This window comes from Dendrobates tinctorius, unplaced genomic scaffold (assembly GCF_039654945.1).
Source record: "Dendrobates tinctorius isolate UK_male_01 unplaced genomic scaffold, ASM3965494v1 ptg000080l, whole genome shotgun sequence".
Lineage (NCBI taxonomy): Eukaryota > Metazoa > Chordata > Amphibia > Anura > Dendrobatidae > Dendrobates > Dendrobates tinctorius.
Window position 1 is genome coordinate 308,516 of NW_027361748.1, and position 121,896 is coordinate 430,411.

Here is a 121,896-nt window from a genome sequence, read left to right on the forward strand (position 1 = left end):
CACATAGAGAATAATGGAGCCTCCAGCACCGACCTCCACCCGCAGAGCCCCACTCCACATAGAGAATAATGGGGCCTCCGGCACCGACCTCCACCCGCAGAGCCGCACTCCACATAGAGAATAATGGAGCCTCCAGCACCGACCTCCACCCGCAGAGCCCCACTCCACATACAGAATAATGGGGCCTCCAGCACCGACCTCCACCCGCAGAGCCGCACTCCACATAGAGAATAATGGAGCCTCCAGCACCGACCTCCACCCGCAGAGCCGCACTCCACATAGAGAATAATGGAGCCTCCAGCACCGACCTCCACCCGCAGAGCCGCACTCCACATAGAGAATAATGGAGCCTCCAGCACCGACCTCCACCCGCAGAGCCGCACTCCACATAGAGAATAATGGAGCCTCCAGCACCGACCTCCACCCGCAGAGCCGCACTCCACATAGAGAATAATGGAGCCTCCAGCACCGACCTCCACCCGCAGAGCCGCACTCCACATAGAGAATAATGGAGCCTCCAGCACCGACCTCCACCCGCAGAGCCGCACTCCACATAGAGAATAATGGGGCCTCCAGCACCGACCTCCACCCGCAGAGCCGCACTCCACATAGAGAATAATGGAGCCTCCAGCACCGACCTCCACCCACAGAGCCGCACTCCACATAGAGAATAATGGGGCCTCCAGCACCGACCTCCACCCGCAGAGCCACACTCCACATAGAGAATAATGGAGCCTCCAGCACCGACCTCCACCCGCAGAGCCCCACTCCACATAGAGAATAATGGAGCCTCCAGCACCGACCTCCACCTGCAGAGCCGCACTCCACATAGAGAATAATGGAGCCTCCAGCACCGACCTCCACCCGCAGAGCCACACTCCACATAGAGAATAATGGGGCCTCCAGCACCGACCTCCACCCGCAGAGCCGCACTCCACATAGAGAATAATGGAGCCTCCAGCACCGACCTCCACCCGCAGAGCCACACTCCACATAGAGAATAATGGGGCCTCCAGCACCGACCTCCACCCGCAGAGCCGCACTCCACATAGAGAATAATGGAGCCTCCAGCACCGACCTCCACCCGCAGAGCCGCACTCCACATAGAGAATAATGGGGCCTCCAGCACCGACCTCCACCCGCAGAGCCACACTCCACATAGAGAATAATGGAGCCTTCAGCACCGACCTCCACCCGCAGAGCCGCACTCCACATAGAGAATAATGGAGCCTCCAGCACCGACCTCCAACCGCAGAGCCCCACTCCACATAGAGAATAATGGGGCCTCCAGCACCGACCTCCACCCGCAGAGCCACACTCCTCATAGAGAATAATGGGGCCTCCAGCACCGACCTCCACCCGCAGAGCCACACTCCTCATAGAGAATAATGGGGCCTCCAGCACCGACCTCCACCCGCAGAGCCACACTCCACATAGAGAATAATGGAGCCTCCTGCACCGACCTCCACCCGCAGAGCCGCACTCCACATAGAGAATAATGGAGCCTCCAGCACCGACCTCCACCCGCAGAGCCGCACTCCACATAGAGAATAATGGATCCTCCAGCACCGACCTCCACCCGCAGAGCCGCACTCCACATAGAGAATAATGGGGCCTCCAGCACCGACCTCCACCCGCAGAGCCACACTCCACATAGAGAATAATGGATCCTCCAGCACCGACCTCCACCCGCAGAGCCGCACTCCACATAGAGAATAATGGATCCTCCAGCACCGACCTCCACCCGCAGAGCCGCACTCCACATAGAGAATAATGGAGCCTCCAGCACCGACCTCCACCCGCAGAGCCGCACTCCACATAGAGAATAATGGATCCTCCAGCACCGACCTCCACCCGCAGAGCCACACTCCACATAGAGAATAATGGAGCCTCCAGCACCGACCTCCACCCGCAGAGCCGCACTCCACATAGAGAATAATGGGGCCTCCAGCACCGACCTCCACCCGCAGAGCCCCACTCCACATAGAGAATAATGGGGCCTCCAGCACCGACCTCCACCCGCAGAGCCACACTCCACATAGAGAATAATGGAGCCTCCAGCACCGACCTCCACCCGCAGAGCCGCACTCCACATAGAGAATAATGGAGCCTCCAGCACCGACCTCCACCCGCAGAGCCACACTCCACATAGAGAATAATGGAGCCTCCAGCACCGACCTCCACCCGCAGAGCCGCACTCCACATAGAGAATAATGGGGCCTCCAGCACCGACCTCCACCCGCAGAGCCCCACTCCACATAGAGAATAATGGGGCCTCCAGCACCGACCTCCACCCGCAGAGCCGCACTCCACATAGAGAATAATGGATCCTCCAGCACCGACCTCCACCCGCAGAGCCGCACTCCACATAGAGAATAATGGAGCCTCCAGCACTGACCTCCACCCGCAGAGCCGCACTCCACATAGAGAATAATGGAGCCTCCAGCACCGACCTCCACCCGCAGAGCCGCACTCCACATAGAGAATAATGGAGCCTCCAGCACCGACCTCCACCCGCAGAGCCGCACTCCACATAGAGAATAATGGAGCCTCCAGCACCGACCTCCACCCGCAGAGCCGCACTCCACATAGAGAATAATGGAGCCTCCAGCACCGACCTCCACCCGCAGAGCCGCACTCCACATAGAGAATAATGGAGCCTCCAGCACCGACCTCCACCCGCAGAGCCGCACTCCACATAGAGAATAATGGGGCCTCCAGCACCGACCTCCACCCGCAGAGCCGCACTCCACATAGAGAATAATGGGGCCTCCAGCACCGACCTCCACCCGCAGAGCCGCACTCCACATAGAGAATAATGGAGCCTCCAGCACCGACCTCCACCCGCACGCCACATAGAGAATAATGGAGCCTCCAGCACCGACCTCCACCCGCACTCCACATAGAGAATAATGGAGCCTCCAGCACTGACCTCCACCCACAGAGCCGCACTCCACATAGAGAATAATGGAGCCTCCAGCACCGACCTCCACCCGCAGAGCCGCACTCCACATAGAGAATAATGGGGCCTCCAGCACCGACCTCCACCCGCAGAGCCACAATCCACATAGAGAATAATGGGGCCTCCAGCACCGACCTCCACCCACAGAGCCGCACTCCACATAGAGAATAATGGAGGCTCTAGCACCGACCTCCACCTGCAGAGCCACAATCCACATAGAGAATAATGGGGCCTCCAGCACCGACCTCCACCCGCAGAGCCGCACTCCACATAGAGAATAATGGAGCCTCCAGCACCGACCTCCACCCGCAGAGCCACAATCCACATAGAGAATAATGGGGCCTCCAGCACCGACCTCCACCCGCAGAGCCGCACCTCACATAGAGAATAATGGGGCCTCCAGCACCGACCTCCACCCGCAGAGCCGCACTCCACATAGAGAATAATGGGGCCTCCAGCACCGACCTCCACCCGCAGAGCCACACTCCACATAGAGAATAATGGAGCCTCCAGCACCGACCTCCACCCACAGAGCCGCACTCCACATAGAGAATAATGGAGCCTCCAGCGCCGACCTCCACCCGCAGAGCCGCACTCCACATAGAGAATAATGGGGCCTCCAGCACCGACCTCCACCCGCAGAGCCGCACTCCACATAGAGAATAATGGAGCCTCCAGCACCTACCTCCACCCGCAGAGCCGCACTCCACATAGAGAATAATGGAGCCTCCAGCACCTACCTCCACCCGCAGAGCCACACTCCACATAGAGAATAATGGAGCCTCCAGCACCGACCTCCACCCGCAGAGCCGCACTCCACATAGAGAATAATGGGGCCTCCAGCACCGACCTCCACCCGCAGAGCCGCACTCCACATAGAGAATAATGGGGCCTCCAGCACCGACCTCCACCCGCAGAGCCGCACTCCACATAGAGAATAATGGAGCCTCCAGCACCGACCTCCACCCGCAGAGCCGCACTCCACATAGAGAATAATGGATCCTCCAGCACCGACCTCCACCCGCAGAGCCACACTCCACATAGAGAATAATGGAGCCTCCAGCACCGACCTCCACCCGCAGAGCCGCACTCCACATAGAGAATAATGGGGCCTCCAGCACCGACCTCCACCCGCAGAGCCACACTCCACATAGAGAATAATGGAGCCTCCAGCACCGACCTCCACCCGCAGAGCCACACTCCACATAGAGAATAATGGAGCCTCCAGCACCGACCTCCACCCGCAGAGCCGCACTCCACATAGAGAATAATGGAGCCTCCAGCACCGACCTCCACCCGCAGAGCCGCACTCCACATAGAGAATAATGGAGCCTCCAGCACCGACCTCCACCCGCAGAGCCGCACTCCACATAGAGAATAATGGGGCCTCCAGCACCGACCTCCACCCGCAGAGCCCCACTCCACATAGAGAATAATGGGGCCTCCAGCACCGACCTCCACCCGCAGAGCCGCACTCCACATAGAGAATAATGGATCCTCCAGCACCGACCTCCACCCGCAGAGCCGCACTCCACATAGAGAATAATGGAGCCTCCAGCACTGACCTCCACCCGCAGAGCCGCACTCCACATAGAGAATAATGGAGCCTCCAGCACCGACCTCCACCCGCAGAGCCGCACTCCACATAGAGAATAATGGAGCCTCCAGCACCGACCTCCACCCGCAGAGCCGCACTCCACATAGAGAATAATGGAGCCTCCAGCACCGACCTCCACCCGCAGAGCCGCACTCCACATAGAGAATAATGGAGCCTCCAGCACCGACCTCCACCCGCAGAGCCGCACTCCACATAGAGAATAATGGAGCCTCCAGCACCGACCTCCACCCGCAGAGCCGCACTCCACATAGAGAATAATGGAGCCTCCAGCACCGACCTCCACCCGCAGAGCCGCACTCCACATAGAGAATAATGGAGCCTCCAGCACCGACCTCCACCCGCAGAGCCGCACTCCACATAGAGAATAATGGAGCCTCCAGCACCGACCTCCACCCGCAGAGCCACACTCCACATAGAGAATAATGGAGCCTCCAGCACCGACCTCCACCCGCAGAGCCCCACTCCACATAGAGAATAATGGGGCCTCCAGCACTGACCTCCACCCGCAGAGCCGCACTCCTCATAGAGAATAATGGAGCCTCCAGCACCGACCTCCACCCGCAGAGCCGCACTCCACATAGAGAATAATGGAGCCTCCAGCACCGACCTCCACCCGCAGAGCCGCACTCCTCATAGAGAATAATGGAGCCTCCAGCACCGACCTCCACCCGCAGAGCCGCACTCCACATAAAGAATAATGGAGCCTCCGGCACCGACCTCCACCCGCAGAGCCGCACTCCACATAGAGAATAATGGAGCCTCCATCACCGACCTCCACCCGCAGAGCCACACTCCACATAAAGAATAATGGAGCCTCCGGCACCGACCTCCACCCGCAGAGCCGCACTCCACATAGAGAATAATGGAGCCTCCAGCACCGACCTCCACCCGCAGAGCCACACTCCACATAGAGAATAATGGAGCCTCCAGCACCGACCTCCACCCGCAGAGCCACACTCCACATAGAGAATAATGGAGCCTCCAGCACCGACCTCCACCCGCAGAGCCCCACTCCACATAGAGAATAATGGAGCCTCCAGCACCGACCTCCACCCGCAGAGCCGCACTCCACATAGAGAATAATGGAGCCTCCATCACCGACCTCCACCCGCAGAGCCCCACTCCACATAGAGAATAATGGAGCCTCCGGCACCGACCTCCACCCGCAGAGCCGCACTCCACATAGAGAATAATGGAGCCTCCATCACCGACCTCCACCCGCAGAGCCCCACTCCACATAGAGAATAATGGAGCCTCCAGCACCGACCTCCACCCGCAGAGCCACACTCCACATAGAGAATAATGGAGCCTCCATCACCGACCTCCACCCGCAGAGCCGCACTCCACATAGAGAATAATGGAGCCTCCAGCACCGACCTCCACCTGCAGAGCCACACTCCACATAGAGAATAATGGAGCCTCCAGCACCGACCTCCACCCGCAGAGCCGCACTCCACATACATGGCTGCTCTCAGTGCTGTGCGCACAGGACCTGTGATGAGGTCACAGGAGGGGAGGAGACAGGGGTCACATGATCGGGGGTCCTGACACCTTCCCTCCTGTGATCTCATCACAATCCTTTGCTCGCTACCAGCAGTATCAGCGTTCACGCTACTTGTAGATGCTGCTGGTAGCAGAGCACATAATGCCGCCCCCACGGTCACTCACTTTTAGGTGGGGAGAAGATGGAGTGCCATTGCAGCAGCCAGCAGGAATGTGGTGGGGGCCCCCTTAGAAGCTCTTGTGGTGGGGGCCCCGGGGCTGAAGCCCCGCCTGCCCTGCCTATAATCCGGCCCTGTGCGGTGGCGGATTATAATGGGGCAATTTACTGGCCTGGGCTGTGGGCCCCTTAACCCCACTGGGCCCGGGGCAACTGCCCAAATTGACCTCATTATAATCCGCCACTGGGTGCCCATGTCATTCTAGAGGTGCCCACATCAGGCTTGGAGTCCAGGGGTGCCTAGGCTGGAGGCCATCGCACTCTCATCGCTGCTCGTCTCGGGTGTGAAAGATTAAAAAGAAAAAATGTAAAAATAAATAAGCTCAGCTCTCCCTGGAATGATTGATTTCCACATTTAGTGCAGGCAGCATGAAAGGCTTACATTAGGATAGCAGACATGCATGACTATACCCCGCCCCCTGTAGACTCCTCCCAGTGTAGCCCTGCCCCCTGTAGACTCTAGTGTAGACCCCGCCCAGGAGGAACTTGCTCTCTTGGGATAGGATGTATAACAGCTCTCCAGTGGCGAAGGTTCTGAGTGGGTTTTTTGAGGCCAAACATGATTCGGTGCGATGTCTCCTCAATCAATCAATCAAATTTATTATCGCCAAGTACATATTACATATATACAAGGAATTCTTTGTGGCAAAGAGGCAACATAATATATAACAACAGATACAACAAGTAACATCTAACAAGACAGATACAGTATATAGTCTACACATGACGATTTAATTGTTGAACAGAGAGTGGATAGAAGCTGTTCATATGGCGGTTGGTGCTGCATTTGGGGACTCTGAAGCGACGTCCTGAAGGGAGTTGTTGGAATGAGGAGTGTCCCGGGTGAGAGGGATCGGATGAAATTTTCAATGCGTGGGATCGAATACTCTTATCATAAAGATCCTGGATTTTAGGCAGGGGGGAGCCTATAATTCTCTCTGCTGTTCTGAAAGTCCTTTGTAAGCGGAGTTTGTCATGCGCAGTGGCTCCCCCATACCAGACTATCAGAGAGGAACAAATCACAGATCTGATGACAGCATTAAAGAATAAGATCAGCAGATTCTTAGACAAACCATATCTTTTCAGCTGACGCAGGAAGAACATCCTCTGTTGTGCTTTTCTTATAACAGCATCCACGTTTTTCCCCCATTTAAGATCATGAGAGATGATAACACCAAGGAATTTGGTCTCTGTGACCCTAAGAACCACTTCGTCATGGATGTAGATTGGAAGTATCTCATGTTGATCTTTCCTAAAATCCACAACCATCTCAGCAGTTTTTTTTAGTACAAGATTATTGGCTTTACACCAGTCACATATTCTTTCCACCTCACTCCGATACAAGTCTTCAGCATTTCCCCTGATGAGACCAATCAGTGTCATATCATCGGCAAATTTCAAGATTTTTACTGAGTCTGCTGAAGAGATGCAATCATTCGTATAGAGAGAAAACAGTAACGGGGACAAAACACACCCCTGAGGTGCCCCGATGTTTGTGACCAAGGTGTCCGAAGTGAATGGTCCAACTTTTACACTCTGTATCCTGGCTGTCAGGAAGTTATAAATCCTTGCTCTCCTTTCACATTGGTGTCAGAAGGGTGAGACTGAGTTGTGCTGCTTCCTCATTATCGAGTTACTAATTATTCATTAAAGGCAAATCGATTGTGTAACGGCGATCAAAACCCATGAAACTAAAACTAACCGTCCATCAGAGGAAACTTAACAACAGATTGTTTCAGCCGAATGATGACTGCCATTATCTAAAATATGTTTACTGATAAACAGTTGATTAGTCGTCTGGCGTATGTCTGTAGGGCCGTGTCCACTTCATGATCAGTCCACAGAGGGATGATCGCTTGTTCCTACGTCTCACAAAATGACCGGCGAGTGAAATCTGTAATGGGGATGAAGATGGGTCCAAGTTCTTGGATTTGGAAGTCTTTGACTACTAGAACTCGTGAGCGCTGTCTCCCTTCAGAGTGGATGTGATTCCTTCACAAAGGTCTATCCTAGCTGCTGGAAGAAAGTCCAGATCGCTGCCGTTCCCTCGCCGTGGGGGTCAGTGACGCTTTGCTTGTGATGAAGCTATTTTATGACAAAGGAAGAGATTTGCGATGATGAGCGCGAATGAGGTCGATGGTCTGTTCAGCGTGGATCTTCTTAAAGTCCATGTCCCTGATAGAAAACTGAGAAGGACTTTTCTGAAATGGCCAGGATCTTGGCTGTTCCCATGCAGTGGAGTCAATGAAGATTAGTGAATGATCTACTTTACAGGAAGGATTTATGATGATGAGAGCTGATCAGGTCGATCATCTCTGTCTTCCAGCAAGATCTCATGCTGATAAAATCACATTCTGATTTTGAGATCCCAGAAGAATTTCTTAGGGTCGCACTTTTCTTTGGGTTCTTAGTCCATTGTTTTTAATTCTCCACTCTTCCTCGTGGTTGGTCTTCAGGAAAGTGACTGTTGCTCCTCAGACATCAAGAAGTATTTCTCATCTGGATGATTGGTTTCCGACTCATGATGTGAGAAGCTTCCCTCACGTAAATGTCACCATCATTGTCGTAATACAGACCTCTCCAGTGAAGGGAGAAGAGCTGACCCTTCAAACCGGTGAAGGAGGCCTTCACACTGAACATATGGGGAAGTGAAAAGAACTAATTAAAACAAAGGAAGTTAAAAGCTCCTTTTGGAGCAACAGCCCCCTGCAGTGGCCAGGTAATTAATCAAGATGATCTGTTATGGGAAAATGTCAACCAGGCTGAAATTTGTTTACCATGGGGGAAGCATGCTTACCTGTCATGATCCATGCTGGATCATGACAGACAAAAAGCACAGGTAACCTTTTTTTTCCCTAAGCTCTGCTTAAGGTTGGTTTTTGCCCCCGGTGGCCATTAGGATTATTGCCCTGTGGTGTCGTTTGTTCTAAGTTTCCCCCCGGTGGTGGTTAGCGTCATTGCACTCTTGTTCCTTTAGTTAAGTGCATATGATATTAATGCAGGTGTTATTGCTGGCTCTGCTATAAAAGAGTCACAGGTGTTGCAATCAGTGTTGGTGATAGTGTTCATTTCAACCATCCTTGGTGGAGGAAGGAGCAGGAGAGCGTTCCTTGCAGCACTGTCTTAGCCCTGGTGGGGAAGGAGTCCTAGGGGATTTCCTTGTAGCTCTGACAGAGCTTGGTGGCAGCGATTCAGGAGGAGAGCTGCATTCTGGTGGTGGACTCTGTTGCCAGGAGCAAGTGCAACAGAGTAAAGCTAAGTTGTGTTTCCCCGTTTGTGTTTTTCCTTAGTGTGTATTAGTACAGCGGTGGGGCCAGTGCCTGCACCACCCAGGTCCCTAGCAAGGGATAGGTGTAGGGTGTGCTAGGGTTATTAGGTATCCTGATCGGCGCCCGGTGCGGAACCGGCATAGGGAACGTTAGGAGCGTTAGGGACACTGACTCGGGAGTGCAGGAGGTCTCCACGTCCCCTTTCCTGTTATGAATGGGAACCCGAGGAGGAAAAAAAGATAACAAGCTAAGTCTCAGAAGACCAGAGAAGTTGGTAACTATGCAGATTGCAGATCCCTGATCTTAACCGCACAACTAGAAGCAGTTGTGGAGTGTTCCTACGTTGGTCCTAGACGCCTTGTCACAACCGGAGAACTACATAAGCCTAAAGCAGGAAAAGAGGAAAACTAACTGCCCCAGAGCAGACCCCAAAGGAAAGACAGCCCCCTACATGTATTGGTGGTGAAACAAGATGAAAATACAAACAGGCAGGAAAATAGGCTGAGCAAACGATGGGGCCCAGCTAACTAAAAAGGACAGAAAAGGAAAGACACTGTCTGCAATCTACCAAAAAAAAACCTACAAAAATATTGTCCAACACTTCTGATGGCAAAATTAACCCTGAAGTCACTAGACGTCTAAACCTATATCAGCACTCTGGTCTCTTTTTTGCTCTGTCTCAGAAATATTTCAATCTAATAAGGGACAAAAAGCAGATTGGCAAATACTGATTAATAGGAGTGGAATTTCAGCATAGCCCCAGCAGGGGCAGGCTGATTACACAAAAAAACGGAATTGACCAACAAGCGCAAGTGTGAACAATAGCAAAAAACAAACTTGACTGGAAGAGAGCTGAAGTCCAGGACCTGAGAAGCAGACTGAGTCACCAGCACCCAGATAGGGCGTCGGCTGTCTTATATCCAGTCTGATACTCCAGAGATCCAATCGTTATCTTTCTCATTAGGTGGCAGATCACTACCACTTAAACCAACCGCACTACCTCCTGTCACCACCAGAGGGAGAACGGAAGGGGAACTCTCAGCTGGTGGAGCAGAAAATGAGTTCATGACAGTACCCCCCCCCCCTTGAGGAGGGGTCACCGAACCCTCATCCATGCCACCAGGCCGATCAGGATGGGCCCGGTGAAAAGCACGAGCCAATTTATTGGCATGAATATCAGAGGCAGAGACCCAAGAATTATCCTCCTGGCCATAACCCTTCCATTTGACCAAATACTGGAGTCTCCGTCTAACCAAACGAGAATCCAATATTTTCTCTACCTCATATTCCACATTGCCTTTAACCAATACAGGATCAGGAGGATGTGCCGCCACAGGAACTAATGGCTCAACAAACCTCTTCAACAGTGACTTGTGAAATACGTTATGGATTTTGAACGTAACTGGAAGAGCCAATCGAAAAGAAACAGGATTAAGAATCTCCAAAATCTTATAAGGTCCAATAAATCTTGGCTTCAATCTTGGAGATGCAACCTTCATAGGAATATTCTTAGACGACAGCCAAACCATATCACCCACTTTAAACCGGGGACCAATGGTCCTACGCCGATTGGAAAAAGCTGGGCCTTTTCCTGAGAGAGTGACAACTTATCCACCACTTGGTCCCATATCTGCTGCATTCTCTCAACCACAGTGTCCACACCTGGGCAGGACGAAGATTCCACTTGCCCTGAAGATAATCGAGGATGAAACCCAAAATTACAGAAAAAGGGTGACATCAGAGTGGCAGAACTAGCTCTATTGTTCAGCGCAAATTCGGCCAAGGGCAAAAATGAGACCCAATCATCCTGATCAGCAGATATAAAACATCTTAAATAAGACTCCAGGGTCTGGTTTGTTCTCTCAGTCTGCCCATTGGTCTGGGGATGAAACGCGGAGAAGGATAACTGAATTCCCAGATTGGAACAAAAGGCTTTCCAAAATCTGGAAATAAACTGGACTCCTCTGTCGGACACAATGTTCTCAGGAATCCCGTGTAACCGAACCACCTGTTGTAAAAACAAGGGCACCAATTCAGCGGAAGATGGCAACTTTGGGAGTGGTACAAGATGGACCATCTTAGAAAATCTATCACAAATCACCCAGATAACAGTCATTCTCTGAGAGACAGGAAGATCAGAAATAAAATCCATTGAGATATGGGTCCATGGCCTCTTGGGCACTGGCAGGGGCATCAGCAACCCACTAGAACAAGAACAGGGTTTAGACCGACAACAAGTCCCACAGGACTGTACAAAATTCCTGACATCACGAGATAAGGCAGGCCACCAAAACGACCGACTCACCAAATCTCTGGTACCAAAAATACCCGGATGACCAGCTAATGTGGAGCAATGGACTTCATCATCACTCTCTCCACTGGTCAGGAACATACAATCTTCCCATAGGGCAACGCTCAGGTGTATCCTCCTCTAATTCCTCCAGGGCGTGTTTCAAATTGGGCGAAATCGCAAAGCACTACCCCCTCACCTAGGATGGTAGTAGGCTCGGTCACACTAAGAGAATCGGCAAAGGAACTCCTAGAAAGGGCGTCTGCCTTAACATTCTTAGTGCCCAGAAGAAAAGACCACAAAATTAAAACGCGTGAAAAACAAGGCCCGTCTAGCCTGTCTAGGATTCAAGCGTTTGGCCGACTCCAGATAAATCAGGTTCTTGTGATCGGTGAGGACCACAAATTGATGTCTAGCTCCCTCCAACCAATGTCTCCACTCCTCAAATGCCCATTTCATGGCCAACAATTCCCGATTCCCCACGTCATAGTTGCGTTCAGATGGGGAAAACTTTCGAGAAAAGAAGGCATAGGGATTCATCTTAGAAGTCACAGGATCTTTTTGGGACAACACAGCTCCTGCCCCTATCTCAGAAGCGTCCACTTCCACCTGAAATGGAAGTGAGACATCAGGTTGCCGTAAAACTGGAGCTGAAGTAAACCTCCGCTTAAGCTCCTGAAATGCTGAGACAGCCTCAGGAGACCAATTCAGCACATCAGCTCCCTTCTTGGTCAGATCAGTCAGTGGTTTGACAATACTAGAAAAATTACCTATAAATTTATGATAGAAATTAGAAAAACCCAAAAACTTCTGGAGAGCCTTCAAAGAAGTAGGCTGAACCCAATCATAAATGGCCTGTACCTTGGCCGGGTCCATTTCAATAGTCTATGGAGACAAGATAAATCCCAAAAATGAAATCCTCTGTACACCAAAGAGGCACTTCGATCCCTTAACAAACAGGGAATTCTCCCTCAAAATCCGGAACACAGTCCGAACATGTTCAACATAGGAATCCCAATCACTAGAAAAGATCAAAATATCATCCAGATTGTGGATAAGTTTTTGATCATCTAAGTCTTGGAAAATATCATTCATAAAGGATTGGAAGACAGAAGGGGCATTAGAGAGCCCAAAAGGCATCACCAGGTACTCAAAATGTTCCTCCGGAGTATTAAACGCCGTCTTCCATTCATCCCTGTGCTTAATGCGAATAAGATTATACGCCCCCCTGAGGTCAAGCTTAGTAAACCAGCAGGCACTCTTAACTCTGGAGAATAAATCAGACATCAGAGGTAACGGGTACTGATATTTAACAGTCATCTTGTTAAGGGAACGATAATACACGGTCTTAATGAACCATCTTTCTTGGCCACAAAAAAAAAAACAGCGCCTAACAGTGACGAGGATGGTCTAATATGACCCTTCTCCAACGACTCCTTAATATAGAATCGCATAGCATCATGTTCGGGTACAGATAAGTTGAAAAGCCGACCCTTGGGAAATTTACACCCAGGCATCAACTCAATTGCACAGTCATAACTCCTATGAGGAGGCAAAGACGCAGACTTGCTCTCACTAAAAACATCAGAGAAATCAGCCAGATAATCAGGAATATCATGAGACTGAGGAGAGGTGGAGAAAACAGGATTGTCCCTAAGAACACACTGACAACCCCAACTCACCACAGACACAGATTTCCAATCCAAAACTGGGTTATGAGTTTGCAACCAGGGGAACCCCAGAACAATAGTATCATGCAAATTATGCAGCACCAAAAATTTACAATTTTCTTGGTGGTCTGGGGCAACTCGCATTATCACCTGGGTCCAAAACTGAGGTTTATTCTCCGCCAAAGTAGTGGCATCAATACCCCTCAAAGGAATGGGCGTCTGCAGAGGCGTCATGGACAAACCACAACGTTTAGCAAAGTCCAAATCCATCAGATTCAGAGCTGCTCCTGAATCCACAAAAGCCTTAGTGTAAAATGTGGACAAGGAGCAGATCAGAGTAATTGCCAAAAGGAACTTAGGTTGTATACTGCCCACAGCAAATGTGTGTGCAAAACGTTTCTCTCGTTTAGGGCAGACAGAAATAGTATGAGAGGCGTCTCCACAGAAAAAACACAGCTTATTACGCCTTCTAAACTCCTGACGTTGCGCCCTAGACAAAACTCCATCACATTGCATAGGTTCAGACATTTGTTCAAAAGGTGGCAGCGCCTCCCGTGTAGTATTACATTCACGTAAATGCCGATCAACTTGAATGGCTAATGACATAGAGCCATCCAGACCAGAGGGAACAGGAAATCCCACCATAACATCTTTTACGGTCTCTGACAAACCTTTCCGAAAGAGAGCTACCAATGCACTATCATTCCATGTAGTAAGGACCGCCCACTTTTGGAATTTTTGATAGTACAACTCTGCAGGATCCTGACCCTGGTTTAATGCCAACAGGGTTCTCTCAGCTTGATCAACGGCATTAGGTTCATCATACAACAACCCCAAGGCCTAAAAAAATGCATCCACATTAGTCAGAATAGGATTTTCAGGTGTCAGAGAAAAAGCCCAATCCTGGGGATCGCCGCGCAGCAAGGAGATGACAATTTTAACCTGCTGCACAGAGCTCCCCGATGAGTTAGGCTTCAAGGCAAGAAATAATTTACAATTATTCTTAAAATTCAGAAATTTAGACCGATCCCCAGAAAACACATCAGGAGTAGGAATCTTGGGTTCAGCAGCATGTGACTGAATGAGGTAGGTGGAAATTCCCTGCACTTTAGCAGCCAGCTGCTCCACACGATCAGACAGTTGCTTAATCTCCTTTAGGAAAAAAATTCTCCTACGGCCCCAGAGAAAAAGAGGAAAAAATACATAATAAAAAAAAAATTCTGACACTTTTTCTTCTCTTCTCCAACAATTCTTTCCTGCTTTTGAGTACCCTAGAATCTGCGGTATGGCTGGTGATTCTGTTATGAATGGGAAACCGAGGAGGAAAAAAAGACAACAAGCTAAGTCTCAGAAAACCAGAGAAGTTGGTAACTATGCAGATTGCAGATCCCTGATCTTAACCGCACAACTAGCAGCAGTCGTGGAGCATGCCTACGTTGGTCCTAGACGCCTCGTCACAACCAGAGAACTACATAAGACTAAAGCAGGAAAAGCGGAAAACTAACTGCCCCAGAGCAGACCCCAAAGGAAAGACAGCCCCCCACATGTATTGACGGTGAAACAAGATGAAAACACAAAGGCAGAAAAATAGGCTGAGCAAACGATGGGGCCCGGCTAACTAAAAAGGACAGAAAAGGAAAGACACTGTCTGCAATCTGCCAAAAAAAACCTACACAAATATTGTCCAACACTTCTGATGGCAAAATTAACCCTGAAGTCACTAGACTTCTAAACCTATATCAGCACTCTGAAATATTTTGAGACAGAGCAAAAAAGAGGCCAATCTAATAAGGGACAAAAAGCAGATTGGCAAATACTGATTAATAGGAGTGGAATTTCAGCATAGCCCCAGCAGGGGCAGGCTGATTACACAAAAAACTGAATTGACCAACAAGCGCAAGTGTGAACAATAGCAAAGAGCACACTTAACTTGAGAAGACTGGAAAAGAGCTGAAGTCCAGGACCTGAGAAGCAGACTGAATGACCAGCACCCGGATAGGGCGTCGGCTGTCTTATATCCAGTCTGATACTCCAGAGATCCAATCGTTATGTTCCTCATCAGGTGGCAAATCACTACCACTTAAACCAACCGCACTACCTCCTGTCACCACCAGAGGGAGAACGGAAGGGGAACTCTCAATTGGTGGAGCAGAAAATGAGTTCATGACACTTTCCCTATCGCAGGGCCCACCGTTGTAACTGTTTCCCTACCCCTTGTCTTGTTGTTTTAGTTACCGGCCTGTGAGCCATGTCACTCAGGACAGTATCACGTGCCGCGTCCTGTTTTAGTTACCGGCCTGCTGGTCGTGTCACACAGGACGGGTCTACGTGACATTATCACCAACCACAACTTTTTTTTCTGCTGAGCCATGGACCCAGTTCAGACCTTTGCCCAAATGCTGCAGACCCTTACTGATGAGATTAGAGGGCTGCGCAGTGAGTTGGTGCAGCAACTGCAGCAGTTGGTGGGCTTTGGGAGCTTGGTTCAGAGACAGGCTCAGCCAGAACCCAAGATATCCCTCCCTGACAGGTTTTCTGGAGGGAGAGATCAATTCTTGGTGTTTCAACAAGCCTGTAAATTGTATTTCAGGCTGCGCCCTCGGTCATCAGGGAGTGAAGAGCAACGGGTGGGAATCATTATGTCCCTTCTTAAAGGGGATCCCCAATCCTGGGCCTTCTCCCTACCGGACGATTTTCCATCTTTAGAGTCCGTGGACGAGTTTTTTGCAGCTTTGGCGCTTGTGTATGGGGATCCTGATGGCGTCGCCCTGGCGGAATCTCGAATCCGTAGGTGTAAACAGGGAGCCCAGGTCGCTGAGGAGTACTGCTCAGAGTTTAGGAGATGGGCCACTAATACTCAGTGGAATGACCCTGCACTTAGGAGTCAATTTGTGCAGGGTTTGTCTCCAACGTTGCAGGATACTCTGGTGCAGTACGCCGCTCCCAGGTCGCAGGAGGCCGCCATGTCCCTTGCCATCCGGGTGGATAGACGCCTTAGGGAAAGACATATACAAAAAGTGCCCCCTGATGTCCTCGCTAGGAAGGAGGACCCACCAGTGTGGACGGAGGAACCCAGACAGCCTGGTGGTGTTGATACAAAAAAGGGGGTGTCGTGGTGGGGGGGTATGCTTTTCCTGTGGGAAGCCTGGCCATTTTATGAGAGCCTGCCCAGTTCATGCCAAGTCTCCTGTCGAACCTATGCAAGTAGGAGGAGCTAGTTTGTTTTCGGATCTGCCTACTGTTCGGAGAGTGGTGTCGGCATGTTTGTACTGTGGTCAGTCTGGTCATGTCCTGAAGGCTTGCCCATTGCGCGCCAAATTATCTGTGCCATCTGAGAAGCCGCATTCCCCTGGTCGCTTGGAGGGAGGCGACCAGGGAGTTTACATTTCCTCCATTTTGCCCTCCCAAAGTACTATGTCAGCAGAGATCTTGGCTGGCAGGGTACCGGAGGTGATACCGGGGTTTGTGAACAGTGGAGCAGGAGTCAGTCTGGTGGATGCTCGCTTTGTCCAGACTCAAGGCTTGAGGTGTAGGACGCTAGCCCAGCCTATAAGCGTCCAGGCCATAAACTCTGTTCCACTGAGCCAGAGGAGCTTGACCAAGGTTGTAGAGAATATCCATCTGCATATAGGATATCATGAGGAGTCCTTATCATGCTACGTCTTGGAGGGAATGCCAGTACCTATTGTTTTACGCCTCTCTTGGCTGAAGAGACACAATCCGGTAAAAGATTGGCAGACGAGAGAAGTGGTCAGCTGGGGGCACTCGTGTGAGGGCTGCTGCCTAGGAACTACTGTCTCTGCCGTATCTCTGCAACGGACCCCTTCCTCTCCGGTGAGGGCAGCAGATGTGCTGCAGGAGAGTAGGGGCAAGTCTCAACCCTCACCATTGGCCAACCCTGGGAGGCGCAGACCTCGTGGTGGAAGGGGTTGGAGGGTGGTGTACCCCTTGGTGAGGTGTGGGGGTGTGAGTGTGGTGACACAGGGGGATGCCTCTGTTGTCAATCCCAGTAAGAGTTCTCCAAGTGGCGACAAATGAACGAGTGGCAATAAACGTTCAGGTCCAGACCTGTGTGTGAACGAGCGTGTATGGGTAGCCACCAAAAAACATCCAGTGGAAGTGTGTTGTGGAGTGTTACCAGCTCATACCAAACATACACAACCTGTTCCCCAGGTCAACGCTTCGGAGATGTGTGTTGCCTCCAGAACATACGTTGCCAATACCAGCGGGCTCGTTTCTCATCAACCTGACATGCAGGTAGTTGCTGGGGTGAACTCTGGGTCTGGGTATCCTCGCTGTAGGTGGTTCCCTGATGGGGAGTGGTTTTGAGGGTCCAGAGGCCCCTCATTAAGGGGAGGGTACTGTCATGATCCATGCTGGATCGTGACAGATAAAAAGCACAGGTAACCTTTTATTCCCTAAGCTGTGATTAAGGTTGGTTTTTGCCCCCGGGGGCCATTAGGATTATTGCACTGTGGTGTTGTTTGTTCTAAGTTTCCCCCCAGTGGTGGTTAGCGTCATTGCACTCTTGTTCCTTTAGTTAAGTGCACATGGTATTAATGCAGGTGTGATTGCTGGCTCTGCTATAAAAGAGTCACAGGTGTTGCAATCAGTGTTGGTGATAGTGTTCATTTCAACCATCCTTGGTGGAGGAAGGAGCTGGAGAGCGTTCCTTGCAGCACTGTATTAGCCCTGGTGTGGAAGGAGTCCTAGGGGATTTCCTTGTAGCTCTGACAGAGCTTGGTGGCAGCGATTCAGGAGGAGAGCTGCATTCTGGTGGTGGACTCTGTTGCCAGGAGCAAGTGCAACAGAGTAAAGCTAAGTTGTGTTTCCCTGTTTGTGTTTTTCCTTAGTGTGTATTAGTACAGGGGTGGGGCCAGTGCCTGCACCACCCAGGTCCCTAGCAAGGGATAGGTGTAGGGTGTGCTAGGGTGACAGGTTCCTGATCGGCGCCCGGTGCGGAACCGGCATAGGGAACGTTAGGAGCGTTAGGGACACTGACTCAGGGGAGTGCAGGAGGTCTCCACGTCCCCTTTCCCTATTGCAGGGCCCACCGTTGTAACTGTTTCCCTACCCCTTGTCTTGTTTTAGTTACCAGCCTGTAAACCGTGTCACACAGGACAGTTTCACGTACCGCGTCCTGTAGTTTTAGTTACCGGCCTGCTGGTCGAGTCACACAGGACTGGTCTACGTGACATTACCCAAGCATAGGGCTTCCTTTCATAAAGCACAGATTGCAGATGTGCCAGTGGTCAGGAATGAATATTGGGGTTTGCATTTATCCGATATTTATTGGTGGCTGTGGTCAAGGCGATTGTCTCCACCACGTAAGCCTTCCGGAAAGGCTGAGGTCCTCATATGGATGAGGAATGGATGTTCTCCAGGAGGAAGCTGAGTCATCCAATTGGTGGCAAATGAGCCCAATTCACCTGGCATATCTACAGTCCTACAGCCTTTACATGAATTGGCGCAGAACAATATGGTGGCAGATAATGAGGAATATCCACATAAAACATTCTGACTCTGATCCACACGTCCTCCCACAACGTCACTGCTGGGGCTGGTGACTCTGATCTGCGCGTCCTCCCACAACATCCTGGTAGTGGCTGGTGCCTCTCATCTTCATGTCCTCCCATAACTTCCCTGCAAGAGCTGGTGCCTCTGATCCTCATGTCCTCCCACAACGTCACTGCTGGAGCTGGTGACTCTGATCCACGCATCCTCCCACAACATCCTGGTAGTGGCTGGTGACTCTGAACCGTACATTCTCCCACAATGTCCCTGCAGGGGCTGGGACTCTGATCCACACATCCTCCCACAAAGTTCCTGCAGGGGCTGGTGTCTCTTATCCTCATGTCCTCCCACAACGTCCTGGCAGGGGCTGGTGCTCTGATCTGCACGTTCTCCCACATCTGAGCAGGAGCTGGTGCTTCTGAACCTCACGTCCTCTCACAATGTCATACCAGGAGCTGGTGCATCTGATCCGCTCGTCGTCCCACAACGTCCTGGCAGGGTCTGGTGACTCTGATCCGCACGTCCTCCCACAACGTCCTGGCATTGGCTAGTGCCTCTGATCCTCACATCCTTCCACAACGTCCGGCAGGGGCTGATGACTCAGAGCCACTCGTCCTCCCACATTGTCCCTTCAAGTGCTGGAACCTCTCGTCTTCCCACAAGATCCCTGCTGGGGCTAGGACTCTGATCTGCGCGTCCTCCCACAATGTCCTGGCAAAAGCTTGTGAGGGACGAGAGAGCCTCCATTTCGGATTTATTAATTCAGACCTCATAGATTATTCAGAGATCTCACTTCCACAGCAGGGTTGTGGCCCCAACCCTTGGGATAAGTACACAATTCCCAAAAGAACAGAACTTAACCATATGCCAGAGAATTAGAGGTCACATGCTATCATACAGGTAACGTGACATATCCAGCTGACTGCGGTCCCATCCTGTGCCCTCCCTGTATCTGCACCTCTGGCTGTAATCTCTGTATATTACTCTGTATATATCTGTATTATCCAGCTGACTGCGGTCCCATCCTGTGCCCTCCCTGTATCTGCACCTCTGGCTGTAATCTCTGTATATTACTCTGTATAGATCTGTATTATCCAGCTGACTGCTGTCCCATCCTGTGCCGTCCCTGTATCTGCACCTCTGGCTGTAATCTCTGTATATTACTCTGTATATATATCTGTATTATCCAGCTGACTGCTGCCCCATCCTGTGCCCTCCCTGTTTCTGCACCTCTGGCTGTAATCTCTGTATATTACTCTGTATATATCTGTATTATCCAGCTGACTGCTGTCCCATCCTGTGCTCTCCCTGTATCTGCACCTCTGGCTGTAATCTCTGTATATTACTCTGGATATATCTGTATTATCCAGCTGACTGCTGTCCCATCCTGTGCCCTCCCTGTATCTGCACCTCTGGATGTAATCTCTGTATATTACTCTGTATATATCTGTATTATCCAGCTGACTGCTCTCCCATCCTGTGCCCTCCCTGTATCTGCACCTCTGGCTGTAATCTCTGTATATTACTCTGTATAGATCTGTATTATCCAGCTGACTGCTGTCCCATCCTGTGCCCTCCCTGTATCTGCCCCTCTGGCTGTAATCTCTGTATATTACTCTGTATATATCTGTATTATCCAGCTGACTGCTGTCCCATCCTGTGCCCTGCCTGTATCTGCACCTCTGGCTGTAATCTCTGTATATTACTCTGTATAGATCTGTATTATCCAGCTGACTGCTGTCCCATCCTGTGCCGTCCCTGTATCTGCACCTCTGGCTGTAATCTCTGTATATTACTCTGTATATATATCTGTATTATCCAGCTGACTGCTGCCCCATCCTGTGCCCTCCCTGTTTCTGCACCTCTGGCTGTAATCTCTGTATATTACTCTGTATATATCTGTATTATCCAGCTGACTGCTGTCCCATCCTGTGCTCTCCCTGTATCTGCACCTCTGGCTGTAATCTCTGTATATTACTCTGGATATATCTGTATTATCCAGCTGACTGCTGTCCCATCCTGTGCCCTCCCTGTATCTGCACCTCTGGCTGTAATCTATGTATATTACTCTGTATATATCTGTATTATCCAGCTGACTGCTGTCCCATCCTGTGCCCTCCCTGTATCTGCACCTCTGGATGTAATCTCTGTATATTACTCTGTATATATCTGTATTATCCAGCTGACTGCTGCCCCATCCTGTGCCCTCCCTGTTTCTGCACCTCTGGCTGTAATCTCTGTATATTACTCTGTATATATCTGTATTATCCAGCTGACTGCTGTCCCATCCTGTGCTCTCCCTGTATCTGCACCTCTGGCTGTAATCTCTGTATATTACTCTGGATATATCTGTATTATCCAGCTGACTGCTGTCCCATCCTGTGCCCTCCCTGTATCTGCACCTCTGGCTGTAATCTATGTATATTACTCTGTATATATCTGTATTATCCAGCTGACTGCTGTCCCATCCTGTGCCCTCCCTGTATCTGCACCTCTGGCTGTAATCTCTGGATATTACTCTGTATATATCTGTATTATCCAGCTGACTGCGGTCCCATCCTGTGCCCTCCCTGTATCTGCACCTCTGGCTGTAATCTCTGTATATTACTCTGTATATATCTGTATTATCCAGCTGACTGCTGTCCCATCCTGTGCCGTCCCTGTACCTGCACCTCTGGCTGTAATCTCTGTATATTACTCTGTATATATCTGTATTATCCAGCTGACTGCGGTCCCATCCTGTGCCCTCCCTGTATCTGCACCTCTGGCTGTAATCTCTGTATATTACTCTGTATAGATCTGTATTATCCAGCTGACTGCTGTCCCATCCTGTGCCGTCCCTGTATCTGCACCTCTGGCTGTAATCTCTGTATATTACTCTGTATATATATCTGTATTATCCAGCTGACTGCTGCCCCATCCTGTGCCCTCCCTGTTTCTGCACCTCTGGCTGTAATCTCTGTATATTACTCTGGATATATCTGTATTATCCAGCTGACTGCTGTCCCATCCTGTGCCCTCCCTGTATCTGCACCTCTGGCTGTAATCTATGTATATTACTCTGTATATATCTGTATTATCCAGCTGACTGCTGTCCCATCCTGTGCCCTCCCTGTATCTGCACCTCTGGCTGTAATCTCTGGATATTACTCTGTATATATCTGTATTATCCAGCTGACTGCGGTCCCATCCTGTGCCCTCCCTGTATCTGCACCTCTGGCTGTAATCTCTGTATATTACTCTGTATATATCTGTATTATCCAGCTGACTGCTGCCCCATCCTGTGCCCTCCCTGTTTCTGCACCTCTGGCTGTAATCTCTGTATATTACTCTGTATATATCTGTATTATCCAGCTGACTGCTGTCCCATCCTGTGCTCTCCCTGTATCTGCACCTCTGGCTGTAATCTCTGTATATTACTCTGTATATATATCTGTATTATCCAGCTGACTGCTGCCCCATCCTGTGCCCTCCCTGTTTCTGCACCTCTGGCTGTAATCTCTGTATATTACTCTGTATATATCTGTATTATCCAGCTGACTGCTGCCCCATCCTGTGCCCTCCCTGTTTCTGCACCTCTGGCTGTAATCTCTGTATATTACTCTGTATATATCTGTATTATCCAGCTGACTGCTGTCCCATCCTGTGCTCTCCCTGTATCTGCACCTCTGGCTGTAATCTCTGTATATTACTCTGGATATATCTGTATTATCCAGCTGACTGCTGTCCCATCCTGTGCCCTCCCTGTATCTGCACCTCTGGCTGTAATCTATGTATATTACTCTGTATATATCTGTATTATCCAGCTGACTGCTGTCCCATCCTGTGCCCTCCCTGTATCTGCACCTCTGGCTGTAATCTCTGGATATTACTCTGTATATATCTGTATTATCCAGCTGACTGCGGTCCCATCCTGTGCCCTCCCTGTATCTGCACCTCTGGCTGTAATCTCTGTATATTACTCTGTATATATCTGTATTATCCAGCTGACTGCTGTCCCATCCTGTGCCGTCCCTGTATCTGCACCTCTGGCTGTAATCTCTGTATATTACTCTGTATAGATCTGTATTATCCAGCTGACTGCTGTCCCATCCTGTGCTCTCCCTGTATCTGCACCTCTGGCTGTAATCTCTGTATATTACTCTGTATATATATCTGTATTATCCAGCTGACTGCTGTCCCATCCTGTGCTCTCCCTGTATCTGCACCTCTGGCTGTAATCTCTGTATATTACTCTGGATATATCTGTATTATCCAGCTGACTGCTGTCCCATCCTGTGCCCTCCCTGTATCTGCACCTCTGGCTGTAATCTATGTATATTACTCTGTATATATCTGTATTATCCAGCTGACTGCTGTCCCATCCTGTGCCCTCCCTGTATCTGCACCTCTGGATGTAATCTCTGTATATTACTCTGTATATATCTGTATTATCCAGCTGACTGCTCTCCCATCCTGTGCCCTCCCTGTATCTGCACCTCTGGCTGTAATCTCTGTATATTACTCTGTATAGATCTGTATTATCCAGCTGACTGCTGTCCCATCCTGTGCCCTCCCTGTATCTGCCCCTCTGGCTGTAATCTCTGTATATTACTCTGTATATATCTGTATTATCCAGCTGACTGCTGTCCCATCCTGTGCCCTCCCTGTATCTGCACCTCTGGCTGTAATCTCTGTATATTACTCTGTATAGATCTGTATTATCCAGCTGACTGCTGTCCCATCCTGTGCCCTCCCTGTATCTGCACCTCTGGATGTAATCTCTGTATATTACTCTGTATATATCTGTATTATCCAGCTGACTGCTCTCCCATCCTGTGCCCTCCCTGTATCTGCCCCTCTGGCTGTAATCTCTGTATATTACTCTGTATAGATCTGTATTATCCAGCTGACTGCTGTCCCATCCTGTGTCCTCCCTGTATCTGCCCCTCTGGCTGTAATCTCTGTATATTACTCTGTATATATCTGTATTATCCAGCTGACTGCTGTCCCATCCTGTGCCCTCCCTGTATCTGCACCTCTGGCTGTAATCTCTGTATATTACTCTGTATATATATATCTGTATTATCCAGCTGACTGCTGCCCCATCCTGTGCCCTCCCTGTATCTGCACCTCTGGCTGTAATCTCTGGATATTACTCTGTATATATAAATCTGTATTATCCAGCTGACTGCTGTCTCATCCTGTGCCCTCCCTGTATCTGCACCTCTGGCTGTAATCTCTGGATATTACTCTGTATATATATATCTGTATTATCCAGCTGACTGCTGTCTCATCCTGTGCCCTCCCTGTATCTGCACCTCTGGCTGTAATCTCTGGATATTACTCTGTATATATATATCTGTATTATCCAGCTGACTGCTGGCCCATCCTGTGCCCTCCCTGTATCTGCACCTCTGGCTGTAATCTCTGGATATTACTCTGTATATATCTGTATTATCCAGCTGACTGCTGTCCATCCTGTGCCCTCCCTGTATCTGCACCTCTGGCTGTAATCTCTGTATATTACTCTCTATATATCTGTATTATCCAGCTAACTGCTGTCCCATCCTGTGCCCTCCCTGTAGCTGCACCTCTGGCTGTAATCTCTGGATATTACTCTGTATATATCTGTATTATCCAGCTGACTGCTGTCCCATCCTGTGCCCTCCCTGTATCTGCACCTCTGGCTGTAATCTCTGTATATTACTCTGAATATATCTGTATTATCCAGCTGACTGCTGTCCCATCCTGTGCCCTCCCTGTATCTGCACCTCTGGCTGTAATCTCTGGATATTACTCTGTATATATCTGTATCATCCAGCTGACTGCTGCCCCATCCTGTGCCCTCCTTGTATCTGCACCTCTGGCTGTAATCTCTGGATATTACTCTGTATATATCTGTATTATCCAGCTGACTGCTGTCCCATCCTGTGCCCTCCCTGTATCTGCACCTCTGGCTGTAATCTCTGGATATTACTCTGTATATATCTGTATCATCCAGCTGACTGCTGCCCCATCCTGTGCCCTCCTTGTATCTGCACCTCTGGCTGTAATCTATGTATATTACTCTGTATATATCTGTATTATCCAGCTGACTGCTGCCCCATCCTGTGCCCTCCCTGTATCTGCACCTCTGGCTGTAATCTCTGGATATTACTCTGTATATATCTGTATTATCCAGCTGACTGCTGTCCCATCCTGCGCCCTCCCTGTATCTGCACCTCTGGCTGTAATCTCTGTATATTACTCTGTATATATCTGTATTATCCAGCTGACTGCTGCCCCATCCTGTGACCTCCCTGTATCTGCACCTCTGGCTGTAATCTCTGTATATTACTCTATATATATCTGTATTATCCAGCTGACTGCTGTCCCATCCTGTGCCCTCCCTGTATCTGCACCTCTGGCTGTAATCTCTGTATATTACTCTGTATATATCTGTATTATCTAGCTGACTGCTGCCCCATCCTGTGCCCTCCCTGTATCTGCACCTCTGGCTGTAATCTATGTATATTACTCTGTATATATCTGTATTACCCAGCTGACTGCTGTCCCATCCTGTGCCCTCCCTGTATCTGCACCTCTGGCTGTAATCTCTGTATATATCTGTATTATCCAGCTGACTGCTGTCCCATCCTGTGCCCTCCCTGTATCTGCACCTCTGGCTGTAATCTATGTATATTACTCTGTATTTATCTGTATTATCCAGCTGACTGCTGTCCCATCCTGTGCCCTCCCTGTATCTGCACCTCTGGCTGTAATATCTGTATATTACTCTGTATATATCTGTATTATCCAGCTGACTGCTGTCCCATCCGGTGCCCTCCCTGTATCTGCACCTCTGGCTGTAATCTCTGGATATTACTCTGTATATATCTGTATTATCCAGCTGACTGCTGTCCCATCCTGTGTCCTCCCTGTATCTGCACCTCTGGCTGTAATCTCTGTATATTACTCTGTATATATCTGTATTATCCAGCTGACTGCTGTCCATCCTGTGCCCTCCCTGTATCTGCACCTCTGGCTGTAATCTCTGGATATTACTCTGTATATATCTGCATTATCCAACTGACTGCTGTCCCATCCTGTGCCCTCCCTGTATCTGCACCTCTGGCTGTAATCTCTGGATATTACTCTGTATATATCTGTATTATCCAGCTGACTGCTGTCCCATCCTGTGCCCTCCCTGTATCTGTACCTCTGGCTGTATTCTCTGCATATTACTCTGTATATATCTGTATTATCCAGCTGACTGCTGTCCATCCTGTGCCCTCCCTGTATCTGCACCTCTGGCTGAAATCTCTGAATATTACTCTGTATATATCTGTATTATCCAGCTGGCTGCTGCCCCATCCTGTGTCCTCCCCTGTATCTGCACCTCTGGCTGTAATCTCTGGATATTACTCTGTATATATCTGTATTATCCAGCTGACTTCTGTCCCATCCTGTGCCCTCCCTGTATCTGCACCTCTGGCTGTAATCTCTGGATATTACTCTGTATATATCTGTATTATCCAGCTGACTGCTGTCCATCCTGTGCCCTCCCTGTATCTGCACCTCTGGCTGTAATCTCTGGATATTACTCTGTATATATCTGTATTATCCAGCTGACTGCGGTCCCATCCTGTGCCCTCCCTGTATCTGCTCCTCTGGCTGTAATCTCTGTATATTACTCTGTATATATCTGTATTATCCAGCTGACTGCTGCCCCATCCTGTGCCCTCCCTGTATCTGTACCTCTGGCTGTAATCTCTGGATATTACTCTGTATATACCTGTATTATCCAGCTGACTGTGGTCCCATCCTGTGCCCTCCCTGTATCTGCACCTCTGGCTGTAATCTCTGTATATTACTCTGTATATAACTGTATTATCCAGCTGACTGCTGCCCCATCCTGTGCCCTCCCTGTATCTGCACCTCTGGCTGTAATCTCTGGATATTACTCTGTATATATCTGTATTATCCAGATGACTGCGGTCCCATCCTGTGCCCTCCCTGTATCTGCACCTCAGGCTGTAATCTCTGTATATTACTCTGTATATATCTGTATTATCCAGCTGACTGCTGCCCCATCCTGTGCCCTCCCTGTATCTGCACCTCTGGCTGTAATCTCTGGATATTACTCTGTATATATCTGTATTATCCAGCTGACTGCTGCCCCATCCTGTGCCCTCCCTGTATCTGCACCTCTGGCTGTAATCTCTGTATATTACTCTGTATATATCTGTATTATCCAGCTGACTGCTGTCCCATCCTGTGCCCTCCCTGTATCTGCACCTCTGGCTGTAATCTCTGTATATTACTCTGTATATATCTGTATTATCCAGCTGACTGCTGCCCCATCCTGTGCCCTCCCTGTATCTGCACCTCTGGCTGTAATCTCTGTATATTACTCTGTATATATCTGTATTATCCAGCTGACTGCTGCTCCATCCTGTGCCCTCCCTGTATCTGCACCTCTGGCTGTAATCTCTGTATATTACTCTGTATATATCTGTATTATCCAGATGACTGCGGTCCCATCCTGTGCCCTCCCTGTATCTGCACCTCTGGCTGTAATCTCTGTATATTACTCTGTATATATCTGTATTATCCAGCTGACTGCTGCCCCATCCTGTGCCCTCCCTGTATCTGCACCTCTGGCTGTAATCTCTGTATATTACTCTGTATATATCTGTATTATCCAGCTGACTGCTGCCCCATCCTGTGCCCTCCCTGTATCTGCACCTCTGGATATTACTCTGTATATATCTGTATTATCCAGATGACTGCTGCCCCATCCTGTGCCCTCCCTGTATCTGCACCTCTGGCTGTAATCTCTGGATATTACTCTGTATATATCTGTATTATCCAGCTGACTGCTGTCCCATCCTGTGCCCTCCCTGTATCTGTACCTCTGGCTGTAATCTCTGGATATTACTCTGTATATATCTGTATTATCCAGCTGACTACTGCCCCATCCTGTGCCCTCCCTGTATCTGCACCTCTGGCTGTAATCTCTGGATATTACTCTGTATATATCTGTATTATCCAGCTGACTGCTGTCCCATCCTGTGCCCTCCCTGTATCTGCACCTCTGGCTGTAATCTCTGTATATTACTCTGTATATATCTGTATTCAGCTAACTGCTGTCCCATCCTGTGCCCTCCCTGTATCTGCACCTCTGGCTGTAATCTCTGTATATTACTCTGTATATATCTGTATTATCCAGCTGACTGCTGCCCCATCCTGTGCCCTCACTGTATCTGCACCTCTGGCTGTAATCTCTGGATATTACTCTGTATATATTTGTATTATCTAGTGCTCCTTTCAGCAATTAAAATATCAATTATTTTTGAGCTGCTCTTTTATCTTAGTACTTATACGCTACCTGGGGTTGGTTTCTGACCTGACATAAGTTTGGTAATGGACAGCGCTTATATCTAACGAGGAACTGGGGGCAGCATACCATCCTGGTGTTATTGGGGGTTCCTGACAGTGACGGTTCGGAGGTTTATGTATGTATTCCCGGCCTTGGACTGGTGATATATATGCCACCCTCACTGCAGAGTGCCCCGATAACCAGTACATAACAGGGCAGCCTCTCTGGCGACTACTTATCTTGGGTGCAGTTCCCTGACTGACCTGAGGGTAAGGGGGCACCAGAGAGATGTGTAAGCTCCATCACAGACTGATGGTGACGGGGAGGGGATATCCTTATTTCCCAGCTCCCTTTTGTCTGTTTTTCTTACAGAGCTGTTGACTGTGATCCCTCCCTTCCTCCCTCAATGTCCTTCCAGGAGCTGGTGCCTCTGATCCTTATATCCCCCCACTGTTGGGACTGGTGCCTCTGATCAGCTCGTCCTCCCACAACGTCCCGGCAGGGGCTGGTGCCTCTGATCCGCACGTCCTCCCACAACGTCCAGGCAGGGGCCGGTGCCTCTGATCCGCACGTCCTTCCACAACGTCCCGGCAGGGGCCGGTGCCTCTGATCCGCACGTCCTCCCACAACGTCCCGGCAGGGGCCGGTGCCTCTGATCCGCACGTCCTCCCACAACGTCCCGGCAGGGGCCGGTGCCTCTGATCCGCACGTCCTCCCACAACGTCCCGGCAGGGGCCGGTGCCTCTGATCCGCACGTCCTCCCACAACGTCCCGGCAGGGGCCGGTGCCTCTGATCCGCACGTCCTCCCACAACGTCCCGGCAGGGGCCGGTGCCTCTGATCCGCACGTCCTCCCACAACGTCCCGGCAGGGGCCGGTGCCTCTGATCCGCACGTCCTCCCACAACGTCCCGGCAGGGGCCGGTGCCTCTGATCTGCACATCCTCCCACAACGTCCCGGCAGGGGCTGGTGCCTCTGATCCGCACATCCTCCCACAACGTCCCGGCAGGGGCTGGTGCCTCTGATCCGCACGTCCTCCCACAACGTCCCGGCAGGGGCTGGTGCCTCTGATCCGCACGTCCTCCCACAACGTCCAGGTAGGGGCTGGTGCCTCTGATCTGCACGTCCTCCCACAACGTCCCGACAGGGGTTGGTGCCTCTGATCCGCACGTCCTCCACAACGTCCCGGCAGGGGCTGGTGCCTCCCATCCGCACGTCCTCCCAGAACGTCCCGGCAGGGGCTGGTGCCTCCGATCCGCACGGTCTCCCACAACGTCCCGGCAGGGGCTGGTGCCTCTGATCCGCACGGTCTCCCACAACGTCCCGGCAGGGGCTGGTGCCTCCGATCCGCACGTCCTCCCACAACGTCCCGGCAGGGGCTGGTGTTATGAATGAGTCACCGGAGGAGGAGAAAACAAAAATACAAGCTAAGTCCAGAAAACCGGAGAGGTTAGTAGCTATCGGATTGCAGACCCCTGATCCTATACACCACAACTAACAGTAGCCGTGGGGGGTTCCTACGGTGCCCTAGACCCCTCGTCACAGCCGGAGAACTACATAAGCCTAAAGAAGGAAAGGAGAAATCTAAACTGCCCCAGAGCAGACCCCAAAGCAATAGACAGCCCCCAACATGTATTGTCGGTGAAAAACAGATGAAAACACAAACACAGACAGAAAGACAGGCTGAGCAAACGATGTGGCCCAACTAACTAGATAGGACAGGACAGAAAAGATGCTGGCTGCAATCCGCAAAAAACCCTACCAAAAATGTCCCAACCATCTGCTGGGAAAAAGGCCCTGAAGTCGCTAGACTTCAAAATCACTATATCAGCACTCAGGTATATTCTGAAAACAGAGCAAAGAGATCAAATGATCAGAGACAAAAATGGAATTCAGCGAGTCCCAACCAGGACTGGCTGAATACAAACACTGAAGAAACAAGACAAAATCTCATGGAATAATAGCAGGGCAAAAACTTAGCTTTTAGTAGACAGGAACCAAGCTGGATGCAAGAGCTCAGAGCAGAAAGGATCACCAGCAGCCCTGCAGGGTGTCGGCTGCCTTATATCCACTCAGAAATTCCAGATGTCCAATCACACTCCGCCTGTTCAGATGACAGGTTCTTCCTATCCCAATCAATTTCACTACCTCTCTTCACCAGCAGAGGGAGTTCATCAGACATCAAAGGTGAAGGGGAGAATGAAATCACAACAGGCTGGTGCCTCCGATCCGCTCGTCCTCCCACGTCCCGGCATGGGCTGGTGCCTCCGATCTGCACGTCCTCCCACAACGTCCCGGCAGGGGCTGGTGCCTCCGATTCGCTCGTCCTCCCACAACGTCCCAACAGGGGCTGGTGCCTCTGATTCGCTCGTCCTCCCACTACGTTCCGGCAGGGGCTGGTGCCTCTGATCTGCACAACTCCCACAACGTCCCGGTAGGTGCTGGTGCCTCTGATCCGCACGTCCTCCCACAACGTCCGGGCAGGGGCTGGTGCCTCTGATCCGCACGTACTCCCACAACGTCCGGGCAGTGGCTGGTGCCTCTGATCCGCACATCCTCCCACAACGTCCGGGCAGTGGCTGGTGCCTCTGATTCGCACGTCCTCCCACAAAGTCCCAGCAGGGGCTGGTGCCTCTGATCTGCACGCCCTCCCACAACGTCCCAGCATGGGCTGGTGCCTCCGACACGATCATTCTCCCACAGCGTCCCGGTAGGGGATGGTGCCTCCGACCCACTCGTCCTCCCACAACGTCCCGGCAGGGGCTGGTGCCTCTGATCCACACGTCCTCCCACAACGTCCCGGCAGGGGCTGGTGCCTCTGATCCACTCGTCCTCCCACAACGTCCCGGCAGGGGCTGGTGCCTCTGATCCGCACGGTCTCCCACAATGTCCCGGCAGCGGCTGGTGCCTCCGATCCGCACGTCCTCCCACAACGTCCCGGCAGGGGCTGGTGCCTCCGACCCGCTCGTCCTCCCACAACGTCCCGGCAGGGGCTGGTGCCTCCGACCCGCACGTCCTCCCACAACGTCCCGGCAGGGGCTGGTGCCTCTGATCCGCACGTCCTCCCACAACGTCCGGGCAGTGGCTGGTGCCTCTGATTCGCATGTCCTCCCACAACGTCCCAGCAGGGGCTTGTGCCTCTGATCTGCACGCCCTCCCACAACGTCCCAGCATGGGCTGGTGCCTCCGACGCGATCATCCTCCCACAGCGTCCCGGTAGGGGCTGGTGCCTCCGACCCACTCGTCCTCCCACAACGTCCCGGCAGGGGCTGGTGCCTCTGATCCGCACGTCCTCCCACAACGTCCCGGCAGGGGCTGGTGCCTCTGATCCGCTCGTCCTCCCACAACGTCCCGGCAGGGGCTGGTGCCTCCGATCGGCACGTCCTCCCACAACGTCCCGGCAGGGGCTGGTGCCTCCGATCCGCACGTCCTCCCACAACGTCCCGGCAGGGGCTGATGCCTCTGATCCGCTCGTCCTCCCACAACGTCCCGGCAGGGGCTGGTGCCTCCGATCCGCACGTCCTCCCACAACGTCCCGGAAGGGGCTGGTGCCTCCGATCCGATCGTCCTCCCACAACGTCCCAGCTGGGGCTGGTGCCTCCGATCCGCACGTCCTCCCACAACGTCCCGGCAGGGGCTGGTGCCTCCGATCCGCTCGTCCTCCCACAACGTCCCGGCAGGGGCTGGTGCCTCAGATCCGCACGTCCTCCCACAACGTCCCGGCAGGGGCTGGTGCCTCAGATCCGCTCGTCCTCCCACAACGTCCTGGCAGGGGCTGGTGCCTCCGATCCGCACGTCCTCCCACAACGTCCCGGAAGGGGCTGGTGCCTCCGATCCGCACGTCCTCCCACAACGTCCCGGCAGGGGCTGGTGCCTCTGATCCGCTCGTCCTCCCACAACTTCCCGGCAGGGGCTGGTGCCTCTGATCCGCACGTCCTCCCACAACATCCAGGAAGGGGCTGGTGCCTCCGATCCGATCGTCCTCCCACAACGTCCCAGCTGGGGCTGGTGCCTCCGATCCGCACGTCCTCCTACAATGTCCCGGCAGGGGCTGGTACCTCTGATCCGCTCGTCCTCCCACAACGTCCCGGCAGGGTCTGGTGCCTCAGATCCGCACATCCTCCCACAACGTCCCGGCAGGGGCTGGTGCCTCTGATCCGCTCGTCCTCCCACAACGTCCCGGCAGGGGCTGGTGCCTCTGATCCACACGGTCTCCCACAATGTCCCGGCAGCGGCTGGTGCCTCCGATCTGCACGTCCTCCCACAACGTCCCGGCAGGGGCTGGTGCCTCCGACCCGCTCGTCCTCCCACAACGTCCCGGCAGGGGCTGGTGCCTCCGACCCGCACGTCCTCCCACAACGTCCCGGCAGGGGCTGGTGCCTCTGATCCGCACGTCCTCCCACAACATCCGGGCAGGGGCTGGTGCCTCCGATCCGCACGTCCTCCCACAACGTCCGGGCAGTGGCTGGTGCCTCCGACCCGCACGTCCTCCCACAACGTCCCGGCAGGGGCTGGTGCCTCCGACCCGCACGTCCTCCCACAACGTCCCGGCAGGGGCTGGTGCCTCCGACCCGCACGTCCTCCCACAACGTCCCGGCAGGGGCTGGTGCCTCTGATCCGCACGTCCTCCCACAACATCCGGGCAGGGGCTGGTGCCTCTGATCCGCACGTCCTCCCACAACATCCGGGCAGTGGCTGGTGCCTCTGATTCGCACGTCCTCCCACAACATCCCAGCAGGGGCTGGTGCCTCTGATACGCACGCCCTCCCACAACGTCCCAGCATGGGCTGGTGCCTCCGACGCGATCATCCTCCCACAGCGTCCCGATAGGGGCTGGTGCCTCCGACCCACTCGTCCTCCCACAACGTCCTGGCAGGGGCTGGTGCCTCTGATCCGCACGTCCTCCCACAACGTCAGGGCAGTGGCTGATGCCTCTGATCTGCACGTCCTCCCACAACGTCCGGGCTGTGGCTGGTGCCTCTAATTCGCACGTCCTCCCACAACGTCCCAGCAGGGGCTGGTGCCTCTGATCCGCACGCCCTCCCACAACGTCCCAGCATGGGCTGGTGCCTCCGACGCGATCATCCTCCCACAGCGTCCCGGTAGGGGTCTGGTGCCTCCGACCCACTCGTCCTCCCACAACGTCCCGGCAGGGGCTGGTGCCTCTGATCCGCACGTCCTCCCACAACGTCCCGGCAGGGGCTGGTGCTTCTGATCCGCTCGTCCTCCCACAACGTCCCGGCAGGGGCTGGTGCCTCTGATCCGCATGGTCTCCCACAATGTCCCGGCAGGGGCTGGTGCCTCCGATCCACCCATCCTCCCACAACGTCCCGGCAGGGGCTGGTGCTTCCGATCCGCTCGTCTTCCCACAATGTCCCGGCAGGGGCTGGTGCCTCCGATCCGCACGTCCTCCCACAACGTCCCGGCAGGGGCTGGTGCCTCTGATTTGCATGTCCTCCCACAACGTCCCGGCAGGGACTGGTGCCTCCGACCCGCTCGTCCTCCCAGAACGTCCCAGCAGGGACTGGTGCCTCCGACCTGCTCGTCCTCCCACAATGTCCCGGCAGGGGCTGGTGCCTCCGATCTGCTCGTCCTCCCACAACGTCCGGGCAGGGGCTGGTGCCTCTGATCCGCACGTCCTCCCACAACGTCCCGGCAGGGGCTGGTGCCTCTGATCCACTCGTCCTCCCACAACGCCCCGGCAGGGGCTGGTGCCTCTGATCCGCACAGTCTCCCACAATGTCCCGGCAGAGGCTGGTGCCTCTGATTTGCACGTCCTCCCACAACGTCCTGGCAGGGGCTGGTGCCTCTGATTTGCATGTCCTCCCACAACGTCCCGGCAGGGGCTGGTGCCTCCGACCCGCTCGTCCTCCCACAACTTCCCGACAGGGGCTGGTGCCTCCGATCTGCACGTCCTCCCACAACATCCCGGCAGGGGCTGGTGCCTCCGATCCGCTCGTCCTCCCACAACATCCCGTCAGGGGCTGGTGCCTCTGATCCGCATGTCCTCCCACAACGTCCCGGAAGGGGCTGGTGCCTCCGATACGCTCGTCCTCCCACAACGTCCCGACAGGGGCTGGTGCCTCAGATCCGCACGTCCTCCCACAACGTCCTGGCAGGGGCTGGTGCCTCCGATCCGCTCGTCCTCCCACAACGTCCTGGCAGGGGCTGGTGCCTCCGATCCGCACGTCCTCCCACAACGTCCCGGAAGGGGCTGGTGCCTCCGATCCGCTCGTCCTCCCACAACGTCCCGGCAGGGGCTGGTGCCTCTGATCCGCTCGTCCTCCCACAACATCCCGGCAGGGGCTGGTGCCTCTGATCCGCACGTCCTCCCACAACATCCCGAAAGGGGCTGGTGCCTCCGATCCGATCGTCCTCCCACAACGTCCCAGCTGGGGCTGGTGCCTCCGATCCGCACGTCCTCCTACAATGTCCCGGCAGGGGCTGGTACCTCTGATCCGCTCGTCCTCCCACAACGTCTCGGCAGGGTCTGGTGCCTCAGATCCGCACGTCCTCCCACAACGTCCCGGCAGGGGCTGGTGCCTCTGATCCGCTCGTCCTCCCACAACGTCCCGGCAGGGGCTGGTGCCTCTGATCCATACGGTCTCCCACAATGTCCCGGCAGCGGCTGGTGCCTCCGATCCGCACGTCCTCCCACAACGTCCCGGCAGGGGCTGGTGCCTCCGACCCGCTCGTCCTCCCACAACGTCCCGGCAGGGGCTGGTGCCTCCGACCCGCACGTCCTCCCACAACGTCCCGGCAGGGGCTGGTGCCTCTGATCCGCACGGCCTCCCACAACATCCGGGCAGGGGCTGGTGCCTCTGATCCGCACGTCCTCCCACAACGTCCGGGCAGTGGCTGGTGCCTCTGATCCGCACGTCCTCCCACAACATCCGGGCAGTGGCTGGTGCCTCTGATTCGCACGTCCTCCCACAACATCCCAGCAGGGGCTGGTGCCTCTGATTCGCACGTCCTCCCACAACATCCCAGCAGGGGCTGGTGCCTCTGATACGCACGCCCTCCCACAACGTCCCAGCATGGGCTGGTGCCTCCGACGCGATCATCCTCCCACAGCGTCCCGGTAGGGGCTGGTGCCTCCGACCCACTCGTCCTCCCACAACGTCCTGGCAGGGGCTGGTGCCTCTGATCCGCACGTCCTCCCACAACGTCCGGGCAGTGGCTGATGCCTCTGATCTGCACGTCCTCCCACAACGTCCGGGCTGTGGCTGGTGCCTCTAATTCGCACGTCCTCCCACAATGTCCCAGCAGGGGCTGGTGCCTCTGATCCGCACGCCCTCCCACAACGTCCCAGCATGGGCTGGTGCCTCCGACGCGATCATCCTCCCACAGCGTCCCGGTAGGGGCTGGTGCCTCCGACCCACTCGTCCTCCCACAACGTCCCGGCAGGGGCTGGTGCCTCTGATCCGCACGTCCTCCCACAACGTCCCGGCAGGGGCTGGTGCTTCTGATCCGCTCGTCCTCCCACAACGTCCCGGCAGGGACTGGTGCCTCTGATCCGCATGGTCTCCCACAATGTCCCGGCAGGGGCTGGTGCCTCCGATCCGCACATCCTCCCACAACGTCCCGGCAGGGGCTGGTGCCTCCGATCCGCTCGTCCTCCCACAATGTCCCGGCAGGGGCTGGTGCCTCCGATCCGCTCGTCCTCCCAGAACGTCCCAGCAGGGACTGGTGCCTCCGACCTGCTCGTCCTCCCACAACGTCCCGGCAGGGGCTGGTGCCTCCGATCCGCTCGTCCTCCCACAACGTCCGGGCAGGGGCTGGTGCCTCCGATCTGCACGTCCTCCCACAACATCCCGGCAGGGGCTGGTGCCTCCGATCCGCTCGTCCTCCCACAACGTCCCGGCAAGGGCTGGTGCCTCTGATCCGCTCGTCCTCCCACAACGTCCCGGCAGGGGCTGGTGCCTCTGATCCGCACGTCCTCCCACAACATCCCGGAAGGGGCTGGTGCCTCCGATCCGATCGTCCTCCCACAACGTCCCAGCTGGGGCTGGTGCCTCCGATCCGCACGTCCTCCCACAACGTCCCGGCAGGGGCTGGTGCCTCCGACCCGCTCGTCCTCCCACAACGTCCCGGCAGGGGCTGGTGCCTCCGACCCGCACGTCCTCCCACAACGTCCCGGCAGGGGCTGGTGCCTCTGATCCGCACGTCCTCCCACAACATCCGGGCAGGGGCTGGTGCCTCTGATCCGCACGTCCTCCCACAACGTCCGGGCAGTGGCTGGTGCCTCTGATCCGCACGTCCTCCCACAACATCCGGGCAGTGGCTGGTGCCTCTGATTCGCACGTCCTCCCACAACATCCCAGCAGGGGCTGGTGCCTCTGATACGCACGCCCTCCCACAACGTCCGGGCAGTGGCTGATGCCTCTGATCTGCACGTCCTCCCACAACGTCCGGGCTGTGGCTGGTGCCTCTAATTCGCACGTCCTTCCACAATGTCCCAGCAGGGGCTGGTGCCTCTGATCCGCACGCCCTCCCACAACGTCCCAGCATGGGCTGGTGCCTCCGACGCGATCATCCTCCCACAGCGTCCCGGTAGGGGCTGGTGCCTCCGACCCACTCGTCCTCCCACAACGTCCCGGCAGGGGCTGGTGCCTCTGATCCGCACGTCCTCCCACAACGTCCCGGTAGGGGCTGGTGCCTCCGACCCGCTCGTCCTCCCAGAACGTCCCAGCAGGGACTGGTGCCTCCGATCCGCTCGTCCTCCCACAACGTCCGGGCAGGGGCTGGTGCCTCTGATCCGCACGTCCTCCCACAACGTCCCGGCAGGGGCTGGTGCCTCTGATCCACTCGTCCTCCCACAACGCCCCGGCAGGGGCTGGTGCCTCTGATCCGCACAGTCTCCCACAATGTCCCGGCAGAGGCTGGTGCCTCTGATTTGCACGTCCTCCCACAACGTCCTGGCAGGGGCTGGTGCCTCTGATTTGCATGTCCTCCCACAACGTCCCGGCAGGGGCTGGTGCCTCCGACCCGCTCGTCCTCCCAGAACGTCCCAGCAGGGACTGGTGCCTCCGACCCGCTCGTCCTCCTACAACGTCCCGGCAGGGGCTGGTGCCTCCGATCCGCACGTCCTCCCAAAACGTCCCGGAAGGGGCTGGTGCCTCCGATCCGCTCGTCCTCCCACAACGTCCCGGCAGGGGCTGGTGCCTCCGATCCGCACGTCCTCCCACAACGTCCCGGCAGGGGCTGGTGCCTCTGATCCGCACGTCCTCCCACAACATCCCGGCAGGGGCTGGTGCCTCCGATCTGCTTGTGCTCCCACAATGTCCCGTCAGGGTCTGGTGCCTCCGATCCGCACGTCCTCCCACAACATCCCGGCAGGGGCTGGTGCCTCCGATCTGCTTGTGCTCCCACAACGTCCCGGCAGGGGCTGGTGCCTCCGATCCGCACGTCCTCCCACAACGTCCCGGCAGGGGCTGGTGCCTCCGATCCGCACGTCCTCCCACAACGTCCCGGCAGGGGCTGGTGCCTCCGATCCGCACGTCCTCCCACAACATCCCGGCAGGGGCTGGTGCCTCTGATCCGCACGTCCTCCCACAACATCCCGGCAGGGGCTGGTGCCTCCGATCCGCACGTCCTCCCACAACGTCCCGGCAGGGGCTGGTGCCTCCGATCCGCACGTCCTCCCACAACGTCCCGGCAGGGGCTGGTGCCTCCGATCCGCACGTCCTCCCACAACGTCCCGGCAGGGGCTGGTGCCTCCGATCCGCACGTCCTCCCACAACGTCCCGGCAGGGGCTGGTGCCTCTGATCCGCACGTCCTCCCACAACATCCCGGCAGGGGCTGGTGCCTCTGATCCGCACGTCCTCCCACAATGTCCCGTCAGGGTCTGGTGCCTCTGATCCGCACGTCCTCCCGCACGTGTGTACTGTGAAGAAATCTGCTGCTCTGCTCATCCTGAGCACTCCTGGTGCATGACTAGAAGGAGATGTGAATGCATCAGACCGCAGTGTTGGTCCTATAAGGGGAATCTGAGAATCCATCGTTCTCACAGAGGCGGGCAGTGCTTGCATGCTGAGAGTTTTCTACTCAAGACCCCCAAGATGGAGAAGGCGGAGATGTAATGAGAATCCTGATCAAAGAGTGAAAGCCTAGAAAACGAATTAGAAAAGACTCATTGGCAGAACTCACTATTGTGCAGCCTCAGAGCTGAAATCTGACACTATACTTATTAGCGTACCTGATGCCGCACTATGGCAGAAGCGGTGTACAAATTGTGCACTGCCCCTTTAAGAGCACCCCCCCTGAATTCTTTAAAGTCAGCCGACACAATAGTTTCTTAAAGGGTTCATGAGTGGCATTCCAGTAAGCCAATGAGGAGGCAGAACTGTGTCAGCCGCCTCTCATTGGATCCTCCCCAGAGCTGGCAGCAGCAGGCGATGATCAGAGCTGCCCAGACATCGTGTCCTGAGGTGTCCAGACAGGATGAGTGGAGGAGTGTATGGGGGAGGTAAAGCTGCACTGCAACCCGCTGCCTGCCCACTGCATGCTGGGAGGAGGACCGGCTGTGCAGCCTGAGCTGTGCCCCCACCTGCAAGAGCTGCCATCTCCGTGCCACAACCTGCTCCACCTGTGTAATGCATCCTGCTCCACCTGTGTAATGCATCCTGCTCCACCTGTGCAATGCATCCTGCTCCACCTGTGCAATGCATCCTGCTCCACCTGTGCAATGCATCCTGCTCCACCTGTGTAATGCACCCTGCTCCACCTGTGCAATGCATCCTGCTCCACCTGTGTAATGCATCCTGCTCCACCTGTGTAATGCATCCTGCTCCACCTGTGCAATGCATCCTGCTCCACCTGTGTAATGCATCCTGCTCCACCTGTGTAATGCATCCTGCTCCACCTGTGCAATGCATCCTGCTCCACCTGTGTAATGCACCCGGCTCCACCTGTGTAATGCATCCTGCTCCACCTGTGTAATGCATCCTGCTCCACCTGTGTAATGCATCCTGCTCCACCTGTGCAATGCATCCTGCTCCACCTGTGTAATGCATCCTGCTCCACCTGTGCAATGCATCCTGCTCCACCTGTGTAATGCACCCTGCTCCACCTGTGCAATGCATCCTGCTCCACCTGTGTAATGCATCCTGCTCCACCTGTGTAATGCATCCTGCTCCACCTGTGCAATGCATCCTGCTCCACCTGTGTAATGCATCCTGCTCCACCTGTGTAATGCATCCTGCTCCACCTGTGCAATGCATCCTGCTCCACCTGTGTAATGCACCCGGCTCCACCTGTGTAATGCATCCTGCTCCACCTGTGTAATGCATCCTGCTCCACCTGTGTAATGCATCCTGCTCCACCTGTGCAATGCACCCTGCTCCACCTGTGTAATGCATCCTGCTCCACCTGTGTAATGCATCCTGCTCCACCTGTGTAATGCATCCTGCTCCACCTGTGTAATGCATCCTGCTCCACCTGTGTAATGCATCCTGCTCCACCTGTGCAATGCATCCTGCTCCACCTGTGTAATGCACCCTGCTCCACCTGTGTAATGCATCCTGCTCCACCTGTGTAATGCATCCTGCTCCACCTGTGCAATGCATCCTGCTCCACCTGTGCAATGCATCCTGCTCCACCTGTGTAATGCATCCTGCTCCACCTGTGTAATGCATCCTGCTCCACCTGTGCAATGCATCCTGCTCCACCTGTGTAATGCATCCTGCTCCACCTGTGTAATGCATCCTGCTCCACCTGTGTAATGCATCCTGCTCCACCTGTGCAATGCATCCTGCTCCACCTGTGTAATGCACCCTGCTCCACCTGTGTAATGCATCCTGCTCCACCTGTGCAATGCATCCTGCTCCACCTGTGCAATGCATCCTGCTCCACCTGTGTAATGCATCCTGCTCCACCTGTGTAATGCATCCTGCTCCACCTGTGTAATGCATCCTGCTCCACCTGTGCAATGCATCCTGCTCCACCTGTGTAATGCATCCTGCTCCACCTGTGTAATGCATCCTGCTCCACCTGTGCAATGCATCCTGCTCCACCTGTGTAATGCATCCTGCTCCACCTGTGTATGGCATCCTGCTCCACCTGTGTAATGCATCCTGCTCCACCTGTGTAATGCATCCTGCTCCACCTGTGCAATGCATCCTGCTCCACCTGTGTAATGCATCCTGCTCCACCTGTGTAATGCATCCTGCTCCACCTGTGCAATGCATCCTGCTCCACCTGTGTAATGCATCCTGCTCCACCTGTGCAATGCACCCTGCTCCACCTGTGTAATGCATCCTGCTCCACCTGTGCAATGCATCCTGCTCCACCTGTGTAATGCATCCTGCTCCACCTGTGTAATGCATCCTGCTCCACCTGTGTAATGCATCCTGCTCCACCTGTGTAATGCATCCTGCTCCACCTGTGTAATGCACCCTGCTCCACCTGTGTAATGCATCCTGCTCCACCTGTGTAATGCATCCTGCTCCACCTGTGTAATGCATCCTGCTCCACCTGTGTAATGCATCCTGCTCCACCTGTGCAATGCATCCTGCTCCACCTGTGTAATGCATCCTGCTCCACCTGTGCAATGCATCCTGCTCCACCTGTGTATGGCATCCTGCTCCACCTGTGTAATGCATCCTGCTCCACCTGTGCAATGCACCCTGCTCCACCTGTGTAATGCATCCTGCTCCACCTGTGTAATGCATCCTGCTCCACCTGTGTATTGCACCCTGCTCCACCTGTGCAATGCATCCTGCTCCACCTGTGCAATGCATCCTGCTCCACCTGTGCAATGCATCCTGCTCCACCTGTGCAATGCACCCTGCTCCACCTGTGCAATGCACCCTGCTCCACCTGTGCAATGCACCCTGCTCCACCTGTGCAATGCATCCTGCTCCACCTGTGCAATGCATCCTGCTCCACCTGTGTAACGCACCCAGCTCCACTTGTGTAATGCACCCTGCTCCACCTGTGTATTGCACCCGGCTCCACTTGTGTAATGCACCCTGCTCCACCTGTGTAATGCATCCTGCTCCACTTGTGTAATGCACCCTGCTCCACCTGTGCAATGCATCCTGCTCCACCTGTGCAATGCATCCTGCTCCACCTGTGTAATGCATCCTGCTCCACCTGTGTAATGCACCCGGCTCCACTTGTGTAATGCACCCGGCTCCACTTGTGTAATGCACCCTGCTCCACCTGTGTAATGCATCCTGCTCCACCTGTGTAATGCACCCGGCTCCACCTGTGTATTGCATCCTGCTCCACCTGTGTATTGCATCCTGCTCCACCTGTGCAATGCATCCTGCTCCACCTGTGCAATGCATCCTGCTCCACCTGTGCAATGCATCCTGCTCCACCTGTGCAATGCATCCTGCTCCACCTGTGCAATGCATCCTGCTCCACCTGTGCAATGCACCCTGCTCCACCTGTGTAATGCATCCTGCTCCACCTGTGCAATGCACCCTGCTCCACCTGTGCAATGCATCCTGCTCCACCTGTGCAATGCATCCTGCTCCACCTGTGCAATGCATCCTGCTCCACCTGTGTAACGCATCCTGCTCCACCTGTGTAACGCACCCAGCTCCACTTGTGTAACGCACCCTGCTCCACCTGTGTAATGCACCCGGCTCCACTTGTGTAATGCACCCTGCTCCACCTGTGTAATGCATCCTGCTCCACTTGTGTAATGCACCCTGCTCCACCTGTGCAATGCATCCTGCTCCACCTGTGTAATGCATCCTGCTCCACCTGTGTAATGCACCCGGCTCCACTTGTGTAATGCACCCTGCTCCACCTGTGTATTGCACCCTGCTCCACCTGTGTAATGCATCCTGCTCCACCTGTGTATTGCATCCTGCTCCACCTGTGTATTGCACCCTGCTCCACCTGTGCAATGCATCCTGCTCCACCTGTGCAATGCATCCTGCTCCACCTGTGCAATGCATCCTGCTCCACCTGTGCAATGCACCCGGCTCCACCTGTGTATTGCACCCTGCTCCACCTGTGCAATGCATCCTGCTCCACCTGTGCAATGCATCCTGCTCCACTTGTGTAATGCATCCTGCTCCACCTGTGTAATGCACCCTGCTCCACCTGTGTAATGCACCCTGCTCCACCTGTGTAATGCACCCGGCTCCACCTGTGTATTGCACCCTGCTCCACCTGTGCAATGCATCCTGCTCCACCTGTGCAATGCATCCTGCTCCACCTGTGCAATGCATCCTGCTCCACCTGTGTAATGCACCCGGCTCCACCTGTGTATTGCACCCTGCTCCACCTGTGCAATGCATCCTGCTCCACCTGTGCAATGCATCCTGCTCCACCTGTGCAATGCATCCTGCTCCACCTGTGCAATGCATCCTGCTCCACCTGTGTAATGCATCCTGCTCCACCTGTGTAATGCACCCTGCTCCACCTGTGTAATGCACCCGGCTCCACCTGTGTATTGCACCCTGCTCCACCTGTGCAATGCATCCTGCTCCACCTGTGCAATGCATCCTGCTCCACCTGTGTAACGCACCCTGCTCCACCTGTGTAACGCATCCTGCTCCACTTGTGTAATGCATCCTGCTCCACCTGTGCAATGCATCCTGCTCCACCTGTGTAACGCACCCTGCTCCACCTGTGTAACGCATCCTGCTCCACCTGTGTAATGCATCCTGCTCCACCTGTGTAATGCATCCTGCTCCACCTGTGTAATGCATCCTGCTCCACCTGTGTAACGCATCCTGCTCCACCTGTGTAACGCATCCTGCTCCACCTGTGTAACGCACCCTGCTCCACCCTGTCATGAACTGGGGTGTGAGGTTGCTCCCAGTTGTCATAGATTTATTATACCCAACCAATTGTCACAAATTTACTATTTATTAGTGGTCGTGGGTCCTATAACCATCCACAACTTTGGTTTCCACCTTCAGTTCTGGTTTTGGAATTTACAACTCTCTAGTGTCCTCCTTACCCTCAGGTTAGTCAGGGAACTACACCTAGGACAAGTAGCCACCAGAAAAGCTGCCTTGCCATGTACTGGCTATTGGGCACTCTGCAGTGAGGGCGGTATATAAGTCACCAGCAGGTATTACACACATAAAACCTCCGTTCCATCACTGCCAGAGTTTCCCTAATACCCAGAACACTGTGCTGCCACCAGCTCCTTGTTCTACATAAAAATCAATATTGGGTCAGGAGCCCACCCACAGGTAGCATAATTACCACGGAGGACGTGGCGGTACGTTATAGAGCAAGGAGAAACAAAACTAGAAATAACACTTGCGAGGATCGGCTGTAGGCCTGGTGTTGACGAAGGGGACAGGGCCTCCGGTGGGTCAACTGGCACGGGTACTGGGGTTGGTTGTTATCGTACCCCCTCTCCAGCTGGCGGTGACTGGCTTCTGCTCCTCCGGTTTACGGTTGGCCTCATAGGTGTCAGCGATCTGTGCTGCTTTGTCTGCGTCTTTTGGATCCCGGTCCATCACGAACTGTCGCACCTCAGCCGGACAATATTTGCTCCTGGTAAACGACCCCTGTCTTCCTAGACTATGATTCCTTCTTATTCCTTCAGGCTACATTGCGGTTCCTGTGTATCAACTCCTCAGCTATCCCTGACTACACTACCTGTCCTGTAATAAGATGTGTAGTAGAGGGGTTACAAGGACACTGAAATTCAGGAAGGCAAATTTCCAACGGACGAGAGATGATCTTGGTGCAATAACTGGGACGATATCCTGAGACATAAAAATACACAAAGAAAATGGGAGACGTTTATTATCCTCCTGAATAGGAGCTGTGCACAATATATACCGTATGGGAATAAACCTGCGAGAAACAGGAGGAAACCACTATGGTTAAATAGAGCTGTAAGGGGCGCAATAAGGGACAAAAAGAAAGCAGTAACTACAGAAGATTACATACATTCTGTAAAAAGCAAATCAAGACAGCAAAGATTGAGACAGAGACTCATTGCCAGAGAACGGAAAAAGAATCACAAAATATTCTATACTATATAAATAGTAAGAAACTAAAAAATGATAGTGTTGGTCCCCTTAGTAATAGTCTGGGTGAAATGGTGGATGAGGAAAAAGCCAATATGCTAAATGACTTTTTTTTCAACAGTATTTACACAAGAAAATCCCATGACAGATAACATGATCAGGGATAAAAATTCTCCATTAAATGTCACCTGCTTAACCCAGCAGGAAGTACGGCGGCGTCTAAAGATCACTAAAATTGACAAATCCCCAGGCCCGGATGGGATACACTCCCGAGTACTGCAGGAATTAAGCACAGTCATAGATAGACCATTATTTTTAATCTTTAAAGATTCCATAATAACAGGGTCTGTACCACAGGACTGGCGCATAACAAATGTGGGGCCAATATTCAAAAAGGGGACAAAAACTGAACTTGGAAATTATAGGCCAGTAAGTTTAACCTCAACTGTGGGTAAAATCCTGGAGGGTTTTCTAAGAGATACTATACTGGAGTATCTGGAGAAGAATAACCTCATGACCCAATATCAACATGGGTTTACAAGGGACCGTTCCTGTCAGGCTAATCTGATAAGCTTTTATGAAGAGGTAAGTTCCGGACTGGACCAAGGGAATGCAGTGGACGTGGTGTACATGGACTTTTAAGAAGCTTTAGATAGGGTGCCAACACAAAAGGTTGATACATAAAATGAGAACAATGGGGACAGGGGAAAATATGTGTAAGTGGGTTAAGAGCTGGCTCAGGGACAGGAAACAAAGGGTGGTTATTAATGGAGCACACTCGGACTGGGTCACAGTTAGCAGTGGGGTACCACAGTGGTCAGTTTTGGGCCCGCTTCTTTTTAACATATTTATTAATGACCTTGTAGGGGGCATAGAGAGTAGAATTTCAATATTTGCAGATGACACTAAACTCTGCAGGGTAATTAATACAGAGGAGGACAATTTTATATTACAGGAGGATTTATGTAAACTAGAAGCTTGGGCTGATAAATGGCAAATGAGCTTTAATGGGAATAAATGTAAGGTCATGCACTTGGGTAGAACGAACAAGATGTATAATTATGTGCTTAATTAATAATAATTTTCATTTATATAGCGCCAACATATTCCGCAGCACTTTACAATTAAGCGGGGACAAGTACAGACAATAAATTCACTACGAGTTAAGACAATTTACACAGTGACATTAGGAGTGAGGTCCCTGCTCGCAAGCTTACAATCTACAAGGAAATGGGGGGACACAGTAGGTGAGAAATGCTTGTTAATTCAGGTCTGGCAATTATAATAAATAGGGATTTTCATATAAAGCTGCACGATCCGGTCATCAGCCCGTGTGTTTAAGTGCAATAGACAAGTATCAAGTGCAGTTATCATGTGCATGAAGGGTGTGGAGACAGATGAATAGTAGGGTGCAGATTCAGAATAATATTTGGAAGGAGGGAACAGGGAAAAGTTAGTTTGCTGAGTAGTTGATGTGGTAGGCTTGTTTGAAGAGATGGGTTTTCAAAGCGCGCTTGAATAGGTCAGGGCTAGGTATCAGTCTGATCGTCTGGGGAAGTGCATTCCAGAGAGCTGGAGCAGCACGAGAGAAGTCTTGGAGACAGAGGTGCGAGGTTTAGATTACGGGGGATGTTAGTCTTAGGTCATTTGTAGAACGGAGGGCACGTGTAGGGCGATAGACAGAGATGAGAGAGGAGATATAAGGCGGTGCAGAACTGTGGAGAGCTTTGTGGGTGAGAGAGATGAGTTTATACTGGACCCTGTAGCGAATAGGTAGCCAGTGTAATGACTGGCACAAGATGGAGGCATCGGTGAAGCGGCTGGACAGAAATATGACCCTTGCTGCCGCATTCAAGATGGATTGGAGAGGAGAAAGTTTGGTAAGAGGGAGACCGATCAGAAGAGAGTTGCAGTAGTCCAGACGAGAATGAATAAGAGCAACAGTAAGAGTCTTAGCAGCTTCAAAGGTGAGAAAAGGTCGGATTCTGGAGATGTTTTTAAGATGCAGGTGACAAGAGCGACTGAGTGATCGCATGTAGGGAGTAAAGGAAAGTTGGGTGTCGAATATGACCCCAAGACAGCGGGCATGCTGCTTGGGAGTTATGGTTGAACCCTCCAGGGTTATTTCAATGTTAGGTAGAGTGAGGTTAGTAGAGGGGAGAAACACAAGAAGTTCAGTTTTGGAGAGATTTAGTTTCAGATAGAGGGAGGACATGATGCTAGAGACAGCAGACAGACAATCCTTGGTATTTTGAATTAGGGTAGGGGTGATGTCAGGGGAAGAAGTGTATAATTGGGTGTCATCAGCATAGAGATGATACTGGAACCCAAATCTGCTGATTGTTTGTCCAATAGGGGCAGAGTATAGAGAGAAGAGGAGAGGGCCTAGGACTGAGCCCTGCGGGACCCCGATAGTAAGGGGACGAGGAGAGGAAGAGGAGCCGGAAAAAGATACAGTGAAGGAGCGGTCAGAGAGGTAGGAGGAGAACCAGGAGAGGGCTGTGTCCTTGAGGCCTATAGAGCGGAGCATAGTGAGGAGGAGCTGGTGATCCACAGTGTCGAATGCTGCAGAGAGATCCAGGAGAATCAGCATGGAGTAATGACCTTTCGATTTAGCTGTTATTAGATCATTAGAGACTTTAGTGAGGGCAGTTTCAGTGGAGTGTAAATAGCAAAAACCAGATTGTAAGGGGTCGAGAAGAGAGTTATCCGAGAGATAGCGGATCAGACGGGAGTGGACCAGGCGTTCCAGGAGTTTAGAGATGAAGGAAAGGTTAGAGACAGGTCTGTAGTTAGCAGTGCAGTTCTGGTCCAGGGATGGCTTTTTAAGTAAAGGGGTTATGATGGCATGTTTAAATGAGGAGGGAAATATACCTGAAGAAAGAGAGAGGTTAATATTGTAGTCAGGTGAGTGGTGACCACTGGTGAGAGAGACTGCAGGAGATGTGAAGGAATTGGGTCACAGGTTGTAGGCCGAGCAGAAGCGAGGAGCTTGGAAACTTCTTCTTCTGAAACAGGCTCAAAGATATCTAGTGAGCCTGAGGTGCGGCAGGGAAACACTGGGCAAAACCGTCACTGAAAAAGACCTGGGTGTATGGGTGGACGACAAACTTACATTTAGCTGCCAGTGTCAGGCAGCTGCTGCAAAGGCAAATAAAATAATGGGATGCATTAAAAGAGGCATAGATGCTCATGAGGAGAACATAATGTTACCTCTATATAAGTCACTAGTGCGACCACACTTAGAATACCGTGTACAGTTCTGGTCTCCGGACCATAGCTGAACTGGAGCGGGGGCAGAGAAGAGCGACCAAGGTTATTAGGGAACTAGGGGGTCTGCAATACCAAGACAGGTTATTACACTTGGGGTTATTGTTAGGGGTGATCTTATTACAATGTATAAATATATGCGGGGACAATACAAAGACCTTTCTAATGATCTTTTTACTCTTAGACCTGTGACGGGGACAAGGGGGCATCCTCTACGTCTGGAGGAAAGAAGGTGTAAGCATACTCACAGATGCGGATTCTTTACTGTAAGAGCAGTGAGACTATGGAACTCTCTGCCATATGATGTTGTAATGAGTGATTCTCTACTAACATGTAAGAAGGGCCTGGATGCCTTCCTTGGAAAGTATAATATTGCAGGGTATATACACTAGTGTCCTTAGTGTTGCGTTGATCCCGGGAGCTAGTCTGATTGCCGTATGTGGAGTCGGGAAGGAATTCCCCAATGTGAAGCTTACTGTTTGCCACGTGGGTTTTTTTTGCCTTCCTCTGGATCAACATAATAGGGCAAGTTAGGACAGGATATGGGGTGAACTAGATGGACTTAAAGTCTCCCTTCAACCCTAATAACTATGTTACCTGCCCAGTGCTGCCCCTAGTGGTTGCAATATCACTACTCCAGCCTGGTCAGATGGTAACACTGGCCCATATTGCTGGTGGCCGTTACCTCTCTGGCCTGTACTGCTGGCGCCCATAATGCCATCGGCCTGTTCCACACCGTCCCTGTTTTTATGTAGCCTTTTCTCATCCCTACTCCGGATCTCGCCATCTGCTTCCTTGCTCTCCTCCTCTCGTCAGAGACACCCACATCACGCAGGTCTGCCTCTACTGCCCTATCTGATAGAAAACTCTGTCCCTTCACTTCAGAACTTCCCACTCTGGGCTAGTCCCAACTATTAACCCTAATTGTGCTGGTTAACATAATCTATCACTAATAACGTACATTACTAACCAAATTACACTACAACAATCCACATGTCTTTCAGGGGGAACGTGCACACAATATTTTTATTTATTTATTTTACTAATTTATATAAATGATAGCGCCATTAATTCCACAGCTCTACAGACATCACTGTCCCCAATGGGGCTCACAATCTACATTCCCTATCAGTATGTCTTTGGAATGTGAGAGGAGACCGGAGCACCCAGAGGAAACTCGCGCAAACACGGGGAGAACATACAAACTCCTTGCAGATGTTGACTTTGGCGGGATTTGAACCCAGCGCTGCAAGGCTGAGTGCTAACCACTGAGCCACCATGGCTATCCATCTCCTTACAGATTCACGGCCTCCCGTTCAGCCATCGGGGACCACTGACCTGGACCGTAGTCCTGGGAATCGCTCCACTTCTCTCTAGTCCTGGATACAATGGACAGTCCCAGATCTGGGTCTATGTCCTGCCGTCTTGGCATCTGCTGGGTGCCCCTGACAGCCACTGGCCCTCTGACATGTCCTCTCGCCAGCAGAAAAGACGTGAGTGTGGTCGGAATTTGCCACTTCCCATGACTTCTGCTAGGTGGGCAGGTGTGCATATCTGGCTTTAGCAACAGCTGCCTGGCGCTGTGTCTCGTACATGATGGCCGCCGCCGTCTGTCTGGTCAGTGTGTTATAACCCTATATCAGACACTCTGCCTCCTTCTCTCTTGCAGATGAGGTCGGGGCGCTTGTGTTTGACATAGGATCTTACTCGGTTCGGGCCGGTTATGCTGGTGAAGACTGCCCCAAGGTATCAGTGTCCTCGGAGAGCTCTGGAGGTCCTTGTTGGGCATTTCACTAGTGGGTCCCACCTTGTGCATGTCTCCACTGGTGGTCCCTCAGTGCACCTCCCGTGTGGCCTCCTTATGACCCAACTCTCTTCTCTCCCACTCAGGCTGACTTCCCGACCACGCTGGGCGTTTTCTCTCCGGACGAGTCTCTGTCTTCGGAGCTGGAGAAGGATCGGAAGCTGAGTCGGGTGTATTACATCGATACAACATGTCTGCATGTCCCGCGACTGCTCACCGAGGTCACGTCACCACTGAAGAATGGCATGAGTGAGACGCATGCGCCAAAACTCAACCAAGCCATGTGTTGTCTGCAGCTCTGCACTCACCGTGTGCCATCCTGTGCTTCCCGCTGCACCCAGCCGTGCTGCAATCATTACCCATAATCCTTCATTACCAGGGGTGAGGGCATCAGCAGGGTGCGAGAGGCAAAATACCATCATTATATACCGGCACCTCGCTGGGTGACATCACCGACGCCCAGGCATTTCCATCATTTCTGAGAATTTAACTAATGACAAAAAAAAATCAATATTCTAAACTCAAAATACAAAAATCACAAAAGAGGAAACTCGCAGTCAGGGTAAGTGGCCATAAACCGCTTTGGACTTGAGCACCTTGGGCCCACCAGAGAAAATCATTCTTGGGGCCCACTATGTAGCTACATAGAGATAAATACAAGACCGCCAACTGTGCGGTAAAACGCGCTAATATCAGGGTATAATATAAGGTAGTACACGTCTTAATTATGTAGCAGGAGTTGGTGTAGCCTCCCTCATGTAGTATAATGTAGCCACCACATATAGAATAATGCAGCCACCTCAAAGAATATAATGTAGCCCGCCATAAAATATAATGCAACCCTCATATAGTATAATTCATCCCCTTCAAATAATATAATGTAGCTGCCCCTCATGGGGTATAACGCTGCCTCCTTATAGGGTATAATGCTGCCCCCTCATTGGGTGTAAAGCACCCCCCCCATAGAGTATAATGCAGCCCCCTCATAGACTATAATGCTGCCCCCTCACAGGGTATAATGCTGCCCCCTCACAGGGTATAATGCTGCCCCCTCATAGGGTATAATGCTGCCCCTCACAGGGTATAATGCTGCCTTCTCATAGGGTATAATGCACCCCCTCATAGGGTATAATGCTGCCCCCTCACAGGTTATAATGCACCCCCCTCAAGCCCCCTCATAGGGTATAATCCTGCCCCCTCATAGGGTATAATACCCCCCCCATAGGGTATAATGCTGCTCCCTCATAGGGTATAGTGCTGCCCCTCATAGAGTATAATGCTGCCCCCCTCATAGGGTATAATGCTGCCCCCCTCATAGGGTATAATGCTACCCCTTCATAGGGTATAATGCCCCCTCATAGGGTATAATGCACCCCCTCATAGGGTATAATCCTGCCCCCTCATAGGGTATAATACCCCCCTTATAGGGTATAATGCTGCCCCCTCATAGAGTATAATGCTGCCCCCCTCATAGGGTATAATGCTGCCCCCCTAATAGGCTATAATACACCCCCCCTCATAGGGTATAATACTGCCCCTCATAGGGTATAATGCTGCCCCCTCATAGGGTATAATGCTGCCCCCCTCATAGGGTATAATGCTGCCCCCGTCATAGGGTCTAATGCTGCCCCTCATAGGGTATAATACTGCCCCTCATAGGGTATAATGCAGCCCCCCTCATAGGGTATAATACTGCCCCCCTCATAGGGTAAAATGCTGCCCCCTCATAGGGTATAATGCAGCCCCCCTCATAGGGTATAATGCTGCCCCTCATAGGGTATAACTCGGCCCCCTCATAGGGTATAATGCTGCCCCCTCATAGGGTATAATACTGCCCCCTGTTACGGTATAATGCTGCCCCCTCATAGGGTATAATGCTGCCCCTCATAGGGTATAACTCGGCCCCCGTCATAGGGTATAATGCTGCCCCCTAATAGAGTATAATGCTGCCCCCTCATAGGGTATAATGCTGCCCCTCATAGGGTATAATGCAGCCCCCTCATAGGGTATAATGCTGCCCCTCATAGGGTATAATACTGCCCCTCTCATAGGGTATAATGCTGCCCCCTCATAGGGTATAATGCTGCCCCTCATAGGGTATAACTCGGCCCCCTCATCGGGTATAATGCTGCCCCCTAATAGAGTATAATGCTGCCCCCTCATAGGGTATAATGCTGCCCCTCATAGGGTATAATGCAGCCCCCCTCATAGGGTATAATGCTGCCCCTCATAGGGTATAATACTGCCCCTCTCATAGGGTATAATGCTGCCCCCTCATAGGGTATAATGCTGCCCCTCATAGGGTATAACTCGGCCCCCTCATCGGGTATAATGCTGCCCCCTAATAGAGTATAATGCTGCCCCCTCATAGGGTATAATGCTGCCCCTCATAGGGTATAATGCACCCCCTCATAGGGTATAATGCAGCCCCCCTCATAGGGTATAATGCAGCCCCCCTCATAGGGTATAATGCAGCCCCCCTCATAGGGTATAATGCTGCCCCTCTCATAGGGTATAATGCTGCCCCTCTCATAGGGTATAATGCTGCCCCCTCATAGGGTATAATGCTGCCCCTCATAGGGTATAACTCGGCCCCCTCATCGGGTATAATGCTGCCCCCTAATAGAGTATAATGCTGCCCCCTCATAGGGTATAATGCTGCCTCCTTATAGGGTATAATCCTGCCCCCTCATAGGGTATAATGCTGCCCCCCTCATAGGGTATAATGCTGCCCCCTAATAGAGTTTAATGCTGCCCCCTCATAGGGTATAATGCTGCCCCCTCATAGGTTATAATGCACCATCTCACAGGGTATAATGCTGCCCCCTCATAGGGTATAATGCTTCCCCCCCCTCATAGGGTATAATGCACTCCCCTCATAGGGTATAATGCTGCCCCTCTCATAGGGTATAATGCTGCCCCCCTCATAGGGTATAATGCTGCCCCCCTCATAGGGTATAATGCTGTCCCCTCATAGGCTTTAATACACCACCCCTCATAGGGTATAATACTGCCCCTCATAGGGTATAATGCTGCCCCCTCATAGTGTATAATGCTGCTCCTCATAGGGTATAATGCTGCCCCCTCATAGGGTATAATGCTGCCTCCTCATAGGGTATAATGCAGCCCCCCTCATAGGGTATAATGCTGCCCTCCTCATAAGGTATAATGCTGCCCCCTCATAGGGTATAATGCAGCCCCCCTCATAGGGTATAATGCTGCCCCTCATAGGGTATAACTCGGCCCCCTCATAGGGTATAATGCTGCCCCCCTCATAGGGTATAATGCTGCCCCTCATAGGGTGTAACTCGGCTCCCTCATAGGGTATAATGCTGCCCCCTAATAGAGTATAATGCTGCCCCCTCATAGGGTATAATTCTGCCCCCTCATAGGGTATAATGCTGCCCCCCTCATAGGGTATAATGCTGCCCCCTCATAGGGCATAATCCTGCACCCTTCATAGGGTATAATGCACCCCCCTAATAGAGTTTAATGCTGCCCCCTCATAGGGTATAATGCTGCCCCCTCATAGGTTATAATGCACCATCTCACAGGGTATAATGCTGCCCCCTCATAGGGTATAATGCTTCCCCCCCTCATAGGGTATAATGCACCCCCCTCATAGGGTATAATGCTGCCCCTCTCATAGGGTATAATGCTGTCCCCTCATAGGGTATAATGCTGTCCCCTCATAGGCTTTAATACACCCCCCTCATAGGGTATAATGCTGCCCCCTCATAGGGTATAATGCTGCTCCTCATAGGGTATAATGCTGCCCCCCTCATAGGGTATAATGCTGTCCCCTCATAGGGTATAATGCTGTCCCCTCATAGGCTTTAATACACCCCCCTCATAGGGTATAATGCACCCCCTCATAGGGTATAATGCTGTCCCCTCTCATAGGGTATAATGCTGTCCCCTCATAGGGTATAATGCTGTCCCCTCATAGGCTTTAATACACCCCCCTCATAGGGTATAATGCTGCCCCCTCATAGGGTATAATGCTGCCCCCTCTTAGGGTATAATGCATCACCCCTCATAGGGTATAATGCTGCCCTCCTCGTAAGGTATAATGCTGCCCCCTCATAGGGTATAATACTGCCCCTCATAGGGTATACTACTTCCCCTCATAGGGTATAATGCTGCCCTCCTCATAGGGTATAATGCTGCCCCCCTCATAGGGTATAATGCTGCCCCCCTCATAGGGTATAATGCTGCCCTCCTCATAGGGTATAATACTGCCCCTCATAGGGTATAATACTGCCCCTCATAGGGTATAATGCAGCCCCCCTCATAGGGTATAATGCTGCCCTCCTCATAAGGTATAATGCTGCCCCCTCATAGGGTATAATGCTGCCCCCTCATAGGGTATAATGCTGACTTCTCATAGGGTATAATGCTGCCCTTCTCATAGGGTATAATACTGCCCCTCATAGGGTATAATGCTGCCCTCCTCATAGGGTATAATGCTGCCCCCCTCATAGGGTATAATGCTGCCCTTCTCATAGGGTATAATACTGCCCCTCATAGGGTATAATACTGCCCCTCATAGGGTATAATGCTGCCCTCCTCATAAGGTATAATGCAGCCCCCCTCATAGGGTATAATGCAGCCCCCTCATAGGGTATAATCCTGCCCCCTCATAGGGTATTATCCTGCCCCCTCATAGGGTATAATCCTGCCCCCTCATAGGGTATAATACTGCCCCCTGATAAAATATAATGCACCCCCTCATAGGGTATAATGCTACCCCCCTCATAGGGTATAATGCCCTTCTCATAGGGTATAATACTGCCCCTCATAGGGTATAATACTGCCCCTCATAGGGTATAATACTGCCCCCCTCAGGGTATAATGCTGCCCCCTCATAGGGTATAATGCTGCCCTCCTCATAAGGTATAATGCAGCCCCCCTCATAGGGTATAATCCTGCCCCCTCATAGGGTATTATCCTGCCCCCTCATAGGGTATAATCCTGCCCCCTCATAGGGTATAATACTGCCCCCTGATAAAATATAATGCACCCCCTCATAGGGTATAATGCTGCCCCCCTCATAGGGTATAATGCAGCCCCCTCATAGGATACAATGCTGCCCCCCTCATATGATGCCTATACTGTTGAATGCGGCACGCACTGGGGGCGACACTGCTGCCGACCCCCCCGACTTACTGCTCCATAGCGGCCGCATAGGCTTGGGGCCCCTGGAGGAGCGAGGACCCTGGCCTGCCGGCCCTGATAGCGGGCAGTGTTAGTCGCTGCCTGCAGCTAACACTGCCCACTATTACAGTAAAATGAATACTCAGATTCTCTCCACGCCCATGGGGGAGTGGGGAAGGGTGAATATTCATTTCTCTTTAGCAGTGGGGACAGGCTTTAGTCGCAGCAGCCGGCTTCTGCCTCCTGTCACCCGCTGCTGCTCAGCTGGCATCGGGGTCCCCCATAGCAGCTGCTTGGTGTGCCGTTATTAACGACATGCCACTGGCTGGGAGCCCCTGGAGCAGCGGTGGCCCCAGGCAGCTGCTGGCCCTGTGTGCCAGCAGGTGTCAGTGCCTGAGCCCACCGGAGAATCCTCCGGTTCTCCGGTGGGCCATTCCTACCCTGGCCATAAATGTGTCTCCCGCGGCCCTTGCCACTGACTAAGACATCACCTCCACAGGGCGCCCTCTAGAGGCTGCAGAGACCCTCCGTGCGCCCTCTAGTGGTGGCTGTAGATAGTTGAGACCCACCTTAAGTTCTCCCTCTAGTGGTAGCTGTAGATAGTAGAGAGACGTCATAAGTGCTCCCTCTAGTGGTGGCTGTAGATAGCATAGATCACTCCTCTGTGCTCCCTCCAGTGGAGGCTTTAGATGGTAGCGATCCTTCCTCAGTGCTCCCTCTAGTGCTGACTGTAGATAGCAGAAACCCGTCCTCAGTGCTCTCTCCAGTGGAGGCTTTAGATGGTAGCGATCCTTCCTCAGTGCTCCCTCTAGTGGTGACTGTAGATAGCAGAGACCATCCTCAGTGCTCCCTCTAGTGGAGGCTTTAGATGGTAGCGATCCTATGTCAGTGCTCCCTCTAGTGGTGGCTGTAGATAGCATAGATCACTCCTCTGTGCTCCCTCCAGTGGAGGCTTTAGATGGTAGCGATCCTTCTTCAGTGCTCCCTCTAGTGCTGACTGTAGATAGCAGAAACCCGTCCTCAGTGCTCCCTCTAGTGGAGGCTTTAGATGGTAGCGATCCTTCATCAGTGCTCCCTCTAGTGGTGACTGTAGATAGCAGAGACCGTCCTCAGTGCTCCCTCTAGTGGAGGCTGTAGACAGTAATGATCCTTCCTCAGTGCTCCATCTAGTGATGGCTTTAGCTGGTAGTGATGCTTCCTCAATGTTCCCTCTAGTGGTGACTTTTGGTAGCTGCAGGGTTCTGAGTACCTTTTTTTAGTCTAGATAAACATTGTGTTTGAATATCTGTGAACCCTTCAGGATTTTCCATCAGATTTTCAGAAGTTCTAAATGTAGAAAAAGAAGCAAATGAAAATATGAGTCAGAAATCTGAGACTTTGGACCATTTTCCCCATTAAAAAAATGACAATATCATGTGAACCCATGTCTGCTGTGTCCCTCGTGCAGCAATGACGGCATCTAAACCTCCCCAGCGCTCATAGCAATCCGGAAATGACAACCACAGGGGTCTCCTGCAGACCGTGAGTTGTCATGCCAACGCATCGGCGACCCACGGTCATGTGACACGGAGCCAATGGGCAGGATTAGGGCCGTGCTTTCAGTGTGCTCACATTAAATGCCGCTGTCAAAGATTGACAGCGGCATTTAACAGAGATTGACAGCGGCATTTAACAGGTTAACAGTCGCAGGTGGAACACGATTGCACCCGCAGCTGTTAGGGGCACATGTCAGCTGTTCAAAACAGCTAACATGTGCCGAGAAAGATGTGGGATCAGCGCCGGAGCCCACATCAAGGGGAGAGACACGACATGTGCCGTATATGTACGGCACAGTCATGAAAGGGATAATAACCAGTTAAGACTAAGCAAACAGCTATGAGCTGATATTAATACGATGGAAAACGGTATGGCTTCCCAGAATATTCTCTGCAGCCTTCAACTGTCAGCTTTCCCTCAGCTGGATAGGAAAATAAAGCTATACACAGACAGCAGGCTCTGTCTCCAACTCCCATCAGCATCACCAGATCGCAGGAGACCAGGCGACAACGCTGAGAGCTGCATTCAGCACCTGAGAACAGCGCTAATTGTAATGCTTTTCCCAGGCGCCGGTACGTGTCACACCGAGCACTTGTGGATGTCACCCGTGTGTCAACGCATTGTGACCATGCTGCGTGATAAAAAGGACGTCTGCGTTTTTTCAGACGGACACATGGAACGTGTGAAAAATCTGACCCTTAAAAAACGGACGTGAAGGGGCCTCAGGCTGTTTCTTTTTCTGGTATGTTTTTATTTTTATTTTTTCCTGTGTTCGCCAGTCGTTTTTCTGCAGGATTCTCATTCCCCTGAGATTCGGCTCATGGACACACGTCCCGACATTTTCCTTTACAACTTACTAGTATAAATTCATGGTTTCATCAGTGATGGCCGCCGTCCTGGCCCAGATACAACCGGCCCAGACCTTGATGCCACCACCACCGTGAGTCACAGATGGAGGAGGTTGTATCCTGTAATGCAGTTTTTCTTTTCCAGACATAACTCTTCTTTTATACCAGAAGTCTCCATTTTGATCTCGTCCACAGAACATTGGTCCAGGACCTTCTGTCTTGTACAGCGGCGGCTTTCACCTTGCAATCCTGCCATGCACACCATTGTTGTCTTGTGTCCTCCTCTTGGTGGACTCATGAACATTCGCATCAGACGAAGTCAGAGAATCCTTTAGTTGCTTAGAGGTGACCTTGGGTTCTTTTGTGACCTCGCGGGTTACTATTCATCTTCCTCTTGGAGTGATGTTTTTTGGTCGCCTGCTCCTGGGGAGGGTAATAATAGCCCCGAATTTCCTTCTTTTATACACAAACTGTCTGACTGTGGGTTGGTGGAATCCGAACTCTTCACAGATGGTTTTGTAGCCTTTTTTCCCTGATGATAATAACAATAATAATCTTTATTTTTATATAGCGCCAACTTATTCCCCACCGCTTTACGGTTTGCACACATTATCATCACTGTCCCGATGGGGTTCACAGTCTAAATTCCCTATCACTATGTCTTTGGAATGTGGGAGGAAACCGGAGTACCCGGAGGAAACCCACGCAAACACGGGGAGAACATCTTCTCTTCTATAGATTCTGCCCTGGGACTCTTCCATAGTATCATAGTTACACAGGTTATTAACATCGGGCCAATGGATCCTGTGCTTCAGGTCGCCCACTCTCACCCGCCTGTCGTCCCATTGATTGTTTTATATATAACAGGTGTCCCACTCTCACCCGACTGTCGTCCCATTGATCGCTTTATATATAACAGGTGGCCCACTCTCACCCGACTGTCGTCCCACTGATCGCTTTATATATAACAGGTCGCCAACTCTCACCCGACTGTCGTCCCATTGATCGCTTTATATATAACAGGTCGCACACTCTCACCCGACTGTCGTCCCATTGATCGCTTTATATATTACAGGTCGCACACTCTCACCCGACTGTCGTCCCATTGATCGTTTTATATATAACTGGTCGCCCACTCTCACCCAACTGTCGTTCCATTGATCTATTTATATATAACAGGTCGCCCACTCTCACCCGACTGTCGTCCCATTGATCGCTTTATATATAACTGGTCGCCCACTCTCACCCGACTGTCGTCCCATTGATCGCTTTATATATAACAGGTCGCCCACTCTCACCCGACTGTCGTCCCATTGATCGCTTTATATATAACAGGTCGCACACTCTCACCCGACTGTCGTCCCATTGATCGCTTTATATATAACAGGTCGCCCACTCTCACCCGACTGTCGTCCCATTGATCGCTTTGTATATAACAGGTCGCCCACTCTCACCCGACTGTCGTCCCATTGATCGCTTTATATATAACAGGTGTCCCACTCTCACCCGACTGTCGTCCCATTGATCGCTTTATATATAACAGGTCGCCCACTCTCACCTGACTGTTGTCCCATTGATCGCTTTATATATAACAGGTCACACACTCTCACCCGACTGTCGTCCCATTGATCGCTTTATATATAACAGGTGGCCCACTCTCACCCGACTGTTGTCCCATTGATCACTTTATACACTCACTGGCCACTTTATTAGGTACACCATGCTAGTAACGGGTTGGACCCCCTTTTGCCTTCAGAACTGCCTCAATTCTTCGTGGCAGAGATTCAACAAGGTGCTGGAAGCATTCCTCAGAGATTTTGGACCATATTGACATGATGGCATCACACAGTTGGCGCAGATTTGTCGGCTGCACATCCCTGATGCGAATCTCCCGTTCCACCACATCCCAAAGATGCTCTATTGGATTGAGATCTGGTGACTGAGGAGGCCATTTGAGTACAGTGAACTCATTGTCATGTTCAAGAAACCAATCTGAGATGATTCGAGCTTTATGACATGGCGCATTATCCTGCTGAAAGTAGCCATCAGATGTTGGGTACATTGTGGTCATAAAGGGATGGACATGGTCAGCAACAATACTCAGGTAGGCTGTGGCGTTGCAACGATGCTCAATTGGTACCAAGGGGCCCAAAGAGTGCCCAGAAAAAATTCCCCACACCATGACACCACCACCACCAGCCTGAACCGTTGATACAAGGCAGGATGGATCCATGCTTTCATGTTGTTTACGCCAAATTCTGACCCTACCATCCGAATGTCGCAGCAGAAATCGAGACTCATCAGACCAGGCAACGTTTTTCCAATCTTCTACTGTCCAATTTCGATGAGCTTGTGCAAATTGTAGCCTCAGTTTCCTGTTCTTAGCTGAGAGGAGTGGTACCCAGTGTGGTCTTCTGCTGCTGTAGCCCATCTGCCTCAAAGTTCGACGCACTGTGCGTTCAGAGATGCTCTTCTGCCTACCTTGGTTGTAACGGGTGGCAATTTGAGTCACTGTTGCCTTTCTATCAGCTCGAACCAGTCTGCCCATTCTCCTCTGACCTCTGGCATCAACAAGGCATTTCCGGCCACAGAACTGCCGCTCACTGGATTTTTTTTCTTTTTCGGACCATTCTCTGTAAACCCTAGAGATGGTTGTGCGTGAAAATCCCAGTAGATCAGCAGTTTCTGAAATACTCAGACCAGCCCTTCTGGCACCAACAATCATGCCACGTTCAAAGGCACTCAAATCACCTTTCTTCCCCATACTGATGCTCGGTTTGAACTGCAGGAGATTGTCTTGACCATGTCTACATGCCTAAATGCACTGAGTTGCCGCCATGTGATTGGCTGATTAGAAATTAAGTCTTAACACACAGTTGGACAGGTGTACCTAATAAAGTGGCCAGTGAGTGTATATAACAGGTCACACACTCTCACCCGACTGTCGTCCCATTGATCGCTTTATATATAACAGGTCGCCCACTCTCACCCGACTGTCATCCCATTGATCGCTTTGTATATAACAGGTCGCCCACTCTCACCCGACTGTTGTCCCATTGATCGTTTTATATATAACAGGTCGCCCACTCTCACCCTCGTGTCGTCCCATTGATCGCTTTATATATATAACAGATCGCCCACTCTCACCTGACTGTCGTCCCATTGATCGCTTTATATATAACAGGTGTCCCACTCTCACCCGACTGTTGTCCCATTGATCACTTTATATATAACAGGTCGCCCACTCTCACCCGACTGTCGTCCCTTTGATCGTTTTATATATAACAGGTGGCCCACTCTCACCCGACTGTTGTCCCATTGATTGCTTTATATATAACAGGTCACCCACTCTCACCTGACTGTCGTCCCATTGATCGTTTTATATATAACTGGTCGCCCACTCTCACCCGACTGTTGTCCCATTGATCACTTTATATATAACAGGTCGCCCACTCTCACCCGACTGTTGTCCCATTGATTGCTTTATATATAACAGGTCACCCACTCTCACCTGACTGTCGTCCCATTGATCGCTTTATATATAACAGGTGTCCCACTCTCACCCGACTGTTGTCCCATTGATCACTTTATATATAACAGGTCGCCCACTCTCACCCGACTGTCATCCCTTTGATCGTTTTATATATAACAGGTGGCCCACTCTCACCCGACTGTCGTCCCATTGATCGCTTTATATATAACAGGTGGCCCACTCTCACCCGACTGTCGTCCCATTGATCGCTTTATATATAACAGGTGGCCCACTCTCACCCGACTGTCGTCCCATTGATCGCTTTATATATAACAGGTGGCCCACTCTCACCCGACTGTCGTCCCATTGATCGCTTTATATATAACAGGTGGCCCACTCTCACCCGACTGTCGTCCCATTGATCACTTTATATATAACAGGTGGCCCACTCTCACCCGACTGTCGTCCCATTGATCGCTTTATATATAACAGGTTGCCCACTCTCACCCGACTGTCGTCCCATTGATCGCTTTATATATAACAGGTCGCCCACTCTCACCGACTGTCGTCCCATTGATCGCTTTATATATAACAGGTCGCCCACTCTCACCCGACTGTTGTCCCATTGATTGCTTTATATATAACAGGTCACCCACTCTCACCCGACTGTTGTCCCATTGATCGCTTTATATATAACAGGTCGCCCACTCTCACCCGACTGTTGTCCCATTGATCGCTTTATATATAACAGGTGGCCCACTCTCACCCGACTGTCGTCCCATTGATCGCTTTATATATAACAGGTCACCCACTCTCACCTGACTGTCGTCCCATTGATCGCTTTATATATAACAGGTCACCCACTCTCACCTGACTGTCGTCCCATTGATCGCTTTATATATAACAGGTCTCCCACTCTCACCTGACTGTCGTCCCATTGATCGCTTTATATATAACAGGTCGCCCACTCTCACCCGACTGTTGTCCCATTGATCGCTTTATATATAACAGGTGGCCCACTCTCACCCGACTGTCGTCCCATTGATCGCTTTATATATAACAGGTCACCCTCTCTCACCTGACTGTCGTCCCATTGATCGCTTTATATATAACAGGTCACCCACTCTCACCTGACTGTCGTCCCATTGATCGCTTTATATATAACAGGTCACCCACTCTCACCCGACTGTCGTCCCATTGATCACTTTATATATAACAGGTGGCCCACTCTCACCCGACTGTCGTCCCATTGATCGCTTTATATATAACAGGTCGCCCACTCTCACCCGACTGTCGTCCCATTGATCGCTTTATATATAACAGGTCGCCCACTCTCACCGACTGTCGTCCCATTGATCGCTTTATATATAACAGGTCACTCACTCTCACCGACTGTCGTCCCATTGATCGCTTTATATATAACAGGTCGCCCACTCTCACCCGACTGTTGTCCCATTGATCGCTTTATATATAACAGGTCACCCACTCTCACCCGACTGTCGTCCCATTGATCACTTTATATATAACAGGTGGCCCACTCTCACCCGACTGTCGTCCCATTGATCGCTTTATATATAACAGGTCGCCCACTCTCACCGACTGTCGTCCCATTGATCGCTTTATATATAACAGGTCACTCACTCTCACCGACTGTCGTCCCATTGATCGCTTTATATATAACAGGTCGCCCACTCTCACCCGACTGTCGTCCCATTGATCACTTTATATATAACAGGTCGCCCACTCTCACCCGACTGTCGTCCCATTGATCGCTTTATATATAACAGGTCGCCCACTCTCACCGACTGTCGTCCCATTGATCGCTTTATATATAACAGGTCACTCACTCTCACCGACTGTCGTCCCATTGATCGCTTTATATATAACAGGTCGCCCACTCTCACCCGACTGTCGTCCCATTGATCGCTTTATATATAACAGGTCACCCACTCTCACCCGACTGTCGTCCCATTGATCACTTTATATATAACAGGTGGCCCACTCTCACCCGACTGTCGTCCCATTGATCGCTTTATATATAACAGGTCGCCCACTCTCACCGACTGTCGTCCCATTGATCGCTTTATATATAACAGGTCGCCCACTCTCACCCGACTGTTGTCCCATTGATTGCTTTATATATAACAGGTCACCCACTCTCACCCGACTGTTGTCCCATTGATCGCTTTATATATAACAGGTCGCCCACTCTCACCCGACTGTTGTCCCATTGATCGCTTTATATATAACAGGTGGCCCACTCTCACCCGACTGTCGTCCCATTGATCGCTTTATATATAACAGGTCACCCACTCTCACCTGACTGTCGTCCCATTGATCGCTTTATATATAACAGGTCACCCACTCTCACCTGACTGTCGTCCCATTGATCGCTTTATATATAACAGGTCTCCCACTCTCACCTGACTGTCGTCCCATTGATCGCTTTATATATAACAGGTCGCCCACTCTCACCCGACTGTTGTCCCATTGATCGCTTTATATATAACAGGTGGCCCACTCTCACCCGACTGTCGTCCCATTGATCGCTTTATATATAACAGGTCACCCTCTCTCACCTGACTGTCGTCCCATTGATCGCTTTATATATAACAGGTCACCCACTCTCACCTGACTGTCGTCCCATTGATCGCTTTATATATAACAGGTCACCCACTCTCACCCGACTGTCGTCCCATTGATCACTTTATATATAACAGGTGGCCCACTCTCACCCGACTGTCGTCCCATTGATCGCTTTATATATAACAGGTCGCCCACTCTCACCCGACTGTCGTCCCATTGATCGCTTTATATATAACAGGTCGCCCACTCTCACCGACTGTCGTCCCATTGATCGCTTTATATATAACAGGTCACTCACTCTCACCGACTGTCGTCCCATTGATCGCTTTATATATAACAGGTCGCCCACTCTCACCCGACTGTTGTCCCATTGATCGCTTTATATATAACAGGTCACCCACTCTCACCCGACTGTCGTCCCATTGATCACTTTATATATAACAGGTGGCCCACTCTCACCCGACTGTCGTCCCATTGATCGCTTTATATATAACAGGTCGCCCACTCTCACCGACTGTCGTCCCATTGATCGCTTTATATATAACAGGTCACTCACTCTCACCGACTGTCGTCCCATTGATCGCTTTATATATAACAGGTCGCCCACTCTCACCCGACTGTCGTCCCATTGATCACTTTATATATAACAGGTCGCCCACTCTCACCCGACTGTCGTCCCATTGATCGCTTTATATATAACAGGTCGCCCACTCTCACCGACTGTCGTCCCATTGATCGCTTTATATATAACAGGTCACTCACTCTCACCGACTGTCGTCCCATTGATCGCTTTATATATAACAGGTCGCCCACTCTCACCCGACTGTCGTCCCATTGATCGCTTTATATATAACAGGTCACCCACTCTCACCCGACTGTCGTCCCATTGATCACTTTATATATAACAGGTGGCCCACTCTCACCCGACTGTCGTCCCATTGATCGCTTTATATATAACAGGTCGCCCACTCTCACCGACTGTCGTCCCATTGATCGCTTTATATATAACAGGTCACCCACTCTCACCCGACTGTCGTCCCATTGATCGCTTTATATATAACAGGTCGCCCACTCTCACCGACTGTCGTCCCATTGATCGCTTTATATATAACAGGTCGCCCACTCTCACCCGACTGTCGTCCCATTGATCGCTTTATATATAACAGGTCGCCCACTCTCACCGACTGTCGTCCCATTGATCGCTCACCCGACTGTCGTCCCATTGATCGCTTTATATATAACAGGTCGCCCACTCTCACCGACTGTCGTCCCATTGATCGCTTTATATATAACAGGTGTCCCACTCTCACCCGACTGTTGTCCCATTGATTGCTTTATATATAACAGGTGTCCCACTCTCACCCGACTGTTGTCCCATTGATTGCTTTATATGTAACAGGTCGCCCACTCTCACCCGACTGTTGTCCCATTGATCGCTTTATATATAACAGGTCGCCCACTCTCACCCGACTGTTGTCCCATTGATCGCTTTATATATAACAGGTGGCCCACTCTCACCCGACTGTTGTCCCATTGATTGCTTTATATGTAACAGGTCGCCCACTCTCACCCGACTGTTGTCCCATTGATTGCTTTATATATAACAGGTCACCCACTCTCACCCGACTGTTGTCCCATTGATCGCTTTATATATAACAGGTCGCCCACTCTCACCCGACTGTTGTCCCATTGATCGCTTTATATATAACAGGTGGCCCACTCTCACCCGACTGTCGTCCCATTGATCGCTTTATATATAACAGGTCACCCACTCTCACCCGACTGTCGTCCCATTGATTGTAAACGCCAGACTCCAATGTCACCTGCACTTGATCAGCTAATCCTGAGGGTTCACATACTTTTGCCACTCATTGACCTGTAATATCCGATCACTTAATGACAAAGTCTCAGATTTTTGCTCATTTCTCTGATTTGTTTCTTTTTTACTTTCTGGACTTGTCTGAGAATCTGATGAAGTTTTAGGTCAAATTTATGCAGAAATCTGGAGGATTCTGATGGGTTCACAAACTTTCAGTGAGTGCTGTATAAATGCTGGTGACGGTGTGTCTGTGCGGTATCACACACCCCAGTGTCCGAGCCTCACCACGTATCAACTCTGCACTCCACAGTAGAAGACTGGGACGCCTTCCAGGCCATCCTGGACCACACCTTCACCAGGCACCTGAAGTCGGAGCCCGCGCTGCACCCCATCCTCATGTCCGAGGCCCCCGTGAGTAACCAGTGTCCCCACCATGTCACCCTGCAGAGGGCGGTACCGGCTCCCAGTACCACTATCACCCTAAAGGGGCGGAGCTATCTCCCTGTATCACTATCACCCCGCAGGGGGCGGAGCTGGCTCCTCGCATCACTATCACCCCGCAGGGGGCGGAGCCAGCTCCCACTATCACCCCGCATGGGGAGGGGCTGGCTCCCCATATCACTATCACCCCGCACAGGGAGGGGCTGGCTCCCCATATCACTATCACCCCGCATGGGGAGGGGCTGGCTCCCCATATCACTATCACCCCGCATGGGGAGGGGCTGGCTCCCCATATTACTATCACCCCGCATGGGGAGGGGCTGGCTCCCCATATCACTATCACCCCGCATGGGGAGGGGCTGGCTCCCCATATCACTATCACCCCGCATGGGGAGGGGCTGGCTCCCCATATCACTATCACCCCGCATGGGGAGGGGCTGGCTCCCCATATCACTATCACCCCGCATGGGGAGGGGCTGGCTCCCCATATTACTATCACCCCGCATGGGGAGGGGCTGGCTCCCCATATCACTATCACCCCGCATGGGGAGGGGCTGGCTCCCCATATCACTATCACCCCGCATGGGGAGGGGCTGGCTCCCCATATCACTATCACCCCGCAAGGGGAGGGGCTGGCTCCCCATATCACTATCACCCCGCATGGGGAGGGGCTGGCTCCCCATATTACTATCACCCCGCATGGGGAGAGGCTGGCTCCCCATATCACTATCACCCCGCATGGGGAGGGGCTGGCTCCCCATATCACTATCACCCCGCATGGGGAGGGGCTGGCTCCCCATATCACTATCACCCCGCAAGGGGCAGTACTCATTTTGTGTCCTGTTTTGCAGTGGAACGCCCGTGCGAAGCGTGAGAAGCTGACAGAGCTGATGTTTGAGCACTACAACATCCCCGCATTCTTTCTGTGTAAGACGGCCGTACTCACCGCGTATCCTGCCCGTGCGGACGCTGTGCACTCACCATATCTGCAGAGTGATGTTCTGCAGGGGGCTTCTCAGGAGCGATGCTCTGAAGGGGGCTTCTCAGGGATGATGCTCTGCAGGAGGCTTCTCAGGAGCGATGCTCTGCAGGAGGCTTCTCACGAGCGATGCTCTGCAGAAGGCTTCTCAGAAGCGATGCTCTGAAGGGGGCTTCTCAGGAGCGATGCTCTTCAGGAGCCTTCTCAGGGATGATGCTCTGCAGGAGGCTTCTCACGAGCGATGCTCTGCAGGGGGCTTCTCAGGAGCGATGCTCTGCAGGGGGCTTCTCAGGGGTGATGCTCTGCAGGAGCCTTCTCAGGAGCGATGCTCTGCAGGAGGCTTCTCAGGAGCGATGCTCTGAAGGGGGCTTCTCAGGAGCGATGCTCTTCAGGAGCCTTCTCAGGGATGATGCTCTGCAGGAGGCTTCTCACGACGATGCTCTGCAGGAGGCTTCTCAGGAGCGATGCTCTGCAGGGGGCTTCTCAGGGGTGATGCTCTGCAGGAGCCTTCTCAGGAGCGATGCTCTGCAGGAGGCTTCTCAGGAGCGATGCTCTGAAGGGGGCTTCTCAGGAGCGATGCTCTTCAGGAGCCTTCTCAGGGATGATGCTCTGCAGGAGGCTTCTCACGAGCGATGCTCTGCAGGGGGCTTCTCAGGGGTGATGCTCTGCAGGAGGCTTCTCAGGAGCGATGCTCTGCAGGGGGCTTCTCAGGGGTGATGCTCTGCAGGAGGCTTCTCAGGAGCGATGCTCTGCAGGGGGCTTCTCAGGGGTGATGCTCGGAGGTGGCAGTCTGCAGGGTGAAGCTCCGGGGCGGCGCTTTGCAGGGTGAAGCTCCGGGGCGGTGCTCTGCAGGGTGAAGCTCAGGGACGGCATGCTGCAGGGTGAAGCTCGGGGGCGGTGCTCTGCTCAGTCTGGTTCCTTAACCCTTTCGTCTCTGAAGTTTTGCAAACGGCAGATCTACAGGTTTGGTACTAGACAGCGGAGCCACACACACCACTGCCCTCCCAGTGCATGATGGGTATGTTCTGCAGCAAGGTGAGTGACATGACACCCCCAGCACAGGCTGCACGCCCCCGGCCCCAGTGATCCGGACCCTCTGCTCTGCGGCAGGTATTGTGAAGTCGCCCCTGGCCGGAGATTTCATCACGATGCAATGCAGGGAGTTATTCCAGGAGATGGGAGTGGAAATCATCCCCCCCTACATGATCGCATCCAAGGTGAGGCCAGGAGGGGGCGCCACACCATGCTTACAACACTACAGGGGCCACACCGAGTGTATACAGCTACAGGGGCCACACCGAGTGTATACAGCTACAGGGGTATACAGGGGCCATACTGAGTGAATACAGCTAGTGGGGTTATGCAGGGTCCACACTGAGTGTTTACCGCTCCTGGGGCCATACAGGGGCCACATTGGTGGAAACCGCTAGTGGGGGCATAAAGGGGCCACACCGAGTGTATACAGCTACTGGGGGTATACAGGGGCCACACTGAGTGCATACAGCTAGTGGGGCCGTACAGGGCCACACCGAGTGTATACAGCTACAGGGGTATACAGGGGCCATACTGAGTGTATTCCGCTAGTGGGGTTATGCAGGGTCCACACTGAGTGTTTACCGCTCCTGGGGCCATACAGGGGCCACATTGACTGTATACCACTAGTGGGGGCATAAAGGGGCCACACCGAGTGTATACAGCTACTGGGGCCATACAGGGGCATACCGAGTGTATACAGCTGCTGGGGCCATGCAGGGGCCACACCGAGTGTATACCGCTACTGAAGGAATACAGGGGCCACACTGAGTGTATATAGCTACTGGAGGAATGCAGGGGCCACACTGGACATCGGTCATGATAACAGGAGCTGATGCCTCTGTGCTGTTCGCTCACAATCATTAATGTTTATCTAGAATCTTCCTCGCCCACATGGGGGCGACACCTTCATGTCTGCCATCTCTACTCTACCTTCTCTTTACCCAGGAACCAGTGCGGGAAGGATCACCCCCAAACTGGAGAAAGAAGGAGAAGCTGCCGGCTGTGACCAAATCCTGGCAAAACTACATGAGTAACGTGAGTGAGTGTGTGAGTATGTAAGTGAGTATGTATGTGAGTGTGTCTGTGTGTATGTGAGTGTTTGAGTATGTAAGTGAGTGTATGTGATTGTGTGTGTATGTATGTGAGTGTGTATGTATGTGAGTATGTAAGTGTGTGTGATTGTATGTGAGTGTGTGAGTTTATGATTATATGTGAGTGTGTGATTGTAAGTATATCAGTGTATGATTGAATGTGTAGGTGTATCGTTGTATGTGTGAGTTTATGGTTGTATGTGGGTGTATGATTGTATGTGTGGGTGTATGATTGCATGTGTGGGCATATGGTTGTATGTGTGGATGTATGGATATATGTGTGAGTTTTCAGTTGTATGTGTGGGTGTATGATTGTATGTGTGGGTGTATGGTTGGAAAGAGGGAGGCATATCTAAAGAAGAATATAATGCTGTCTGCAGAACCTGCAGGGCACAAATCAGATTATCTAAAGCTGACAATGAATTGAGGCTTGCAAGAGACGTCAAAAGCAATAATAAAGGATTTTGGGGATATGTCAAAAGTAAAAGAAAAGTCAAAGATGCTATAGGATTTTTACAGGATGAAAATGATTAAATGGGAAGACATGATGTTGAGAAGGCCGAACTTTTAAATGCCTATTTTGCATCTGTTTTCTCTCAGAAAGGAAATGTAACATCAACTGTTCTTCACTGTCCAAATAAGGGAATAGAAGAATCCAGGATATCTATAAACAGAAAGATAGTGAGGAAACACTTAGCTAACCTAAATGAATTCAAGTCTCCAGGTCCAGATGAATTACACCCCAGAGTACTGAAGGAGATAGCCGAAGAAATTTTAGAACCACTCTCCATAATCTTTGAAAATTCTTGGAGAACAGGAGAAGTCCCAGAAGACTGGAGAAGAGCAAATGTTGTTCCTATCTTCAAAAAGAGGAAGGTGGACCCAGGCATCTATAGGCCGGTGAGTCTGACTTCTATACCAGGAAAGATCTTTGAACAAATTATTAAACAACATGTATGTCAGTACCTGGATAAGAATGAAGTGATTAAACAGAGTCAGCATGGGTTTGTAACTAACAAGTCATGTCAGACTAACTTAATTTCCTTCTATGACAGAATCTGTAGATATAGTATATCTTGACTTCAGCAAAGCATTTGTATCAGGCTCCTGACAGCGCCGGCGTGCAGCCTCCGCTGAGCAGGGACTCACCCATACTGTAGGGACCCCGGGGACAGGAATAGCCGGTAAGTACAGATGCACAGGACCTGAACGCTGAAGCTTTAGCAAGCAGGCACAGGACCTACGGTCATGTGACAGCAAGGGGGCGGGGCTTAGCGTCCTGCTTTCAGAGATGGTAGAAAACTCAGAGTCGGGCAAAACGGAGGTCATACACAGTCCAGGCAAACGAGGTACAGAATCGTGAGTCAGTGAATTGTCAGGCGTAGCAAAGAGTCGCACACGGGATGGAGGCAGAAGTACCAGAGGGGCGATCACAGGGAGGTCAGGACAAAGCCAGGGGTCATACACGGGATGGACACACAAGTACAAAAGCAGAATCCAAGAGACGTAAACCGAGGACAAACCAGATCATACACCAAACAATCGTACCAGGACAGGCGAGAGCACAAACGGAGCAGGGTCGGGCACACTCAAACTAGGAGTATAAACGACAGGGGAGGGTCCTCACTTGAAGCTATAAAAACCCTCCCCAGACCCAGAAGGAGGCTCTACCAATTAACCCCTACACCGCCTGCCCAGCATTATGAATAAACCATGACAATTTGACAAAGTATCTCATACAATCCTTATTGATAAATGACTAAGTATGGAATGGACAAGGCAACTGTTAGGTGGATTCATAACTGGCTTAGTGATCGGACCCAAAGAGTGGTCGTAAATGGCTGCACATCCAGTTGGAAGAATGTCTCAAGTGGGGTACCACAGGGCTCTGTCCTGGGCCCTGTATTGTTCAACATCTTTATCAACGATTTAGATGAAGGAATTGAAAGTAAACTGATTAAATTTGCTAATGACACAAAGCTAGGAGGGATAGCTAATACTAGAGAAGAGCGAGGATTCAAAAAGATATAAATAAACTGGAGCAGTGGGCAGCAACTAACAGAATGGTTTTTAACAGGGAAAAATGCAAAGTACTACATCTGGGCAATAAAAATGAAAAAAGCATATACAGAATGGGAGGAATAGGGCTAAGCAACAGCACATGTGAAAAAGACTTGGGTATACTAATAGATCACAGACTGAATATGAGTCAACAGTGTGATGCAGCAGCAAAAAAGGCAAATGCAATTCTAGGATGTATTAACAGAAGCATACAGTGTAGATCACGTGAAGTCTTTATTGCCCTCTACTCCTCTTTGGTCAGACCTCATCTGGAATATTGCGTCCAGTTTTGGGCGCCACATTTTAAAAAAGACATCAACAAACTGGAGCAAGTTCAGAAAAGAGTGACCAGAATGGTGACCGGTCTGCAAACCCTGTCTTATGAGGAAAGGTTGCAGGATTTGGGAATGTTTACCTTGCAGAAGAGAAGACTGAGAGGAGACTTAATAGCTGTCTACAAATATCTAAAGGGCTGTCACATTGTAGAAGGATCAACTTTATTCTCATTTGTGAAAGGAAAGACTAGAAGCAATGGGATGAAACTGAATGGGAAGAGACACAGATTAGATATTAGAAAAAACTTTTTGACAGTTAGAGTGATCAATGAGTGGAACACGCTGCCACGAGAAGTGGTGAGTTATTATTATTTATTATTATAGCGCCATTTATTCCATGGCGCTTTACATGTAGGGAGGGGTATACATAATACATTCAAGTACAGTAATCTTAAACAATACAAGTCACGACTGGTACAGGAGGAGAGAGGACCCTGCCCACGAGGGCTCACAATCTACAACGGGATGGGTGAGGATACAGTAGGCGAGGGTAGAGCTGGTCGTGCAGCGGTTTGGTGGATCGGTGGTTACTGCAAGATGTAGGCTTGTCGGAAGAGGTAGGTCTTCAAGTTCTTTTTGAAGGTTTCCATGGTAGGCGAGAGTCTGATATGTTGTGGTAGAGAGTTCCAGAGTAGGGGGGATGCGCAGGAGAAATCTTGTATGCTATTGTGGGAAGAGGAGATAAGAGGGGAGTACAGAAGGAGATCTTGTGAGAATCGGAGGTTTCGCGCAGGTAAGTACCGGGAGACTAGGTCACGGATGTACGGAGGTCTCAGGTTGTGGATGGCCTTGTATGTCATGGTTAGGGTTTTGAACTGGAGTCTTTGGGTAATGGGGAGCCAGTGCAGGGATTGACAGAGGGGAGAGGCCGGGGAATAGCGGGGGGACAGGTGGATTAGTCGCGCAGCAGAGTTAAGAATAGATTGGAGGGGTGCGAGAGTGTTCGAGGGGAGGCCACAGAGCAGGAGGTTGCAGTAGTCAAGGCGGGAGATGATGAGGGCATGGACTAGGGTTTTTGCAGATTCTTGGTTGAGGAATGCACGGATCCGTGAAATATTTTTGAGTTGAAGTCGGCAGGAAGCGGAAAGGGCTTGGATATGTGGTGTGAAAGAGAGATCAGCGTCAAGGATTACCCCAAGGCAGCGAGCTTGTGGGACTGGAGAGAGTGCGCAGCCATTTACTTTAAGGGATAGGTCCATGGGGGGGGTCACGTGAGATGGGGGAAAGATGATTAATTCTGTTTTGTCCATATTAAGTTTTAGAAATCTAGCGGAGAAGAAGGATGAAATATCGGCCAGACATTGTGGGATTGTGGTTAGTAGGGAGGTGATATCTGGTCCAGAGATGTAGATCTGTGTGTCATCAGCATAGAGATGATACTGAAAGCCGTGAGATTCTATGAGCTGTCCCAGGCCAAAGGTGTAAATGGAGAAGAGCAGGGGCCCTAGGACTGAACGTGGCGGGACTCCTGACAATTCCTGACCTCCTCAATGCCCGACCAATGTGTGGAAGTGAACAATGCCTGACCTACTCAATGCCCAACCAGTGTGTGGTAGTGAACAATTCCTGACCTCCTCAATGCCCGACCAATGTGTGGATGTGAACAATTCCTGACCTACTCAATGCCCGACCAATGTGTTTAAGTGAACAATGCCTGACCTACTCAATGCCCGACCAATGTGTGGAAGTGAACAATTCCTGACCTCCTCAATGCCCGACCAATGTGTGGTAGTGAACAATGCCTGACCTACTCAATGCCCGACCAATGTGTGGTAGTGAACAATTCCTGACCTCCTCAATGCCCGACCAATGTGTGGAATTGAACAATACCTGACCTACTCAATGCCCGACCAATGTATGGAAGTGAACAATTCCTAATCTACTCAATGCCCGACCAATGTATGGAAGTGAACAATACCTGACCTATTCAATGCCTGACCAATGTGTGGAAGTGAACAATGCCTGACCTATTCAATGCCTGACCAATGTGTGGAAGTGAACAATGCCTGACCTACTCAATGCCTGACTAATGTGTGAAAGTTAACAATGCCTGACCTACTCAATGCCCGACCAATGTGTGGAAGTGGACAATTCCTGACCTACTCAATGCCCTATCAATGTGTGGAAGTGAACAATTCCTAACCTACTCAATGCCCGACCAATGTGTGGAAGTGAACAATGCCTGACCTACTCAATGCCCTACCAATGTGTGGAAGTGAACAATTCCTGACCTACTCAATGCCCGACCAATGTGTGGTAGTGAACAATGCCTGACCTACTCAATGTCCGACCAAAGTGTGGTAGTGAACAATTCCTGACCTCCTCAATGCTCGACCAATGTGTGGAAGTGAATAATTCCTGTCCTACTCAATGCCCGACCAATGTGTGGAAGTGAACAATGCCTGACCTACTCAATGCCCGACTAATGTGTGGAAGTGAACAATTCCTAATCTACTCAATGCCCGACCAATGTGTGGTAGTGAACAATTCCTAACCTCCTCAATGCCCAACCAATGTGTGGTAGTGAACAATGCCTGACCTACTCAGTGCCCGAACAATGTGTGGAAGTGTCTTAGGTAAACTATTACAGACCAATTCTACTCTCCTGCTGTTAAATTTGTAATTGTGTATTATCTCATATAAACTTTTTTGTTCAGAACAGTCACTATTTTTTCCAGATATAAAAATCTTTTTCCACTAAATAATTTGATCAATTTGCCTTTTTTTAAAAAAAAAACTGTTTCCTGGTTTCACATACATCTTGTTTTGGTGGCCGAACACCAAACACAGTATTGTTCTTGCTTGTATGGTGAAAGGAAAGATAAACTTTAGGATCCTGAAAAACGCAGCAGAAACAGAGCAAAAAAGGCAGCAAAAAAGCAAAAAAACTGCTTATTTACTGCCAAGAGATCAGGGCTTGGCTGTAGAAATAAAAAGCAGCAAAAAAAGCAACGTGTGAACATAGCCTTGGAGTATAGAAATGACCAAACGAGTCAGAAATCTGAGATTTTGTCCTGCTTATTGTGGAAAATGTTCTAAAATCACATGTCTGTGAGAGTCAAAAGTATGTGAACCCTTAGGATTAGCTGATAATTGGAAGGTGATATTACAATCTGTTGATTGTCATCTTATTTATTACAATCGGTTGAGAGTGGCCAACCTGATTTATTAAACCGCTTAGACCGCCATAGACTTTTGCGGCCCGGGTGGTCCTGCTCCTACTCGCTACATAGAGGTCATGTGATCGCTGTGTATAAGGCAATGGCAGACTCTGACAGAAGGCGGCATTTCCCCTGTAACTGGGGCTTATAATATACTAACCACAGTTACAGGGGAAGTAAGGAAATAAAAGAAATCACTATTTGAAATGTGTAAAATAAATAAAAATAGCAGGTAAAAAAAACAAATAAAAAGATAAATAAAAGTCACACTGTCAATCTGAGTCGTTGTCTATAGCCCTGTAAAATTAATAATTACTGACAGGGAAACCAATTCTCACATGTATTCTAGTGACCTGTGTGCTCATAAAAAATGAGAGGAAAATCAGACCCTTATTTTCATTATTCCCCCCCCCCCAAAAAAAAGGAACATGATGAAGACATAAAAATGAAGCCCGAGATATGATAAAATGATGCAAAAAACTGAAAATGTCCCCGGTCAGAAGTGGTGGTAACCGGCACTGAAATGGTCAGTGTAGAGTGACGTATCAGTCTGATCGCCACCACGTCTGCATCATGGCCGAACAAAGGAGATTTCTGAGGAGCTGAGAGGAAGAGATGTCGATACTGAGCAGGATGGAAAGGGTTACACAACTCTCTGTGAGAGTGCAGACTCCACCAATCAAGTCAGATGGAGTGAGTGCAACTGGAGACATTATGGTTGTGTGTGTGTGCTGTATACGCGAGGGTGCGCCCTGTGAGTGAGTGTGCACTGGATGAATGTGTGCAGGGGTGTGCTGTATGTGCGAGTATTCGCTGTATGTGCGACTGCACTGTTTCTGCAAGTGCACGCTTTATGTGTGAGGGTAGGCTGTATATGCCAGGGCACGCTGTATGCGCGAGGGTGTGCGAGGATACTCTGTATGTGCGAGCGTACACTGTATATGCAACAGTGCACTGTGCAAGCGCACGCTGTATATGCAAGTGCGCGCTGTGTGTGCGATGGTGCACTGTGTGTGTGAGCGCACTGTGCGAGGTGTGTGTGAGGGTGCACTGTGTTTATTGGTGCACTGCATCTGCGAGGGTGCGCTGTGTGAGCGAGAGTGCACTGTGTGCGAGGTGTGTGTGAGGGTGCGCTGTGTGAGCGAGAGTGCACTGTGTGCGAGGTGTGTGTGAGGGTGCGCTGTGTGAGCGAGAGTGCACTGTGTGCGAGGTGTGTGTGAGGGTGCGCTGTGTGAGCGAGAGTGCACTCTGTGCGAGGTGTGTGTGAGGGTGCACTGTGTGAGCGAGAGTGCACTCTGTGCGAGGTGTGTGTGAGGGTGCGCTGTGTGAGCGAGAGTGCACTGTGTGCGAGGTGTGTGTGAGGGTGCGCTGTGTGAGCGAGAGTGCACTCTGTGCGAGGTGTGTGTGAGGGTGCACTGTGTGAGCGAGAGTGCACTCTGCGAGGTGTGTGTGAGGGTGCGCTGTGTGAGCGAGAGTGCACTGTGTGCGAGGTGTGCGCAAGAGTGCGCTGTATGTGCAAGGATGCACTGTACACGTGAGGGTGAAAGCTGTATGCGAGGATGTGTGCTGTGTGTGCGAGAGTGCGCTGTATAAGACTATGTGGCAGTATGTCAGTGTATGATTGTGTTTGCGAGATGATGAGGGCAGTAGTTGTCTGGGGATTTCTGTAATGTCTCCTCCCGCTTGTATCTTCAGGAGGTGATCCAGGACTTTCAGGCTTCTGTCCTACAAGTGTCTGACTCCCCGTATGATGAGCAGTAAGTGTAGCCTTCATATCTATCTCCCACCTGTGCCGGATGCAGCACTACATGCCGTTCATGATAATATAATCCATATATATAGTGCTCATCATAAATTAGTACACCCCAACACATGTGTCAGAAAACGTTTAGTTTCCTCTCTGGATCACCATTTTCTATGGGACACTGTACTACAGAACACTCCACAAACGTCGGCCATTGTGGGCAAGTAAGATTTGCTATTTTTCTAACAAATTAATTCAAGACCATGTTGCAAAAATGAGTACACCCTACTCAAAGCTAAAGTTTAGGCTACAAAATTCAAGAATTCCCCCCTCACCCCAGGTCAGTGTGATCCTTCATTACACCGGTGTTCAGCAGACGGGCGACTATAAAGCGTGATACCTAACACAGTAAACTCCTGTTGGCAGCGGATTATTCAGGATACTCTCCAAGCATGTGACAACAGAGCTTCATACTCAGAAACAATCAGGAACAATATATGATAAGCTTAATAGATCAGGAATAAATCATTTGTCTGTCTCTATCTGTGCAGAATCTACAGCAGGCTGCTTCTCTCATACACAGACACAGGAAAAACAGGAAATACAGTCACGTGCTCTCCCTGTGTGAGCCTCTGGGAGTTTTTTTTTGTTCTAACTTTATGAACAGCATACAAATCTAGCAACTAAACACTGATAGACAGGAATGGAGTTGTTGCACCAAACATATTCCAGCACCCCCACTCAACAACTACTTATCCTGTTATTCCCATTGCGGTTCTGAAGTCCACAAACTTGGCTCTTGATAATGACTTTGTCAGACCATCGGCTATCATCTTGTCAGACTCGCAATGAACAAACTCGAGTACACCACGCTCCACTAAGTCACGTAAGTGGTGATGTTTTACATCACTGTGCTTAGTCCTTGCCCTAATCTTCTCACTGCTGGCACATTTAATGCTTCCTTGCTTGTCCTCATGGATACTGTTGGCTGAGCTAATGGCTTGCTGAAATCTTCCAAAAGTTGTTTCAACCAAATTTCTTCTTGACTTGCATAAGCAGCAGACATATATTCTGTTTCTATAGAAGATAATGTGACTGACACTTGTTTTCTGCTGGACCAAGAATCTGAAGTTTCTCTTAACTTGAACAAGTAACCACTTGTTAATTTCCGATCACTTGAATCTGCATCCGCATAACCTCTGAGAGTGAGATCTCCTGATGCAGATATCTAAAGATTTAGCCTTTGAGTTTCTTTAAGATATTGAAGAATTCTCTTAATTGCATTCCAGTCTCTTTGGCGTGGCTTGCTTACACGTCGGCAGAGAATTCCGACTGTGGCTGTGATATCCGGACGAGTTGTGCTTGCTATGTACAGAAGCGCCCCCACTGCTTGTCTGTAACTCATAGCTGGGTTATTATTTATTTGTATAGCACCATTAATTCCATGGTGCTGTACATGAGAAGGGGGGTTACATACAAAGTTATAGATATCGTTAACAGTAAATTTACAATGACAGACAGGTACAGAGGGGAGAGGACCCTGTCCTTGTGGACTTACATTCTACGGGATAGTGGGGAAGAGACAGAAGGTCGGGGGTGCAGCAGCTCAGGTGGTGATGAGGTGGCAGCTCAGGCAGTGGTGAGGTGGCAGAATGGTTATTGCAGGCTGTAAGCTTTCCTGAAAAGATGGGTTTTCAGGTTCCGTTTGAAGGATCCGAGGGTGGTGGATAATCGGACGTGTTGAGGCATGGAATTCTAGAGGATGGGGGATATTCGGGAGAAATCTTGGAGGCGGTTGTGTGAGGAGCGAATAAGTGTGTAGGAGAGTAGGAGGTCTTGGGAGGATCGAAGATTACGTGAGGGAAGATATTGGGAGATTAGTTCAGAGCTATAGGGAAGGAAAAGGTTGTGGATGGCTTTGTAGGTCAGTGTTAGTAGTTTGAACTGGATTCGTTGGGGAATTGGGAGCCAATGGAGGGATCTGCAGAGGGGAGAGACAGGGGAGTAGCAAGGAGAGAGGTGGATTAGTCGGGCAGCAGAATTGAGGACAGACTGGAGTGGTGCAAGAGAGTTAGCAGGGAGGCCACAGAGGAGAGTGTTGCAGTAGTCAAGGCGGGAGATGATGAGGACATGTACAAGAGTTTTAGTAGATTGAGGACTGAGGAAGGGACGGATTCTGGAAATATTTTTGAGTTGGAGGCGACGGGAGGTGGCAAGAGATTGGACGTGTGGTTTGAAGGACAGGGCAGAGTCGAGAGTTACTCCGAGGGAGCGGATTTCAGGTGCAGGAGAGAGCATGATGCCATTTACCATAATAGATAGATCGGGTAGGGAAGATACGTGAGATGGAGGAAAGATAGTGAGTTCAGTTTTGTCTGCGTTGAGTTTTAGGAAGCGAGAGGTGAAAATGGAGGATATGGCTGATAGACACTCCGGGATTCTGGACAGCAGAGAGGTGAAATCTGGGCCAGAGAGGTAGATCTGAGTGTCATCTGCATACAGGTGGTACTGGAAGCTATGGGACTTGAGTTGTCCTAGGCCAAGAGTATAGATGGAAAAAGGTAGGGGCCCCAGGACAGAGCCTTGGGGGACTCCAACAGAGAGTGGTGGGGGTGGAATCCAGATTGCAGGATGTCAAGGAGGGAGTTAGATGAGAGGTGGGAGGAAAGTTGAGCATGGACGTGCTGTTCAAGGAGTTTGGAAGCAAGCGGAAGCAGTGATATGGGGCGATAGCTGGGCATAGCAGTTGGGTCATGGTTTGATTTTTTGAGGATGGGTGTTATGGTGGCATGTTTGAAGGCAGAGGGGAAGGTACTAGAAGTTAGGGATAGGTTGAAGAGATGGGTTAGGGCTGGAATGATCATGTTAGTGAGGTTGAGGAGCAGGTGGGAAGGGATGGGGTCAAGTGCACAAATGGTGAGGTGTGATTTGGAAAGTAGATGAGCAAGCTCTTCTTCCGTGATGTTGGAGAGGGAGGTTATTAGGGAAGGGCAGAGGTCTGGTATGTGGAGTGGTTGGGGTGGTGGAACTGTAAAGGTTAGCAGATCTTCTCCTTACAACTTTAAGTAGGACGGATCCATTGGTGTTGACGCACCGTTGGCTTCTGACATTCCAAACTGGTTTAGGATTGCAGAAATTTTAGAACTTTAGTTGAGAAGAAAACTCCCATCTTCCTCTCTCTGGATTTGGATTCGGATTCCCAAATAATATGTCACATTTCCAAGGTCTTTAGTCTCAAAGTGCTGGTTGAGAATTTCACCTAGCTTTGCAATTTCCTTTTCATCTTGATGACACATGATTACATATAGGAGAACAGACATCCACTCCTTCACTACATTTTTCGTATACAAACATGGATCAGCTTGAGATCTTTTAAATCCTTCATCCATCAAAACTTTGTTCATTTTCGAGTCCCAAGCTCTCGCTGACTGCTTTAGTCCATAGAGAGATTTTTGCATTGTACAAACAAGGTGCTCTTCACCCTTTTTAATATATCCCTTGGGTTGGCTCATGTACAACTCTTCTTCAATGTCACCATGTCGGAAGGCTGTGTTGATGTCAAAATGTGTCACTGTCATCTGTTGAACTGCAGCTACGGACAAGAAAATGTAGCATCATAAGCTTCATACTTTTGCGACCAATCTTGCCTTAAACTGGTGAACTTTACCTTCTGAGTCATATTTGTTTTTGAAGACCCACTTCCATCCGATAGCACTTTTTCCTTGTGGTAGCTCAGTAAGCTCCCATGTCTGGAGTTGGTGAAGGGACTCCATCTCTTCATTAGCAGCATTTATCCTCTTCTGCTTCTCATGGACAGGCAGTTTTTGCATCTCTTGCCATGACTTTGGCTCTGGTTCAGGAAGTGTTCTGACCATATAAGACAGGCGTTTAGCTGGGTTACCTTTGTTTGGCCTTTCTGATCTCCTGACTGGAGGTTGACTTGGTTCTTCTGTGTCTTCCTTGGTGGCTTCAGAGCTTATCTACACTTCAGTGTTTTCCTTTTCGGCATCTGGGTTTGGTGATTGAGATTCCTGTTCTTTTTTCTTAGGTTGAATAACTGGTGTAACTTCATGGAATTTGAGCGATACAGAGTTTTCATCAGTCACTACATCTCTGATGATTGTTGCTGTGTTGGTCTCTGGGTGCAGGATTCTGTATTCCTTTTGAGTTTCGCTATAGCCCACCAGGACTCCTTGCTTTGCGTGTGATTCCCACTTGGAACATTTTTCCTTGGGGACATACACAAATGTTTTGCTTCCAAATATCCTGAGGTGCTCCAGATTAGGCTTCTCGCAGTTCCATAGCTCATATGGAGTTTTATTTGTGGCTTTACCTGGCACTCTGTTTTGAAGATTGCAAGCTGTCCAATACATTGTAGGTAGAGTCGCATCAAACAACATACTTCTTCCACTTTCTCAGAGAGTGCGGTTCTTTCTCTCTGCAATGCCATTTTATTCTGGTTGTATGGAATGGTTGTCTGGAACACGATTCCATCCTTTTTCAAAATGGTTTGCACCTTACCCCTTGTATATTCGGTTCTATATCTGCACGCAGGGCTTTTGGCATTCTTCCAAATTTGGTAAACACTACAGCAAGATATTCTTCAAGTTTCTGTGGAACTTCATCCTTACTGTGAAGCAGGTAGGCGACTGTATATGTGGAGTAGTCATCAATAAATGTGAGAAAATATCTCATCTTGCTTGGAGTTTGAACACTCATTGGACCACATACATCTGTATGTATCAGATCCAGAGGCTGTGCAGACCTAGTGGTGCTTATTTTAGGATTTTGTGGACATGTAAGACAGCTTGTGCACTTATCATTTCACTACACTGGTTGATTTCAATACCATTTGTAAGTTGAGTTGGCTTCCTTCCTGCTTCTGGGTCCCTGTGCCCAAGACGTCTGTGCCATACATGGATACAGTTCTTAAGCAGAGCTTGTCTAGCAATGTACACTCTTTTTATTGCATTTTAGCTAATAATAAAGCCCATCTTGGATTTTTCCTTCTGCAAGAGTGTGACCCGTCTTTGACATGATGCAGCTGTTATCTCTAAAAGTAGCTACATTCCCCTTTTGCTTGAGCTTCTTTACTGACAGGAGATTGCTTTCAAGGCTGGGAACATAGAGAACATCCTTTACTGGGATCTTTCTGCTTTGTGCTGAGGAAACTGGACAGTGGAGATAGCTGTCTCCTACTCCATCTGAAGTCATATAGTGACCAATAGCTAAGATGACCGTTTCTGATTCGCTTTCATTAAGGTCAGTGAAGAAATACTTGTTATTTGTGATATGGCTGCTTGCACCAGAATCTATACACCATATATGATTTGCAGATGGGCTTCAACATATGCAGAATCTTCCTTTTAACCCTTTGATGACTGTTCTGTTTTTTAAGCTGACTCATTCTTGCTTTCCAAATTCTGCAGTCTGCTTTAAGGTGGCCGGGCTTTTTACAGACAAAACATTCACGGGTTTCTCTTAGATTGCTCTTATGTTTAGGGAAATCCTGTGTCTTTAATGCTGTTTCTGTTCTGGATTCATTACTGCTGCTTACATGCTGTGTTTTTCTCTTGAATTCATCCACAAGTTTGCCTTTAACATACTGTAGTGTCAGCTCATCATCTGGCCGTGCATCTAGTGCAGTCACGAGTGTGTCATAACTGTTATGAGCTCATTTTCTCGTTCACCTTTGATGTCCGATGAACTCCCTCTGCTGGTGAAAGGAGGTGGTGAAACTGATTTGGATGGGAGAAACCTGTCACCTGAACAGGTGGATTGCGATTGGACATCCGGAATCTCTGAGTGGATATAAGGCAGCCGACGCCCTGTAGGGTTGTTGGTGATTTCTCTGCTCTGAGCTCTGGCCTCCAGTTCAGTTCCTGTCTTCGAAAGCTAAGTTTTTCCTCTGTTGTTCCATGAGATTTTGTCTGATTTGCTTAGTTTTGTGTTCAGCCAGCCCCGGATGGGGCTTTGCTGAATTTCCATTTTTGTCCCTGATCGGTTAATTCTCTTTTGCTCTGTCTTTAGAATACAGTTGTGGCCAAAAGTATTGACACCCCTGCAATTCTGTCAGATAATACTCAGTTTCTTCCTGAAAATGATTGCAAACACAAATTCTTTGGTATTATTATCTTCATTTAATTTGTCTTAAATCGAAAAAACACAAAAGAGAATGAAGCAAAAAGCAAAACATTGATCATTTTACACAAAACTCCAAAAATGGGCCAGACAAAAGTATTGACACCCTCAGCCTAATACTTGGTTGCACAACCTTTAGCCAAAATAACTGCGACCAACCGCTTCCGGTAACCATCAATGAGTTTCTTACAATGCTCTGCTGGAATTTTAGACCATTCTTCTTTGGCAAACTGCTCCAGATCCCTGATATTTGAAGGGTGCCTTCTCCAAACTGCCATTTTTAGATCTCTCCACAGGTGTTCTATGGGATTCAGGGCTGGACTCATTGCTGGCCACCTTAGAAGTCTCCAGTGCTTTCTCTCAAACCATTTTCTAGTGCTTTTTGAAGTGTGTTTTGGGTCATTGTCCTGCTGGAAGACCCATGACCTCTGAGGGAGACCCAGCTTTCTCACACTGGGCCCTACATTATGCTGCAAAATTTGTTGGTAGTCTTCTGACTTCATAATGCCATGCACACGGTCAAGCAGTCCAGTGCCAGAGGCAGCAAAGCAACCCCAAAACATCAGGGAAACTCCGCCATGTTTGACTGTAGGGACCGTGTTTTTTTCTTTGAATGCCTCTTTTTTTCTCCTGTAAACTCTATGTTGATGCCTTTGCCCAAAAAGCTCTACTTTTGTCTCATCTGACCAGAGAACATTCTTCCAAAACGTTTTAGGCTTGTTCAGGTAAGTTTTGGCAAACTCCAGCCTGGCTTTTTTATGTCTCGGGGTAAGAAGTGGGGTCTTCCTGGGTCTCCTACCATACAGTCCCTTTTCATTCAGACGCCGATGGATAGTACGGGTTGACACTGTTGTACCCTCGGACTGCAGGGCAGCTTGAACTTGTTTGGATGTTAGTCGAGGTTCTTTATCCAACATCCGCACAATCTTGCGTTGAAATCTCTTGTCAATTTTTCTTTTCCGTCCACATCTAGGGAGGTTAGCCACAGTGCCATGGGCTTTACACTTCTTGATGACACTGCGCACGGTAGACACAGGAACATTCAGGTCTTTGGAGATGGACTTGTAGCCTTGAGATTGCTCATGCTTCCTCACAATTTGGTTTCTCAAGTCCTCAGACAGTTCTTTGGTCTTCTTTCTTTTCTCCATGCTCAATGTGGTACACACAAGGACACAGGACAGAGGTTGAGTCAACTTTAATCCATGTCAGCTGGCTGCAAGTGTGATTTAGTTATTGCCAACACCTGTTAGGTGCCACAGGTAAGTTACAGGTGCTGCTAATTACACAAATTAGAGAAGCATCACATGATTTTTCCAACAGTGCCAATACTTTTGTCCACCCTCTTTGTTATGTTTGGTGCGGAATTATATCCAATTTGGCTTTAGGACAATTCTTTTTGTGTTTTTTTCATTTAAGACAAATTAAATGAAGATAATAATACCAAAGAATTTGTGTTTGCAATCATTTTCAGGAAGAAACTGAGTATTATCTGACAGAATTGCAGGGGTGTCAATACTTTTGGCCACAACTGTATATCAGAGTGCTGATATAGGGATTTGGAAGTCTAGTGACTTCAGGGCTGTTTTTCCTATCAGACGTGTTGGGACATTTTTGGTAGGGTTTTTGCGGATTGCAGCCAGCATCGTTTGCTCTGCCTGTATTTCTGTCTGTGTTTGTGTTTTCATCTGTTTTCACCGTCAATACATGTTGGGGGCTGTCTATTGCTTTGGGGTCTGATTTCACCTTTCTTTAGGCTTATTTAGTTCTCCGGCTATGACGAGGCATCTAGGACCACCGTAGGAACGCTCCACGGCTATTGTTAGTTGTTGTGAATAGGATCAGGGGTCTGCAATCCGCTAGCTACCAACCTCTCCGGTTTTCTGGACTTAGCTTGTATTTTTGTTTTTTCCTCGTCCGGTGACTCATTCAGAGCAGAATCACCAGCCATACCGCAGATTCTAGGGAACTCAATAGCAGGAAGGAATTGTAAAAAAAAAAAAAAGTGTCAGAATTTTTTTTTTTAATGTATATTTTTTCCTTTTTCTCTGGGGCCATAGGAGGAATTTTTTTTTTCTTAATGGAGATTAAGCAATTGTCTGATCGTGTGGAGCAGCTTGCAGCTGAAGTGCGGGGAATTTCTGCCTGTCTTGCTCATTCACATGCTGCTGAACCAAAGATTCCTACTCCTGATGTGTTTTTTGGGGATCGGTCTAAATTTTTGAATTTTAAGAATAATTGTAAATTATTTCTTGCCTTGAAGCCTAAGGCTGAGTTCACACGTGGCGTTTTTTTCGCGTTTCCGCGGCGGTTTTAACCGCGCGATTTTGCCGCGAAAACGCGAAAAATAAGCATCCCATGCATTCCTATGGGACTCTGCAATGCTGTGCTAATGCTGCGGTTTTTACCGCAGCGGAATCGCTTCACGGTAAAAAACGCAGCATGCTCATTATTTTGCGGAATCGCAGCGATCCCGCACCCATAGGAATGTATTGTTCCGCTTCCTTCCCGCATGTGGCTGTGCACAACATGCGGAAAGTAAGCAGAACAATTGCGGATGGTACCCACAGTCCGGAGGAGAGGAGACTGTCCTCCGGGCTTTGGGTACCATAAACCTGTAAAAAATAGAATTATAAAATAAAAAATATTGTTATTCTCACCCTCCGATGTCCCGCGCAGCCTTCCCGCTTCTCTTCACGCTCCCGTTCCCAGTAGTCCTTTGCGAAAATGCCCGCGATGGCGTCCGATCTGGCGGGATCGCGAAGTCTCGCGGTCATTCGCGCGACGTCATCGCGAATGACCGCAAGACGTCGCGATCCCGCGAGAACGGACGTCATCGCGGGCATTTTCGCAAAGGATTACTGGGAACGGATGCGCGGGACGTCGGAGGGTAAGAATAACAGTATTTTTTATTTTTTTTTTACATTCTATCTTTTACTACTGATGCCGCATAGGCGGCCTCAGTAGTAAAATGTTGGTCACACTTGTCAAACACTATGTTTGACGAGTGTGACCAACCTGTCAATCAGTTCTCCAAGTGATGCTACAGATCGCTTGGAGAACGCTAGCATTTTGCAAGCTAATTACGCTTGCAAAATGCTAGTTTTTCCGCGGGAAAATCGCGGGAATTTAAAATGCGATTTTCCCGCGGAATGGAATTCCGGAACGCTCGCGGTAATTTCCGCGAGAGTTCCGGTACGTGTGCACACAGCCTAACTTATCGGGGAGCTCTGCGCAGCAGGTTAAAATTGTCATCTCTTTGCTGCGCGGCGATCCCCAGGATTGGGCGTTTTCTTTGACACCTGGTGATCCTATTCGAACAAATGTGGACGCATTTTTTCAAGCCTTGGGGTTGTTGTATGATGAACCTAATGCTATAGATCAGGCTGAAAAGACCCTGCTGGCATTGAGCCAGGATCAGGATTCTGCAAAGTCGTACTGTCAAAAATTCCGAAAGTGGGCGGTCCTTACTACCTGGAATGATGGTGCCTTGGCAGCTCTCTTTCAGAAGGGTTTGTCAGAAACCGTAAAAGATACTATGGTGGGATTTCCTGTTCCCTCTGGTCTTGACGATTCAATGTCATTAGCCATTCAGGTTGATCGGCGTTTACGTGAACATAAAATTACACGAGAAATGTTGCCACCTGTTGAACAAATGTCTGAACCTATGCAATGTGATAGAGTTTTTTCCAGAGAGCAGCGTCAGGAGTTCAGAAGGCGTAATAAGCTGTGTTTTTCCTGTGGAGATGCCTTGCATATTATTTCTGTCTGTCCTAAACGAGAGAAACGCTTTGCACACACGTTTTCTGTTGGTGGTGTTCAACCTAAGTTTCTTCTGGCAATTACTCTGATCTGCTCCCTGTCCACATTTTCCACTAAGGCTTTTGTGGATTCGGGAGCAGCTCTGAACCTGATGGACTTCGATTTTGCTAAACGTTGTGGATTTCCTATGACACCTCTGCAGACGCCTATCCCTTTGAGGGGTATTGATGCTACTCCTTTGGCGAAGAATAAACCTCAGTTTTGGACCCAGGTGGTAATGCGGGTCGCCCCAGACCATCAAGAAAATTGCAGATTTTTGGTGTTGCATAATTTGCATGATACCATTGTTCTGGGATTTCCCTGGTTGCAAATCCATAATCCAGTTTTGGATTGGAAATCTGTGTCTGTGGTGAGTTGGGGTTGTCGGTGTGCTCTTAGGGACGCTCCTGTTTTCTCCACCTCTCCTCAGTCGCATGATGTTCCTGACTATTTGGCTGATTTTTATGATGTATTTAGTGAGAATGAGTCTGCGTCCTTGCCTCTTCATAGGAGTTATGACTGTGCAATTGAGTTGAGCCCTGGGTGTAAATTTCCCAAGGGTCGACTTTTCAATTTATCTGTACCCGAACACGAGGCTATGCGATCCTATATTAAGGAGTCGTTGGAGAAGGGTCATATTAGACCATCCTCTTCACCCTTAGGTGCTGGTTTTTTTTCGTGGCCAAGAAAGATGGTTCATTAAGGCCTTGTATTGATTATCGTGCCCTCAACAAAATTACTGTTAAATATCAGTATCCGTTACCCCTGATTTCGGATCTATTCTCTAGAGTTAAAGGTGCTTGCTGGTTTACCAAGCTTGACCTCAGGGGGGCGTATAATCTTATTCGCATTAAGCATGGGGATGAATGGAAAATGGCGTTTAATACTCGGGAGGGACATTGTGAGTACCTGGTGATGCCTTTTGGGCTCACTAATGCCCCTTCTGTCTTCCAGTGCTTCATGAATGATATTTTCCGAGACTTTGTGGATAAATTTTTGATCATCTATCTGGATGATATTTTGATCTTTTCCAGGGATTGGGACTCTCATGTGGAACATGTTCGGACTGTGTTCCGGATTTTGAGGGAGAATTCCCTGTATGTTAAGGGATCGAAATGCCTTTTTGGTGTGCAGAGGATTTCATTTTTGGGATTTATTTTGTCTCTGTCAAGTATTGAAATGGACCCGGCCAAGGTACAGGCCATTTATGATTGGGTTCAGCCCACTTCTTTGAAGGCCCTCCAGAAGTTTTGGGGTTTTGCTAATTTTTATCGTAAATTTATAGCTAATTTTTCTGGTATTGCCAAACCATTGACTGATTTGACTAAGAAGGGTGCTGATGTGCTGAATTGGTCTCCAGAGACTGTTTCTTCCTTTCAGGAGCTGAAGCGGAGGTTCACTTCTGCTCCGGTTTTGCGGCAACCTGATGTCTCACTCTCGTTTCAGGTAGAGGTGGACGCTTCTGAGATTGGTGCAGGAGCTGTTTTGTCCCAAAAAGATCCGGTAACATCTAACATGAATCCCTGTGCTTTCTTTTCCCGAAAGTTCTCCCCATCTGAGCGCAACTATGATGTGCGGAATCGGGAACTGTTAGCCATGAAATGGGCATTTGAGTAGTGGAGACATTGGTTGGAGGGAGCTAGACATCAAGTCGTGGTCCTCACTGACCACAAGAATTTGATTTACCTTGAGTCGGCCATACGCTTGAATCCTAGACAGGCCAGGTGGGCCTTGTTTTTCACACGTTTTGATTTTGTGGTCTCTTTTCTTCCGGGCACTAAGAATATCAAGGTAGACGCCCTCTCTAGGAGTTTCTTTGCTGATTCTCCAATTGTGACCAAGCCTGCTACCATCTTAGGCGAAGGGGTAGTTCTTTCTGCCATCTCGCCCGATTTGAGACGTGCTCTGGAAGAGTTTCAGGAGGACAAACCTGAGCGTTGTCCCATTGGAAAATTGTATGTTCCTGACCAGTGGAGGAAGAGAGTAATGTCTGAAGTTCATTGCTCCGCATTGGCTGGTCATCCAGGTATTTTTGGTACTAGAGATATGGTGAGTCGGTCTTTTTGGTGGCCCGCCTTATCTCGTGATGTCAGAAATTTTGTGCAGTCCTGTGGGACTTGCTCCCGGTTTAAACCTTGTTCTCGCTCTAGTGGGTTGTTGATGCCTTTGCCGGTGCCCAGGTGGCCATGGACCCATATTTCAATGGATTTCATCTCTGATATGCCTGTCTCTCAGAGGATGACTGTTATCTGGGTGATTTGTGATAGATTCTCTAAGATGGTCCATCTTGTACCACTCCCTAAGTTGCCGTCTTCCTCAGAGTTGGTGCCCTTGTTTTTGCAACAGGTGGTTCGCTTGCATGGGATTCCTGAGAACATTGTATCTGACAGAGGAGTTCAGTTTGTTTCCAGATTTTGGAGGACTTTTTGTTCCAAGCTGGGAATTCAGTTGTCCTTCTCCTCTGTGTTTCACCCTCAGACCAATGGGCACACTGAGAGAACAAACCAGACTTTGGAGTCTTATTTGAGATGTTTTATCTCTGCTGATCAGGATGATTGGGTCTCATTTTTGCCCTTGACGGAATTTGCTTTAAATAATAGAGCTAGTTCTGCCACTTTGATGTCACCTTTTTTTTGTAACTTTGGGTTTCATCCTCGATTCTCTTCAGGGCAGGCGGAGTCTTCTGCCTGCCCAGGTGTTGACACTGTGGTGGAGAGAATGCACCAGATTTGGGACCAAGTGGTGGATAAGTTGTCTCTCTTCCAGGAAAAGGCCCAGCGGTTTTCCAACCGGCATAGGACCATTGGTCCCCGGTTTAAGGTGGGTGATATGGTTTGGTTGTCATCAAAGAATATCTCTATGAAGGTGGCTTCTCCAAAGTTTAAACCTAGATTTATTGGACCTTACAAGATTTTAGAGATTCTTAATCCGGTCTCTTTTCGATTGGCTCTTCCTGTTACATTTAAGATCCATAACGTGCTTCATAAGTCTCTGTTGAAGAGGTTTGTTGAGCCAGTAGTTCCTGTGGTGGTACCTCGTGACCCTGTATTGGTTGAAGGTAATGTGGAATATGAGGTTGAGAAGATACTGGATTCTCGTATGGCTAGATGGAGACTCCAGTATTTGGTTAAGTGGAAGGGTTATGGCCAGGAGGATAATTCTTGGGTCTCTGCAGCCGATATTCATGCCGAAAGATTGGTTCGTGCTTTTCATCGGGCCCATCCTGATTGGCCTGGTGGCGTGGATGAGGGTTCGGCGACCCCTCAAGGGGGAGGTACTGTTATGAGCTCATTTTCTCGTTCACCTTTGATATCCGATGAACTCCCTCTGCTGGTGAAAGGAGGTGGTGAAACTGATTTGGATGGGAGAAACCTGTCACCTGAACAGGTGGATTGCGATTGGACATCCGGAATCTCTGAGTGGATATAAGGCAGCCGACGCCCTGTAGGGTTGCTGGTGATTTCTCTGCTCTGAGCTCTGGCCTCCAGTTCAGTTCCTGTCTTCTAAAGCTAAGTTTTTGCTCTGTTATTGTTCCATAAGATTTTGTCTGATTTGCTTAGTTTTGTGTTCAGCCAGCCCCGGCTGGGGCTTTGCTGAATTTCCATTTTTGTCCCTGATCGGTTAATTCTCTTTTGCTCTGTCTTCAGAATATATTGGAGTGCTGATATAGGGATTTTGAAGCTAGACTTCAGGGCTGTTTTTCCTATCAGACCTGTTGGGACATTTTTGATAGGGTTTTTGCGGATTGCAGCCAGCATCTTTTCTGTCCTTTCCTATCTAGTTAGTTGGGCCCCATCGTTTGCTCTGCCTGTATTTCTGTCTGTGTTTGTGTTTTCATCTGTTTTCACCGTCAATACATGTTGGGGGCTGTCTATTGCTTTGGGGTCTGCTCTGGGGCAGTTTAGATTTCCCCTTTCTTTAGGCTTATTTAGTTCTCCGGCTATGACGAGGCATCTAGGACCACCGTAGGAATGCTCCACGGCTATTGTTAGTTGTTGTGAATAGGATCAGGGGTCTGCAATCCGCTAGCTACCAACCTCTCCGGTTTTCTGGACTTAGCTTGTATTTTTGTTATTTCCTCCTCCGGTGACTCATTCAGAGCAGAATCACCAGCCATACCGCAGATTCTAGGGAACTCAATAGCAGGAAGGAATTGTAAAAAAAAAAAAAAAGTGTCAGAATTTTTTTTTTTAATGTATATTTTTTCCTTTTTCTCTGGGGCCGTAGGAGGAATTTTTTTTTCTTAATGGAGATAAAGCAATTGTCTGATCGTGTGGAGCAGCTTGCAGCTGAAGTGCGGGGAATTTCTGCCTGTCTTGCTCATTCACATGCTGCTGAACCAAAGATTCCTACTCCTGATGTGTTTTTTGGGGATCGGTCAACATTTTTGAATTTTAAGAATAATTGTAAATTATTTCTTGCCTTGAAGCCTAACTCATCGGGGAGCTCTGCGCAGCAGGTTAAAATTGTCATCTCTTTGCTGCGCGGCGATCCCCAGGATTGGGAGTTTTCTTTGACACCTGGTGATCCTATTCTAACAAATGTGGATGCATTTTTTCAAGCCTTGGGGTTGTTGTATGATGAACCTAATGCTATTGATCAGGCTGAAAAGACCCTGTTGGCATTGAGCCAGGGTCGTGATTCTGCAGAGTCGTACTGTCAAAAATTCCGAAAGTGGGCGGTCCTTACTACCTGGAATGATGGTGCCTTGGCAGCTCTCTTTCAGAAGGGTTTGTCAGAAACCGTAAAAGATACTATGGTGGGATTTCCTGTTCCCTCTGGTCTAGACGATTCAATGTCATTAGCCATTCAGGTTGATCGGCGTTTACGTGAACATAAAATTACACGGGAAATGTTGCCACCTGTTGAACAAATGTCTGAACCTATGCAATGTGATAGAGTTTTGTCTAGGGCGCAACGTCAGGAGTTTAGAAGGCGTAATAAGCTGTGTTTTTTCTGAGGAGATGCCTCGCATATTATTTCTGTCTGCCCTAAACGAGAGAAACGTTTTGCACACACATTTGCTGTGGGTGGTGTTCAACCTAAGTTTCTTCTGGCAATTACTCTGATCTGCTCCCTGTCCACATTTTCCACTAAGGCTTTTGTGGATTCAGGAGCGGCTCTGAACCTGATGGACTTAGATTTTGCTAAACGTTGTGGGTTTCCTATGACACCTCTGCGGACACCTATCCCTTTGAGGGGTATTAATGCTATTCCTTTGGCGAAGAATAAACCTCAGTTTTGGACCCAGGTGGTAATGCGGGTCGCCCCAGACCATCAAGAAAATTGCAGGTTTTTGGTGTTGCATAATTTGCATGATACCATTGTTCTGGGATTTCCCTGGTTGCAAATCCATAATCCAGTTTTGGATTGGAAATCTGTGTCTGTGGTGAGTTGGGGTTGTCGGTGTGCTCTTAGGGACGCTCCTGTTTTCTCCACCTCTCCCCAGTCACATGATGTTCCTGACTATTTGGCTGATTTTTATGATGTATTTAGTGAGAATGAGTCTGCGTCCTTGCCTCTTCATAGGAGTTATGACTGTGCAATTGAGTTGAGCCCTGGCTGTAAATTTCCCAAGGGTCGACTTTTCAATTTATCTGTACCCGAACACGAGGCTATGCGATCCTATATTAAGGAGTCGTTGGAGAAGGGTCATATTAGACCATCCTCTTCACCCTTAGGTGCTGGTTTTTTTTCGTGGCCAAGAAAGATGGTTCATTAAGGCCTTGTATTGATTATCGTGCCCTCAACAAAATTACTGTTAAATATCAGTATCCGTTACCCCTGATTTCGGATCTATTCTCTAGAGTTAAAGGTGCTTGCTGGTTTACCAAGCTTGACCTCAGGGGGGCGTATAATCTTATTCGCATTAAGCATGGGGATGAATGGAAAATGGCGTTTAATACTCCGGGAGGGACATTTAGAGTACCTGGTGATGCCTTTTGGGCTCACTAATGCCCCTTCTGTCTTCCAGTGCTTCATGAATGATATTTTCTGGGACTTTGTGGATAAATTTTTGATCATCTATCTGGATGATATTTTGATCTTTTCCAGGGATTGGGACTCTCATGTGGAACATGTTCGGACTGTGTTCCGGATTTTGAGGGAGAATTCCCTGTATGTTAAGGGATCGAAATGCCTTTTTGGTGTACAGAGGATTTCATTTTTGGGATTTATTTTGTCTCCGTCAAGTATTGAAATGGACCCGGCCAAGGTACAGGCCATTTATGATTGGGTTCAGCCCACTTCTTTGAAGGCCCTCCAGAAGTTTTGGGGTTTTGCTAATTTTTATCGTAAATTTATAGCTAATTTTTCTGGTATTGCCAAACCATTGACTGATTTGACTAAGAAGGGTGCTGATGTGCTGAATTGGTCTCCAGAGACTGTTTCTTCCTTTCAGGAGCTGAAGCGGAGGTTCACTTCTGCTCCGGTTTTGCGGCAACCTGATGTCTCACTCTCGTTTCAGGTAGAGGTGGACACTTCTGAGATTGGTGCAGGAGCTGTTTTGTCCCAAAAAGATCCGGTAACATCTAACATGAATCCCTGTGCTTTCTTTTCCCGAAAGTTCTCCCCATCTGAACGCAACTATGATGTGGGGAATCGGGAACTGTTAGCCATGAAATGGGCATTTGAGTAGTGGAGACATTGGTTGGAGGGAGCTAGACATCAAGTCGTGGTCCTCACTGACCACAAGAATTTGATTTACCTTGAGTCGGCCATACGCTTGAATCCTAGACAGGCCAGGTGGGCCTTGTTTTTCACACGTTTTGATTTTGTGGTCTCTTTTCTTCCGGGCACTAAGAATGTCAAGGTAGACGCCCTCTCTAGGAGTTTCTTTGCTGATTCTCCTATTGTGACCAAGTCTGCTACCATCTTAGGCGAAGGGGTAGTTCTTTCTGCCATCTCGCCCGATTTGAGACGTGCTCTGGAAGAGTTTCAGGAGGACAAACCTGAGCGTTGTCCCATTGGAAAATTGTATGTTTCTGACCAGTGGAGGAAGAGAGTAATGTCTGAAGTTCATTGCTCCGCATTGGCTGGTCATCCAGGTATTTTTGGTACTAGAGATTTGGTGAGTCGGTCTTTTTGGTGGCCCGCCTTATCTCGTGATGTCAGAAATTTTGTGCAGTCCTGTGGGACTTGCTCCCGGTCTAAACCTTGTTCTCGCTCTAGTGGGTTGTTGATGCCTTTGCCGGTGCCCAGGTGGCCATGGACCCATATTTCAATGGATTTTATTTCTGATATGCCTGTCTGTCAGAGAATGACTGTTATCTGGGTGATTTATGATAGATTCTCTAAGATGGTCCATCTTGTACCACTCCCTAAGTTGCCATCTTCCTCAGAGTTGGTGCCCTTGTTTTTGCAACAGGTGGTTCGCTTGCATGGGATTCCTGAGAACATTGTATCTGACAGAGGAGTTCAGTTTGTTTCTAGATTTTGGAGGACTTTTTGTTCCAAGCTGGGAATTCAGTTGTCCTTCTCCTCTGTGTTTCACCCTCAGACCAATGGGCAGACTGAGAGAACAAACCAGACTTTGGAGTCTTATTTGAGATGTTTTATCTCTGCTGATCAGGATGATTGGGTCTCATTTTTGCCCTTGGCGGAATTTGCTTTAAATAATAGAGCTAGTTCTGCCACTTTGATGTCACCTTTTTTTTGTAACTTTGGGTTTCATCCTCGATTCTCTTCAGGGCAGGCGGAGTCTTCTGCCTGCCCAGGTGTTGACACTGTGGTGGAGAGAATGCACCAGATTTGGGACCAAGTGGTGGATAAGTTGTCTCTCTCCCAGGAAAAGGCCCAGCGGTTTTCCAACCGGCATAGGACCATTGGTCCCCGGTTTAAGTTGGGTGATATGGTTTGGTTGTCATCAAAGAATATCTCTATGAAGGTGGCTTCTCCAAAGTTTAAACCTAGATTTATTGGACCTTACAAGATTTTGGAGATTCTTAATCCGGTCTCTTTTCGATTGGCTCTTCCTGTTACATTTACGATCCATAACGTGCTTCATAAGTCTCTGTTGAAGAGGTTTGTTGAGCCAGTAGTTCCTGTGGTGGCACCTCGTGACCCTGTACTGGTTGAAGGTAATGTGGAATATGAGGTTGAGAAGATACTGGATTCTCGTCTGGCTAGACGGAGACTCCAGTATTTGTTTAAGTGGAAGGGTTATGGCCAGGAGGATAATTCTTGGGTCTCTGCATCTGATATTCATGCCGAAAGATTGGTTCATGCTTTTTCCTGATTGGCCTGGTGGCGTGGATAAGGGTTCGGTGACCCCTCCTCAAGGGGGAGGTACTGTTATGAGCTCATTTTCTCGTTCACCTTTGATATCCGATGAACTCCCTCTGCTGGTGAAAGGAGGTGGTGAAACTGATTTGGATGGGAGAAACCTGTCACCTGAACAGGTGGATTGCGATTGGACATCCGGAATCTCTGAATCTCTGAGTGGATATAAGGCAGCCGACGCCCTGTAGGGTTGCTGGTGATTTCTCTGCTCTGAGCTCTGGCCTCCAGTTCAGTTCCTGTCTTCTAAAGCTAAGTTTTTGCTCTGTTATTGTTCCATAAGATTTTGTCTGATTTGCTTAGTTTTGTGTTCAGCCAGCCCCGGCTGGGGCTTTGCTGAATTTCCATTTTTGTCCCTGATCGGTTAATTCTCTTTTGCTCTGTCTTCAGAATATATTGGAGTGCTGATATAGGGATTTTGAAGCTAGACTTCAGGGCTGTTTTTCCTATCAGACCTGTTGGGACATTTTTGATAGGGTTTTTGCGGATTGCAGCCAGCATCTTTTCTGTCCTTTCCTATCTAGTTAGTTGGGCCCCATCGTTTGCTCTGCCTGTATTTCTGTCTGTGTTTGTGTTTTCATCTGTTTTCACCGTCAATACATGTTGGGGGCTGTCTATTGCTTTGGGGTCTGCTCTGGGGCAGTTTAGATTTCCCCTTTCTTTCTTTAGGCTTATTTAGTTCCCCGGCTGTGACGAGGCGTCTAGGACCACCGTAGGAATGCTCCACGGCTACTGTTAGTTGTTGTGAATAGGATCAGGGGTCTGCAATCCGCTAGCTACCAACCTCTCCGGTTTTCTGGACTTAGCTTGTATTTTTGTTTTTTCCTCCTCTGGTGACTCATTCATAACACATAACTCTCTAGAAGACCTCTTAATAGAAGTACAGCAACATGAAAATCTTTGATTTCTTCTCCAATACCCCTGAGACACTCCACAATCTCTAGGGTGTTTCTTATATAGTCCTGCATATTCTGTCCATCACTTAGCTTAGACTGATACAGCTTTCTCATGAGATAGAGCTTATTGCTGAGATTTGATCTTCCATGCACTTTCTGTAACTCATCCCACATCTCCTCTGCAGTTTCACACATGCATATAAGCACAATCTGATTTTCGTCTACACTGAGGGAGATCGTTCTTTGTGCTTTCTGATCCATCTCTAGCTAGTCATCTTGTAATGGATAAGGCACTTGTTCCTGAGTATATTTCCATGTACCTTCTCTTATGAGCAGCATCTTCACCTTGAATTTCCAGGACTGGTAGTTCTGGTCAGTGAGGCTTGGCACTGAGAACTTGACAGGATTGCTGCTAGTGGACATCTCTTTTGCTCTGTGCTGCTTTTGCTGTAAGCTTCTGCTGCTGTGTTACTCTGGGGTTCTGTGTCACTCTGGGCCCATAACCTGTTGGCAGCAGATTATTCAGGATACTCTCCAAGCGTGTGACAACATAGCTTCTTTATTTAGGAACCAACAGGAACAATATATGATAAGCTTAATAGGTCAGGAATAAATATTTTGTGTGTATCTGTGCAGCATCTACAGCAGGCTGCTTCTCTCATAAACAGACACAGGAAAAACAGGAAATACAGTCACTTGCTCTTCCTGTGTGAGCCTTTGGAAGTTTTTTTTGTTTTGTTCTAACTTCATGAACAGCATACAAATCTAGCAACTAAACACTCAGACAGGAATGGAGTTGTTGCACCAAACATATTCCAACAACCCCCCTGCCCAATACATGTGTCAGCAATGGCACCACATGGAAGAGAAATGTCATTAGACAAAAAAAGGTGAAGGCTACAAGGAGATCAGCGAAGCTTTACTGATCAGTCAGATACTGGAGAAAAAGTGATAGAAAATGTAAGAAAGATGGAGCTGCAGCTTCTCACAGAGATGTCCAACAACCACGGAAGTGACCACCAAAACAGGAGTGTCTTGTGAAGAGAAAAGAAAAAAAATCTACATGTAAGCTCCCTGCAGTCATCTAAAGAAGTAGAAAGCCGAACCGGGGGACACAATCCAGAGCACACTGCAGAGGAGCCGCAGCATTGGGGACATCCATGGAGGAAGCCACTCATAAAGCCCTGGCACATAGCCACCCACAATGAAAGCTAAAAAATATTCTATAAAGCCCAGAATGTGGAAACTGTTCTTGTGTCCAGTGAGATAATGATTAAAATCTTATCCTTCATAGGGGTGTACTCACTTATGCAAGCACTGTGTGTGTTTGTGTGTATGTATGTATATATATATATATATATATATATATATACTAGCTGAAGAGCCCGGCGTTGCCTGAGCATAGTAACCAACTGTGGTTAGTTATAACAAATTATAATGATTAAATTGCACATAAAAACCGTGCATCTAATCCTGTCCTGTGTGATACTGTCTTCTGAGCTGTGTATCTAATCCTATCCTGTGTGATACTGTCTGCTGAGCCATGTATCTAATCCTATCCTGTGTGATACTGACTGCTGAGCTGTGTATCTAATCCTATCCTGTGTGATACTGGGCTCCCCCTGCAGTCTGTGTCAGAGGGTGGTCTGTGTTGGCATGGTAATAAATTGTGTTATTTCCAGCTTTACAGAAGGGCGATAACACCATAGAAATGATAAGAATAATAGGCAAAATTGTTTGGTGAATTGGAACGCGCGGGGTTAAAATTTCGCCTCACAACCTAGCCTATGACGCTCTCGGGGTCCAGACGTGTGATGGCTGTAGCTGCGATGGTGCACATGCCAGTCCCGGACATACACACATACATACATACACTTTTTCCCCATTATGTACCTAGGGGCAAAATTGTTTGGTGAATTGGAACGCGCGAGGTTAAAATTTTGCCTCACAACATAGCCTATGACGCTCTCGAGGTCCAGACGTGTGACTGTGCAAAATTTTGTGGCTGTAGCTGCGACGGTGCAGATGCCAATCCCGGACATACATACATACACACACACACACACACATTCAGCTTTATATATTAGATATATACTGTATATAGTTATGGTTGAAAGTGTTGGCACCGTGGAAATTGTCCCAGAAAATGAAGTATTTCTCCCAGAACATTATTACAATTCCCCACATTTTGTTTTTCTCAAGTTTATTTCCTTTGTGGTGTAAAGATCTGAGGTTTGGGGTTGTAATAATCATCTAGGCAGCTAACGACACAACTATTCTGTATTCCTTACATCCATGGTTGTACAACAAATCCAGGAAGTATCCAAAGTACAATGTCCTCAGTCCACAAGTTCCCTTTCCCGGGGCCGGTGGTCCCACTGCCCTTCACCGTCTCCCAACTTTTGGCTGGCCCACAGATTTCATATCTCCTGTCATTATAGTCTGTAGGCTTCTCCAGATGACAGCAGAACCAACGTCCATGTATCCAGGACCAACAATCCTTAAGAAAATTTGTGAATGCCAGATGACAGATCCCTCAACTGTAGCAGGAGGATCCAGCCCAGCCGGCAACTGATCTCCAAAACTCCATAGATCATCCATTCATCCCAGCTTGGATCCTCTCCCTTCAAAGTCACTCCAACAGCTGCTCGTCTTCCTTGGCTTACTGTCAGTGTATGAAACATTGATTCCTGAGGAGCAAGAAAATCATTAATAAAACACAGCAAGAAAATATCTAATAAACCACAGCCATCTACCTGGAGTTGTCATAAAACCATGGATGGAAGGAACACAGAACAGTTGCGTCGTTACCTGCCAATGTGATTATTACAACCCACAACCTCAGATCTTCACAACGAAGCTTGTGGATGGTGATAGGAAGCGACTGAGCGCAGATATTTATTCCAAAGGGCGTGACTAAATATTAAGGAGGGCGCCAACAGTTCTGTCCGGCCCATTCTTGGGAAATTGTCTTTTTTCTCTGTTTTCTGTGTTGTTACAATGCACACAAAGGAAATAAACCTGAGAATAAGAAAACCTGGGGAGTTGTAACAATGTTCAGGGAGAAATGCTTCATTTTCTGGAGCAATTTCCAGGGTGCCGACACTTTCGGCCATGACTGTATGTCCTAGTGACACATAATTCAGTCTCATTACGACTCCCGTCTCCTCTCTGAAGAGTCGCTGCTCAGATGCCAACTGTCCATTACGAGATGCCCAACGGGTACAACACGGACTACGGAGCCGAGAGACTGCGCATCCCGGAGGGACTGTTCGACCCGTCCAATGTAAAGGTCTGTGATCATAGCCATGGCCACAGCGTAGTACGGACCCCGTGTGATGTCGCACATATCATGCACGGCTGCTCTTTTCTGCAGGGTCTCTCCGGGAATACGATGCTCGGCGTGGGACACGTGGTCACCAGTAGTATCGGCATGTGTGATATAGACATCAGGCCTGTAAGTGTCGGACACCATATATACAATGTGAGTGTATTTATATATGGGGCAGGGGCCGTGCCACTAGGAGGGTCCTCATCACAGATAATCAGACATGTCGCCTGCAGCTGGTTTTCGCCAGTATCATCTGACCTGCCCCAGATTGGGCGCCTGCAGGAGGTGACAACCTGTGTGATGGCCTTTGGTGCCCTGAGGAGTGTGGAAAAGTCAAGTAATGCCCCCATGTTGTTCCACAGGGTCTGTACGGCAGTGTCATCGTCACTGGGGGGAACACTCTGCTCCAGGGCTTCAATGACCGGCTGAATCGGGAGCTGTCACAGAAGACCCCACCGGTAAGGTGATCAGATGATCGGGGGGATGTCTTTCTGATGGTCTCCCTGAGTCTTGGTACTCCTTGTACACACATGATTTCCATAAAGGTTTTCTGCATCCTAAGAGCCGCAGTCATCGCTGATCTGTACCCCTGATGACTACGTATCCCACGGTGCCTCACTTAGGTGGGGGTGAGTGGACCCCATCTATCAGATCAGTCCACGTTAACGGCAGCTGTAGGCAAGAAGCTACATGATCGGAAGCAGGGTAGAAAAAGGTGGCCCTGACCAGTCTGAACAGCACCATAACCCTGTAGGCACGGAGCCTCCATACAGCTGTGGATCACAAGGAGACTGCACTGGACATAGGGAAGAGCGAGAAACACGGAGATTACAATGTTCTTCTCCACGCTGTATTATGCTGACAGGACAGTGATAAGGCAGACAACGTCCTCTGCACATAACCTCACAGGTTTCACCTCACCAAGCTTCCTCAGGGCTTTGAATCAGAAACATCCACACCCGGTAATAAAACCTTGATATCAATTATACAAGCAAGGTTCATAAGAAAAAGAGGAAATACTATAAAATAAAAAATATATATTTATCATTAATCTATTAACTATTATCTATCTAGCCATTATGTATGTATTATCTATTTATCATCTATCTATTATCTATCTATCCATTATTTATCTGTTATCTATCTATTACCTGTGGTGGAATGGCTGAATGAGAAGTTGTGACCTATAATAAGGAGGATCTGCCGGTGTTCAGAGAGACTCTACATTACAGACGTCCTGGCATCATGCCCCCAACTGAAGAAATACAGAGCTGCCTCACTGACCATCACTGAACCCTCAAAGACATCTAGAGAATCCAAGATGGGACAATCAAGTCACCTGGCTTCGTACATCAGTGGACTGTCAGCTTCCTAAGCTTGTCATTACCTCCTCACTGTGGGGGCCCACCAGAAGCGGGGAGCCACTGGTGGGGGTAATTGTTAGCGGAAGGGTGAGACCCTGTAATGTGCACTATCTTGGGGTATTTGCTGGGACTGTTCTGTTTGCTATTGTGTGTTGGTGGCTCAATAAATTATTGCCACACTGTTTTACCCTCACCCTGTGTTGTCTGAGCAGTGTTCTGCCCACGGGGAGAGAGAGCAGGGTTCAGTGGTATGAGCCCTGGTCCATGCAGTCTTTCTAAAGACAGCCGGGCCATCGGACAGAGCACCCACTGACCCCCATATCTTCACACTTGGTGGCAGCAAGTAGGATTCTACTCAGCCCAATGGAACCGGGGAGCTGCAGGGGACTGGTGTTTGTAGACACCGTCCAGGGCTCCACAACCAGGGAGGCATTCAGATAGACCCAGCAGACCATTGATAAGGCATACACAGTAGGTCTTGAATGCCACCATGTCCATCCCCACCAACTCAGCCTTGGGAAGAGGACCAGAGTGCATGTATAGCTGCAACAAGAAACGACAACTACAGGAGCTGTGCCCGCTTCGACAGGTTGAATACCGGACCACCGACACTTGGTCGGATTTGATCAAGGAATAGTTCTGTTGGGATGCCCAGAACGTCTTTGAGGACGATGAAAACTTCACTGAAGTGGACCTAGAGGAATTAAGCTTCTTGTCAAATCCAGGATCCAGTGGTATTCTTTTATCCAATATTCAGTCACCAGCAGCCCGAATCCAGTAATTTTTTATTGCATTGGGACCCGGAGCCTCAAGTGAGGATAGAGCTTGTGTTATTGAATCAGTTTTGGGAGTTCTAGTACCCCTACCACCAATGCCGGACTCTACCTCCATGATGTACAACCACCAAGGAAATCATCTTCGCTATAGATTCGTGCCAGTGTTTAATGAGTCCAACACAGAGGTTGACGAACATCTGCAAAGCTTTGAGACCCTAATGATGATGATGCACCAGGAGCGGACGGCTGATAGGGCCAAATACTTGTGGACTAGTTTGATTGGCCGGACACAGGATACTGTTTGGTCTCTTGGACCTCAGGACTGTCTGGACTATTAAGGACACCATGTTGTCCCTTTTTACCATCACCCCCGAAAGATATGGCATCACGTTTCAGACACTGTCACTCCAGGGGGTCTTCTATATAGAATTTGGCAGTCAACTACGACGACACTGCAACTGCTGGCTCGATGGTCGGGCTGCCCACTCCACTGATGCTCCCAGGGATGTGATTTTGCTTGAGAAACTTATGGAGAAAATGGCCCCAGAACTACAAGAGTGGATAGCTGACCAGAAGCCCGACACCCCAGAGCAAGCAGCACAGTTGGCTGACGAGTGTATAGCCAACCAACTCTACTGGAGATCCAATATGCCCACCGATCCCAGAAGACCCATCAACCAAAGATTTGACCAGCCACCAGTCACTCAAGCAGGATATTCCTACTTCCCAGCAGAAAGCCCACCAGGTCAAAGGGTTACTGTGAGGATCTGATGTTGTGGGTTATAAAAATCACTTAGGCACATTAACGATGCAACTACTTTTGTTCCATACATCCATGGTTGTGCAACAAATCCATGTAGATGGCCAAAATACAATTCCCTCAGTCCACAAGTTCCCAATCTGAGATCGGTAGTTCCACTGGCCCCATACCAGGTGATACCCACTGTCTCCCAACTTTTGGTTGGCCCACAGCTTTTGGTATCTACAGCCGGTATTGTGAGCAGTCACAGCCTATGTTCCTCCAGATTATGGCTATCACAATCGTAGCTCATGGATACCCTCCAGCCAGCAATCAATCTCCCAAACACCATAGATCATCCATCCATCCATACTCCATACCAGCTTGGATCTTCTCCCATTGAAGTCACTCCAACAACTGCCTGATTCAACCCTTGTGTCTTTTTCTCCCTCCGGAATGCTTGTGAGACCCCCTGTAGTGACAGCTCCCCTGGGTCTACTATCTTCATCCACACTATGGGCCTAGGCTGGTAGAACAATGGATTGATAGGATGATTGCATTACATTTACCTTTAGCAATCTCCTGTCTGGCCTTAGGTTTACATAAGATCTAGCCTGCTTGTGAAGAAACCAGATTATATCTTAATTACCCAGGCGACTATGTTTTGCAAACCAAGAAGAATTGACTTTTTATCTGTATGTTGGCTTTTGGATTTAAGTGTTGATTTCTAGTGGGTTAAGAAAACAGATTTTTGTTTGGGTAGGCTTGTAATAGTGACTTGTAAGCTGATATTTTATGTAACACAGTGTGCTCTTATCTTTGACTATTGAGGTTTGCTGATATGCTAATTGTGCATTGTATTATGGAACCAGTTTGTTGACATCGAAATATATATGTCTGTTTTGTGGTTCAATAAAGCATTGCCACATTGTTTTATCCTCACCCTGCGCTGTCTGAGTAGCATTATGCTCATGCTAATGGGAGAGCGGGTGTTAAGCAGGACGATCACTGGTCCATGCGGTTCCAGCTAGCGAACATGGGCGCCCACCGACCCTCACGTTTCCCCACATTGCTCCTCTTCCTCTGCTTACTGTCACTGAATGTAAACATTGATTCCTGAGGACGAACTGATGAGCAAGCAAATCACTAATAAAACACAGCAAGAAAATATCTAATCAAACACAACCATAACGACGCAACTAGTGGCCCGTGCTGGAAAAAGTCTCTATCTCTTAGAGCTGTGGACTCCGCTCTACATCCATTTGTCCTCATAGTTACCAACAGTACCAGTGATTTGACTCACCCATGGTGCTGTTATACTTGTGGGCACCTTGGACACGTTGCCAAAGATTGTTCCTGGGGCCCCATGCCGGTAGCCCATCTGCCAGCAAATCCAGTCAATGTCTGTCAAGTTGAGCCATCAGGGTCTGAGGTGCACTACCCCCGGAATACAGCAGCAATGGATGAAGTGATATACCCTGTTAACACTATATGGCAGGTTGACCACCCTACACCAGCCAACCTCCATAACCACCACCAGCCAGTTAAGGTCAGTGATATCAAGGTCCAGGTACCTCAGAACACTGGGTCGTACATCACCATAGCCAGCCCAGATATTGTACCACCAGAACACCATTTACCATGCCGCCAAGTGGCCTTCTCCAGGGCTGGGGGTCAGCGCTGGAGGAATGGGCGCATTTTTGTGGGCACTTTACAGGTCAATGTACGAGAGAAGGAGCTGGAGGAGTTGTTTCATCAGTATGAGAGGGTCCATACCATTGAGCTGAAGAATCATGGGGAAGGTAATGCCACACCATTTGCCTTCATCGGCTTCGAGGATCTGTGGGAGGTGGAGAACGCCGTGAGTAGAAGCAATGGATACGAGTTCGGTTCTCGTCGCGCCGTTTACGTGTGGAGTTTCCCAGGTCAAGCAGGAGACCAAGGGTAGGAACGGCTCACTTTCTCAGCTAACTGAATACAGAGTCCTTGTCTCAGAGCTTCCTCCCTCGGGAAGTTGGCAGGATCTAAAAGATCATATGAGAGAAGCTGGAGATGTCGGCTATGCTCATGTGCACAAGGATGATATGGGGATTGTGGAGTTTATTCGGAAGGACGACATGGAATATGCTTTGAGGAAACTGGATGATACAAAGTTTCATTATCATGAAGGTGAAACTTCTTACATTCGTGTCTCTGCTTAAAGACATGCTGACGGATTGTCCCCAATAAGTGGAGAAGGATGATTGGAAGCCTTTCATGTCTGGCTAATTAAGATGGGGGAGGTATGTGGCAACATCACATTTAATCTGAATTATTCAGACAAATTATTTCAGTATGCCCAGGGACATGAGCTGGAGTTCATGCGAGAATGACTCTTTGCCCTTATTGTAACTGAATTATTGTACAATGGCCACCATTTGTGGACTGGCTGCTGATCACCAATTGTATCTGGCCTTGTACTGCATTCCTAATATTGTTCTACAATCTTTGGGAAACAAAGGTACAATGTTGGAATGTTTGTTAATATGTTGATGACCCATTGGTGCTCTGAACAATCTATGCACACTCCAGAAGTGTCTCTCCTACCACTCCTACTATCCTACCACCTTCCCCCAAGCCTGTGGTGGAATGGCTGAATGAGAAGTTGTGACCTATAGTAAGGAGGATCTGCCTGTGTTCAGAGACTCTACATTACAGAAGCCATGGCATCATCACCACAACTGAAGAAATACAGAGATGCTTCATTGACCATCACTGAACCCTCAAAGACGTTTACAGAATCCAAGATGGGACAATCAAGTCACCTGGCCTCGTACATTAATGGACTGTCAGCTTCTTTATTACCTCCTCACTGTGGGAGCCCACCAAAAGCGGGGAGCCACTGGTCTGGGCATGCATTTTAATTACGTAAAAATCCCACAATGTGATTTTCTGTGTTTTATTATTAGATTTTGTCTCTCACAGGTGAAGTGTACCTACGATAAAAATTACAGACCTCTCCATTCTTTGTAGGTGGGAAATTTTGCAAAATCGTCAGTGTATCAAATTCTTATTTTCCCCACTGTACATATATTCCATGTGTGGGATTCGGAGGTGTATAGACCATACGCTCACTATTAGTTTCCTGATAACCGGCCTACTAGTGGAAACAGCCACGGCTTCCTCCGTTGATCGGCGATCAATCGCGTAATTGCCCTGACGATAGGGGGCAGCAGAGGGCTGTTTGCTCCAAAGTTATCAGTGGGTGGATCTGAGATCCCCGGCTGCAATCTTTGACAAATCTATTATCTATTTTCTGTCCAAAACCGGAGCAGCAGCTGCTAAGAATGAATAGGTGCAAGCTACGATACACCGCAGCCTCTGTATGAGCAAAGACATGTAAACCTTGGAAACATTGAGTCTAAACTATGTGTAATATATATGATGGTACTATGGAATATGATTGCGTGGGATAAACGAATCTGCGACCAAAGTTGAGACAAACAAACTGTAACAAAGCAAAAGTAACATAAACTAACAGAGGAATTACTGAAATTACAGCGAAGTGCCAAACAGCACAAAGCGGAAGTGTTCAGCAGCAAAGCTAGCGGAGCGCCACCGCTAATGCAAGCAAGTCCAGAAATTCTATGCGGTAAGAGTGCGACCTGCACTTATACTTGGTCGTCCAGAAATAAGCAAACAGTGAAGACGACACCTTTCATGGAAGTCCAGTAATATGAAGACGGTGAACCACAAGGAGAAGGTTTTCCAGTGTACAGTCCAGCACCGCAGCTGCACAGACACGGTCCAGGAGTTAATCTTCAGAACATAATGATGTCAAAAAGTCTTACGGACCACAGCAGTCCCAGAGATGTGTAACTCCACTCTTTAGAAGTCTGGTCAGTAGGTAAGCACAGGCAGGATCAGGAAGCTGCACAGGGGACTGAAGGCGGCTGGAAATGATGAGGCAGAGCACAGAGTGAAAGAGCAGCAGGAGGAGCTCCAGAAGCAAGCCAGGAGGAAGCTCAGAAGCCTCCAGCAACAAAATACTCAGGCAAGGACTATTTCCTGACCCGGACTTAAATAACCGGACTGACAGGAAGTTCAAGGACCGGGCGAAGTACCAGACTCCATCTTGGATGAGGGCAAAACAGGCTTCATTGAACATCCGGAAACCTTACATTACTCCCACCTTAGAATCGGCCTCAGGACGATCCAGGACCAGGTTTCCCAGGATATCTCCGATGAAACATAGCAATCACAGGCTCCCAATAGTTCTCCTCAGCTGAATATCCCTGACAATTATAGAGGTGCTGCAGCTGATTCCTGTGGATTCTGGAGTCCAGAATCTCCTCCACCACAAATTGTTCTTGTCCGTCCACCAACACAGGCTGAGGAGGAGGCGCAGTACGACCCTGAAAAGTATTCGGAGACACAGGTTGTAATAAGGAGACATAGAACACAGGATGTACCTTCATGGTCCTTGGTAACTTCAGACGGCAGGCAATGGAGCTCATGATACCAGAGATCTTGAATGGGCCGATGAATTGTTGTCCCAGTTTCTGTGACGGAACATTCAATTTCAAATTCTTAGTGGATAACCACACATAGTCTCCTACCTTAAACATGGGTGCCGGTCTCCGGAACCTATCAGCTGATTTTTTGTATCTCTCCTGTGCAGTAGATAGCGATTCCTTCAGAGTTTCCAGATTTTGCTTCATCACCGCCAACCTCTCATTTATTGCAGGCACCAGAGCATCAATCGGGGATCTGGGAAAAATACTAGGATGATAACCCAAGTGGGCAAAGAAGGATGTTACCTTAGTGGATGCATTCTGCAAGTTATTGTAAGAGAACTCTGCTAGAGGAAGCAACTCCAACCAGTCATCCTGCGAGTGGCTGATAATGCACAGAAGACACTGATCCAGAGTCTGATTAGTCCGCTCCATCTACCCATTAGTATGAGGATGATACGCTGAAGACAGACAAACATTAACACCAAGCACAGAAAAAAATCCCTTCCAGAACCTGGAGGTAAACTGCACTCCCCGATCAGAGATTATTTAATCCGGAACTCCATGCAGCCGGAACACATTCTGAATGACCAGATCTACCATCTCCTTAGCTGAAGGAAGACCAGTACGTGGAATGAAGCGGGCAGCTTTAGTAAGGCGATCTACTATAACCAGGAAAGAATTCTTTCTCCCAGAGGTGGGCAATTCCACTATAAAGTCCATAGAAATAGACCCCCAAGGGCGAGAAGGAACAGGTACTGGTTGCATCAATCCAGTAAGTGATACATGAAGAGTCTTAAAGCGTGCACATACGTCACAAGAGAGAACATAGATCTTCATGTCCATCAGACAGGTAGGCCACCAAAAGAAACGTCTCAGGAACTCCTGTGTCTTCTGTACCCCCCGATGACCAGCCAACATGGGGTCATGGACAAACTTGAGGTCCTGCAACTTTATGACCTCCGGAACGTATAAACATCGATCCTTGACCCACACACCGTTCTTGAGAACCAAGTTCACATCAGTCGGGTTAGCGATAAATGGGTCAGCGTTGTAGGCCTCCTTAATAGTCTTCCACAAGTCCTTATTCTGGATGACTCAAACAAAGTTGGCATCCGACAAAATGGTCTTGGACGGGGCCCCAGGTACGGAATCCATGGCATGGATTCGGGACAAGGCACCCGCTTTCCCATTACGTGAACCTGGTGGTACAAAATGACAAAATTAAATTGATTAAAAAATAAACTCCAACAAGCCTGATGTGGAGAAAGACATCAAACACATCTAAGAAATTCCAGATTGCGATGATCCGTAAGCACAATAACTTGCTGTACTGCCCCCTGCGGATGGTGCCTCCATTCCTTTAATGCAGCGATAATGTCTAGAAGCTCTTTATCTCCCACATCATAATTCTTCTCCGCAGCAGAACGTCGAAGAGAGAAAAAGGAACATGGAAGTAACAGCCCTTTCTCTCCTGTTCTCTGCAAGAGGATGGCCCCAAGAGCAGAATCCCAAAGCGTCCACCTCAACGATTAAAGGATGTGCTGGGTTAGGGTGAATCAATACAGGTGCAGAAGTGAAACAGGACTTAAGACAATCAAAAGCCTCTTGAGCTTGTGAAGACCACAAGAAAGTATTTTCCTTCTTAGTTAGTTGTGTATTAGGTTGAACTATCTCAGAGAAATTACGAATAAACCATCTATAAAAGTTTGTGAACCCGATAAAACGTTGTACCTCCATGACATACTTAGGTGCGGGCCAATCAAGAATAGCTTGGATCTTACTTGCCTCCATGTTAAATCCCTGTGGCGAGATGATATAACCCAGAAATTGAATCTCTGTGTGATGGAATTTGCATTTCTCAGGCTTGATGTAGAGATGATTGTCTTTCAGGCGTCTTAAAACAGTCTTAACATTCTCTTGATGTTTCTACAATGAATCGGAAAAAATCAAAATATCATCCTGATAAATTACAACAAAATGATATAAGAGATCTCTAAAAATGTCATTAGCCAAGTGTTTGGTAGGTTGCTGGAGCATTGCAGAGATCAAAAGGCATCACAAGGTTCTCGAAGTGCCCATAACGACATCTAAATGCCGTCTTCCATTCATCTCCAGAACGGATCCAAATCAGGTAATAAGCTCCTCGGAGATCCATCTTAGAGAAGGTCTTAGCTTGTCGTACTCTTTCAAGCAGTTCAGGAATTAACGGCAAAGGATGACGGTTCTGAATGGCTACCTTGTTGAGTTCCCAATAATCAATACAGGGTCTAAGAGTTCCATCCTTCCTTTTTATAAAAAAAGATGGGTGCTTCTGACGGTGATGAGGAAGGACGAATGAAACCCTTGGCCAGATTCTCATTAATGTATGCCTTTAAGGCCTGCAGCTCCGGAGCTGCCAGTGGGCAGGCTTTCTTGAATGGAATAGCCGCCCCCGGAAGTAGCTCAAGAGCACAATCATAAGGTCTGTGAGGAGGAAGCTGATCTGCCATTTTCTTATCACAAATATCAGAAAATTAATTGTACATAGAAGGTAACATAGATACCTTAGTGGTACATTCAGTATCTCGAGAACTTGTCTGACTTGTTTCTGGTGTGTCCCTTGGTGGAAAAGTGATCTCCTTGGTCTCCCAGTTGATGATCCTCAGACTCCCCTACCGCGGCTAGTACCTTGCGAGGCCGCTTGGGACAGTTAATCAGGAAATGGTCTGACTGACCACAGTAGAAACACAAACTCTCACGAAAACGATGCTCCCTGCGCTCATTACTCTCACGCCGCTGTAAAGCATGCACTTGCATGGGAACTGGTTCCATTTCCCATGAGGATTTGCCTGCAGGTTCTTTAGGTGAAATGGACGAGTTAGTGACACGATTAGAGGCGGAGAATTTCTCCTGTCTACGTTCAGTAATACGTAAGTCAATGCGCACACAATGCTGTATGAATGCCTCTAACTCTTGAGGAGCATCTGCATGGGCTAACTCATCCTTAATTATACTAGAAAGTCCTCTCCTAAAAATGGGTAATTGAGGACAAGAGTCCCAAGCCGTATCCACCGCCAGCCATCTAAATTCTGTAGCATATTCAATAACAGAACGCTTACCCCGCCATAACGGTAACAATGCTGTTTCAGCAGTAGTGCGACGATTAGGATCATCAAACATCATAGACAATGCAGCTAGAAAATCGTCTACATTATTCAAATGGGTCTCGATTAGTGGATTCGACGAAGCGAGTGCTCGTGAGGTAAGTAACATGATAATACATAGGATCTTGGACCAATCTGTACGAAAGTGGGCAACATGCAAATCAAAATACAAAATAAACCCACAATATTTGTAGCTGTCTCCATTGAATCTAAACGGCGGTAATTTGGGAGGACTAGTTGGCAGTGGCTGCCCCTGAGGTATAGGCGCCTGTACAGTTATTTGATTAACGGACCTCCCAGTTAGCAACCTTGTTTTGCAGAGCCTCCATGTCCTCTTGTAAAGAGTTAATCAGAGAACAACTGATCCAACTTTGTCTCAGTCATTATCCCAGCAGATTCCTGAAATGGTCTGAGTATCCTGTAGTAATTATGAAGGTACTATGGAGTCTGATTGCGAGAGATAAACGAATCTGAGACCAAAGTTGAGACAAACAAACTGTAACAAAGCAAAAGTAACATAAACTAACAGAGGAATTACTGAAATTACAGCGAAGTGCCAAACAGCACAAAGCGGAAATGTTCAGCAGCAAAGCTAGCGGAGGGCGACCGCTAATGCAAGCAAGTCCAGAAATGAAATGCAGTAAGAGTGCGACCTGCACTTATACTTGGTAGTCAAATACTTCAGAAGTCTGGTCAGTAGGTAAGCACAGCCAGGATCAGGAAGCCGCACAGGGGACTGAAGGCGGCTGGAAATGATGAGGCAGAGCACAGAGTGAAAGAGCAGCAGGAGGAGCTCCAGAAGCAAGCCAGGAGGTAGCTCAGAAGCCTCCAGCAACAAAATACTCAGGCAAAGAGTCTTTCCTGACCCGGACTTAAATAACAGGACTGACAGGAAGTTCACGGACAGGGCGAAGTACCAGACTCCATCTTGGACGAGGGCAAACAGGCTCCATGGAACATCCGGAAACCTTACACTATGTTACCTCAAAGTGAGATGTACTTACAAAAAAAAACAAGGTTCTTAGCTCATAAATTGGCCACTTCTTGTGTGCCCATCAACCACGGCAAGGTGACCTCACTCTGCTGATAGCACCGCCCCATTGTCTATTAACCAGTCTACGGCTGATCTATCCTCTGATCTCACTGATTTCTTATGTTCTCATCTCCTCGGCTTTAATGTCTTACAGTCTTTGCATCCATCTCCCACAGGTGAAACCCTCTGATATTTGTGTTTCCTGCTCTCTGCTTTCTGGTATAGGACTCTGGACCTCTGATTTTGGGAACACTACAAATCCCAGCTGCACAATGGCGGCTTTCTCTTCCTTTAAGCACATTGCAATGAGTGGGTGTAACAATGGTTTTCTGACATATTTTGTCTCCTACGAATATTGTAAACTCGTCCCAGTAATGGGGTCTTGTCCCGAGAATTTTACACTCAGCTCTGCTTTCCACTACACAGGAACTGTCTGAACTTTGTTCCTTCACTTTCCCAAATAATGAGAATCATCGATGTACCGGCAGCACTCCTCTAACTCGGGTGACACTACCACACAAACAAAAGTTTCATAGGCTAAACCCCTTTTTATATTGTCGGAATCACCAATTATAAATTCAGTGCATGGGTTGTTTTTACTATTTTTTGTTTTATTTTTTCCCCTTTTTTATCTTATGAACCTTGACTTGGATATATTTGATAGCAATGTTTAAATATCTGGCGTGGATGTTTCTGAGAACCCCCTGAGAAAGTGTGTTGAGGCGAAACCAGTTTTGTGTGGCTGATGTTTTCTCCTATGAGCCTGTTTTCTCTGTACATCTTGTAAGTGTAACATTGAGGTGTGGAGACGTAACTTCTCATCAGTATCTGCACTCCGTATTTTTTCTCGTCTTCCCAGTCCCCTGCAGGGTCTCCTTATAATTCACAGCTTTGGAGAAGGATGAGGAGCAGTCGGCTCTCACACATGCAAGGATCCTCAGTGGAAGTGGATTGGAGATGAGCGTGTGTCCATCCAATGTGGCCGAGTGTGACTGGGAAGAAAGTAAATGTTATTCACAACCTAAAACAGTGAAGGGATGAAGATTCTTAGTAACAGCTAGAACTCTCCCTGACGAGGGGGTGAGAACACAGAAGGCCCAGGAGAGGCCGTAGCCTGCAGCAACATGCAGCATGTCACAGGGCGTGGGGAAAATTCTGCTTACATTGTATCCAGAGGGATAAATCTGTAACGGGGGCAGCCCCCTCCACTATAGCCACACCACTGCTGAGTATAGTAGTCAACCGAACGTTCTCCTGCCAGGGCTCAACTCTCAGTATTCACTTTTGTCACTCAGTGTTCGAGACTACGGACCATCACAATTTTCTGCACTCATTCTAAATGTTATGCGCTCCCCTTTAAATATGAGGTGTCTCATCCCTCTGTGTCTCCCCTCCCCAAATCTCCTCTACTTCTCTCCCTCCATCTCCTCTCTCCGCATCTCATCTTTCCACATCTACTCTCCTCGTGTACCCTCTTACCACATCTCCTTGCCTCGTTTTCCTGTGTTGTCCCTCCCTCTCTCCCTATGTCTCCTCTCTCCGGGTCTCCTCACCTTGTCTCACCGCATTATGTCTCCCAGCATCATGTCTCTCTGAGTCTCCTCTCCCCATTCCTCATCTCCTACTATCTGTGTCTCCTCTCCCAATGTCTCCTCCTCTCAACGCATTTACTGTCTTACATCATATCTCCTACTCTTCCCACATCTTCTTTCCCTGCATCTCCTCTTACCGTGTCTCCTCTCCCCGCATCTCATCTTCTCCTCTCATCTCCTTCTCTCCCTGTTTCTCCTCCTTTCCCCACATCTCCTCCTCTGTCCACATCTCCTCCTCTGTCCGCATCTCCTCCTTTCTCTGCATCTCCACCACTTTTTACATCTCCTCCTCTACCCACATTTCCTCTCTCGGCATCTCCTCCTCTCTCCATGTCTCCTCCTCTCACCACATTTCCTTCTCTCTCTGTGTATCCTCCTGTTCCCACATCTCCTGTCTCCTCCTGTCTCCGCATCTCCTCCACTTTCTTTATTGCCTCATCCTCCCACATCTTCTCCTCTCTCTGCATCTTTTCTCCCTGTGTCTCCTCCTTGTTTTACATCTCCTCTTCTTCCCGCATCTCTTCACCTCCTCCTCCTTTCCCCATGTGTCCTCCTCTCCTCCTTTCCCCTCATCTTCTCACTTCATGTCTCTTCTTCTTCCTGCGTGTACTCGTAGAATAAACTTGGCACAGAAGAAATAGCTTAGGTGGAAATTTAATGTAATCCACGTGTTGTAGTAAAAGATAAACAGTACATACAAACGTTTCGGTCAATCAGACCTTCCTCAGCGTACCGACTGCAAAGTGGAATATTGGTATATGTGATAGCCAATGTTGTCCACTATCCATAAAGGCTATTTCAGCCTGTTTAACATGGCCTAAGTATGTGATCAAAAGAGGAGATGCCTGGCTGTGGTGTAAGGGGACAGCGTCCTCTTCTTCCTGCATCTCCTCCTCTTCCCTCGTCTCTTCCTCTCCCCACGTCACTTTCTCTTCACACATCTCCTCTCCCTGCGTCTCCCTCTCTTCCCATGTTTCTTCGCCCCTTGTCTCCTCTCTTTACATCTCCTCTTTCCACGATTCCTCTGCCCGCATCTCCTCTTGTTCCCACGTCTCCTCTCCTCCTCTCCCCGCGTCTCCTCTCCTCATCTCCCCGCGTCTCCTCTCCTCATCTCCCCGCGTCTCCTCTCATTACAGCTCGTCTCCTCTCCAAGTGTCTCCTTTTCTTACGTCTTGTTGCATCTCCTCTCCCCGTGTCACCTTGTTTCCTCTCCTTCTCTCCTCTCCCCATGTCTCCACTCATCTCCCCATGTCTCCTTTTCTCTCTCTGTCTCATTTCTCCCACTCCCATCATCTCATCTCCTCATTTCTCTTATCCCTGCATCTCCTCTCCCCGTGTCTCTTCGCCCCTCTCCCAGAATCTTTTCTCCTTATGTCTTTTCTCTAACCATGTCTCCTCTTCCCTCGCCTTCTCTTCTCTTCCCTCATTTTCTCTTCTCTTCTTCCGATGTCTCCTCTCCCCTTGTCCCCTCTCCTACTCTCCCTACGTCTAATCTCCCTGTGTCTCCTTGCTCCCTCTCCCAGAATCTACTCTCCCCATTTTTCCTCTCACCGCGTCTCCTCTCCCAATGTCTGGTCTCTCCTACGTCTCCTCTCTTCCTCTAACCATGTCTCCTCTTCCCTCGCCTTCTCTTCTCTTCCCTCATCTTCTCTTCTTCCAATGTCTCCTCTCTTCCTCTCCCTACATCTCCTCTCCCTGTGTCTCCTTGCTCCCTCTCCCAGAATCTCCTCTCCCCATGTTGGTCTCCCCTGCTTCTCCTCTCTTCCTCTCACGATGTCTCCTCTTCCCTCATCTCCTCTTCTCTTCTTCCGATGTCTCCTCTCCTACTCTCCCTACGTCTAATCTCCCTGTGTCTCCTTGCTCCCTCTCCCAGAATCTCCTCTCCCCATGTTGGTCTCCCCTACGTCTCCTCTCTTCCTCTAACCATGTCTCCTCTTCCCTCGCCTTCTCTTCTCCTCCCTCGTCTTCTCTTCCCTCATCTTCTCTTCTTCTGATGTCTCCTCTCCTCCTCTCCCTACGTCTCCTCTCCCTGTGTCTCCTTGCTCCCTCTCCCAGAATCTCCTCTCCCCATTTTTCCTCTCACCGCATCTCCTCTCCCAATGTCTGGCCTCCTCTGCATCTCCTCCTCTCCTCTACTCACATCACCTCTCCTCTTCTCTCCTCATCTCGTTGTGTCCTCCTACAGAGTATGCGCCTGAAGCTCATCGCCAGTAACAGCTCCATTGAGCGCCGCTTCAGCTCCTGGATCGGGGGCTCCATCCTGGCCTCCCTGGTGGGTAATATATTGGATGAGGATCTCTGCTTGCTGTCAGTGAATGCATGTTCTGCTCACACAGCTAACAGATTGCTGCAATGAGTCGCTGTGCAGGGCGTAGAAGATATCCCCTTGTGTCATCTTCTAGGGAACGTTCCAGCAGATGTGGATCTCCAAGCAGGAATATGAGGAGGGCGGGAAGCAGTGCGTGGAGCGGAAGTGTCCCTGACCCCCCGGAGAGAAACCCAGTCACAAAGAGACATGACCCCCGCCACACCGGGACCCCTGGAATCATCCGTCCTGTCTGCTCCCAGGAATGCAGAGCGACAACCTGTCCGTCCACCATTCTGGCTCCCACACGGGTTGTCACCTACGGTTCCCAGGAACAGATACAAACAGGTGACAACATAAAGGGAGACTCCCCCCACAGTGAATCCCTCCCCCGTGTATAAGACTCATCCTGGAAACATAATAAAACGACCAGAAATCAAAGTGTCCGTGTGTATTATCATCCTCAGGCCTGACAACCGGCATCCTGGGCGAAAGGTTGTCGGCTGCGAGCCTACACATCTGACAAATGGTAGACGCGCACCAAGACGGATGGTAAATGCTTCCATTTCTAGGAGGAACAGCCTGACGCCGGATTATGTCCGGAGAGCTCACGGGCCTGACCTACCGAACACGGGTCTGCAGAGGTGTATCTAGGTTTTCTGGCACCCCCCTCCCCAAGCACATAGGCGATTTGCACACTTTATTTATTATGCTTTGCTTATATAGCGCTATCTTATTCCACATCGCTTTATAGACATCACTGTCCCCAATGGCGCTCACAATCTAGATTCCCTATCAGTAAGTCTTTGGAATGTGGGAGGAAACCGGAGGAAACCCACACAAACACGGGGAGAACATACAAACTCCTGGCAGATGTTGTCCTTGGTGGGATTTGAACCCAGGACCCCAGTGCTGCAAGGCTGCAGTGCTAACCACTGAGCCACCATACAGTGCTAACCACTGAGCCACCATACAGTGCTAACCACTGGGCCACCGTGCTGCCCTAACTTATAGTCACATGCCGACTAGCTGCGCTCCCTAATTCTCTCCATGTCCAGTGGAAAACTGAGAGAAGCTCGTTGTCACATGACGATAAGCATGAAAATCGCATATGAGTGAAATGGCGCGAGCAGAGCTAAATCCTGACAGTGAGGATATTGCACGGTGTTAGGATTGGCTACAAGGCTTTATTTTATAAATAACAGGTTTGAGATGAAAGTCTGCAATCACACTAAGTGACTGTGGGCTTCTGAATTCTTACAGTGCGTGCACTGCACACTGTTAGGATTCTCCCTTGCCGATAGTAAGAGTGGACGATTATGTCAGCAAACGTATGCAATTTGAATACTTCTGGCCACATTCCAACTGGACTTGTCCGGCCTCGCTCAATTCATTTTCATTAAGGCTATGCATGTCTAGTTGGCACATGACCGCATGTATGTAAAAAAAGAATCCTGACAGTGTGCAGTGAGCACTGTGAGAATCCAGAAGTCTGCAGTCACATAGAATGTCTGCAGACTTATCACAAACCTGGACAGCCCCTGTAATGCTCCTGACATAAAAAATATAAGAATCAGTATCACAAAATAACATTTACATCCAGGTACGTGATAGATGAACGACTCCAGAGACAATGTCGCTTTCGTTTTATCTTTATTTTGTCCAGACGTCAGGATGATTCCTCTCCCACAGCAGTCTCCGCAGACTTCCATCTTCTCCGGTCTTGTGCAGCACATCCCCACACGACGCCCTTAAAGATAGCAGTGTCATTATAATGCTCCCGAATAAAAATATCTGCCGTATGCTGAGCCCCTGAATAAATAATTGCCCCTCACTATATTCTCTGTACAAAATATGACCCCACGCTGTCCTTCTTATGGTACATGCCCACCACACTGCCCTCTCCTTTCTACTGTATATTGGGGCTCCGCTTCACTCTGTGTCCCCCTATAGGGCCTAGTCTCTATACTGTGGCCCCTCACCACACTCCCCCATACAGTCTCCTCACACATTCCCTCTTGCCTGTCACCTGCAACTCCCCATACTGTGTAAGTGCACCCATCTCCCCAATCAATATACTGTAAGTGCACCCATCTCCCCAAACTGTTTCTTCTTACATGCCCCCCATCTCCCCACTTGCCCCTCATACTGTGTGTCACAAAAACGAGCACACGGATATCACAATCACAGGGGGGCTTATGTTAGTTATCCCACCGCAGCCACCAATTTGTCACGTACCCGCTTCTCAGCATGTGACTTGGGGTTGCGCCTGCAAGGGTTAAACTGTCTCCTCTCACTCAGTCCAGCATTCACCCTCTGTCCTATGCTGCAGTGGGAGCATAAATCACACCCCAACACAGACCACACACCCCGCTCATACACGCTGCCACCACTCACCGAACACACGGGCGATGAGTCCCGGAGATACTACTACTACTATGCGCCAATCACCCGGAGCGCACACTCTAAGGCTATGGATTCTTTACAGCAACAAGGTTCAGACTTATTAAAGTTTTAAGCTTTAATATAAAAAGTACAGTGCTTACAATAAAAGGATATAAAAATGGAAATAAAAAGTGACCTACAAATATGCAAAACAGCGATAAAATAAAAGGAATAAAACTTACAGAAATATCGAACTTTGCATCCTGATTCTCTCTCTCCGAGGGAGGGGGGAATATGAAATGGAGCACAACAGCTAGGCTGCCCCTCACTGTGAACCCTTTTCTTTGTGTGTAGGCCTAATTTATAGATGTGACTTGGGGATCCAATTTCTAGACCAGCCTCTCATGTTAATATTCTAATTGCTGGTTTGTGACTGAACCATGGCTATTTTACCAATGAATATATTATTTTTTATATGAAACTGTATGTGTAACTTTTCTCATAGATAGTGTCAGGCTGTAATTGGCATCTCTTCTTCAAAAGAGCTAAGAGGTGTGAAATGTTATCACTATGTGGTTCTCAGGAAAGCCCCGTGGTGAGATTGTAGACAGGAGACTGCTTTCTCAGGATAACATGAGATCATAACCTGTGTGGAGAGTTGCAGTGTGTTAGCGTGGGTGGTCAGGAGCCAGAATCTCCAGGAGTGGACCCTCTGGGCTGTGGCACCGAGGGGCCCCGGGTGAGCTGCCAGGTGGAACCGACCCCTATACAGGGACCGTTAGGAGCAGGCCCAGGGGTTTGAGTACCACGGTAGCCGGTACCGATAGGGGCGGCTCAGGATGGACTGGAGTAGGACAGTGGGACTGAAGTGTAGATGATAGAACAGGGCTGGTACACAGGAGACAGGAATGGAGTAAGACTATAGACTGGAACGTGGAGGAACTGAAGTGTAGATGACAGGACAGAGATGGAACACAGGAGACAGGAATAAAGGAGGACGGAAGGACTGGAGCAGGATGGAACTGAAACACCGGAGGCAGGACTGGAGTAGGATGGCAGGACTGGAGTAGTACGGCAGGACTGGAGCAGGATGGATCAGGAACACTGGAGGCAGGACTGGAGTAGGACGGCAGGACTGGAGCATGATGGATCAGGAACACCGGAGGCAGGAGACGGAGGAAACAGCAACACTGGAGCAGGACTGAGAATAACTGTTAGCGAACACGGAAGACAGACTGCGAGGCTGCTGCAGGAAACACTGAGGACGGCACCGAGAGACTGTAGAGAGCACAGGAGGAAGCAGGGCCCAGTGTGCAAGATAGCACAACGATCAGGCGCCTCCCTCAGGGGGAAGCGGCCTGATATAGCCCCGTCTGGTCTGCCATTGGTCCGAAGGTGCTTCCGGGTCAGGGCACAGCTGGAGCACAAGAAGCAGCAGGGAGGTGCGGCAGCAGCCTATGGCGCATGCGCATTGTATGCAGGGATGGCGTCGGCCGCTATCCTGTCAGAGGTGACCGCCGTGGCCGTCGGGTGGAGAGAGGCTGCGGCGTGGGAGCGGAGGCCGGCTGCGACGTGGGAGCGGAGGCTGGCTGCGGCGTGGAAGCGGAGGCCGGGTGAGTATGACGGAGCCGTGTAACAGTACCCCCTCCTCTAAGCCGCCCTCCCCGGAGATTAGCAAGAAATCTCTTGAGGATACGGGGAGCATTGATATTCTCCCGGGGCTCCCAGGATCTCTCCTCAGGACCAAAGCCCTTCCAATCAACAAGAAAGAATGTCCTACCTCTAACCCTCTTCATAGCGAGAATGTCCTGCATCTCAAAGACATCATCGGCACCCACCGGCTGAGGACCAGGATCAGGCAAGGAATGGAAGAGATTCAGCATCACAGGTTTCAGGAGGGAGACGTGGAAGGTGTTCGGGACCCGGAGCGAAGCAGGCAACCTCAATTTGTAGGCGACTTCGTTGATATGTCCAAGAATTTCAAACGGACTGATGTAGCGTGGTCCCAACTTGTAAGAGGGCAATTTCAACTGGATGAATTTGGAGGAGAGCCAGACTTTGTCCCCAACATGATACGGTGGAGGAGCCAATCTCCTTTTGTCGGCATAATTCTTCATCTGATCAGCGGACCTCTTGAGTGATGGATTGGTCTCGGCCCAAATCTTGGAAAATTCAGAGGACAAGGCATTGGCCGCGGGTACCTCGGAGGCAGGGGTTATCGGAAGAGGAACACCAGGATGTCTGCCAAAAACAATGAAGAACGGAGACTTGGCCGAGGACTCGCCTGCATTGTTGTTATAAGCAAACTCTGCCCAGGGGAGTAAGTCGACCCAATCGTTCTGGTGGGCATTGGAGAAATGACGTAGGTACCCCGTCAATGTCTGGTTGGTACGCTCTACCTGTCCGTTGGACTGTGGATGGTAGGCAGGAGAAGTCGAGGGAAACGTTCATGACCTTGCAAAGTGAACGCCAGAACTTGGAGGTAAACTGAACCCTTCGGTCAGACACAATGCGTTGAGGTAGTCCATGGAGTTTGAAGATTTGGTGAATGAAAACTTTGGCCAGCTCCGGCACCGAGGGAAGACCGGGCAGAGGGACGAAGTGGGCCATCTTGGAAAAAACGATCCACCACCACCAAAATGACTGTGCAGCCCGAAGAGCGGGGTAGGTCGGTGATGAAATCCATGGCGACGTTTTCCCAAGGAACCGTAGGAACGGGCAACGGAAGCAACAAGCCGGACGGAGGTCTTCGTGGCACTTTGTTTTTAGCACAGGATGGACAAGAAGCCACAAAGTCAAGTACATCTTGGTGAAGCATGGGCCACCAGTAGTGATGCGTGATAAGATCAAGGGTCTTCTTAGTTCTGGCATGGCCGGCCAGTTTGGAGGAGTGCCTCCATAGGAGGACCTTTCGCTTGAGGTTCTCAGGCACAAGTGTCTTGCCTGGAGGAGGAGTAAGCCAGTTCACTGGAGCCACTGTGATGATCCTAGTGGGATCAATGATTTGCGAAGGTTCCTCCGTTGTTTCATGTGGCTGGAAGACCCTAGACAGGGCGTCGGCTTTGGTATTCTTGTTGCCAGGACGGAAACGAAGCTCGACGTCAAATCGGGCGAAAAATAAGGACCATCTGGCCTGACGAGGATTGAGTCTCTGGGCAGACTGGAGATAGGCAAGATTCTTGTGGTCCGAGAAGATGACAAAGGGATGAACAGCTCCTTCCAGGAGGTGACGCCATTCCTCCAAGGCCAAATTGATGGCCAGAAGTTCCCGGTCGCCGATCGAGTAGTTACACTCGGATGGAGAGAAGGCCTTCGAGAAGAAGCCACAAGGATCTAGGCGACCGGAGGCGGTTCTCTGGGACAATACTGCCCCGACACCTGTTGAGGAAGCGTCCACCTCGAGTACAAAAGGTCGATTGCTCTCAGGGTGATGCAGGACCGGAGCGGTGGAGAAAGCCCGTTTTAGGGTCAGAAAGACCTCCTCCGCCTCAGGAGTCCAATATTTGGGGCTAGTCCCCTTACGGGTGAGAGCAGAAATAGGTCTTGTGATCGCGGAGAAGTGGGAGACAAATTGCCGGTAATAATTGGCGAATCCGAGAAATCGTTGTATCTCCTTTACTCCGACGGGGCGAGGCCATTTGAGAATGGCAGACAACTTCTCGGGGTTCATCCTTAGACCAGCGTCGGAGATAATGTATCCCAGAAATGGCAGAGAGGTCTGTTCGAAGAGACATTTCTCGATCTTCGCATACAGGCGGTTCTCCCGAAGACGCTGTAGCACTAGGCGGACACTCTTTCTGTTGGACGAGAGGTCCGGCGAGAAGACGAGGATGTCGTCTAAGTACACGACCACACAGGAGTACAAGAGACCCGGAAGATCTCATTGACGAACTCTTGAAACACCGCAGGAGCATTGCAAAGACCAAAGGGCATGACCAGGTACTCGTAATGGCCGTCTCGAGTGTTGAAAGCGGTCTTCCACTCGTCACCTGCACGGATACTGACCAGATTATAGGCTCCTCTGACAGGGCCGCCATCAGGGCATGACAGGCCTTACATGTGTATGGGGCCCGGTGATTAGGGGGGCCCGACCATGCTGGCAGCCCGATCCGCGCTGGGGCCCCCCTACATTTTATACAGGCTTCTGCAGCTTTATTTTAAATTCAGACTCAGCGCCTGCCGGGCCCCCCGGGCCCCTCGGGCAGGCCCCCCCGCACCATGGTCCAGCCAGCGCCGAAATCCCCCCCTGCACAATGGTCCAGCCACAGCTCCGCCCTCACCTGACGTCACACACTGCTCTGCTCCTCCACTTCCTCATTCAGTCAGTGTGCCACTTGGGACTAGGAGAGGGAGGGAGCCTCGCCGCTGGAGCACAGCCAGATAACAAGGTAAGAAGAATTTTTTTTTTTTTTTTTTTTTGAGAGCGGCTATCCAGGGGGCCTGGGGCAGAATGCTGGACGCTGGGGCAGAATGCTGGGGGCAGAATTCTGGACGCTGGGGGCTGGATGCTGGGGGCAGAATGCTGGGGGCAGAATGCTGGACGCTGGGGGCAGAATGCTGGGGGCAGAATGCTGGATGCTGGGGGCAGAATGCTGGACGCTGGGGGCAGAATGCTGGGGGCAGAATGCTGGACGCTGGGGGCAGAATGCTGGGGGCAGAATGTTGGACGCTGGGGGCAGAATGCTTGGGGCAGAATGCTGGACGCTGGGGGCAGAATGCTGGGGGCAGAATGCTGGACGCTGGGGGCAGAATGCTGGACGCTAGGGGCAGAATGCTGGGAGCAGAATGCTGGACGCTGGGGGCAGAATGCTGGACATGGGGCAGAATGCTGGGGGCAGAATGCTGGACGCTGGGGGCAGAATGCTGGACACTGGGGGCAGAATGCTGGACGCTGGGGGCAGAATGCTGGACGCTGGGGGCAGAATGCTGGGGGCAGAATGTTGGACACTGGGGGCAGAATGCTGGGGGCAGAATGCTGGACGCTGGGGGCAGAATGCTGGACGCTAGGGGCAGAATGCTGGGAGCAGAATGCTGGATGCTGGGGGCAGAATGCTGGACATGGGGCAGAATGCTGGGGGCAGAATGGACATGGGGCAGAATGCTGGACGCTGGGGCAGAATACTGGACATGGGGCATAATGCTGGACACTGGGGGCAGAATGGACATGGGGCAGAATGCTGGATGCTGGGGGCAGAATGCGGGGGGCAGAATGCTGGACGCTGGGGGCAGAATGCTGGGGGCAGAATGCTGGACATGGGGCAGGAATGCTGGGGGCAGAATGGACATGGGGCAGAATGCTGGACGCTGGGGCAGAATGCTGGGGGCAGAATGCTGGACGCTGGGGGCAGAATGCTGGGGGCAGAATGCTGGACATGGGGCAGGAATGCTGGGGGCAGAATGGACATGGGGCAGAATGCTGGACGCTGGGGCAGAATGCTGGGGGCAGAATGCTGGATGCTGGGGGCAGAATGCTGGGGGCAGAATGCTGGATGCTGGGGGCAGAATGCTGGACGCTGGGGGCAGAATGCTGGGGGCAGAATGCTGGACGCTGGGGGCAGAATGCTGGGGGCAGAATGTTGGACGCTGGGGGCAGAATGCTGGGGGCAGAATGCTGGACGCTGGGGGCAGAATGCTGGGGGCAGAATGCTGGACGCTGGGGGCAGAATGCTGGACGCTAGGGGCAGAATGCTGGGAGCAGAATGCTGGACGCTGGGGGCAGAATGCTGGACATGGGGCAGAATGCTGGGGGCAGAATGCTGGACGCTGGGGGCAGAATGCTGGACACTGGGGGCAGAATGCTGGACGCTGGGGGCAGAATGCTGGACGCTGGGGGCAGAATGCTGGATATGAGGGCAGACTGTGAGACGGGGCAGAATGCTGGACATGGGGCAGAAGAATGCTGGACGCTGGGGCAGAATTCTGGACATGGGGCAGAATGC

General features: G+C 49.8%; 1 protein-coding gene and 1 pseudogene across 7 annotated transcripts; both read left to right on the forward strand.

The window, feature by feature from the left end:
* Positions 1-38,726: 38,726 nt before the first annotated feature.
* On the forward strand, positions 38,727-114,013 carry LOC141096855 (actin-like protein 6B). 7 transcript variants are annotated; one of them, XM_073583688.1, is made up of 15 exons: positions 38,746-38,854; positions 48,913-49,105; positions 49,282-49,358; positions 49,503-49,665; positions 65,145-65,245; positions 66,127-66,224; positions 67,195-67,289; positions 67,365-67,471; positions 68,235-68,324; positions 75,633-75,694; positions 97,971-98,085; positions 98,170-98,250; positions 98,487-98,582; positions 113,453-113,539; positions 113,670-114,013. In XM_073583688.1, the coding sequence occupies exons 1-15, from the start codon at positions 38,846-38,848 to the stop codon at positions 113,748-113,750; spliced, it is 1,455 nt and encodes a 484-aa protein (XP_073439789.1). In that variant the 5' UTR covers positions 38,746-38,845; the 3' UTR covers positions 113,751-114,013. The 7 variants fall into 7 exon arrangements, with proteins under 7 accessions (XP_073439787.1, XP_073439786.1, XP_073439792.1 ...); XM_073583685.1 differs by lacking the exons at positions 113,453-113,539; positions 113,670-114,013 and adding an exon at positions 111,256-113,446 and having other exon boundaries at positions 38,736-38,854; XM_073583691.1 differs by lacking the exons at positions 113,453-113,539; positions 113,670-114,013 and adding an exon at positions 99,302-99,681 and having other exon boundaries at positions 38,744-38,854.
* Positions 99,784-103,379, forward strand: LOC141096856 (serine/arginine-rich splicing factor 9 pseudogene; annotated as a pseudogene).
* Positions 114,014-121,896: the final 7,883 nt, after the last annotated feature.

Coding starts and splice junctions, on each gene's coding strand:
- LOC141096855 (XM_073583685.1), top strand. Junction 49,359..49,502: donor CTGGTGAAGACTGCCCCAAG/GTATCAGTGTCC, acceptor TCTCCCACTCAG/GCTGACTTCCCGACCACGCT. Junction 49,666..65,144: donor ACCACTGAAGAATGGCATGA/GTGAGACGCATG, acceptor TGCACTCCACAG/TAGAAGACTGGGACGCCTTC.